Source organism: Cetorhinus maximus, chromosome 16, assembly GCF_964194155.1.
Source record: "Cetorhinus maximus chromosome 16, sCetMax3.hap1.1, whole genome shotgun sequence".
NCBI lineage: Eukaryota > Metazoa > Chordata > Chondrichthyes > Lamniformes > Cetorhinidae > Cetorhinus > Cetorhinus maximus.
The window spans coordinates 79,910,557-80,054,735 of record NC_135894.1 but is presented as its reverse complement, the minus strand read 5'-3'; the positions used below and the strand labels follow the sequence as shown (position 1 = coordinate 80,054,735).

At 44.0% G+C, this 144,179-nt stretch overlaps 1 protein-coding gene across 1 annotated transcript; it reads left to right on the top strand.

Moving 5' to 3' along the window:
* Positions 1–42,901: 42,901 nt before the first annotated feature.
* Positions 42,902–110,449, top strand: hunk (hormonally up-regulated Neu-associated kinase). Its single transcript, XM_078560182.1, has 10 exons — positions 42,902–43,429; positions 57,142–57,434; positions 64,263–64,318; positions 65,356–65,491; positions 66,444–66,571; positions 80,702–80,837; positions 89,131–89,299; positions 93,709–93,789; positions 103,363–103,501; positions 108,640–110,449. The coding sequence occupies exons 1-10, from the start codon at positions 43,205–43,207 to the stop codon at positions 109,305–109,307; spliced, it is 2,031 nt and encodes a 676-aa protein (XP_078416308.1). The 5' UTR covers positions 42,902–43,204; the 3' UTR covers positions 109,308–110,449.
* Positions 110,450–144,179: the final 33,730 nt, after the last annotated feature.

Genomic DNA, 144,179 nt, shown 5'->3' with positions numbered 1-144,179 from the left:
CTGATAAGTTGGTTAAAATGAACAAAACTAAATACGAACAACTAAAATTGTGCTTGATAGAGAAGCAAGTTTAATTTAATGGAGATATTTAATAGCTGCCGTAATCTATCACTTGGCTACAATATGCCATTGTCTATGAACCGTTTGAGTGAAACTGGCCTGATTATACTCTACCATTTTTGGGTGCGGGGGTCACGATTTGTTACCCACACAAACCTGTTCTTGTTGAGGCAGACAGCACTTTGTTTCCCACCTTGTTTTTCTTCTCTTCTCTGCTCCTTTCTGTGTGTATTTAGGAAGAGGTTATCAGCTATTGTATCTCCTATTTTATAGGTAAATGCATTCTCATCTGGTGTGCACTCTGAAAATAGATCAATTGACACAATTTGCCTCCATTTAGTGACTTATCCTTTAAGCTATTGTACATCAGCATGTGACTAATACACAGCTGCAAACCATCCCTGTCCCAAGGTTCCAGGAGGATCTATTCAGTACACATAGTTAAATCTGAAAAGACAGAAAATGCTGGGAAAGTATAGCAAGTCAGTCAGTGTCTGAATGAGAAAGAGAGATTAATGCTGGAGCTTCCATCAGAACATGCAGGTTTACACCTGAAATGTTAAACTAGCTTGCCCAAAACTCGGTGACCATCATGGCGGACACAGGGTGCACTTGGGGCATGGAGCAGAGTTTGGTGTAGGACTGGTTACTTATAAGTCTTCATCCCATTTGTGCAGCTGCAGGATGTCCTGAGGGTTAGCTGTCCCTCCACCTGCCCTCTTTGAAGCTGACTTTACAGAAGGACTGGAAGGATAACCCCACCTGCAAAGATTTCCGCCAGTTCCACTTCTGGTGCCCTGAATGGATTGTACGCCTGTATAAGGCAAATGTAAGAGGTAAAGCTAGTGACTTCGAAGCTGTATTGCTGATGTGGCATCATGCCATGGCTCCAATGCCTCCTCCATGCACATTACAGGTATTTCTTTCCTTTGATTCCACCCTGTTTTGTTACTCTTGCTCAGTCAGAACTACTTCCTCATTTGCTTCCGCAACCAATAAGTTAACAGTCTACCTATCTCCACTTATGCTACTAATTCAGGTGGGAGCATTGTGTTCAACCCCCCAACATCATTCTCTACTGCTCCTCCTGCAGACTTCCTTTGGTAGAGTGGGCATTTCTTCCATTCATTCTAAGCATTTAGAAAATTGGGTCTGTTTGCATTATAACAGAAGAGATCCACAAGAGCTATTTAAAATTAAGAAGAAATAATAAGAGTAGATAGGCTCCTTAGGCAGCACCTTCCAAACCCACGATCACTACCATCTAGAAGGACAAGGGCGACAGACACATGGGAACACCACCACCTGGAAATTCTCCTCCAAGCCGCTCCCCATTCTGACTTGGAAATATATCGCCGTTCCTTCACTGCCGCTGGGTCAAAATCCTGGAACTCCCTCCCAAACAGCACTGTGGGTGCACCTGCACCACAGGGACCTCAGCGGTTCAAGAAGGCAGCTCACCACCACCTTCTCAAGGGCAATTAGGATGGGCAATAAATGCTGGCCAAGCCAACGATGCCCACATCCTGTAAATGAATTTTAAAAATGAAAGAGACTGAGGGGTCAAGAGCAATTTGACATAGATGTAAGATTAGCTTTGAGAGATTCAGGACAGAGCAGGAGAAAAAAATTACACAGGGTTGTGTGCTTGTAATTTTTTGGCAGTAATACACTGCCCATTCCTGGTGAGAAATGTGAGAAACTGCATAACATTAAACTTTATGTTCATACAGCAGCAAAACTCTCATCTGTTTCTGGACAGACATTATGATTAGCTGCTTCATCTAATTTCCAAATACCCCCACTGCCCATTCTGCAACACTGATGTCAGCATTGGTGATGGAAGCATCTATCCTTGTGTGTACAATGTTTATTCTGGCATAAAATTCGTCCAATGACTGGACGAATTTTGGCACCAGTTTTCTGATATTCTATTCGTTGGCTCGTTGGGTTTACTTGATAGATTTTGGTACCTTTACTGGGTATCCCCTGAGTAGAGTTACAAATATAAATAGAACTAGTGTGTTATGTATAGTCAGGTAGTGAAGTATCCGCACATTTGGAAAATAGCAATAATTATACTCATGGAGCTCTGAGTATAATCAGATCAATTTCACTCAAAATGTTCATAGATAATGGCATATTGTAGCCAAATGACAGATTACAGCAGCTATTAAACATCTCCATAAAGTTGACTTTGCTTCACTCTCCAGCACAATTTTATAAATAAATTCTGGGCAAATGTTGTCTTGCAGTTTTGTTTAAATTACTTAATTTTTATGTAAGTAGTATGGCCAATGAGTCAAAAGGAAAGCAATTTTTCTTTTCATGTAATTATTGTTTTGTTTGTCTCCCAGGGAGGAATCAGCACAGTCCAATATTGGGCAGGGAAAGCAGCGTTTGACCCACCAACAGCAATGGTGGCTTTTTCCGCAATATCACGTGGCACTTTGTTGAAGAAATGCAGAGGCATGAGTTTCACATCGGATCATTGGCAGGGTGGGCTTGGATTCACCCGCCCCACATGACCTCAGGCCTTCGATAATTGGGTGCCATATTTAAAGGGTGCCCCTGCACAGTGCTAGCACTCTCTAAGGGATCAAAAGCTGCTGGAAATTTATAGCTGCCAAAGGGAGGAAACATGCTGCCCCCAAGTTTAGCATTGCTTCCCTCAAGCGCCTACTGAATGCTGTGGAGGCCTGCCCCGAATTCCTCTACCCACACTCTGGGTGAAGACCAAAAAGCTAGGTCACTAATTCAGCATTGGAGGCAGTGGCAGCGCTGGTCAGTGCCAACGCCCTGCAAAAGAGGACAGCCACCCAGTGCTGAAAGAGGACGAATAATCTCTTCCATTCTGCCAGGGTAAGTCACTCTTCTCATCACTCTCAACTCACACACTCACAAACCCATCACACATCCACAGGGATCTCACTCACTACCAGTTCAAGGGACATCACCATTCACTCTTTTACACACACCTTCATCTGCCATGCGGATCGTATCCTCATCCCGTCCATGGCACCGCTCAGCACCCACACATGCCAGGCATCCTTCTCATCTGGCCTGTCAGGCATCCTGCTTACACTCTCTCCATCTCTATTCATGCTGGACAAGCTGGCACACAACAAAAGGGGGAGGTGGCAGACTGGTGGAGGAATGCCTGGCATCAAGGTCCTCACAGACTTTGAAAATAGAGTCAGACAGCTGGCCAGAGAAGATCTGGACCATTCCTGCGTTGACAGTGAGGTCAGCGGTGCTCAACCAAGTAGGTATCCAGCAGTGCAACATCCATTGAACAACCATGCTGTGAGTGATGTGTCCTGTTTCACAAGCCACTGCCATGCGCTAATTATCTCTCTTTCGCAAGCACATGTGGGAAGCAGCTGAGAGGCTCCACAACCCAGGTCCTCGATCCCAGCCCCGAGGACACCACGGAAGAGGAATCCACAGACACCAACATTGAAGACCCATCACAGCGTTCACCCACACCGTCCACCAGCGCAGGGACACACACCTCGGTGGGACCTAGTTCCAAAGTGGCCTTGGGGTCACAGTCTGGTGAGCACATTGCACTGTCTGATCCATAGCAGGCGGCAAAAGGGACTTCCCAGGTTTCCGGCACTCGGAGGACTGCTGGAGGCCAAAAATCTGCTGAGTCCAAGTCAGATGACGAGTCCCTGGACTCGGTCACAACTCAGTTGCTGGAGCTGCAAAGGCAAGCTCGGGAACATCAGGAAGGGATGTCCGCTGTACTCCTCAGATTGCAAGACATGATGGAGGAGTCCATCCGCCTTCAGATTGAGGTGATAGCACCAGCATGCCAACGCACCAAGGTCAAAACTGGTAGGATGGCGACCTCCATGGAGATCTTGGTCCAGGACATTGGACCTGCACAGCTGCAGGACCTGCACTATATCGCTGAGGCACTTGCTGGCATCCATCAAGTCAATGCGAGACTGGGGAGGGGCAGCTCGAGCTCATTCCAGCTGCCCCGTCCTCTCAAGGAGTCAGCCAGAAGCCCTCGGGCACCCATAGGGAGGAGGATCAGCAGGAGCATACCCCGGGGCCATCCACACAGGTGACTCCAGGAGTGTCCCGCCGATCCGATTCCCCTCTTCCTGTGACCCCAGCAGCTCCAGCTCCACATGCCAAGGAGGGTGCCACTGCCACACAGCAGGACCCCGAAAGCAGTCCGGGGCCCTCCAGGTCTCAGCCCTCCAGAGGACGCCTGCCAAGGTCATCACAGACAATACAGCGTAGCAGCCAGCAGGATACCTCCACCTCCGCTGTGGATGTCGGGCGAGCACCAAGACATTGTGGCATACTTAGAGAGGTCAAGAAGATTTAGTTACACAATGTGGGCATGGGTGTTAATCACTTGTACTTAATGTTGACCATTGTGAATACACTCACAACAAAGTCTCCTTGTCTATGGCTCCTTGTTATGTTGAGCAGTGTTCATGTCAATCAGATGTGAAACCTTGCTTCCTGCACAAAACGAAGGTTACTTTCATAGTCCAGGGCCTCTGCCCCTTGCAGTATGTAACCTTTTGAGTGCAGTGATTATCCGGTTTCAAAGTCACTGTCTAGATATGTACACCTCCATGTGGCTTGTTTTTGCCTCAAGAATCTCGTACTCAAGCGTCACTGGGTTCCGTGATGTTCTCTGTGTGCTCTCAGCACATTTGAGGTGGGGCTGCCCCCTCATCTCGACACCATTCCTGACAGATGAAGGTGTTGTGCTGAAGGGAACAGGTGATGCAGCCTGCCAAAGGATCAAGTTGTCTTAAAGTCCATATGCCCACTGTTTCTCAGCAGCCTCTCGATGATATGAGCCTCTTCACAGAGCTTATGTGCGCTGCCCTCAGCCAAACAGGTGTCAGATGTTCCCAGAGGCAATGTGAAGATCTCAGAAATGTCCTCACTGCATCTTGTCATCATCCTCCTGGAATCTTGTAGCAGTGAGGGCCTCACAATTACGCCTATCTCACCTGGCCAGATGACAATGGCCTCATTGCCTGCACCCTCGCCTTCCAAGATCTTATCACCTTTGACTTCCTCCTTATTGGAGGAGACCTACAGCTCTTGCATCTCCTCATCACCAATGTTCCCCCAACCTTTGCATCGCCAGGTTGTGTAGCGCCCAGCAAGCCACTATGATGCACTACACACCCTCTAGGGAGTGTACTGCAGTGCTCCACAAGATTTGTCCAGGCACCGGAACCTAATTTTCAGGATGCCAATGGTGTGCTCAACAAACTCCGGGTTGTGGCATGAGCCTCGCTGTATCTTCTCTCACCAGGAGTCTGAGGCTGCCGCAGGGGCATCATTGGCCACGTCCTCTCTGGTAGGTCTTGTCCCCGAGGAGATAGCCCTGTCGCCTGTGGGGTCTCTGGAAAATGTCAGGGATCTGAGACCTGCCGAGGATGTACAAGTCATGGACACTTCCAGGGTATCTTGCACACACCTGCATGATCCGTTTGTTATGGTCGCAGACCAGCTGAACATTGAGATAGAGGAAGCCTTCACGGTTCACATGCTGGACTGCTTGTTGCCAGGGAGATTTAAGAGCCATGTGGGTGCAGTCAATGGCACCCTGCACCTGTGGGAATCTGGAAATCTGAGCAAATCCCAGCACTCTTGGCTTGCCTGATCCCTGTCAAAATTGAAAAATGTTTGCGCCTTGGCAAAAAGGGTGTCCATAACCTCCTGGATACATTTGTGGCTGGAGGATTGTGAGATCCTGCAAAGGTTCCCAGTTGAGCACTGGAAGAAGCCACTGCTGTAGGAATTGAGTGTGGCGGTAACTTTGCCAATGGCAGTGGATGCCCTCCAAGTCCCCTTGGTGCCAAATCCTGCAGAAGGTGACATATGTGTGTGACCAGTTCGCTTGACATGCGCAGGCATCGGTGACATTTGGCCTCGCTCATCTGCAGGTAGCACATGCACCGTCTGTAGACCCTGGGTCTAGCGATGTGCCTATAAACGACAGTTCTGTGGGGCTCATCCTCTGTGTGCGGAGGAGGCCGTGCTGCCCCTTGGTCTTGAGGATTCTGCTCCTCCCTTTGGTGAGCTAGGTGCCTCCGTCACATTCTTCTCCTTCTGCTCCCCTGCAGACAGCGAGATCACCAGACTCCATGTTCCTGATGGTCTCCTCACTGCAGTATCAAAAAGAGAGACGCAAGGGTCAGCAATTGTCTCCAATGGACCACCCTTGGTCAAGTCAACGCCTGCGGCTGCTTCTCAAGGCCCCTTAATGCCGGAGAGTCCAGGCCACCGCATGGATGCCCAGTGTTTAGTGTGCATGTTGCCTCACATGCCCACACCCAGCACCGCCCCACAGCACATGACCGAATGGCAGCAGCTTCAGTCACTCAACTGCATCCTGAACTCTCATCTCAGGCGCAGGCATTTTCCTGACCTGGACTCCAAGGCTTTGCAGTTTGCTTGAATCATGAGGGTGACTTTTCAATGTCTGCTGAAACGTAATGCAAGGGATTAGTAGCGCACCCCTCCTTCAGTGTTCGATGGCCACCTTCCCCAACAGAATCCTCAGGCTTGCCCAGTTGCGAAATGGTTCCACAACACCATAGCAAACATTTGAGTTTGAGGGGTTAACAGTAGAGGAGCAATTGCTTGACTAGGCTGACTCCAAGCATGTCAATTGAGCTCAAGCTAAACACTCTCAGCTGCAGTGGAGTGCTCATCTTTGATATATTTTGCCATTAGCCCGGCCATTTTCCTAGCTCAGACTTCAGTCAGTACAGCTATGATCCCCCTTATACTGTTGCCCTTGTCCCAAGGTTTCCTTCTTCTCCTTCCTCCCTTGCACTGTCACCCTTGCCCACTGGTCCCCTTCTCCACTTTCCCCCCTTGCACTGTTGCCTTTGCCCCAAGGTCGCTTTGTCCCTTATCCTCCCTTGCACTGTTGCCCCTGCTCTAAGGTTCCCTTATCCCTAGCACTGTTACCCTTGCTCTGGCACCACAAGCCAGCCCTGAAGAAGCCACTGCATAGACTTGCCTGTGCCCCCCCCCACCCACCGAATCCACAGAGTCGCTGGGATCATTGTGAGCACTGAGCAAAGTTGTGTGCACTCACCTCCGAACTCCCCTCGAAGTTGAGATTGCGAGGCACATGCCTTTTAAAGGCAGTTGTAAATCACGCCGATGTGAAATCATGCCGACGTGGAATTTAAAGTTGACGTGGGGGGATGACTCTGGCATGTGGCCACAATAATGAGATGCAAATTTATCCAAATTAAGTTCCCGATGTTCGATGGCAGGAAATGTGACCTGCCATTGACCGGGGATGGGATCAATCGCATCCTGTATTTACGTCATCAGGAAACATGACTCGGGCCTTCTCGCGAGATCCTCTGATCTCACCACTGAACACACCCATCACGATCAGGCACGGAAAATCCCAGCCCTACTTTCTGTTCACTTCAGTTTTCTTGTTAAATACCGAGGGCTGAAAATTAGTCTGCACCATTTTTGTGCGTGGGGCCCATGTAAGACTGTCCCATTGAGGCAGGCGGCACTTTGTGCGCTTCATGGAAGCAGGTTGCAAGGGAGGGCAATTAAAGGAGTCTGCCTTGAGGACCTGGCAGCAGTACTGCAAAAAGTTTAATGCATTCGATGGTCAAGGTCATTGAATGCATTTTTGTACTGCCTCCTCATTTCTATGATTTCTGTGTACAGCCCAATGCAACCCATGTGGCTAGCTGGCTACACGCACAATAGGGGGACTAATAGCCTGTGGGGCTAGCCAATGTTGTTACCTCTTCAAAGGCTGCCTGTCCCTCTTAAAAGGAAGCTGCAATGAATCACAGGAGGCTGCTGCTGGCTGATAGCGGTGCAATTTTACAAAAGGGCAGAGAAAAGGCTCTCAGGTTCACCAATGCAGTGCTAGAGTTCTTAGTAATGGAGGTGGAGATGAGGAGAGAGGTCATGTTTCCACAGGAGACCTGGAGGGCCACATAGGTAGCAAGGGAGGTCAATGCAAGGAGTCTGGCCCTGAGGACCTGGCAACGTTATTGAAAGATGTTTAATGACCTCACGTGGGTGGTCAAGGTCAGTGAATACATCTTTACATAACATATCGTTCCCACCACACCCCCAGCCTCTTGTACTGCTCAATGCAGTACACCACCATCACTTGGGACTCACCAGTAACATTCACATATCCCACTTCACCCACATATACCTTCCAAAGATGCCAGCCATCTCTTGCTGCCGCCACGTATTTCCAGTTATTTAGCTACGGCAGGAATAACACCGAGTCACGCATCATGAAATTCTTCCTTCTCTCTTGCAGGATGAAGTGGCTCACAATAGAAGTGAGAAAGAGGAGCAAGTACATTGTGTTCTCTCTAAGGAGGGAGAAGCAGGATAAGTGGGCACATGGATTTGTCAGAATAGTAGGATTCCCAATGGTGTGGGCCCCCTCATCAATGAAGAGAAATATAGGAACTCCATGGGGGACCATGCACAGTACATCATTTTGGTGAATGCCCATTATCTTAGCATCAGGCATGATGCCTTCATTCTGAGGCAGTCAGCCATTCCCACCATCTTTGGATCTCCAAACACAACCAGAGGGCGCTGTTCTGAGACAAAGGCTACCTCCTGTGCGCGTGGCTGATAAACCTCCTTTGCCACCCAAACCACGAGAGGACAGCAGGGATATAACAAGACGCATGGAGCCAACACAAACATTATGGAGCAGACCATTGGCGTGCTGAAGCCGTGCTTCTGCTGTTTGGACCGTTAAGGGGAACCCGCCCAGTACAGGCCAGAGTATGTTGCCAAGTTCATGGCGGTCTGCTGCATCCTCCATAACATTGTCATCCTGAAAAGTGACATTGCCATCAAGAATCCTGAGGCCACCTCAGGAGGAGGAAGAGCAGGAGGCAGGGAGGAGGCATTGGAATGCCTTTGCTCTGGATGAGCTGTCCTCCAGTGTCTATTCAGACACTGCTTCCCAAACGACTACTTCTCTTTACCACTGCAGTTTCACTATTCACCACCTCATTAACCATCTGAGACACCCCTTCACACTGTTGCTTTGGCCAAGATCCTACAGTAAAAGCCACCCACAAAAATCTATTCACTAACAACTTTGTTAAACAATGCATCCGATTATACAAATAGATCGATCTATTCATACTAATTGCCTGATGGGTGCCTTTGCCTGTCCTAGTGCTCCTAAGCAGTGCTACGCCAGTGGCTGCAGCATATCTGACAGAAGGCTGCTGACTTCCACTTGGGGAGATTGCTGTTAGCCTTGCGGGATGCCCCGGAGCAGCTCTGGGCCTTGACTACCCCAGCTCAGCATGGGCAGCAGCTGTCTAGTCGGTTTGGCTCAGAGGCAACTGCAAGGGCACTGGCAGAGTGGCAGTGGCAAGCGAGGACAACAGGTTTGTGCACCATGGAGCCACTGCCACTCCTCCGGTGCGGCACATCAGCAATCCTTGTAATCAGTTGGAGGACAGATTGCTGGAATGTAGCAACAACCTGAAGGCCCCTTTGAACCCTGAGACCCACAGCCATAATGGCAGCATTCTGCGCTTACATGGCAGCGAGCATTGATCTCGTGGTTTCTGCCTGTGGAAGCTGCAGTGGAAGTTGAGGCAGTGGGCTACCAGAAGCTGCATCGTGGCTCTGTCTACAGGTGCTCCCGTAGAGATGGTCACCACCTCCAAGCTGACAAGGATGCGTTCCAAGATCTGTCTGATGCGCTCTGTCACATTGGAGCTGGACCTCTTTATGTTTCTTGACAATGACAGGACACTGTCTGACAGGCCTGCCAATGCGCTATCTTGGCACATGTTCATCAGAGTCCTCATGACCCTTCTCGAAACGTCAACTCTTTTCTTCTCCGCCGATGCTGCCAGACCTGCTGAGTTTTTCCAGGTAATTCTGTTTTTGTTTTGGATTTCCAGCATCCGCAGTAGTTTTTTGTTTTTATCTCTGTGCAGATCCTGACTCAATTTTAAAGTTCATGAAGTACCAGTACCTGAGCTGGTTGCTGTGTGGCAGATCAAGTCACAGGGTGACTCCTTCAGTGGTGCGCTTTTTCTCTCTCTCTCTCCCTCCTGGCACTGTTGTGGCTGGGCAGTTCTTGAAAGCATAAAATCAGAAGAGGAGAGTTGAGCTGAGGAAGTGGTGGGTTGGGGTGGAAAGCAAGAGGTCCATGGTCACACCACCTGCAGCTTGCACTTCAAGCCATCTAGCAGGGTGAGGGTGAGGTGTGAGTTGAGAAGCAGCATAAGACAGTTACATACCATCATCCTGAATGTTCTCAGCGAAGCCAGATGCTATGGGCTCTATTGCAGCTGACTCCACAATGTAGAAACCATCTCAGGGGACAAGGCATGCCTGTCTCCACCTCAGCAACACCCCACTCCCCACCCCCTACCCTCCAACCAGCTCTGCTCTGCTTTTTCCTATAGTGTGCAACCTTGTCCTGCAAGAGAGAAGGCAGAGTGTCAGTGACTGTGTTGCTATGTGACTGATATAGCTGAATAGCCGGAGATATGTGAAAATATCAAGAGTGGGTGTGAGGCTAGCTCTTTTGGAAGGTGTATGTGAGTGAGATGGAGAATCTGTATTGTAGAAAAGTTTAGGTTTAATAATTAGCTTGTAGTTTAGTTATGTGTAATGATTAAGCATTCAAAGTATATTAACCAATTAACCCAGCCTGATATTTTGCTGCATTGTAGTCAATACAGGACACTAGCACATCACATGACTAGGCCCTAGTTAAAAGTCAAATCCACACTTGACAAGTGAGAGACACCACACGCCCCCAAGTCAGTGCTGTGAAGTCATTCAAGATTGATTAATTAGAATGTCCTAGCAATTGAAACTTATCAGTTTGTATTCCCTGAGATTCAAAAGGCTATTGTCTGAAGTAAAACAACTGCAAAGTTCTACACAATTAGTAAGGACTAGCTTAGTCTTTTAACTTGTCAATATGTAACCATCTTTGGCTCTGTAAGTCTAGAGTTAAGTTCTGTATTCAGTTTTTGTAGCTATATAGTTCTTGTGATGTTTTATTCTTTATGAACATGTAATGTAATGTAATGGCTGTATCTTGTATCTTTATGAACATGTAATGTAATGGCTGTATCTTGTATCTTTTTCTTGTTACCTTAAGTTTATCACACCAGTCATTTCTATGCACTGATTTTTATATGTATTTACATGGGCTTTATGTAACCACTGCCACTTTGTGATTCCTATAAAGCTATGTACAAACTCTGTACTCTTTTACTATTTTTTCATTAACTTGTACCAAACACAACCAGATAAGAATTCTACAAGACACCTAGACATTAATTGAACATTTGGGTTAATGAGCCTAAATGTTAATCAGAAGTGCTAGACAACACGCTCCCTTTATCTTGAATAAGCAAACACTGAAACGAAAAGCAGACACCAAAACTACCTTGAGGCCTGTTATCTCAATGGGAAGTCATTAAATTTAATAAGGCACCAGGAAACACTATAATGAGGGAGACGGTCCCATGAGAAATTAAAACAATAGATGATCATTTACCACCTAAACCAATCAGAAGCTGATCAAGTACCATCTAAACCAATATGAAATTGATCATGCACCACCTAGACCAATCTGAAATTGATCATGCACCACCTAGACCAATCTGAAATTGATCATGCACCACCTAGACCAATCTGAAATTGATCATGCACCACCTAGACCAATCTGAAATTGATCATGCACCACCTAGGCCAATCTGAAATTGATCATGCATCACCTAGACCAATCTGAAATTGATCATGCACCACCTAGACCAATCTGAAATTGATCATGCACCACCTAAACCAATCAGAAATTGATCATGCACTGACTGAACCAATCAGAATCCAAAAGCAGGACTAATCATGCACATGAGTTGTAGTTTGGAAAGAATTACAAAGCACCAGCTTTGCGCTATCAGGCACACTGAATTTGAAAACTGAACTGAAGATGGCTTTCCAGCTGGGAGCAGAAGACCACAGAACTGATCAAGAGGGAGAGAGAGAAGACCATGTGTCACCTTGCACCTTAGACTGAATCGGAAAGCAAGAACTGTGTTAAGCCAGTAAAGTTGCTGCCTAATTAGTTAAGCATTACTTTCGTTGCTTAATAAACGTTCCTGAGTTATATCTATTGCCTAAATGGTTAAAGTCTCAAAAGAACAAATTAATATTGAGTGTGTGGATTTGGAGGTTAAACATCCTCAAAAAAAACTTACAGTATTTTGGTCTTGAGTCCTCAGTGCTGTTGGGTGAGCGATGGGGATGGGTGCATTGATCAGTGTGGGAGGTTGGTGGTGCGGTTGGTATGAGATCCTTTGAAGATGCATTCACTGACTTTTAACCACCCTCATGAGGTCGTTAAACTTCTTCTGGCACTCCATTCCACAGGGCCTGATTCCAGAAGTTGGCCCCGTGGTCACCTTCTCCCATTCCTTTCAAAGTGCGGTCCTTGAGGGCTTCCTGCCCCACCCCCGCTATGGAAACATGCTGCTCCCTTCCTGTTCATCGGTGGCCTGCAGAGCCAACTCTCTGCCCTAGTGTTCCAATTCCATTCTCTCCAATTGCAGTAATGACAATCAACAACAGCCTCCATTGATTCAGAGCAACTTGCCTTCAAAAGGGACTCACTGTCTTTAAGAACCGGAGACTAGTTGGAACATGTTCTAGCCCCACATGTTGTCAGGCCGCCTATTGTGTGTGCAACCAGCCTGCAGCACCGGTTACACTAGATTGCATGCTGCAATCATGCAAACAAGGAGATGGCATGATGTTTGCATGCTGCCTGCCTCAAAGGAAGTGGGCATGGGCAGATTATGAATTGCAATCCTAGTACCAGAAAATGGGTGCCAATGAGTTTTTAGCTCATTCTCTCTTACTTCAGATGTTTCTACCTGTAAAATTTGCCCTTCGAACTTTCTGCACTTTTTAGAAGAGACAGGTTACATTTTTAGGAGTAGTTTGCATGCTTGGGGGCCCAAAAGAAATCACAACTCTTTATGTGCACATTACGGAGGAGCAAAGGAAGCAAATTAAGAGACAACTGAGCTGTTAGGTTCTCATTATGTTGACAAATAAAATAGAAGGCAAATAAACGTAACTACGTCCAAGGGGTGAAAAAACAATATCAAGCTTAGATCATGCATGTGCAAAGATACAGATAACAGAAAAATCCACAGTCCTGCTCAGAAATTAAAGCACTAGAAACGGGACAGAAGGTAAACCTGAGGCCAAGAAGAGAGGAGAGGCCTATATGGGGTGATATTGCTGAGAGTATTATTAAAAGGATGCAAAGCCCATAGCGAAAACACAGAAGAGATTTACTAGGATTATACAGGGATAAGAGCCTTTATTTATGAGAAAAGACTCTTTGCATAGAAGAAAGAAAGTTAAGAGAAGATCTGTTAGAGGTGTTCAGCACTAAGTGGTGTTTTGATAGGTAAATAGGCAAAAACTATTTTTACCGGTCAATAAGGCAGAAACGAGGAGGCATATGTTTAAAATCATCGGCAACAGAATGAAAGAGGCAGGAGAAATTATGTTTACAGAGAGAATTATTATAGAAAAAATATGCTCTACCGTAAGTGATTGGAGCAGAATCCATAACAGATTTTAAAACAGAAGTGGAAAAATATTTGAAGGATAATTTAAAAGATTCTAAGGAAAGTGGAGGGGGAATGGGACTAGCATGGGTTCAAGGGGCTAAGTGACCTCTGTCTGTGCTATAAAATTCTACAAATGAGATAAGGATGTTTTCCTTTGCCATTTGTGACCATTGCATCAAGCATATACTCATATTAATGGCTGATTAGGTTGCTAAGTGCTTAGCAGCAGAGGTAATCAAATTTGAAGGGTCTGGCAAGGTGATTTAGCTAATTTCTGGTCTGATTCTTTTACATCATTGAGATACCGTTAGGAAATAGAGATAGTTTAAGTAAGTTATATTGGTATTTGTGGCTGTTAGGAATGAGTTTTGGCTTTAATGTTTAAGTTTGATTTGTATTTCTGTGTTAAGAAAAGGTCAAATTGAGTTTTAACTCTTTTAGAATCAACAAAGTAAACTAAATCAACAAAATGAGGGATAAAGTAAACATAGCCCCTAAATTAGGATAGCTGTAAAACCAAAGGCAAAGTTTGAAGAAAACTTACAAACATCAAACCAAAATGTGATTAAGAGGGTCGATAAAGCACCCCAGTCCCCACATGCTCCCTCTCCAGGGACATCCAGCCACAAACATAGCTGCAGAAGAATGGCAGACAGTCAGGTCAGACAACCCCCCACTTCCTGGACCTGTTAATGGCTAACTTGGCCAGGCCCAGGAGCAGGTTCACAAGGAGATCCTCCTCCCTACCAACCCCACCCCCCTCCACACCAAGTGAAAAGGTGCCTGCATTTCAAATGAGAGGTTTTTTTTAAATTATTCATTAGATGTGGCTGGCTGGGCCAGCATTTATTGCCCATCCCTAATTGCCCTTGTTCAGGGGGTATTGCTGTGTGCCTGGAGTCACATGTAGGCCAGATGATTTCTTTCCCTAAAGGGCATTGTTAACCAGATGGGTTTTTGCATCATGTTTGTTTTTAACATTGAATTCAAATTCCACCATCTGCTGTGGTGGGATTTGAACCTGAGTCCTCAGATTATCACCCTGGGTCGCTGGATTACTAGTCCTGCAACAACACCACTATGCCATCACCTCCCCTTATGACTGTTGTAGTTAAGTTAAACAAACAAGAGTAGAGAAACTGGGCTGTTGCCTAGCAACAGAGGCCCAGAGAGGCAGGTCCCTCCCACAGACACACACACAAAAAACTAGAAACAATAGTTTGATTTGGAAGCTGTTTGAGTTCAGTTTGGTTTGAAGACAGCTGCCAGGAGAGACTGGAGCAAAAGGGATAGATAGCCAGTCCCAAGCTAAAGAAAAGACCCCAAAACTCCAGGGTAGTGGAACAGGAGAAAGTTCCAAGAAGATCTTCTAGTCAAAGGGAAGGACAGGAACCTGTTAAGTGAAGTTAAGAGTGAGGGACAGAGAGAAAGGCTCCACGCTTCAGATTTGAAGAGACAAAATCTCCTAAAAGCAGATTTAAAGCAAGAACAGCTTGCAAGAGGCCAGAAGATCCAAAGAGACACCCTGAAGGCCTGTAACTCTTTGCTATGGGCATGTAAAACAGTGGTGTACTGTTGATAGTTGAGTCAGTGAGACAGAGTGCCTGGAAGACAGCTTGAATTAATGTGGTGACCCAGGGGAGAGGAACATCAGAAGGAGAGTTTGAAACCCTGGAGATGAACCCCTGCAGAAGGCATCTGAGAGAAAGCATCGGTTTGGGAGAAGATTCCAAAGTGAGTTCTTGGAAAGTGGAGATTGGAAACCCTCATGTGGAAGACGGAGTTCAGTGAAACTGGTTGTCTCATGGTGTGACAAGTGTCTGGGGGGCATTGGGGAGAGATCCATAGCATCTGGTTGAGATGGCATCTATCACTTGGTTTCAGACTATGGTTTCAGACTACAGGTCGTCAGTTGGTTTACATGGACCGTGTACTGACTGTGAACATTAGAGTATAAGATCATTTTTGCAACTTGTGCTATCCTTACAAATCTGCATATATCTGTGAAGGTATCATTGTGGGTGAAGGAGTATTGTAATATAGTTAATCTCTTCTTGTTTAATAAATGTTTTATGCTTTTGTTAAAAGTTCATTAGCTGACTCCGGTGACTCTGTTCAGTAGCCCCTCTCCACATATCTAAACAAATAAAAGTTAGGATCTATCAAGCTGGGTTCCACCCTGGGATCAGGCTTGCCCAGGGGTAACCTCAGCTGGAGATTGTAACAATACAAATGAAAAGATGTGCCCTGCCAGTTTTCAGGGTGTCCTTGAATGATGAGTTCCTAGTGGCTTTCTGGTAAGTGACCTGGAGAATTTTAATCGCCCATCCACTTGGTTTCCACTTGGGCATTTAAAGTTAAAATTGCTTCTAACAGCACAAAATGTGTGCAAAAAAATGTTGCCTACAAAATACAGTTAGACAGAAAATGGCTAGAAAGAATCTGGTGTAAAACACAGCTAAAGACTGCTTGTCCAATTTTCTGATCTGCTCTGTCCTTGTACAACTGATAAGAAAATTCATATTATGGGCAGTGGGAACAGATTCAGTCTAAGCCCAGTGCTGGTTCAATGTACTGTGAAAAGTTAGTGTAAAGAGAGTGAGAACAACTCCCCCATCTTTCTTTTTTGCCCTGGTGATAGCTTAACGTTTTGGGCGGTAACTGATATAGCAAAATGATTTATTCACTCACGGCACTACCCATAGGGTAAAGGTGATTCTTCAAATACCATCAATTTTAACTTTTACAACAGTTTAGGTTTCACATACTGCAAAGCAAGGCATTTGTGGAATTCTGCTTCTATGTAATGCTATTCAGTCCTGCATGTAATACTTGAGAAAAACTAATAGAAAGTCATCTAGAATTACATTATATGAAATGTACCTTTGCAGCAACTTTTAAAGGGGCCTTTGAAAGGTTTTTTTCTTATTTGAAGTTGTATGTGGCTGTTTCTTTGTTATTCTTGACATTGGATCTAAACACACTGTAAAAGGTTCACACTGAGTGACTGTTTTTCGGGTGCAGGAATGCCATACTGAAAATATGCCTGTCAAACCACATTGCACAGATTATAGTCAGCGCTTAAAAAGAAACAAACCCCCCAGAGTATTTGGGAAAAATATCTTTACAATCCACATGGGATGACTTAGAAAAGTTAAAAGTGATCTTTATGAAGGATGTCCCTCAAGGTTCCATCAGTGTTTCCACTGCACAGAGTGATAGTTTTACATGTCAGAAAGACCGCGACTTTGATTCCGGAGCTATACCGTGTTAGCTGACCTCAACCAGGCAAGCATTAAGTGTTCTGCAGTTGGCTCCAGTGCCACTGAGTATGATACATAATTTTTGAGTATGCAAAAAGCTAAAATCCAAAAATTAATGGTGACATTATTAACAGATGACCACATTGATTGTTCTGCTGTTTTAACACAGATGTTACTCTGTTTATTTTAAATGGCTCTGGTATAATAGCAGATGAAGAAATGTTATACAAACACAATAAGCATTTGTTCATTAATATCAGCAACAGGCCTCCTGCTGAGGTCCCCAGCGTCACAGATGCCAGTCTTCAGCCAATTTGATTCACTCCATGTGATATCAAGAAATGGCTGAATGCACTGGATACTGCAAAGGCTATGGGCCCTGATAACATTCCAGCAGTAGTACTGAAGACTTGTGCTCCAGGACTAGCTGTGCCCCTAGCCAAGCTGTTCCAGTACAGCCACAACAATGGAATCTATCCGGCTAGGTGGAAAACTGCCCATGTATGTCCTGTACACAAAAAGCAGGACAATTCCAACCTGGACAATTACCACCCCAGCAGTCTACTCTCGATCATCAGCAAAGTAATGGAGGGGGTCATCAACTTCGCTATTAAGCAGCATTTACTCAGAAACAGCCTGCTCATTGACACTCAGTTTGGGTTTTACCAGGGCTCTCAGCTCTTGACTTTATTATAGCCTTAGTCCAAACATGGAAGAGCTGAACTCAAGAGGTGAGGTGAGAGTGACTGCCCAAGACATCAAGGTCACATATGACCGAGTGTGGCATCAAGGAGCCATAGCAAAACTGGAATCAATGGGAGTTAGGGGGAAAACTTTCCACTGGTTGGTGTCACACCCAGCAGAAAGGAAGATGGCTGTGGTTGTTGGAGGTCAATCATCTCAGCTCCAGGACATCACTTCAGGAGTTCCTCAGGGTAGTGCCCTAGGCTCAACCATCTTCAGCTGCTTCATCAATGACCTTCCCTCCATCATAAGGTCAAAAGTGGGACTGTTCACTGATAATTGCATAATATTCAGCACATTTGCAAATCCGCAGATACTGAAGCAGTCCGTGTCCATATGCAGCAAGACCTGGGCAACATCAGGCTTGGGCTGACAAGTGGATGTAACATTCACACCACACAAGTGCCACGATTAACCATCTCCCACAAGAGAGAATCTAACCATCGCCCCTTGATGTTTAATGGCATTACCATCTCTGAATCCCCCACTATCAACATCCTGAGGATAACCATTGACCAAAAACTGTACTGGGCCAGCCATATAAATACCATGGCTACAAGAGCAGGTCAGAGGTTAGGAATTCTGCAGTGAGTAACTCACTTCCTGACTCCCCAAAGCCTGTCCACCATCTATGGGGCACAAGTCAGGAGTGTGACAGAATACCTTCCACTTGCCTGGATGAGTACAGCTCCAACAACACTCATGGATGACCAGGGATGTTCAGGATAAGATGAGAAAAAAAAGAGAGGCTTTTAGCAGGTACAAGGGAAGCAAATCAGCAGAGGCATTAGTGGAGTACAGAAAGTGCAGGGTGGAGCTTAAGAAAGTAATTAGGAGAGCAAAGAGGGAATATGAGAAAGCTCTGGCTGGCAAAAGTAGGGAAAATCCCAAGATAATCTATAAGTATATCAATGGGAAGAGGATAACCAGGGAAAGAGTAGGGCCCATAAGGGACCAAGGGGGCAATCTATGGGTGGAGCCAGAGGACATCGCTAGAGTGTTGAACGAATACTTCGCATCCGTCTTCACCCAAGAGAATGAGGATGAAGGTATTGAACTCAGGGAGAGAGACTGCGAGGTTCTTGAACAAATTGATATAGGGAGGAAAAGGTATTGGAGGTGTTGGCAGGCTTAAAAATGGACAAATCTCCAGGTCCAGATGCCCCCCAGGCTGCTGAGGGAGGTAAGGGAGGAGATCGCAGGGGCTCTGACCCAGATTTTTAATTCCTCTATGGCCACGGGGGAGATGCCAGAGGGCTGGAGAATAGCTAATGTGGTTCCGCTATTTAAGAAGGGTTGTAGAGATAAGCCAGGGAACTACAGACCAGTGAGTCTCACGTCAGTGGTCGGGAAACTATTGGAGAAAATTCTGAAGGAGAGAATCTATCTCCACTTGGAGAGGCAAGGCCTGATCAGGGATAGTCAGCATGGCTTTGTCAGAGGGAAGACATGTCTAACAAATTTGATTGAATTTTTTGAGGAGGTGACCAGGTGTGTAGATGAGGGTAGTGCAGTTGATGTAGTTTATATGGATTTCAGCAAAGCCTTTGACAAGGTCCCACATGGGAGACTTATAAAGAAGGCAAATGCACATGGGATACAGGGTAATTTGATAAGGTGGATTCAAAATTGGCTTAGTTGTAGGAGATAGAAGGTGTTGACAGAAGGATGTTTTAGTGACTGGAAGCTAGTGTCCAGTGGCGTACCACAGGGATCTGTGCTGGGTCCCCTATTATTCGTCATTTATACAAACGACATAGATGACTATGTGGGGGATAGGATTAGTAAGTTTGCGGATGACACAAAGATTGGCTGGGTGGTTAACAGTGAGTTTGATTGTCTTGGGCTACAGGAAGATATAGACGGGATGGTCAAATGGGCAGATAAGTGGCAGATGGAATTTAACCCGGAAAAGTGTGAGGTGATACACTTTGGAAGGAGTAATTTGACAAGGAAGTATTCAATGAACGGCATGACACTAGGAAGTTCTGAGGAACAAAGGGACCTTGGCTTGTGTGTCCATAGATCTCTGAAGGCGGAGGGGCATATTAGTGGGGTGGTGAAAAAGGCATATGGGACACTTGCCTTTATCAATCAAGGCATAGATTACAAAAGTAGGGACGTCATGTTGGAGTTGTATAGAACATTGGTGAGGCCACAACTGGAGTACTGTGTGCAGTTCTGGTCGCCACATTTTAGGAAGGATGTGATTGCACTGGAGGGGGTGCAGAGGAGATTCAACAGGAAGTTGTCTGGGATGAAACATTTAAGTTATGAAGAGAGGTTGGATAGACTTGGGTTGTTTTCATTGGAGCAGTGAAGACTGAGTGGTGACCTGATCAAGTGTACAAGATTATGAGGGGCATGGACAGGGTGGTTAGGGAGCAGCTGTTCCCCTTAGTTGAAGGGTCAGTCGCCAGGGGACATAAGTTCAAGATGAGGGGCAGGAGGTTTAGGGAGGATGTGAGGGAAAACTTTTTTACCCAGAGGGTGGTGACGGTCTGGAATGCGCTGCCTGGGAGGGTGGTGGAGGCAGGTTGCCTCACATCCTTTAAAAAGTACCTGGATGAGCACTTGGCATGCCATAATATTCAAGGCTATGGGCCAAGTGCTGGTAAATGGGATTAGGTAGGTAGGTCAGGTGTTTCTCATGTGTCGGTGCAGACTCGAAGGGCCGAAGGGCCTCTTCTGCACTCTGTGATTCTTTGATTCTGTGAAGAAGTTCCACAGTATCCAGGACAAAGCAGCCCGCTTGATTGGCACCACATCCAACACCTTCAAACATCCACCCCCTCCACCACTGATGCACAGTGGCAGCAACATGTGCCATTTACAAGATGCGCTGCAACAATTTCGCAGGTTCCTCCGACAGCACCTTCCAAACCTGTGACCACTACCACCTAGAAGGACAAGGGCAGCAGATGCATGGGAACACTGCCACCTGCAAGTTCCCCTCCAAGCCACTCATCATCCTGACTTGGAAATATATCATCGTTCCTTCACTGTCGCTGGGTCAAAATCCTGGAACTCCCTCCCTAACAGCACTGTGGGTGTACTTATGCCAGAAGGACAGTAGCGGTTCAAGAAGGCAGTTCACCACCACCTTCTCCAGGGCATTTACGGATGGCAATATAAATGCTGACCTAGCCAGCAATGCCCATGTCCCCTGAAAGAATAAAAGATCGTCTAGCATCATGAAGCTGAATAGGAGATTCTATAAGTCGGAGTTCTATTCTATAGAAATCAGAATTCTGAAAGAGTCATATCAGATTTGAAACGTTAACTCTCTTTCTTTCTCCACACTGCCAGACCTGCTGAGTTTTTCCAGCACTTTCTGTTTTTATTTCAGATCTCCAGTATCTGCAGTAATTTGCTTTTGCTCTATAAAAATGAAGGACATTTATTAATTATTATGGATTAATTTCAGGAATTGCTTTCTAAATTAGCTTTCACTTGCTACTTTACTGCAAACACGATCGCTTGAACTGTGCCATCAGGTCGTGTTCATTACAAATGATAGAAGGTGGTTATGTGAGACCAAAGAAATCCAAAATATGTTTTGGGGAGTGTTGCAAATGGATACATACACTAACAGAGCACACCACACAGTAGCAGCGCATGGATCAATGTCTACCATTCCCTACACAAAGATTCTCTTAGACCATCTGGGAAAGTCAGTGAGCGCATCAGAGTCAAAGAATTTCCCCACAGGGAAGAATCAAATCACTTGACACACACACAACTCTTGCAGCCAGTTATACAGCGGAAAAGCAGGGAACAGGTTTCACGCTCAGCCTCTAAGCAGGACAAATGTGCACAGTTGAAAAGGGAGGGACAAGTAAAAATAACCACAAAGAGATGAAGAAGAGAATTGAAAAAGTTAAAAAAAAAACCCTGTCTGACCTTGCTGCACTTTTGGTTATAGTAGCAGTCATGGATTGGCTAAGCTGCGATTGGTGACACAGTTCATTGGCTGCCTTTACAATTCCTTGCCTGTAAGTAATCAAAGCAGGTTCGTGAAGAATATTGCTATTGCCTGAAGCTGGTTGACAGCTGAGGTGCAGCCAAGGCTGTAATACTGTTACCTTTTTTTTTTAACAATCCATAAAACAGACAAATCCACTATTTAGTTGTTCTGCAACTCATAACCTAATCTGTGTCTGGCTTTAGCCTGATATTTTACTAGCTTGAGCAACACCTCCACCATATGTGACTATAGTGCAATCGGAATGGGCAAGGAGACAAGCTGACCTCAGCCTGCCAAGAGAAACTTCACAACAGCTGGCCAATGTTCAGTTGAAGTTTGTTCACTTCAGCATAGCCACAGGTCATTTTGTTTAGGTGGGTCATACACCAGACGACACATTGTTAGTGGCTCAGGAAATGCTTTAACTTGTAAAATGCAGAGTTCTTCAAGGTCAAGCAACAATATGATCAGGGTATTATTCTAACAAAAGGCAAATTGTGTTTTAACACATATTTACAGTAGAAGGAAAAATTGATGCATTCACATCGCACGAAACAGAATGACAAAACTTGGAACAGAGAATTGAGACCAATATTCTAACAAACAGTTAATCTGAAATTATGAAAAGAGTATAATAGGGTAGGCAGTTGTACTGCACAGTTTGCTTTAACACTTTGGTTTCGGTATAAACTGCAGTGTGATTTATCTGTGGTTTCAGAATGATATAGCACAGAAGGAGGTCATTCAGACTGTCATTCAGGCAAACAGGCAAGAGGCGGTGAGACCACTGACAGTAGTTTAATCTATTTAATGGGATAGAGGATACTGATCTTCTGAATTGACTTCAAGATCTGTAACTTCACTGCAATTAGTGCAACAGAAGCTCCCAACAGGATCGCTGGAGGTAGAAGCTGTGATATTAAATCCCAGCAAAATAAAAGGTTTGAGTTGGACCAACATACAGCTGAATATGTGCCAGGGAGCAACAGTGCCAAATTTCATGCTATATATCCAGCTTCCTTATTTGAATAAAATACAGGCAAATGTAAAGTTGGCTGAGAGGCCTTGGCCTGCTGCACACGAGTAAGGATGGGAATCTGCAAAATTCAAAGAGAAAGTAACTTTTAAAGAGCTGAAGCTTGTCAAAAGAAATTGTGGCGTTGACAGAAACCCACCAAATTGGTCCCTGTGGCACAGCTGAGATAGGTGGCCTGCCAGTGTCTTTGGTTCACTGGACAGGTTGCTGGGATGATGGTATTCTGTTATGAGGAGAGATTGAGTAGACTAGATCAAAATTTCCTAGAGTTTAGAAGAATGAGAGGTGATCTAATTAAAACATATAAAAATTTAAAGGTGTTTTACAGGGTAGATGCTGAGAAAATATTTCTCCTAGCTAGCTGGGAAACCAACAACACAAGGTCACAGTCTCTGAATAAGGAGTCAGCCGTTTTAGTGCTGAGGAGAGGAGGGATTTCTTCATTCAAAGGGCTGTGAACCTTTGGAATTTCTATACCTTAGAATGCTGTTGATGCTCAGACATCGAGCACATTCATGACAGAGGTCAAGGGATTTTTAGGTACTAAGGAAATCAAGCAATGCAGGGATAGTGCAGAGGTATCTTAGCTCAACCACTTCCAACTGCTTTATGCATCACCTTCCCTCCATTACAAGGTCAAAAGCGGGGATGCCTCTTGATGCTTGCATAGCATTGAGTTTCATTCACTACTCTTCAGATAAGGAAGCAGTCTGTGCTTGCATGCAGTAAGACCTAAACAACATTCAGGCTTGGGCTAATAAGGGGCAAGTAACATTTGTGCCATGCAAGTGCCTGGCAATGATCATCTCCAATATGAAGTATCTAAGCAGGTCCCCTTGACATTCAATGCCACTACCATCATCCAAACCCTCATCTTCAACCTAATGGGGTCAGCATTGGCTGAAATATTAACTGGACCAGCTATATAAATGCTGTGGCTATAAGAACAGGTCAGAGGCTGGGAATTCTCTCACAAGTGACTCACGTCCTCAGTCCCGAAGCCTTTCCACCATCTACAAGGCATAAGTCAGGAGTGTGATGGAATATTCTCCACTTTCCTGGTTGAAAGGAGATATACAAGAGGTCACCTTGGAGTGTATATAAGCGTTATGGACAGGGGAGAGAGGCAAACTGAACTCCTTCATTTTTCTCGCCGTCTGTCCATAAGTAGAGGTGTTTTAATTTTTGAAATAGGCTGTGGCGTATTTCCACAAACCCTCTGTTTGTGAAGTTAATTTTAAAATGACTTGCAGAAAACTCTCTTTAGTGTTAAATCAAAACTATTGTTTATTCATACATTTCAACCCAGGGGAAGGGTCATCCCAACTACATGTATACACACAAGCACCCAAGAAGGAGATAGGAAAGAAATATTTTACAACTAGGAATAACTTAAAACAAAACAACAAAATGAAGATATGGATATTAATTCACATGAATGTCAGAGTTCAGAATGTTAGAGTCCAGTGAGGGTTCCTTTGTATAGGAGTTAAAATTCAGGCAGGTTCAGCTAGCTGAAGACAGTAGTTGCTAAATTCCTTCAAAGTTGGTGATGATGCAGCAAGATGAAGTTGGTATACAGAGACTTGTTCCGTTGTACAGGCGATGGCAGCAATTTTCTGGGGAACCAGGCTTCAAGGAGGTTTAGACTTGAGGCAGACTTTGTTGTTAGCCTGGAGTCCTGCTTTGGTGTTGACAGGCTGGATGTTAACAGCTGACTGCCTTGAGAGTCCAGGAATGTAACATTAAAACTTTTCAAAGGCCTAAGGAACTTAGTTCATGTGGTGTTGCCCATTGATGAGTCAGCTTCAGGTTAGCAGTTTCTGTGTCTCTGGTCAAAATCCATGTTGTTACGACCCACCCCCAGGTCAGGTTCCCCAAAGTTGTTGATCCAAGCGAGACCCTTCAATTAGTCACCATCTGGCTGGGACACCCCCAAATTGTTATGCCCCGGGTGAGGAGGGATGAACTGGGTCCCTGTTTCTATTCAGCACCCCACTCTGGTGGTGACATGATTTAATCTAAAGAGGATCCCTTTTGTGGATACCTTTTTCCCAGACCCAATTGTTCTGGTTTTGAAGAAGCCAATTTGATCAGACTTTCTTGAGTTAAAGTTAAGAGTAAGTTTATTAACTACTAAAGGCAAGAAATGATAAGACATATCCATATACAGTCATACAGGTTAAAAGTAAGAATTTATCTTGAAGTAAATTAATATATAATATAAAGGTATACAGAACTGTCCTTGACTCATGGGGATTAGGTGATTGAGTGTTGCGGCTGTTGAGATTCGAGATTCCAGTAGAATTGACTCCAGTAGATGAATAGTTGGTTTCGAGATGCCAGTAGTGTTGAATTTGGTGGAGAGGGAGAGAGATTGGGATACCTGCAAAATGATGATTTGCAAGGGTGCTGTGTGTGGCTGTTACTTCTGAGCCAAACTTCCAGCACTTGCTTTTTCCCAGAACACCCACCAACAGAGAGACATTGGGGCAGCTTTTCAGTTCACTTTTAACCCCTCCTTGGTATATTCCAAGTGGGAAGCGTATTCACAAATCTATCTGGGCATTGCTCACAGGATTTCTTGATGAGATGATACTCATCTCCCAATACGTCCCATTGTCTCTACTGGAGGGAGCAATTAGTTTCTGGATGTCTTTTGAAGTATCTTGTCTGGCAACAGGGTGCCATTATCTCTTAGGGAGTCACCCTGCAGCATTCCAGCCAGTGGCTAGTGTGCATTTTAAAAACTCAGGTCTTATTTTTAAAGTCCAATATTTCTGCATGCAATTCGGTTTTTCCTTCATTATCATGACAATGTTCACCTTAGGAGATAGATTGTGGCTATTGGTGCCTCCACAGGTATAACAAGTTTCGATGGCTCTCTCTTTGTTATAAGTCCAGGCTGGGGAGATAGAGCGTCTGCTGTTTTGTTCATTGTAATGGGTCCACACAATGATAGGTGTAAGATTTCACAAGGATAAGCATTGAGCTTTGTCTTGTAATTACTGTTGGAAGTTTCCAGAACTGTAGCCAACTTGCAAATCATGTGACCTGTAGCAGCCATGTTTTTGGTCCAGCAAAGTCTGTTCTTAAATAAGCAGAATAAGATTTGATGTAAACAGTTTATGATCTCTTTTGTGTCTTATGGACATGACAATAAGGTATAAAATAAAAACCGAAAGTGCAGGAAAATCTCAGCAGGTATGGCTGCATCTGTGGAGAAAGAAACAGAGTTAATGTTTCAAGTCCAATATGACTCTTCTTCGGAACTGACGTCATATTGCACTCGAAAAGTTAACTCTGTTTCTCTCTCCACACATCTGCCAGACCTGCTGAGTTTTTCCAGCACTTTATCTGTTTATATTTCAGTCTCCAGCATCCACAGTATTTTGCTTTTATATTAAATATTAACACTTAACGAAATCCAGAAAGTTAATCCTGAACAATGTTTTAAGTGAAACCATGACAAAGGTATAAATTCAGAAAAGGCAAGTTCAGAACTGATGTTGGGAACTATAGGAGGAATGATTAATAGTCAGGGTTGTCTTCCAGGTAGGGTAGGGGAAGCAAAAACTCCAGAGGCAGTTAGATTCTGTGATTTTAGGTTTCTTTGGAAGAATTAGCTACATGAGCGAAATAGTTTTCTACTTAAGATCACAGGAGAGTTGCAGATGAGGAAGACCTTTACCCATCTAAATGCATCTCCGCAGAGAGTTTAGAATGGCCCGTAACGGCATCCAATTTTTTTCACAGATACTTCCAGCATTTTCACTGTGCATAATAAGTGAGAGTCTATTCCACATGTTGATCACGCTCTATGTTGAGATGAATTTCCACAAATTGGTTCTAAACTGACCTTTTACTTGGTTGAACCTGTGGCTACTTGTCCTAAAGTTGCTATTTAATTTTAAATGATATTTTGGATTTTCCTTTTACATTTCCTTAATTATCTTATTTCCCTCTGATCAGAGAACTGAATAATTTGGCCAAGCTAGGCTTCCTCATATTTATAGGCCTGAAAGTTTGGCTTTGTATAGTGTCACTGGTGCCAGCATTGTGGAGGCTGAAATCGATAAAGTTTTGGGCTGGGACACTTTTGGCCATTTCCAGTGCATGCCGCATGGTGAACCATGACTGTATAGGTGCTAGCATGGGAGTGCTGATTTGGCACATGGTCTGCCATTCTAAATCAGGCAGTCCAGTCAATGCCCCCTCTTAATTGTTCCCAGTTCCATGAGTGAACCCCACTCCATGCTCCTTCCCCCAGCTTTATTTATAGGGCTAACCGTGCAACTTTCAGATGAAGTGCTTTTGACTTTCTTTTACTGGTGTAGAGTCAGTTGAAGTACTTGATGGTGCATTGTATTGTTGCCATTTGCTGCTCCCAGAATGGGTCTGGCCCAGAAAAATTGGCACCAAAGATTAGCAGGCAAAGCTGTAACTGAACAATAGGCTGCCTTCAATGAAGAGAGTTCAAATAGAGTCAAGGTATATTCCCACAAATGGGAAAGGTAGGGCAAACAAATCCCGAGCTCCCTGGATGACAAAAGAGATAGAGATTAAGCTGAAGCAGAAAAAGTGTGCTTTTGACAGATATCAAGTGGTTAATACAACCAGATACAGGCAGAATACAGAAGTTCCAGAGGTTAATTAAAAAAGCAAATAAGAGAAGCAAAGAGGGAGTATGAGAAGAGACTGGCAGCTAATATAAAAGAGAACCCAAAAGTCTTCTATAGGCAAATAAATAGTGAAAGGGTTGAAAGAGAAGGTGTGGAGCTGATTAGGGGTCAAAAAGGGGACTTAGGCATGGAGGCAGAGGGCATGGCTGAAGTATTAAATGAATACTTTGCATCTGTCTTTACCAAGGAAGAAGATGCTGCCTAGGTCACAGTGAAAGAGGAGTTAGTTCAGACATGTGAAGGGTTTAAAATTGATAAGGAGCTGGTGTTGGATAGGCTACCTGTACTTAAAGTTGATAAGGCACCAACACCATATGAGATGCATCCAAAAATACTGAAGGAAGTGAGAGTGGAAATTGTGGAGGCACTGGCCATGATTTTCCATTTTTCCTTAGACTCAGAAATGGTGCCAGAGGACTGGAGGATTGCAAATGTCACACCTTTGTTTAAAAAAGGGAGTAAAGATAAGCCCAGCACCTACAGGCCTGTCAGTTTAGTATGGTGGTGGGGAAGCTTTTAGAAACGATAATTCAGGACAAAATCGATAATCACTTGGACAAATGCAGGTTAATTAAGGAAAGCCAGCATGAATTTATTGAGGAAAAATCATGTTGAACTAGCTTGTTTGAATTTTTTGATGAGGTAACAGAGAAGGTTGATGAGTTTAATGCTGTTCCTGTGGCGTACATGGGTTTCCAAAAGACATTTGATAAAGTGCCGCACAACAGACTTGTGAGCAAAGTGAATGGAAGGGGTTGTCGACAGTGTTATCAAGCGACACTTAATCAGAAATAACCTGTTCACTGACACTCAGTTTGGGTCCCACGAGGGCCACTCAGCTCCTGACCTCATTCTAGCCTTATTTCAAACATGGACAAAAGAGCTGAACTTAAAAGTTGAGGTGAGTGACTGCCCTTAACAGCAAGGCTGCATTTGACCGAGTGTGGCATCATGGAGACCTAGCAAAACTGGAGTCAATGTGAAATGGGAAAAGCTCTTCACTGATGGGAGTCATATCTCACACAAAGGAAGATGGTTGTGGTTCTTGGGGGTCAAGCATATTAGATCCAGGACATCACTGCAAGAGTTCCTCAGGGTAGTGTCCTAGGCCCAACCACCTTCAGCTGCTTCATCAAAGACCTTCCTACCATCATAAGGTCAGAAGTGGAGATGTTCACTAATGATTGCACAATGTTCAGCACCATTTGAGACTTCTCAGATGCTGAAGCAGTCCGTGCCCATATGCAGCAAGACCTGGACAACATTCAACTTTGGGCTGATAAGTGGCAAGTAACATTCATGTCACACAATTGCCAGGCAATTGACCTTCTCCAACAAGAGAGAATCTAACCATCTCCCCTTGACATTCAATCTCATTACCACGTATGAATCAACATTATCAACACCCTGGGAGTTATCATTGACTAGAAACTGAACTGGACCAGCCATATAAATACTGTGGCTACAAGAGCAGGTCAGAGGCTGGGAATTCAGCGGTGAGTAACTCACTTCCTGACTCCCTAAAGCCTGTCCACTATCTACAAGGCACAAGTCAGGAGTGTGATGGAATACTCCACACTTGCCTGGATGAGTGCAGGTCAATCAACACTCAAGAAGCTTGATACCATCCAGGAAAAAGTAGCCCACTTGATTGGCACCCCATCCACCACCTCCAACGTCCACTCCCTCCACCACTGACGTACAGTAGCAGCAGTGTGCACCATCTACCAGATGCACTGCAGCAACTCACCAAATCTCCTTCGACAACACCTTTCAAACTCATGACCTCTACCATCTCGAAGGACAAGGGCAGCAGATGTATGGGAACACTACCACCTGGAAGTTTCCCTCCAAGTCACTCACCATCCTGAATTGGAAATATATCACCGTTCCTTCACTGTCGCTGGGTCAAAATCCTGGAGCTCCCTTCCTAACTGCACAGTGGGTGCACCTGCACCACATGGAATGCAGCGGTTCAAGAAGGTAGCTCTTCATCACCTTCTGAAAGGCAATTAGGGATTGGCAATAACATTGCCAACCGAAGCTGCGCTGCCCAAGTCCTGTGAAAGAATTTTTTTAATTACTCCTTCAGAGGGCTAGGACAGACACAATGGTTTGAATGGCCTTTTCTCTGTGCTGTAAGAATTCTATGATTCTATGATGAAAGGTCATCGGCCTGAAACATTAACTCTTTCTCTCTGCACAGCAGCTGCCTGGTCTACTGAATATTTCTGGAATTTTCTGTTTTATATAGAGTGTAAACACTGTGCTGATTGTCATTGGAAGAGTTCTGCAAATTTCTTGGATGCTGAAATTTGACAAGTTAGAAGACCTGTTAGGAAAAAGCCTACTTCAGTAAAGGGAGCAATGTCTGCAGTGCCTCTTGGGCTGCGGCAGGACTTGGATATGGAGCAAAGGGATCAGAGAGAGGAAGCTGTATGCAGAAGGAAGAGAAGGCGCAGGGCTGTCAGTTCAAAGCCTTAACCACTTAGGGTCTTTCAGGAGTGCGTCCCCACCTCCACCCCAGCCAGGGGCAGTGTATTCCATGCCTGCATTTCACCAAGGGGGTGGTGACTGAGCTGTGACACCTCCTACAACCCAGGGTGCAACTGCACAGTCTGGGAGGACAGCGCTGCCAGTGGCTGTCATGTTTACCAGCTTGAAATTTCTGTGCCAGAAGATCCTTCCCAGTGGCAGTAGACTATATTAGCAACATCCAACAGTTTGCCTTTCATTGCTGCTTCAGGAGAAGGAGAGGGGTTTCCATAATCTTCTCTGATCAGAGAGAAGCATGAGGAGTCAGCACATGGCTTTGCAGGCCCCACATGTTAATGGGGAGATGTTTTGCAATGCAAGGCCTACCACTCCATAGTGTCAAGTTGGTGTCCTCCCATGGCCAGAAGATCCTGTGGGTAAATGCCCACTAATCTGACCGTAGCCTCAATGCCTTTGGACTGTGCTAGACAGATATACCCATTATCTGTGGCTCACCACAAAGATCCAGAGACTGGCTGTTGGGCGACAAGGGCTACTTGCTCATGACTCATGGCTCATGGCTCCCCTCTTCCACCCGACCACACAGTCCGACTACAATGAAAGCTATGCAGCCACCAGGAGCAACATGGAGCAAACCATCAGTGTCCAGAAACATGGGTCCACTGCCTGAACAGCTTGGGCCCCAAGATCTGGCTGCCTGAAATGTAACAACAAAGGCACTGGCAGAGGGGCAGTGGTGGGAACGTGAATTCTGTCATCCTGAGGTAGCAGGTTCATGAGTCACAGAGCCACTGCCACTCCCCCCAGACAGTGCCTCAGATATCCTCATGACAGCCTACATGCTCCTTTGAATGTTGGAATCTGCAGCCATGTTGACACTGATCTAAACCTGCATGGCACCAAACTGAGCCTGCGGCGACAAGCATGGATCTTATGACTACGGTCTGAACTTCCACTGTAGCCCTCAGACACTTGATGACTCTCTGCCTGTGCTTTAGTGGAAGCTGAGATATTGGCCACCATACGCTGCATCAAGGGCGAGTCCGCAATGCTGTCATGGACTTGGCTACCACTTCCACGCTGAAAGGACGAACTCCAAGTTCTGCACAAAGCCCTGTGCCAAATTGGAAACAGACACCTCCATTTTTTTAACCATGGCAAGAGGCTGTCTGGCAGACCCAACCAATGCAGCAAGCAGCTCAGTGTGCATGCCCATCAGCATTCTCCAGTACGCTGTCATCAGTCTCATCTGAGTCCTCTGCAACACGACTCATCTGGAACCTTGCCCTCCAGTGAGCTGGCACACAAACTATCCTTTCCCCACAGCCTGGCTGTAACCCACTCATGCCCGTTGATTCACTATTTGCTGAGCCTGGCTCTACTACCCCCTAAGGTATGCGCAGTGCCAATATCTATGTTGGTGGCTGTGATCTAGTGATGGTGTTTCTTCATCAGAGGCCTGGTTTAGCTCTCACCCTTCATCTTCAGGCTGTACTGGCTGGCCAGGCAGCAACTCTTGGGTATCTGAGAGCAGAAATGCAGACGGGGGGGTTGGGGTGAGAGAAAGGGGGAGGGGTGGGGAGCAGCTCATCATGTAGGAAAGCAGAATGGGGGTGGAGTGGGATTTGAGAAGGCATAAAGAGCATTGTTGTCCTGAGTGTTCTCGGTGATGCTGGATGCAATGGCCTCACTCACAATCAGCCTCATGATATGGAGCACTATCTCCTCCAGAGGGATCAGGACACCTGATGCCGGTTCTTTGCTGCTCTCTGTGGTTATGACCCACCATGTCCTGCAAGAAAGAGAGAAGACTGTCAGTGAGTGTGTTGAAATATGTTTAGTTGATGTCCTTTCTATTGCTGAATAGCTGGAGGAATGTGGAAGCATCGAGAGGTAGGTATGAGGCTGGCAGCATTGGTAAAGTTGAGGTTAAATCTCTGAATGTTAGGCATGAATCCTAATTGTTGATGGGTGGGTGATTGGGGTGTGGCGTTTTGAACAGTGTGAAAGATTGCCAGTGGGTAGGAGATGTCATTTGATGTATCCACTGACCTTGACCACCTCCATGAGATCATTGGGCATTTTCCAGCACTGCAGCCAAGTCCTTGGGGTCAGACTCTGGGAACAGACCTTCTTATCCACCTGCTCCATTCCATTCTCTTCCAGAAGGCCTCCTGTGGAAGCATTTCATCTCTCCCCTTTCCACCTCCACCACTGAGGCCTCTAGTGCTGCATCCAAAAACCTGGGAGTCCTGTCTCTTGCCTGTTACTCCATGTTCTGTCTTATACCTTCCATCCAAGCTTTCCTGAGACTGTGGCAGCATTGATATCAGGCCTAGTCCAATTTTTCTTTGTCTATTTTCCAGTTGTCTATTGTTTTGGCCACACAATTCAAAATGCTGTTTGCTTTGTTGAATGCTGCGCTGCAATGGTTGGATCTGTTGAGCACTTAGTCTATTACCAAGATTCCTAGATCTCTTTCAGCTTCAACCCCTTTGTGATCCTTGTGATCTTTGATGCAGGTTTGCACCCAGAACACTAATCTGCCTTTTACTCTTTTAGATGTTGATCAAACTGCTGTGAACTTCAAACATGTTTTGTTGTTAAAACCATAAAAGACATCAGGCAACAAATTAGAGTTGGTAATAATAGCGGGTGAATGATTAATGTATTTGAATGATACTATTGATAGGTGTTAACCATTTAAAATAGCCCTGTAATTATCTGCATAAAACAGCAAACAGGAATGCCATATGCTATATTGAGTATTCATGCATTATTATCGTCAATGGTAATTTTTGGCCTATATTTCTCTTTTGAGCCTGTCAAAAAGGCTTATTTCCTTGTACTGGAAATAGAGGCCATTACACAGCGGTCATTAAGGAAAAGAATTGATTTGCAGGACCATGTTCAGGGAGGCGAATTTCATGCTCAGGTGGATGTGACGGATTGCCTGCAGTTGGTAGTCGTAATCTATTATCTTCTATATGATACAAAGCGAGGGTATGTGTACTCCTTTAACTTACAACATTTCATCACTACTTTTCTGTTGGCTCACAGCTGGTGGGAATAAATCTGCACTGCAAGGAAGGCTACTAATCTAAAATCTGGGGAGATCATACTGGGCAGCTCAGCCTCAAATGCAAAATGGAGCAACAACAACAACAGTTTCTATTGATATAGTGCCATTAATGTAATAAAGGACCCCAAGGTGCTACTAGGAGCATTGTGAAGTAAAATTTGATACCAAGACACATAAAGCGATATTAAGACAGATGGCCAAAAGCTCAGTCAAAGAGGTGGAGAGGCTCATGTGAAGAATGCCAGAGCTTTGACCTAGGCAGTTGAAGACACAACCACTAATGTTGAAACAGTTAAAATCAAGGATGCTCAAGAGGCCAGAATTAGATGAGCACAGGTATTGTGGACGATTCTGGGGCTGTAGGAGATTACAGGGATAGGGAGGGGCAAGGTCATGGAGGGATTTGAAAACAAGGATGAACATTTTAAAATTGAGGCGTTGCTTAACCAGGAGTCAGTGTAGGTCAGTGAGCACAGGGATGAATGGGACTCGGTGCGAGTAATGACAAGGGCAGATGAATTTTGGATGACCTCAAGTTTATGGAGACTGGCCAAGAGTGTGTTAGAATAGCCAAGCCTAGAGGTAAAAAAGCATGGGTGAAGGTGAATCTTCAGCAAGGGTCTATTACTGAGCTTCTCTTATTATGTCGTTCACTTCCTACTTGCTCACTCACTTATTCACTCTCACTAAAGCACAATCATTTGTCCTACAATATTGCCCTGTGAGTGTTATGTGAAAGGGTGTCTTGCAAGCACATGAACTTTTTTCTTTCCCTTTTTCTCTGGGTGTGTTATCAGGAACTGGTATAGCTGTGACGGCTGCCCAAGAAGCCAGTACATCAAAAAATCCTGCATTATTCACTCCATCACCCAATGACTGGAGGATAATGTCAAGCAGCACATCCCTCCGGCTGTTCACGATAGACAGAGTACATACCATGCTCAACTAGCCCGTGCTTGCAAAACTCAGTAAATAATGTCTAACATTAGATGTGATTCCACAATTGGACAGCACTTGTTGAACAATGTGTATTAAGAATTACACTAACAACCAATTTAAGAATATCAGTCGGGCTTACACTTGCTAGAAGTTGCATATATTCATAAGCAGGAACCTGGCCTCTGCAGGCAAAAGTAACATGTCCAGGCATTGCGCCTTTTTGAAATAAACAAAAGAATGGCGGACAATGGCTCCTTGGTCCATTCCGTGTAGTAATGCCTCAGCCAATCAGAGTCAACTTGCCAACCAATCAACACCCTTTTCTCATGTAGTATAAATTATTACTTCCCTTGAAATTTGGTATCCTTGCGTTTGTCCTGATGAGTCCAAGACAAGGAGCTGCAAGAGCATGTCCCTTTTCTCAGCAATATTTAGTTTGAGAATATTTTTTTTAAATTCATTCATGGGATGTGGGCTTCGTTTGGCTGGGCCAGCATTTATTGCCTATCCCTAGTTGCCCTTGAGAAGGTGGTGGTGAGCTGCCTTCTTGAACCGCTGCAGTCTATGGGGTGTAGGTACATCCACAGTGCTGTTGGGAAGGGAGTTCCAGGATTTTGACTCAGCGACAGTGGAGGAACGCTGATATATTTCCAAGTCAGGATGGTGAGTGACTTGGAGGGGAACTTCCAGGTGGTGATGTTCCCATACATCTGCTGCCCTTGTCCTTCTAGATGGCAGTGGTCATGGGTTTGGAAGGTGCTGTCAAAGGAGCCTTGGTGAATTCCCGCAGTGCATCACTGCTGCTACTGTGTGTCGGTGGTGGAAGGAGTGAGTGTTTGTGGATGTGGTACCAATCAAGCGGGCTACATTTTCATGGATGGTGTCAAGCTCCTTGAGTGTGGTGGGAGCTGCACTCATCCAGGCAAGTGGGGAATAATCCATCACACTCCTGACTAGTGCCTTGTAGATGGTGGACAGGCTTTGGGGAGTCAGGAGGTGAGTTACTCGTCGCACGATTCCTAGCCTCTGACCTGCTTTTGTAGCCACAGTATTTATATGGCTAGTCCAGTTCAGTTTCTGGTCAGTGGTAATCCCCAGGATGTTGATAGTGGGATTTCAGCATTGGTAATGCCATTGAATGTCAAGGGACGATGGTTAAATTCTCTCTTGTTTGATATGGTCATTGCCTGACATTTGTGTGGTGTGAATGTTACTTGCCACTTGCCAGCTCAAGCCTGGATATTGCCCAGTCTTGCTGCATTTGGACATGGACTGCTTCAGTATCTGAGGAGTCATGAAATGTGAACATTGTGCAATCATCAGGGAACATCCCTACTTCTGACCTTATGATGGAAGGAAGATCATTGATGAAGCAGCTGAAGGTAGTTGGACTGAGGGCACTACCCTGAGGAACTCCTGCAGTGATGTCCTGGAGCTGAGATGACTGACCTCCAACAACGAAGACCATCTTCCTTTGTGCCAAGTATGACTCCAACCAGCGGAGAGTTTTCCCCTGATTCCCATTGACTCCAGTTTTGCTAGGGTGCCTTGATGCCACATTCGGCCAAATGCGCCCTTGATGTCAAGGGCAGTAACTCTTACCTCACCCCGGGAGTTCAGCTCTTTTGTCCATGTTTGAACCAAGGCTGTAATGAGGTCAGGAGCTGAGTGGCCTGGTGGAACCCAAACTGGGTGTCAGTGAGCAGGCTATTGTTAAGCAAGCTTGATGGCATAGTCAATGACCCCTTCCATTATTTTACTGATGATCAATAGTAGACTGTCGGGGCGGTAACCGGCTGGGTTGGATTTGTCCTGTTTTTTGTGTACAGGACACACCTGGGCAGTTTTCCACATGGCCAGGTAGATGCCAGTGTTGTAGCTGTACTGGAACAGCTTGGCTAGGGGCACGGCAACTTTTGGAGCACAAGTCTTCAGTACCATTGCCGGAATATTGTCAGGGTCAATAGCCTTTGCTTTATCCAGTGCCTTCAGCCGTTTCTTGATATCACGTGGAGTGAATCGAATTGGCTGAAGACTGGCATATGTGATGCTGGGGACCTCCGGAGGAGGCCGAGATGGATCATCCACTCGGTACATCTGGCTGAACGTTGTAGCAAATGCTTCAGCCTTATCTTTTGCATTGATGTGCTAGGCTCCTCCATCATTGAGGATGGGGATATTTGTGGAGCCTCCCCCCGCCCAGTGAGTTGTTTAATTTAATAACCACCATTCACGACTGGATGTGGCAGGACTGCAGAGTTTAGATCTGATCAGTTAGTTGCTTAGCTCTGTCTATCACTTGCTGCTGTTTGGCACACAAGTAGTCCTGTGTTGTAGCTTCACCAGGTTGACACCTCATTTTTAGGTATGCCTGGTGCTGCTCCTGGCATGCCCTCCTGCACTCCATCAAGATAGCTTGATGGTACTGGGAGAGTGGAGTATATGCCAAGTCATGAGGTTGCAGGTTGTATTCAAATACAATTCTGCTTCTGCTGATGGCCCACAGCACCTCATGGATGTCCAGTCTTGAGGTGCTAGATCTGTTCAAAATCTATCCCATTTCGCACAGTGGTAGTGCCACACATGATGGAGGGTATCCTCAATATGAAGGTGGGACTTCATCTCCACATCGACTGCGCTTTGGTTACTCCTATTGATACTGTCCTGGACAGATGCATCTGCGGCAGGCAGGTTGGTGAGGATGAGGTCAAGTATGATTTTCCCTCTTGTTGATTCCCTCACCGCCTGCCGCAGGCCTGGCCTAGCAGCTATGTCATTTGGGACTTGGCCAGTAGTGGTGCTACTGAGCCACTCTTGGTGATGGACATTGAAGTCCCCACCCAGAGTACATTCTGCAGCCTTGCCACCCTCAGTGCTTCCTCCAAGTGGTGTTTGACATGGAGGAGCACTGATTTATCAGCTGAGGGAGGGCGGTACATGGTAATCAGCAGGAGGTTTCCTTTCCCTAGTTTGACCTGATGCCATGAGGCTTCATGGCATCCAGAGTCAATGTTGAGGACTCCCAGGGCTACTCCCTCCTGACTGTATATCACTGTGCCACCACCCCTGCTGGGTCTGTCCTGCCAGTGGGACATACCAGGGATGGGTGGTGTCGGGGACATTATCTGTAAGATATGATTCTGTGAGTATGACTATGTCAGGCTGTTGTGCTAGTCTGTGAGACAGCTCTCCCAATTTTGGAACTAGCCCCCAGGTATTATTAAGGAGGACTTTGCAGGTTCAGCAGGGCTGAGATTGCCATTGTCATTTCTGATGCCTAGGTCAATGCCAAGTGGTCTGCCGGTTTCATTCCTTTTTTGTGACTTTGTAGCAGTTTGATACAGTTTGATGCTTGCTAGGCCATTTCAGAGGGCCATTGCTGTGGGCCTGGAGTCAGATGTAGGCCAGACCAGATAAGGACAGCAGATTTACTTCCTTAAAGGGCATTAGTGAACCAGTTGGGTTTTTACAACAATTGACAATGGTTTCATGGTCATCATTGGACTTTTAATTCCAGATTTTCACTATCTGCATGGCAGGATTTGAACCCAGGTCCCAGAGCATTATGCTGATCTGCTGGATTACTAGTCCAGCGACAATACCACTGCGCCATCGCCTCCCTCCCCACCCCCATATATTGATATTAATCATAATTCTGCTCAGCAAAACCAGAATGTAGAGGCTACTTTAATGCACAATATCAATGCAATAAACATGCATTGTGTTGCTTTGTGTCAGAAAGTGTACCAGCTTTTCTTGAATACAAAAGCCCAAACAGATTTTACCAAATTTAATCACACTGCTGGGTAGAGGACAATTTCATGGACTTTAGCACAGCAGTGTCATTGTAAGCAGCACGCCCAACAATCTGTGTGTGTTTTTATAACAGTTTATTTTTAAGGCAGGCACAATGAAACTATCCTGTTTATATATATGGCATTTTATCATCAAGCTGGCAACATAATTAATAGAGTATTGGCATGAGTACAGCTGAAAGATTCCAAAATGCTCAGGATTATTCTCTTTTTCACAATCTTCTGGACATAACTTGAAGACCAAGTGGGTAATATTTTTGTTACCACCCATATGTCTAAATTTCAAATACAAAAGCTAAACAATAATTGCTTCTTTCTTCTACGTGCATGTTATTTTAACCGCCTTGAACTATTTAATGTGCTCAATACACAGGCATTTAATATTAGGGAATAAACACAGTTTAATGCTTATGCAATGTAGAGAAGAAACTTACTTAATTATGAATTGAGAATTTAGTTCTTTTTCTATATATGAGTCTATTAGCACTCTAGTTTGGAAGACTAGATTTGTTGTAGTGCTATGATCCTCAATACAGACCCAAAGTGAATAGAGTTCACAAAGGGAGTTGCCTGACTGAAAACTACAGCTGATTAATTCCAGCTGTTGACTCTTGTACAACACAATACATCACTGAACATCAGCCCTCAGGCAAGTTGACCGTACATATAAAACACATCCTCAATATGGATAAATGGTTTATTTTTAGTGCCACTGCTGAGACAGAATGTTTTAATATTTTTATTAATCATTACTTCCCAATCCTGCTTAAAATATTTTACAAAAAACACTATTGTCTTCAGAATTTTTAAAATTTATTCACAGGATGTGGATGTTGCTGGCAAAGCCAGCATTTATTGCCCATCCCCAATTACTCATCAGGTGGTGGTGAGCTGCTTTCTTGAATACAACTGAGTGACTTTCCATTACAGAGGGTAGTTAAGAGTCAACCGCATTGATATGGATCTGGAGTCATATGTAGGCCAGACCAGGTAAGAATGACAGATTTCCTTCCCTAAAGGGTATTAGTGAACCATAGGCTTTAACAACAATCTGGTAGTTTCATGGTTCCCGTTACTAATAGTAGTTTTAATTCCAGATGTATTTAATTGATTGAATTTAAATTCCATAACTGCCATGGCGGATTTGAACTCATCTCTCCGGATCATTAGTCTGGGCCTTCGTAGTATTAGTCCAGTTACATAACCAGTCACATGCTGTACCCCCAGAAAGAGACAGAAACTTTTCAAAGTGCTTCACATACAATTATTATCAATTATATGTTACTTAGGAAAATGCATCTATTTTGCACACAAAATAATCTCACAGACAACAATGAAATGAATGAACAGTTCATCAGTTTTTAATACTTTCGGCTGAGGAAGGAATGTTCACCAGGACACTGGGGGAATTCCTTGTTGTTCTTCAAATTAGACCATGAGACCTTAAACATTCACATGAAGAGTAAGGATGACACCTTCAACAATACAAGAGGCCCTTCATGATGGCACTAGAGAGCACTGAATGTGCAAAATGCTGACTCAGAGGTGTTAACAGCCGAGTCAAGTTGACTTTTCACAAATATTGTTTTTATAAAGGAAGGTCAGGCTGACTGTTGCTTTGAATTAAAATCTTCCCATCACTTCACCATTTATCTTTGATGATTTCAGGCCATTTCACATAATACATTCTACACCCTTTAAATGTGCCCAAATCAGCATATTTGTTTTAATTCATTTATGGGACATTGGCATTGCTGGCTAAGCCAGCATTTATTACCCATCCCTGATTCAGAGTGCATTTTTTTTTAAGAGTCAGCCACATTAGTGTGGGTCTAGAGCTAGATCAGGTAAGGACTGGTGGGCTTTTACAACAATCAGTATTAGACTTTTAATTCCAGATTTTTATTAAAATCAGATTTCACCATCTGCTGTGGTGGGATTTGAACCCAGGTCCCCAGAGCATTACCCTGGGTCTCTCAAATACTAGTCCAGTGACAATGCCACTACAGCATCACCTCCCCATATATCATTCTGGAATCAGTAAAATACTAACAAAAATTTACAAAGAATCACACTAAGAGGGAAAAATGTGGCCCCAGATGGTCAGAAATTTTGAAAAGGATCCAGCAGTGCTAGAATTGTCTCAACTAATAAGGTGTTTTAGAAAAATCTCCCATTATGGTGAAATCTATTGCACTATTTTCCCCAATATTACATGATATGGAGACACTTCCACCCTGTCATAATAAAAACATAACTTTTCTGTGTGTCCACAAATAATATTACACGCCTTTAGAAAATATGAAAGAATAATTAGATGGCACCACTTACACAGATATTGACCAATTAAGTATACTTGATGTGATACAGTCCAGTCAGGGAGTCCAAGGGTGGAATCTTCCTGGTGGTGAGCTTGGAAGTGGGAAGGGCATTTAATTAGGTGGGATTGTGGTATACCAGAACCCCGGCACCTTCCCGTCTCCTCCAGAAATAAGCTCTGAGTGGGAAGGCCCATGGTCGACCTTCTTGCCCTGCTGCCTATTGAGGCCTTTAAGTGGCCAATTAATGACCTCCTCCCACCGTCGCTGGTATTAACCCAGTGGAGGGTGGGCCAGTCACCATGCTGCATGGATGTCAGCCAAAACCGCGCAGCTAGCTTGTCCCGTCCGGAAGGGACGGTCCCTCAATCAAAGGCACTCAGTGCCTAATCAAGGGACTGGACATTGGGAAGGAGGGGGCCTGATGACAGCCACCACCCTGCCTTTGCTGTCGACCCCCCGGAGTCCCTCTCCCCCTGACCCCCACCCCATGAAACCGCGCTTAACTTAACTGTGGCCTGGGTCGTGCGATCCTAGGACTCCAGTGCCTGTCCTTCCAACAGCAGCCTCAGTCTCCCCAGTGGCGTTGCGGAGCACAAGAGCTGCCTGCCTCTGATTGGCCAGCAACTCTCGGTAGTGAGACTTCTGCCCCTGCGGTCTTGATTCCAGGGGAAGGACCACCATTGGCCTTTGCCCACTGCCTGATTGGCTTGTGGTCCAGTGGGGCTTCTCAAAAAGATGCCGCACGGATCTCTCGCCGGCTCACCAGCCGGCAGGTGAGGCTCCCAACAAAATTCTGCCTCAAGTTGCTGTGGCATAATGTACTTTTACGTGCATGTAAAAGCTATGGATAGTGACGGTAGAGGCTCCAACATTCTGTCATGTGGCTGACTAGAAATCTCTTCTATTCTTACCTCCTGCGTTGGCGTGTGTTGGAAGGATTTGCAGGTTGATACTCGCTGTGGCACTTTACCTGGGGGCCAATTGTTTAATCAAACTGGAGGTAGAAATATCTCTTGATTAGCGTGACCTACTCATAGTGAGCATTGCAAAAGGTAAAACAGCCAGGAGCAAGTGTCAGCGTTAGGCAGAAAAGAACATAATAGAAAGCGGCCAGCCTGAGATTTAGGAGAATTGTGTCCATTGAAGAAATAAAGTGGACGAAGGAAAATAGAAAGAGTGAGGGTAAGCAGCTTAAAATAAAAAAAAAACGTGTGTAACAAATGGAGTGGGGGGGGGCGGAAAGAAAAAGAGAAAGAAAGAGTCAAAAGAGTGAAAGCAATGGGGAGAAAAAGAGGAACCCTACAAGGCCGAAGTTCAGAGAAAGTGGAGACACCAAAGAGAAGGTAAACCAGTGGAGAGAACATGAGGGCGACAAACAGCAAAACATCAGCAGAAAGAGAAAACTCGGGAGACACAAATTAAGCACAAAAGATGATATTAAGGATGAAACGCTGGAAGAAAGGGAAAACTTGTTCACGATTCCCAGCAATTCAACCCCCCAACCAAAAATAAAATTGGAGATAGAGCAGCCGAAAGGGAGAAACGAAAGGGGAAAAGCAGCTAGGTGCAATGAAAACAGAAAGGAAAGCAGTTTACAGGATAACAAATAAAAAAAAGCAGAGGGATTTTCAAAGGAAGTAGATTAAAGGCTAGGCTCTAGAAAGATGCAATTTATAAAAGGTGGAGGAATGAACAAGCCGCAATCAAATCTGAGAGGAAACAGAGAGGGAGGGTGGAGGGTGAAGTTAAAAAAAAGAACATAACTCCAGAGGGACGAATCATTCCTCTCCTCGTTTACAAAAGGAAGAGGCCAGGGTCGCTCCCGCCTTCTAGAAATCTGAGAAGTTTGAAAGATTAAATCAGCAGTCGGTTTTCTTCCTGCAGCTCAGTGTGTGAGTGAGTGAGTGAGTGCAGAGAGAGAGGGAGGGAGGGAGAGAGCTCCAGTGACTGAAACTACCCAGAGATTTCTGAGATGTTCCACCGTGCGACGTCGCATGTGTTCCTGAAGGATCAGACGCTTTCACGGGGACTGGAGCTGAAAAAAAGGAAGTAACCGGGCCAGGGGATGAAACGAAAGGAGGGGCAGATCTGGAGGGAAAGATGCAAGAGCTGCAGTGGTCGGAAAGTTGGCCGAGCTGACTCCTGAAGCCCCTGTGGGCAGGGCAGTGCTGTGGGAATGAAGATCCGCGTCTGACAGGAGCTGTGAACCAGCCGCCTCAGATGTAAACATTGGAGCAGCGTGAGGGCAGAGAGAGAGAGAGAGAGGGGGCAGAGAGAGAGAGGGGAGGGGTGGGGGCAGAGAGAGAGAGGGGAGGGGTGGGGGCAGAGAGAGAGAGGGGAGGGGGGCAGAGAGAGAGAGGGGTGGGGGCAGAGAGAGAGAGAGAGAGGGGAGGGGGGCAGAGAGAGAGAGGGGTGGGGGCAGAGAGAGAGAGAGAGAGAAAGGGGGGGGCAGAGAGAGAGAGAGAGAAAGGGGGGGGCAGAGAGAGAGCGAGGGGTGGGGGCAGAGAGAGAGAGAGGGGGGGAAAGAGAGGGGGGGGAAGAGAGAGAGAGAGTGGGGGGCAGAGAGAGAGAGAGGGGAGGGGGGCAGAGAGAGAGAGAGAAAGGGGGGGGCAGAGAGAGAGAAAGGGGGGGGCAGAGAGAGAGAAAGGGGGGCAGAGAGAGAGAGAGGGGTGGGGGCAGAGAGAGAGAGAGGGGGGGAAAGAGAGGGGGGGAAAGAGAGAGAGAGAGTGGGGGGGAAAGAGAGAGAGAGAGAGAGGGGGGAAAGAGAGGGGGGGAAAGAGAGAGAGAGGGGGGGGAAAGAGAGAGAGAGAGAGGGGGGAAAGAGAGAGAGAGGGGGGAGAGAGAGGTGGAGGGGTGGGGGGGGGAAAGAGAGGCAACTTTTTGTTTGACGAAATAAAGCGTTTTATTATTTTTTTGGTCACTTCACTGAGGTGAGAAAGTCACTGGAAACTTCCCAGGAGCGAGCGAGTGCGTTTAGATCGCTTTTGTTGACTGGCTTGTCCTGTCGAACGCTGCATCGCTGTTACTGTTACTGTTGGGAATCGGCGGGGATTTATTGACTTGTTCTGTCATTGCCGACTCCGCTTATCCCGCCCGCCGCCTGCTGGAAGAGGCAACGTCGATAGATACCCCCTCAGCCCCAGCCCCAGGATGCCGGCGGCCGCCGGGGAAACCTCGGACCATCCCGCCCTGGGAGACCTCCGCATTTCCAACTCCGGGATTTACCTCCCACTCTCCGTTTCCCACGTTTCTCGGGAATCGATCCGGAACTTCCACCACAGCAAGCGGGTCGGCGGCTACCTGATCGGGAGGAAGCTGGGAGAGGGATCTTTCGCCAAGGTTAGGGAAGGATTACACGTCCTGACTGGTGAAAAGGTAACTCCGTCCCTCGCTTCTTCTGGGTTCTTTTTTTGGAGTTTTGACGTTCACGTGGATCCTGGTTTGTCAATTGGCTCAAACGCCGGGAAAGCGTTTGGGGGGGGGAAAAAAAAAGTCTTTCACAGGTACAAGGAAACTCTTTCGAGTTATCAACAGTCACAGATTGCAACTCTTTCGAGTACAATCACAGTTCTTGGTTTCCGGGAGTAGGACATGAACCCACAACCCTCTGATGCAAAGGCGAGGGTGCTATGAACTGAGCCACAGCTGACACCTCCAGGTACAAGGAAACCCATGCAAACGCCAGTGTTTCCCAAATTAGGGTCTACTGGCCCGAAAAGTTATAGCTCGTTAAATAATTTCCCCCTTTTCATATTTCCCTGAAAATTCTGGGTAGACCAGCCAGCATCTGAATGAAGACAAGTTAACGTTTGGGCTGGATGCCACTGGTCAGAAGTCTGTTAATCCGTGATGGACACTCTTGGCCAAATTTATGTTAACTTGTGATGGATACTGGTCAGAGGTGTGTCCCCGTGTGATGAACACCCAATTCTTAGTTTGTCAACGTGTGATGAACACCCATTCTCAGTGTCTCACCCTATGAGCAACACCTTTGGTCAGCAGTGAATTAACCTGTGATAGAGACCCTTGGTCAGAGATATGTTAACTTGTGATGACCGCCCTTAGTGAGAGGTCTCTTGATCTATGAGGAATGTCACTGGGCAGGGGTCTGTTAACCTTTGAACAATCTCTTGGTCAGAGCTGTGTTAACTTATCCCTTTTGCTTTTAAGATAATGTTGGACCTGCTTTGTACTTCCAGTGTTTTCATATTTTCAGCAGTAGTTTTTTTTTTCTTTTTATCTCAACTCCTGACGCCCTGCTGTCCTCACAAACGTCTGGATCATGGATTTTGTCATATTCTCTGTACTTGCCAGTGGAAAGTTCTGAGATAATATACTTGACCATGTTATTTTAGCCTGAGAAAAGCTATTTCCTGACTCCCAAGTCTTCCACCCACCATCACGGCTCAAAGCCATCAAGCCCTGTCCATCAGGATATCAATGTAATACCGAGCCTTCGCTCTAAGAAAGTTCTAGCTTTTGGCCTGCTTCCTGGTAGAGGGAAGATACTACTTGTGGGACTGTACTTTGGAATGCCCCATCTTAAGGGAAAAAGCAGACAAAAAAGAAAGAAAAGCACTGATAGAGAAACTAAAACAGAAAATGCTGGAATTACTCAGCAGGTCAGCTAACATCTGTGGAGAGAGAAACCGAGTTAATGTTTCAGGTCTTTGATCAGAGAAAGTTGACTCTGAACAAGTATTGATGCCAGTGTTGAAAGTCAGCATTCATTTTATCAGCTGCGCTCACCTCATTGCCATTATCCTATCTTCATGTAATTAACACCAAGAGATCATTGAAATGCTCATAGATTGGATGAAAATAATTCAAGTGAAAGGGCAGTTAACACTGTGTCAAGAAGTTTTAGATAGTCTTTTGCTGGTGGTCCGCTGTGAATAAAAATGCTTTTTGGTAAATTTGTACTCCAGTGCATCCTTACCACAATGGAGAACTCATTTTCCTTCATAATTTGTTTGTGTTGTTAAACTAAAGAACACCAACTATCTTTTTTTCTTACAACTCCAGTTAATTCATTGCCATTTGATGTTGTTCCTTATTTGGGTATATATAGTCCTGTATATTTTTAGTCCAAGTCTAGACAGGCTTGAGTTGTAATAACAGTGTTCAGTTCAAAATATGCATTTTTTTGCAAAATCCAAATACTTCTTCAACAACCAAACTAACAACTTCAACTCAGCTAACCAATTCTCCTGATGAGCTTCACCAATTTTTTCAGTCAGCTTGGTGGTGGAAGGGGAGAGGCAAACCAATTTGGGAAGGGTTCCTGCAACATAAATACATGCCTCTGAAGTAACAGCCCAGTGGAAGCATTCTTCATAGTGCAAGATCACAAGGCTGCAAAATGATTTCATCTCACTCTTCTAATGGAGGAGGATAGCACAGGTTATAGTTGATCATGGAGGGGAACAGATATGGACATTTTTCCATTAAAATAGAAAACCTTTGTCACAGCTAAAGCGGACACTAGACACGTGAGGCTGGATCTTACTAGGGGCTTTGGGACCAATTGGGCTGCATGGCAGTGCAATAATGAACAAAACCCAGGCTGGCAGGTTATAGGGATGGAGGGGAATCCCTTCCCTGGATCAGTTTTGGCTGCAGTTGTGACCTTTCATGCTAACCGTCCTGCCATTGGGGCATAGAAAACCTGGCTCTGATGACCCACTGACCCCCGTTAAGCTGGCGGCCTCCGCATGTGGCAATGGGCAGCTCCACCCATGGCAAAATCAGAATAGAGGTTTTAACAAACGTGATTAACTGCGTGGAGTGGCGGAAATACATCAGGGAGCTGTCCCCACATAGCTAACCTCATTTTTCTGGTTTCCTTGTCTCAAATCTTGCCATCACGAGACTGGGAGAATTCAGTGCTCAGTATTTACTTTAAAAAATACCAGTTCCCAAGCAGTGACAATAACAACAGCCTGAATTATGCTGTTAAATGTCCCAAGGGGCTTCACAGGCGTGGTATCAAACAACACTTGATGTTGAGCCATATATAAGGATGACCAAAAATGTAATCAAAGTGATACTTTTTAAGGAGTGTCTTGAAGGAGGAGAGAGACATAGAGAGGTGGAGTGGTTTAGGGAGGGAACTCCAGAGCTCAGGGCTAAGGCAGATGGAGGCATGGTCCTCAATGATGGATTGAGTAGAATCAGGGATGTCCAAGAAGCCAGAATTGGAGGAGCACAGAGATCTGACAGGATTGTGGAGCTGGAGGAGATTTTAGAACTATGAAGAGGTGTGCTCTTGGAGGAATTGGAAAATGAGGATGAGGATTTTAAAATCAGCATGCTGCAGACTAGGAGTTAATAAAGTCCATGTGCACAGAGGCGATGAGTGAATGGGAATTGATGCGAGTTAGGATACAGGTAGCAGAGATTTGGATGAACTCAAGTTTACAGAGGGTGCTAGGTTGGGTGCTGGTTAGGAGAGCATTGGGATAGTCATGGTGGAATATGGGATTGAAAGTTTCTGCCCGTGGTTTCCCAAGTACAGAGTACTAACCTCAACCAAGCTACTATATAATGGGGTTGCATGGAAATCAGGCAGTTCAGTAGAGGGAGTGAGGAATGAAGATTCTTGAAGACTTATCCACTGTATATTTCAGAGTAGCATTAACAGAAGCCTGGAACAGCATGCGCTGTCTTTGGACACAAATGATATGCATAAACGTAGTTTGTAACATTTCAAGTTTTGAAGGCTGAAAGATGATCTAATTGAGATGGTTAAAAAGATAAAGAGATTCAATTGTATAGACACAGAGAAACCAGTTCCTCTCATGGAGAACCCAGAACAAGGGAGAAATAATCTTAAAATTAGCGCTAGGCCAATTAAGAGTGAAAATAGCCAGCATTTTTCACACAAAGAGCAGTGGAAATCTGGAGCTCTCACCCCAAAAAAGCTGTAGATGTTGGGACTATTGAAATTGAGATTGACAGTGGTTTGTTACATAAGGGTAGGAAGGAATAGCCTAAAGAAGTTAGTTTTACCATTCGGAGGCCAAACTGCAAATGGACACACGTGCTGTCAAATCTACTTCTGTATTGTGTATGAGATTAAATATCAGTTTGGATGGTCTCATTCCAGTAGATGTGGCATACAACAAAAATAGTTTGCACAACGTGGCACTAAAGTGGTGATCTCAATGGCCCTGCAGGATCTATGAATGTAGCACCGATGTAGCAGGAATTGCTTTTCAAAGACTGTAATGTTTCAGGTAGTAATGTTTTTGTAACTGTACACCTTCAACAGGCCATTGAGATACTGGAGGGAATTTTTACTCGTGGAAAGGAGAGGGTTTGAAAGTGTATGGGGGGGTATGGTGTTAAAAGCACTGAAACTGACAACATACACCGAAGCAGGCTCCAACCCCACCAACCCCTCAGCATTCAACTCCAGTACATTCATGAGGAGCGTTCTTGGAGATGTGGGTTGTCAATTTCAGTGCGTTAATAGCTCATAAAGAGTGATATTAACATAGGCTTTGGGATTTATTGGTGGCTGAACCAGTTTTCCGGGTTTCCTGGAACTTGTCAGTGAAAGCAAGGAGAGAACACAGCAGCAATTGAGGGGGCTGAAGAAATAACAGGCAAAATATTCCAATAAATACTGAAGCCACACAGCTGCTTTGTTGTTTAATTGTATGAAAGACTTTTGCGTGCAGTGGTTGTGCTGAGAGGTTAATTTCATTACTTTACAGGTGACTTTCACTACTTTTGAGGTTTGTATGCCTGATCTCCAGTTTGCTGCTGTGATCTGTCAGATCAGCGTAGGTGCTGCTTATTTCTGCTTTATTTTGGACCTCAGATGAGGATCACAATGACCAGTAGCATCAACAGCACCAGCAGTAGCCAGGTGAGCACCAGCAGCAGGAACACTGCCAGTAGCAACAGCAGGAGCAGCAAAAACCTGCTCCTCACAGAGCTGCCTCTCCACTGGGAAGAGGGGATGAGTAAAGAGATGTAGCCTGCAGGAAGCCATCCCAGTTACACAGGGTCTACAGACCAGAGAATAAGTTTCCTCGACATGTCCAAGCACTGGTGTCTCAGGAGGTTCAGGGTCTTGTGTCAATGGTGGCAGACATTTGCAGCTTGCTGGAGCAAGACCTGCTGCTGCTGGGTGGACCTGTTGGCTATGCTTTACCAGTAACTGTCAAAATCACCACCATCGTCAACCTCTTTGCCTCCCACTCCTTTCAGGGCTCTGTTGGAGATGTTTGCAGGAAGTTGCAATTGATGGACCACAAATGCAGAAGACAAGAAACTGATGCCATGTTTACCAGGCAATTTTGTACACTTTGCCGCCGATGATGCCAATTGGAACGAGCGGGCACTCAGGCTTGCGGCTCTGATTGACTTTCTGCGGGTGTAGGGCATCATTGACTGCACACATGTGGCAATTAAGGCACCTCCAGATCATCCTGAAGTAACCATCAGCCACAAGGGGTGTGTAGCTGGGGCACAACCACAAAAAAGATTGTTTATGAAATTAAAACAGAAAATGCTGGAAATGCTAAGCAGGTCTGGCAGCATCTGTGGTGGGAGGAACAGAATTAATGTTTCGTCTGCGACCTTTCATCATCTGAATATTTCAGCACCTGCAGAATTTTGCTTTTGTATGATGTTTTTGCAGGTGTGTGCAAGACTCCCAGGCAGCTGCCATGATACTTTTGTCCTGGGTTAGTTCAACCTCTTTGCACCTCGGCTTGCCAACTGGCCACTTGGAGACATTGGATACCCACGTAAATGTGTCTGATGAACCATGAGCAACCCAATCAATGAGACCCAGGAATGAAAGAATGGAAGCCATATGACAACCAGATGTTTCATTTTGCAAGTCATCGACATGCTAAAGATGCACTTGAAGCACCTCAACAGATCTGGTGGTGCCCTTTAATATACAGTAGTCAAAGTCTCCAGAATAATTGTGATGTGGTGTGCTCTGCACAACATTACACAACAGAAAGGCTTGGGTCTTCCCCCAACACAAAGCGGTCCTGCAAACAAATAGGTGTTGCTTTCACAGCCCCATATTGTTCAGTGTTGATACTTGTCTAATCATAGATCACAAGCGAAAAGACCACTTGCCAGACAGTAACCAAAATGGGCAACACAGGTAAACATATAATATTTATGTGGCTTTAAAATCAAACAGAAACATAATAATGTTCTTACAATGTGTAACATACCAATGTGCATATGCTTGTGGAGATACAAATCTTTAGTCTTCCTCTTCCCAGCACTTCATTATGGTGCAACCCCTGTGGTTTCTGCGGAGGTAGGGGCAGGCTGCTCAGATCTCTACACTGACCACAGATCCCCACTCTGACCACTCAGATACTCTTGATCAAGATCCTTTAGGTTTTGAAGTCCATGAAGACCCTTTCAAAGATTGCTCCTTTTGCATTTGTATAGAGGCAGACTCTGCCATCGAAACATAAGGCAGCCTGGGACTACTGACTGAGGTGTGCGGTGGGTGGTGGGGGCAACAGGACAGAAGTGGAAGTGCTTTGAGTTGAGTCCACACTTCCATATTCCCTTTCACCATCATTCTTCTTATGACCCACTTGCACTTCATTGCGAGAAATGAGCTGGAGAATGCTTTGCTTCAAATCAGTGAAGCAATGAACAGCCAAGGCTAGGGTTTCATAAATACTATTTAAAGTGACTTTTTTTGTGTGTGCATGCCATTGGTGAATGCCTGCATACACTCATTTGATCGCCATGTTTGATCCTTCATGAAAGTGGTGACTCTTTCCATGGATGAAGACATCATTGCAAATGCCTGCATCATGTCACTCATGCTTGAGATGGACTCCTCCAGTCTCTCTGAAAGCATGCACAATAGGACTGGAAAGCCTGCCAGTACATTGCACATTCATTGCTGCTGCTCAAGAAGCTGCGCATTGTCAACAACCCTTGAGGTTCACAATCTGCATCCAGGCGAGCAGAGGTCAGAACTGCCTACAGTCTCTGATGGAGACTCTCCACAGCTGACCCTGACTCCACCATCTACTCTTGTGCACTTGCAATGTGTGAATCACCAGGTGAAAACCCAACTATTCGTCTTACTAAGTTTGTTTGCACTGAAGCGTGAATATTAGAGCTGGTGCATGGTCTGAATGAGTGCCGTGACAGTGCTCCCTCAAAATATGTGACCTCTGAGGAGTAGACGTTGTCCTCCAGCACCACCTCCTGAGAGCCTGTGAGAGATTAAAGACATGAATTAGATCTGTCAGGGTAAGAAGGAAGGTGTTTAGTGATCATATTCCACTGCCTTCTGACATCAAGTCAACATTTAAAAAAATTCTTTCATGGGACAAGGGCGTCACTGACTGGGCCAGCATTTTTATCATCCATCCCTAATTGTTCTTGAGAAGGTGGTGGTAAGCTGCATTTTTGAACCGTTGCAGTCCAGGTGGTGTAGGTACACCCACAGTGCTGTTAGGGAGGGAGTCCTGCGATTTTGACCAAGCAACAGTGAATGAATAGCAATGTATTTCCAAGTCAGGATGGTTTGTGGCTTGGAGGAGAACTTGCAAGAGGTGATGTTCCCATGTGTCTGCAGCCTTTGTCCTTCTAGGTGGTAGAGGTTGTGGGTTTGGAAGGTGCTGTCAAAGGAGCCTTGGTGAGTTAGTGCTGTACGCCATGTGGCTGTGAGATATTTAATTCTGTCACCAGGTAGCTGGGAAACCCGATCTGCAATGGCCAAGCACACTGAGACTCCACTGATGTCCAGTGCCTCCTCTGAAGTTGTCTGTTGTGTGATTTATATAGGACCACCTCTGGATCTCTGCCTCATCTGCATGTTCTGTGCTCTATTCTCCAGCAAGGATGGAAAGAAGAGATCAGGAAACTATAGGCCTAACCTCTGTCATTGGGAAAATGCTGAAATCCATTATTAAGGAAGTAGCAGCTGGACATTTAGAAAATCCTAATGAAATCAAACGGAGTCAACATGGTTTTATGAAAGGGAAATTGTGTTTAACAATTTTTTTTTGAGTTCTTTGAGTGTGTAACAATCAGGGTGTATAAAGGGTAACCAGTAGATGTGGTGTTTTTGGATTGCCAAAAGGCAATGGGAATCAGGTGGAAAACTCTCCGCTGGTTGGAGTCATACCTAGCACAAAGGAAGATGTTTGTGCTTGTTGGAGGTCAATCATCTCAGTTCCAGGACATCACTGCAGGAGTTCCCCTCTAAGTCACTTACCATCCTGACTTGGAAATATATCACCGTTCCTTCACTATCGCTGGGTCAATATCCTGGAACTTCCTCCCTAACTGCACTGTGGATGTACCTACACCACAAGGACCGCAGTGGTTCAAGAAGGCAGCTCATCACCGCCTTCTCAAGGGCAATTAGTGGTGGGCAATAAAGGCTGGCCTAGCCAGCAATGCCCACATCCCGGAAATGAATTTTTAAAAATTGATAAGGTGCCACAGAAAAGGTTACTGCACAAGATAAGAGCTCATGCTGTTAGGATTAGTATATGAGCAAGGATAGATGATTGGCTAATTAACAGGAGTTAAAAAGTCAGGATAAATGTGCACCAAGAGGAATGGTCGTATCTGCAACGTAAGCAGGTGCAAGGAGTGATGTGCTGGAGTAGGCATGAGCAGGCAAAGTGATGGGGTCAGCATGATACACATATCAAGATTTAGTTGAATGTGTCAGTGTACTTTTCTGCCCTGATTAATCATTAAACTGCTTTTGGCACTGAATCCTGTAGTGTGACAACATACTCTTGCTGCTGACCTGACGAGCTGCCTCCAGCCCACTGGTTTTGCTCACGAGTTTCAGTTACTCATCAATCACAAGCATTTCCCTAAGACCACCAGCTTGTTTGATCAAAGACGTCTGTTCAAACATGCAATTTACATTTTAAAATTATTCAAACTACTGCATTTCTAAAATTACTTGACTTACTGCACCTTTAAGATTTGCTCAGATTACAGCATTGTCAAAGCCAGAATACTTTTCTTAGAACAGTCCAACTGCAAATGAATCAGTAAAACAATTATTAGTAAATTAATTCTGATCACCTCTTGTCTATAGGAAATAGAATGGAATGCTATCCTTTATTACCAGAGGGATTGAACATAAAAGTAAGGATGTTATACTTCAGTTATACAGGGCATTGGTGAGACCACACCTCGAATATTGTGTGCAGTTTTGGTCTCCTTATTTAAGGAAGGGTGTAAATACATTGGAGGCGGTTCAGAGGTGGTTTACTAGATTAATACCTGGAATGAGCGGGTTGTCTTATGAGGAAAGGTTGGACAGACTGGGCTTGTTTCCACTGGAGTTTAGAAGAGTGAGGGGTGACCTGATTGAAGAATACAAGATCCTGAACGGCCTTGACAAGGTAGATGTCAAAAGGATATTTCCTCTTGTGGGTGAGTCCAGGACAAGGGGGCACTGTTTAAAAATTAGTGGCCACCCTTTTAGGACAGAGATGAGGAGAATTTTTTTTTCTCTCTCAGAGGGTTGTGTGACTTTGGAATTCTCTGCCTCAGAAGGTGGTGGAGGCAGGATCATTGAATATTTTTAAGGCAGAGGTAGGTAGATTCTCTCAGTTCCTTCGCCTCTGTCACATCTGTTCTGATGATGCCACTTTCAAAAACAGTTCCTCTGACATGTCTTCCTTAACCGAGGTTTTCCACCCACGGTGGTTGACAGGGCCTTCAACCGTGTCCGGCCCATCTCCCACGCATCCGCCCTCACACCTTCCTCTCCCTCCCAGAACCATTATAATAGGGTCCCCCTTGACCTCACTTATCACCCCACCAGCCTCCGCATTCAAAGGATCATCCTCCGCCATTTCCGCCAACTCCAGCATGATGCCACTACCAAACACATCTTCCCTTCACCCCACCGGCGGCATTCCGCAGGGATCGTTCCCTCCGGGACACCCTGGTCCACTCCTCCATCACCCCCTACACCGCAACCCACTCCCACAGCACCTTCCCATGCAACCGCAGAAGGTACAACACCTGCCCCTTTACTTCCCCTCTCCTCACCGTCCAAGGGCCCAAACACTCCTTTCAAGTGAAGCAGCATTTCACTTGCACTTCCCTCAATTTAGTCTACTGCATTCGTTGCTCCCAATGCGGTTTCCTCTACATTGGAGAGACCAAGCGCAGACTGGGTGACCGCTTTGCAGAACACCTTCGTTCTGTCCGCGAGCATGACCCAGACCTCCCTGCCGCTTGCCATTTCAACACTCCACCCTGCTCTCATGCCCACATGTCTGTCCTTAGCCTGCTGCATTGTTCCAGTGAAGCTCAACGCAAACTGGAGGAACAGCACCTCATCTTCCGACTAGGCACTTTACAGCCTTCCAGACTGAATATTGAGTTCAACAATTTTAGATCATGAACTCTCTCCTCCATCCCCACCCCCTTTCCGATCCCCCCCCCCTTTTTTTCCCAATAATTTATATAGATTTTTCTTTTCCCACCGATTTCCATTATTTTTAAATGTATTTCCATCCATTGTTTTATCTCTACCTTTTAGCCCATTTCGATTCCTTCACCCCACCCCACCCCAACTAGGGCTATCTGTACCTTCCTTGTCCTGCTTTTTACCCTTAATTAGCACATTCCTTAGATAATATCACCACCTTCAACACCTCTTTTTCCTTTTGTCTATGACATCTTTTGGCTATCTCCACCTATCACTGGCCCTCTATCCAGCTCTACCCTCCCCCCAGCCCTTTAAACCAGCTTATATTTCACCTCTTTTCTATCTTTACTTAGTTCTTTTGAAGAGTCATACGGACTCGAAACGCTAACTATGTTCCACTCTGCAGATGCTGCCAGACCTGCTGAGTTTTTCCAGGTATTTTTTGTTTTTGTGTAGGTAGATTCTTGTTGGGCAAGGCAATCAAAGGTTATTGGGGTTAGATGGGAATGTGGAAATCGAAACACAGGAAGTCCAGCCATGATCTTATTGAATGGCGGAGCAGGCTCGAGGGGCCGAATGGTCTACTGTTGTTCCTATTTCTTATGTTATGTGGATCATCATCACGCCCGCTCAACATAAAATTGGTTGGGGAAGCAACAAAGACCGATGAAAATGCAGTGGTTGGACTAAAATGCCGCTGACAGACATGCAGCGCTTATTTCCAGGTTTCCGACATGCTACCAGCAACTGCCCCTCCCTTGCTTCAAGCATATTGGCGAGTCAAAACTCCCCCCCCACTAAATCCACTGGTAACCCTTTGCATAGTTGACCATCAATACATGTTAAATGTGCCTTCTTGCAATTAAATTTCAACTTATTTTCAAATTAAGACATGATTAGATAAATCAAAGTCAATTGATGGCAGCATCAAACACATTTAATTTCTTGGTGAGCTCAGAATTATACAAATACGTGGACTTCCAGAAGGCATTTGATAACATCCCTCATAAGAGACTGATAGCTAAAGTTGAAATTCATGGAAATGAAGGCAAATTATTGACCTGGTTCGGAAATTGGCTGAGTGGCAGGAGACAAAGATTAGGGATAATGGGAGGTACTCTAATTGGCAGGATGTGACTAGTGGTGTCCTGCAAGGATCTGTGTTGGAGCCTCAACTACTCACTGTATTCATTAATGACTTAGATGAAGGATAGAATGCCAAATAAACAAGTTTGCCAATGACTTAAACATAGACGGCATTGTAAGCAGTGTGGGTGGAAGCATAAAATTACAACGAGGTATTAGTAAATTAAAATGGGCAAAGCTATGGCAAATGGATACAGACAAATGTGAGACCATCCACTTTGGACATAAAAAGGATAGAACAGGGTACTTTATAAATGGGGAAAAGCTAGAAACAGTGGAGGTTTAAAGATACTTGAAGGCCCTGTTACATAGGTCATTAAAATGTTATGGACAGGTACAGAAAATCATACAAGCTAATGGAATCTCTAGTCTTTATATCTAGAATGCTAGAATACAAGGGGATAGAAGTCATACTTCATCTATACAAAGCCCTAGTTAGAGCACACCTGGAGCACTGTGAGCAGTCTGGGCACCACACCTTAGGGAGGATATATTGGTTTTGGAGGGAGTGCAGCATAGATTTACCAGAATGATACCCTTGGTTCCAATGCTTAAATTTCAAGAAGAGATTACACAAACTAGGGTTGTATTTTCTGGAATTTAGTAGGTTAAGGGGTGATTTGATTGAAGATTTCAAGGTGAGAGCAAGGTGAGTTTGGATCAAATGCAAAATGACCACCATTGACTTGATATAACTTGTTGGGATCACAGTCAAAAGTATTGCTGAAAAGAAGTGACATGATGTTGAAGCTTTTCGTCTTGCACTCAACAGGACAGACACAAAAGTACAAAACTTCAAAGGGAACAACAATTTATACTGCATGAGAAAAGGCGTTCTGATTGGTTGGCAGGTTGTAAAAAAGGTGCAATATCTGGACATATTCCTTTTGCCTGCTGAGGATAGGTCCTTACAAATGAATATATGTAGAATCTAACACGTGTAAGTGAGCTATAATGTGAGCCCAGCTAAATTGGTTGTTAGTGTAGTTTGTAGCAAACTAGGGATTGTTCAACAAGTGTTGCTCAATTGTGGAATCAAAGCCAATGTTAGACATTATGTTCTGAGTTTTGCAAGCACTGGTTGGCTGAGCAAGATCAGCACTCTGCCTATTGTAAACAGCTGAAGGGGCATGCTGTTTGATATGATCCACCAGTCATTGGGACACATGGCCTATGTACCTGACATCACAGCGGCACTGAAACTCGTTAACCATGTTTCACATTTGTGTGGTAGGCAGTAGGTATTGCTTACTGTATATCACACACATGAATGGGCCTAAGGCTGCTATTTTTGGACCTGAAAAGTTGCCAGTCTACCTCAAATTACCCTGGAAGCGTAAAATATCTCAAAGGTTTGAGCAACAAATGAAGCTAGCTGTTTCACACTGCTACTATGCAGTGGCAACACGAGTGGTGGTTTCACTAACAGGATGCTGCCATCAAGCCACACAAATGAGTGACGTGGTATATCAGTTTTGATATATCAGGTATATCCTGTGTGATGTCACGTACATAGGCCATACCTCCCAATGACTGGCAGATTGTATCAAACGGCTTGTCCCTTCAGCTGTTCCCAATTGGCCGAGTGCTGACTGTACTCAACCATGCCTGCGAAACTCAGCGTATAATGTCTAATTTTAGATGTGTTTCTGTGATTGAACAGCACTTGCTGATCAATCCTAAGTGTGCTAAAAATTACACTAAGAACCAATTTAAGGTTATCAGTTAGGCTCACAATGTGGCTTACTTAAGCTTGTTAGAAGCTACATATTTTCATATGCAGGTACCTGTCCTCTGCAGGCAAAGGAAATATGTCCAGGCATTGCACCTGTTTCTGAATAAACAAAAAGGGGAACAATAGCTCCCTGGTGCATTCACCATGGCAATGCCTCGCCCAATCAGAGCTGACTTGCCAACCTATCAGCGCCCTTTTTCTCATGCAGTTTAAATGGTTTTCCCTTTGAAAATTGGCATTCTTGCATCTGTCCTGTTGAGTGCTAGATGAAAAGCTTCAATAGCATGTCTTTTTTTAGCAAACTCAATTACAATCATAAGTATCAGAATCTGTAAAACATGTTTTGAGAAATGGATACATTCATTGTTGTTGCCAGAACTATTCAACATGATGGGTCTGAATTATTAAAGAAAATAATTACTGTAAGCCAATAATGCTTTAATGTTGTACATTGTACACCTTGTGTAATGCTCTTAATTCATTATGAAATTGTTACTGTCTCTCACAGATCCGTAATCATCAATACTTTACTTAGTGCTACAATATATAATTCTAAATGCACTCTCCAGACTCTATAATTGTACTGTTGGGTTTTTCCACAGTTCAAGTGGACATAGTCTGAACATTTCATATACTCATGAAATCCAAGTGACAGCATGGCATCCTTTTTGATTATAAATTATTATCTTTCCAAATGGAATTAACTAGTCAGTTAGCTAAATACAGAGGCTGGAGTGGTCTCTATATTGAACATTAATCATAACTTCTGTAAATTGTTAGGTGGCTGTGAAAGTTATTGATAAGAAGAAAGCCAAGAAAGACTCCTATGTAACAAAGAACCTACGAAGAGAAGGGCAGATTCACCAAATGATCAGGCATCCGAATATTACGCAGCTTTTGGACATATTAGAAACAGAGAACAGCTACTACTTGGTAATGGAGTTATGCACAGGAGGCAACTTGATGCACAAAATATACGATAGAAAAATACTGGAAGAAGCAGAGGCACGCCAATACATCAGGCAGCTTACTCTAGCAGTGGAGCATCTACACCGAGCCGGAGTGGTCCACAGGTATGTGTGTGTGTGCTTGCGTGCATGTGTGCGTGTATGTGTGTGTGTGTGTACTCTTATATTAACAGCTCTATGTTCTAATTGTGACCTTATAAAACAGTCCAATAAGATGTTATCATTATCGAGCATTGCAACCATCACAATGCCTACCCTGAATGCACATTTGCTGAGGAGTTCTGTACTTAACATCAAAAAGACATGCCAATACTTGAAGGTATATCAGCAGAAATACCTTGAAACTGCAGGTGGGATGATGGAAGGGCTTTTAAGTCTATTTTCTGTCAACCCTATTAAAACTGTTCAAAGAAAGTGGAACATAAATGGAGACTGATAAAGTAAATGTTGAATGCATAGCATAATAAACATCTTTACTCAAACAGTGATCATATTTGGAACAAGCTGCCAAATAATATAATGGAAGTAAAAACATTTGGGCGTGTTAAATTCATGTTGATGGTGTGATGCTGGTATTGTGATGGGAAAATTTATGAGAGAGATGAGTTTCAATGGACTGATTGGCTTTGTCTTATGACATATTTTCTTTAATGATTTGGAAAATAATTGTGCAATATGTACATACGAACACACAAATTAGGAGCAGGAGTAGGCCACTCGGCCCTTCAAGCCTGCTCCGCCATTCAATGAGATCATGGCTGATCTGATTGTAACCTCAACTCCACATTCTCCCGATAACTTCTCACCTCCTTGCTTATCAACAATCTATTTAGCTCCGCCTTAAAAATATCCAAAGACTCTGCTTCCACCTCCTTTTCAGGAAGAGACTCACAACACTCTGAGAGAAAAAAATGTCTCCTCATCTCTGTCCTAAATAGGCAACCACTTATTTTTAAATAGTGGCCCCTCGTACTAGATTGTCCCACAAGAGGAAACATCCTCTGCACATTGATCTTGTCAAGACCCCTCAGGATCTTATATGTTTCAATTAAGTTGCCTCTTACTCTTCTAAACTCCAGCAGATACAAGTCCAATCTGTCCAGCCTTTCCTCATAAGATAACCTGCCCAATCCAAGTATTAGTTTAGTAAATCTTTTCTGAACTGCTTCGAGCGCACTTACATCCTTCCTTAAATTTGGAGACCAATACTGTACACAGTACTGCAGATGTGGTCTCACCAAAGTCCTGTATAATTGAAGCATAACCTCCCTATTTTTATATTCAATTACACTTGCAATAAATGATAGCATTCTATTAGCATTCATAATTACTTGCTGTATCTGCATTCTAGCCTTTTGCAATTCATGCGCTCGGACCCCTAGATCCCTCAGCGTTTCGGGTCTGTGCAATCTCTCACCATTTAGATAATACATTTCTTTTTTATTTTTCCTGCCAAAATGGAGAATTTCACATTTTCCCAGATCATACTCCATTTGCCAGGTCTTTGCCCACTCACTTAACCTATGTATATCCCTTTGTAGCCTTCTTATGTCCTCTTCGCCTCTTACTATCCTACCTATCTTTGTGTCATCAGCAAATTTAGCAACCATACCTTCAATCTCTTCATCCAAGTCATTCATATAAATTCTAAAAAGCTGAGGCCCCAGCATTGATCCCTATGGCACACCATTCATTACATCTTGCCAACCAGAAAAAGACCCATTTATGTCTATGTTGCAAAAATAACTTGTCAGATGTTGAAACATGTATCTTTACTTTGTGCATATTTAAACAATTTTGTATTTTGAGTTAATGATTTACATTTCAGAATTCACAACTTAAAACAAATTGTAATTTCAGCTCTTTTCATGATCTTTTGATATAATTAATTAAACATTCTAGTGATTATTCAATGTGTTTGCTCTTTCCAAGGGATGCGCTGAAATTGTTTGATTTTTTTAGATGCATAGGGCCACATTTTTGCTAATGAGGTGGAAGCTTGAGTCAGAAAATCTCCCAACTCAGCAGATCTGTCTTTGTATAAATGGCCCTGCATGCACTATTTTCACTCCAGGGAGGTGGGGGTGAGAGCAACAGAAACAGATGGCCAGATATCTGTTTTTCCAGATGGTCTCATTATGAATGCTTGGCTGATTTCCAAGATTCGCTAATGGGGTCAGCTCAGCAAGAGTATGTTTGCACAGGTTGAAGTGGAGTGTTAGCTTTGATTGATTGACATCTTTATGAGGTTATAATAAGCTATTATTTCTTTGAACTCTTTTTTTTCAATGTCCGTATGTTGACTTGGGCAAGATTAACAGGTACGAAGTGGGGTAAAGCTTCTGTTATTGAACCTATAAATGGCAGTGTCTGACTGACACTTTTATAAGGTTGTAGAAGCAACAGATTTTTTTAAAGCATATTTCCAAATGGTTTTTTTATGAGTATTTCAGGACTTGCCATTGTTATTATATGGGTTCATTGATTCCATACATAATGCATACTGGGTGAGTGGGCATGGAGGATGCAGGGGGCATGGAAGGTGCATAGAAGCATTGAAGAGGCATGGAGGGGGCATGGGGAATATGAAGGTGCATGGATAAGAGCTTTCAAACTCATCTTTCAAAAGATTCCTGAATTCAGACAATTGTTCATGAATCCTCTGAGGAGCCAGGAACCATGAATACTCGACAAGCTGGCTGGACTCCATGAAAATTACGGGGTTGGGTGCGGGGGAGGGGGCGCTATGAGATGCCAACCCCCACAATGGAGCCAGCAAGATCAGGAGTGCAGGTTGCGAGCCACCACCTGCACCTTAATTCCGTGTTAGTGAAAATTGCTGGCTCCAGGAATGAGGGCGGGAATCCTGGAATTGGGTCCCACCATTTTTAAGGGCCTCTGTGGTCGGCCTGGCTCTGTGAAAATCTGAGCTATAGGGTTTATTGCCTGTTAAATATTTCAAGAAGGATTTGCCACTAGACCAAGCCTTTATGCTACAAAGATATAAATTATCTTTAATTTCATTCTCTGAAACTTCATATGGCATTTATTTTAGAAATGTGTTCATAGCCTAGAAAAATGTTATATTTATTGCTTTTAAATCATAGAAACACACAGAATGTATAAGACCAGGAAATAGCACTTTAGTTTCCTTAATTATGGATTGCCTTAGAGGAGGTGTAACGAAGGTTCACTAGATTGATTCCTGGGATGAGGGGATTGTTTTGTGAGGAGGAATTGGACCTATATTCTCTAGCATTTAGAAGAATGAGAGAGGATTGTATTGAAACACATACATTTCTTAAGGGGCTTGACAAGGTAGATGCTAGGAGAGTATTTCTCTGGCACGGGAGTCTAGAACTAGAGGGTAACAGTTTCAGAATAAGGAGTCATCCATTTAAGACTGAAATGAGGAGAACTTTCTTCATTCAGAGGGTTGTAAATCTTTAAAATTCTCAATTCCAAAGGGCTGTGGATGCTTAGCCATTGGCCTGAATTTTTTGGATGGCAAGGTCTTGTTTCCCGCCATCCAAAGAGAGAGCAAGGTCCCCGCTAACTCCAAATGCCCCACAGCAAATTTATGTTTCAACGAGCATTAATTGACTGCTCCTCACTCGGGAGGGAGTCCCGCCTTAGATGGCCAACGGCGCTGCAGGAGACAGAAAAGAAAGTACACGAAGACGTTGAAGACTAAATCCAGGATCCTGAGGCCCAGGTAAGTTCAGGGTGTCCCAGGGTGGGGAGAGTAGGGAAGGCCTGGTGGGGCAGGGATGGGGTGTGGGTGTGTGAGGAGGGCGATCGAGATCTTGGGCGATAGGCCTGGGTGGGGAAGGGGGAGATCCAGAGGCCATCGGACCTTAAGTTGGTGGGGGGGGTGGTGGAGTGCGTGCCTGACTTCAGTAGGGGCTTCTGTTGGAGATGCCCCCACCTCCCCCACACCGCACCTTCCCACCCTGGATGTAACTTTGGTGTATTCCGGGCTTCCCCCACGGGGGTTCAATCTTTCCGCCAGCCTGAAGATTGAGGCTGGGCAGGAAGCGGCCTTTAAGTGGCCGTTAATTTGCTATTTGAGGGCCTCAACTGGGGCATGGGCGGGCTTCCCATTTGAGGCCTTGCCCGCCCCAGCATAAAATCGTTGTGCGGACGGGAACCCGGAGGGAATCCTGTACCTTCAATTTCATGCTCCGCACCCCCGCCTAAATACCTGGTGGTGGGGGAGCGTAAAATTCAAACCATTGAGTATCATCAGGGCTGAGATTGATAGATTTTTGGACACTAAGGGAATCAAGGGTTTTTTTTTATTCATTCACGGGATGTGGGCTTCACTGGCTGGGCCAGCATTTATTTCCCATCCTTAGTTGCCCTTGAGAAGGTGGCGGCGTGCTGCCTTCTTGAACCGCTGCAGCCCTTATAAGGACAACACAGAGAGGTGGAGTTAAAGTAGAAGATCAGCCAGGACCTTACTGAATGGGAAAGCAAGTTCAAAGTGCCAAATGGCTGCTCCTGCTCCAATTTGTTATGTTCTGATGTTCTAGTATTTCGGTCGGTCTTGTCAATGTATAAATAATCACAGTGCATGGCAATCACCTTGTTAAAGGCAATTGCTAGTTAAACAGGTGATGGGCATTGATTATTCCATCTGAAGTGAATAAAAAGATACAGCTGGAACACTTTGTGTGGAAGCAATTTGGAAGTCAGTAGCACTGAGGAGTCGTCTTGAAAATAAACCAGCTTGAACCAAAAGACCAGCCTGGATTAATTATTCCACTGCAACCTCTTATTGTGAATAACACATATGACTGGTTCCAAAACTGAGGGATGAATTTTCTGGAGGTGGCAGAAGTCTTGCCACAGGCGCCGAGAGCAGGAGGTGATCCTTATTTGGGACATGGGTAGGCGTATTGCCAAATAAGAGTCTGTTGCCAAGATCATTGACCAATTAAGGATGGTGGCCCACCCCCACCAAAAATAGCTGGCCCAATCAGGAATTTGGACAATTGAAGCTCATTCTCCACAATGAATGTGCAGAAAAATTACATATAGTTTTGAACAAACCATCATCCTAATGAGCACCATACTGAAGGTTAAATTGAACCTACCAAATGACTATTATTATTGTACTTTCTTGCACAGATGGTTCATCTCACTTTGGTCAATGAGAATCCATAACACCGTACATACTTTTCTATGTAACTGATAACCTCACATACAGGACAAAAGAATGTCAAATTATTTCCTAGAATCTGATTCATGTTAGGACTTGAAATGACTATATTTTAATTTATTCTGGGATTACAATCAGAGCTTGAAAGTGACACTGGAAGAACCATTTATCGCAGTCATAAACCGTACATACCTGTGTTGGTCTGAGGCGCTAAGAGGCGCTGCCACACCAGAAAGTTTTCTCTGTGCACTGATTAATTAATGTATTTGCATCAATTCTCTGTTTTCCCTTTTTTAACTAATTGATTAACTTCTTAGTTAAATAGCACACACAGAAATTTGAAACATACAAATTTAACAGTATATTAAAACCAGCATTTTATTGGAATTTTAACCCTAGATCTGCTGCAAACTCTCTGGACTTTCATGTGGTGCACTTAGCCATTAAAAGTGCATCAATGTTGATTTATTAAGTTTTGCCATAAAATAATAGGTCAGGGGAAGAGAACGAAGCTATTTTTCATTTATTTTCAACCAGCAATGCCTAACTTACCAAAAACAAGTCTGACAGTTCCCCAGAGGAACACTCATGTTTAACAGGCAATAAACACTTCACCCTGTATTCAACAGCTTCATTCACATTTTGTGAAAGTACTGACCTTGAGTAATTACATATTTTTAGAATAACTTCATTACTTTGACGACAACTCTCTTTAGGTTCCTGAAGTATGGTAATTTTTTTTCCAATAATTTTAGTTCAAAGTTCACAAAATTGTTACAATGCAGAAGGAAGCCATTCGGCCCACTGTGTCTGCACCAGTTCTCCAAATGAACAGTTCACCTAGTGCCATTCTCCCGCCTTCTCCCTATAACCCTGTAAATTCTTCCTCTTCAGATAACACTAACTCCCTTTTAAATGCTTCGATTAAACCTGACTCCACCATTCTCTTACTATTCACTGAAAAAGCTTTTCTCCTATCGCTTTTGCTTCTTTTGCCAATTATTATAAACCTGTGCCCTCTTGTTCTCGATCCTTTCAGCAGTGGGAACAGTTTCTCCCTGTCTACCCTGTCCAGACCCCTCATGATTTTGAATACCTCTATCAGATCTCCTCTCAGCCTTCTTGTCTTCAAGGAAAAGGGCCCCAACTTCTTCAATCTGCCTTCATAACTGAAGTTCCTCATCCCTGGAAACATTCTTGTGAGTCTTTTCTGCATTCTCTCCAAAGCCTTCATGTCCTTCCTGAAGTGTGATGCCCGGAACTGGATGCAATTCTCCAGGTGAGGCTGAACTTGTGTCCTATACAAGCTCAACATAACCTTCTTGCTCTTGTGCTCTATGCAGCTGCTAATAAAGTTTAGGATACTGTATGCTTTATTAACTGCCCTCTCAACCTGTCCTGCCATCTTCAATGAGTTATGCACATACACACCTAGGTCGCTCTGCTCCTGCATCCCCTTTAGAGTTGTACCCTTTATTTTATATTGTCTCTCCGTGTTCTTCCTACAGCAATGAATCACATCACATTTCTCCACATTGAACTTCATCGGTCACCTGTTCCACCAACTTGTCTATGTCTTTTGAAGTTCTAAATTATCCTCCTCAAAGTTCACAATACTTCCAAGTTTCGTATCACACACAAGCTTTGAATTTGTGCCCTGTACACCAAGGTCTAGGTCATTAATATTAGTATAAGATAATATAGCTATTTCCATGTTCCGCTGTAACAGGCTTTCTGAATGAGTTCTTGAGTTTTGTTTTGTTTTGCAGGGATCTGAAGATTGAAAACCTTTTACTGGATGAAAAGAACAATATAAAATTAATAGGTACACTCTGTCAACAAATGTTCAGAGCTGGGAGGGGATAGATCCTTTTTCAATTTGACTGGGTAGCTGTTTCACTTCAAAGGAGAGTTGGAAGGGAATACTGTCCTGTGAAGTTAGAAAGATTGAGAGGAGTTAAACAAAAATTAGAACATTGTTCTGGGAGAGGGCAGCGGCGCAAGTTGAAATTGGAAAGCAACAGTTGGGAAGAGTTGAGAGGGAAAACCTTAAATACTAGAAATATGAAATGAAATCAGAATGCTAAAAAGCTTGGCAGGTCAGTTAGTATTTGATAAAGAAGAGGTACATTAATGTTTTGGGTGGGACCGTTATCTTGAAGAGAGGTACGCACCCAAAATGTTAACCTGAATTTTCTCTTTCAGATTTTGATCAACCTGCTGTGTATTTCAGCATTTTCTGTTCTTCTAAATTTACATTGTGAAATCTGTTTAGGGAAAATGACCAGAATTCTGAGATTAATGAATGGTGAATTGGATACTAGCAATGAGAGGTGAACTGTTGGTTCTGGATGCAATTTGTAATGACATAACAACATTAACAGTACTTCAAACGCCATTCATTCTGGGAAGTGTTTGAGAAGTTTTGACCTTATATAAGTGCATGTTTTACAATTAATCCTGAAAGAGAAATTTTACGAAAGAGTAATGTTAAATTTTAACAATATAGTCTACTGCTGCTAATTCTAAGTACTTTGGAATTAATGCAATTGTTTTTTTTCAAACTTATGAATATTTTTCAAATTCAAAGTCATGTTTCAGCAGGGGAACAACATCTTTGAATAAATACAAATAGATTATAGGATGAAACAGAAATCTTTTTGAACATAGAATTTGACTACTTAATTTTAGTAGGAAGCTTATAGTGACTGATTCTTAATGTAAGAGGCTATAAACTGGCAAGACTGAGAAAATGAAATTTTTTGCATTTGATCTGTGTATACTAAATCATAGTATTGTGAGACTGATTATGATTATACAAGGCCACCTTCATCTTGATCTTCCTTCCCTTCAATTCACCAGATTTCGGATTGAGTAACTGTGCTGGTATTTTGGGTTATTCTGATCCTTTCAGCACTCAGTGCGGGAGTCCGGCCTATGCAGCTCCAGAGCTTTTAGCATGCAAGAAATATGGTCCCAAAGTGGACATTTGGTCAATGTAAGTGCTTAACTAATTTTGCAACTAGGTTTAAATAATATTCACTCAGTGAAAACAAACATCTGCAGCTTTATTGTCTTATCTTGCTCTTTAGAAATATTGTATCTCTATGTTGATTAAGGGTTTGAACTCTTATTTTGCTTTCACAGTTTCACTGCATTAGTGGCAGGAGCAGGAACATAAGAACATAGGACCAGGAGTAGGCCATGTTATTTTTTCCAGACAGATTACGTTTGCAGTTATTTTTTGAAGCGCGATATTTCCCGAATCATGTTTTGCAGAGGGGATACAGTTAAAACTGTCCCAGCTCAATTTGCATGGCATTCCTAATGATCAACTTCAGTGCTCAAAGATGGGGGATTTTTTTATTTCGAGGAATGGCAGAATTACACACAAGATCACTAGAGATAGGAGCAGGAGTAGACCATTGAGTCTGCTCCTCCATTTATTACAATCATGGCTAATTTTAGGCTTCAACTTCACTTTCCTGCCCACTTCCAATATCCCTTAATTCCCTGAAAGACCAAAGATCTGTCTATCCAAGCCTTAAATATAGCCAACAACCCTCTGGGTAGAGAATTCCAAAGATAACCCTAAGAGTGAAAAATTTTCTCCTCATCTCAGTCCTAAATGATCAACCCCTTATCCTGAGACTGTGCCCCCGTGTTCAAGGTTTCCGAGCATGTGGAATCAACCTCCCAGGATCTTGTATGTTTCAAGGAGAGCACCTCTCATTCTTCTAAACTCCAGAGAATTAATAACGCCTGGGCTGTGTTCATGTGCCTGGTTGTTGTAGTTCATCTGCAGATTTGCAACTAATGTGAGTTCTCAGTGCAGCATAGATCAGGGAAGATGGCGGGACATGGGGGCAGCGTAGGGCAGAGGGAAGGGAGTAAAAGATCTATCAGCTTGATAATGGCACATGTGCTAAAACTTTAATTTTGCTTTTTAGTGGTGTGAATACATATGCGATGCTGACTGGCACTTTACCATTCACGGTGGAGCCATTCAGCCTCAGAGCTTTGCATCAGAAAATGGTGGATAAAGACCTTAATCCCCTACCTGTCCATCTCTCATCAGGTAATAACAGATCAAGGATTTTATTACATAATAGCAGATTATGCAGCTCTTCGATATGCGTTACTAAGGGATTAGTCGCCTTAGCACTTTTAAAGGGGAATCTCAGCTAGGAAATCCAGTTGCCAATTTTAGTTTCATTTGTGTTCACTCTATATAAGTTTAATGTACATACCTGATCTCAGTGTATACACAATATATTATTTGAAAAGTTTCTGTATTTTGTCAGTGCATGCTTTATCAGCTTTTGTGTATGTATTTTTTGGACTTCAATTATAATTCTTCCAAGTGCCATTTTAATGCAAATGCTTCTGGGAACGATTTATCCAGTTAGCAGTGGATAAATCCTGCTATCCGGGATTTATAAGGGGGTGAGCAGTCAGCTTGAAGCCAGGACTCCAGCAATGGGACTCTGGACTAATGTGGAGAGGAGAGCGGAGGCTGGGCTGGAATGGCTTAAGGCAAATCTTGCAAAAAAATAAAAGGATCATCTAGAATAATGACAACATGTATCTTCATTTAAGAATTAGATGAAAAAATACAATAATTTTCTCCCATCCTCTCCCCTCCTCTATTGAAGACATTGCCTTCTTGCTGGGATAAGATATACAAACTCCAGTATCTGTTTTCAGTGGTCATTAAGCCTTGAATGTGTGTTGACAATCAACATAACTAGGGGTGAATTGTAACCAAGCTCAGTTTTGTCCTTACCTGGTGTTCACACACACATACTTTCAGAATGGGTCACTGGATAGTGACCATAAGCAGATACACTGGCTAATTTACTTCTCCCTCATGCAAGGGGACTGAGGCCAATTGTAGAACTCCCACCCATTACATGGCATAAGGTCAGGCAACTATGCATAGACTTGAGATGAACTAGTCACCTACCGAGTCTGAGTGGCTCAACTACTCACCAGATATACCCGTCGAACCATTAGAGGAGCAAGTGTAGTATTTTTAATAGGAAATAGCCTAACTCACTGAGTCATGATTAAACTGCATTTCTTATATTTGTTCATGGGATATGCGTATCACTGGCAAGGCCAGCATTTATTGCCAATCCTTAATTGCCCTTGAGAAGGTGGTCACAGCATTTGAGATCAGTCATGGGCTAACCAGTTATGGTGTCAATTATGCAGCAGGCTAATGTGAATCAATTGAACAATTTGTGAAGAATAGGTAAGCTGACTCTCTCTCATTGCTTGCTTGGAGCATATTTTCTGAGGAATATAAATGTAGTGGGTCAGAAGTTGAAACTCAGTTACATAACTTCAGTGATTTTTCAGCACGTGGAACTCTCATATCAAGCATCTCACAATTTAAAATAATTTAATAACATCTTAGGGCAATGTAAGAGCACCATTTCCAAGACAGATTGAATCCAGACACACGTAAGCACCAGAAAAGAAACAGAACCCAGACAAATCCCAGGACCACTGTGGTTTTGCATGTTGCAGGGGATTTCGTTCTCCATCACTGTTCATTTTTGCTTTGTACATGTTTTAGTCAAGGGTGGTCATTAGACCATAAGATGTAAGAGCAGAAGTAGGCACTAACCTTTCAATGAGGCCCACAATCTGAGCAGTAACTTGCTTGAGAGCCATTTTCACAGATTGATTATAAACCACCTCTGCAGACCTATATTACTACAGTTTGATTTTTAAACACAATTTAGCTGATTTTAACTCGGTTTAAGTTGATGGGTTTAAGTGGATGCGTTTTGAATGGATTAAAATCAGGCCAATTTCCTTCTCCTCTCCCTTCCTATACAGGTTGAGTAGCAACCTGTAAATCCTTCCAACATATGCCAATGGCAGGCAGTGAAGAGCGGGAGAGATTCCTGGTCAGCTATGGGACAGAAAGAACCTCTTGCGTCACTATCCATAGTTCCAGGCTGCAACATGCATGTAAAAATAAAGTGCATATTGCCACAGCAGCTTGGGCTCCCAGTATAAAGTAACGCACCACCACCAGCATGGCTATAAGATCAGCCCTACTAACACATGAAGCAGCAGGCCTGCAGAAAGTCACAGATGAAGATATAGAATCATAGAGTAGTTATGGTGCAGAAGGAGCCCATTCGGCCTGTTGTGTCCATGCTGTCTCTCTGTAAGAGCAACTTACTTTGTCTCACTCCCCTGCCTTTTCCCCGTGGCCCTGCAATATTTTTCTCTTCAGATAATTACCCAATGCTCTTTTGAAGCCCTTAATTGAATCTGCTTTCACCAGACTCTCAGGCAGTGCATTCCAGATCCTAATGACTTGCTGCATTAAAAGGTTTTTCCTCATGTTTAGTTGCTTCTTTTGCCAAGCACCTTAAATCAGTATCCTCTAGTTCTCAATCCTCCTGCCATTGCAAACAGTTTCCACCCCTCTTCTTTCCATACCCTACATGATTGTGAATACGTCTATTAAGCCTCCTCTCAATCTTCTCTTCTCCAAAGAGAACAGTCTCAGCTTCTCCAATCTATCCACGTAAGTGAAGTTCCTCATCCTTGGAACCATTCTCATAAATCTTTTCTGGATCTCTTCTAATGCCTTCACATCCTTCCTAAAACGTAGTGCCTAGAGCTTGGCGCAATAGTCCAGTTGAGGCTGACCCAGTGGTTTATATGGGTTTATCATATCACCCTTCCTTTTGAACTCTGTGCCTCCATTTATAAAGCCTAGGATCCGGTATGCTTTATTAACCACTCTCTCAACCTACCCTACCTCCTTCAATGATGTATGCACATATACACCCTGGTCACTCTGCTCCTACACCCTTTAGAATTGTACCTGGTAATCTGATGTGTAATATACCTTTAAGAAGAATGTTATAATGGAAGATCACATGACTTTAGTATCCAAGAGCAGAGTAGCGCAGTCTACCTCAGTTTGTAGTTGGAGTCTGTAATGTAGGGACAGGGTTTGAGTTGTAAACACACAAGTGTAGCTGCTGGATTCCTTTGTAAATAAATAGAATGTGTTCTACCTAAGAACGGTCTGCTGATCTACTCTGTCTATGGTACCAACTTGGCCATCCCAAAACAAGCGTGCAACCTGGGTCCGTAAGTCCAACCAGACAAGTGACTAGGATTCAACAGTACCCTTTATTTTAAATTGTTCCTCTTTGTTGCCAATCCACTGCTTCAATACTGTGGCAGAAATTTTTGCTTGGTGGGCGGGCGGGCGTGCGTGCACCCAACCTGCTCGAGTGTGAAATGACGCGCGTTGACGTCGGCCGAGCACGCCAAAGCCAACGTGCAGTCGCACGAAAGTTTGGCTAGCGGGTGCGCACTGGAGCCGGCAGTGCCCCCTCCGACAATTAAAAGGACTGTTAAGGCCGTTAAGTAATCAATTAAAGTACATTTTTCGCTGCCCGTCCAACCTAATGGTTGGCGGGCAGACGAAAAGGCCAAGTGGCCTTTGCATTTTTATTTTGGAAACCTCATCACAGACAGAGTTGCATGAAGGGACATGTTTTATTATATTTTTATCTTTTTATATCTCGTCATCCCCCTGAGACAGCTCTGTGCCTCACGGAGATTATGCAACGCTCACTCGCTCGCATGCGCGATGTTCATGCTCAGCCCGCTCGCACTCCACCACCCCCCTCTCCCCCCACCCACCCTGCACAGGCAGTGCTCAGCGCTGTTGCTCGTGTTTCATGCTGGGTGGGCCTTAATTGGCCCGCCAGTATGAAATCGCGGTGCAGTGCCGATCGCGGGCGGTGGCTGGCTTCCTGGCCACCCCCATCGAGCCCGCCCGCCAAGGGCAAAATTCTGCCCCCGTTATGGTAATGGAAAGTAATATTTTTCAATGATGGCTACTTTTCTTTCTATTCTTGCCACTAGAAAAATGAAGTGAAGTGAAAGTCACCGTAGTCCCAGAGGGCCATTGGCTGCTTTCTCACTAGAGAGAGATGACTGGTGGCGAGTTTAACCTGAGGGTCACCACACCTCAAACGAGGGGTGAGGTTGGGAAGGCGGGGCCTTAATGGATTACCTCAGCTGGTACAGGAATTGAACCCACGCTGTTGGCATCACTCACTAGCCATCCAGCCAACTGAGCTAACTGCCCCCCAACCTGATTTAATATTTCCCCACCTTTTTAACATCCATTTAAAAACATCTTTTGTCCCAGGGGTTGTGCAGCTCACTTTAATAACTCTGGTTTGGCCTCAACTGAGTATTGTGTCCAGCTCACGATAGTCCAGTGCTGCTGTTGTGTTGGCTATAAGAAAGCCCATTGCTATGAGGAGAGCTTTTCCTTATCTTAACATTAAAATACAGCACAGAAGGAGGTCGTACGTGTATAGGATTGCCACCAGCTCTTTTGATTGGCTTGACTGAAATTGTGTGGTCGCTATAGGGGGAGATTCCACCAATGAGCAAAGATTTCCCATATTTGTTCTTGCCACCAAAAATTGTAAATACGTTTTTCTTATTACAATTTTGCTGGTCATGGTGAGCAAAGGATGTCTTTTCACTGTGTTTACAATTTCACCAACACATAGCGATCAGGGAAAATGTGTGCGAAACCTTGGATGCCAACCATGGTTCTACCACTCTGACATAAATCATTAAAACCCGTGTGCCCCGCATCACAGTGTTACCAGAACAATTCCAAAATTAAATGTTGAAATAGCGCAATAAAATTTCATCCAATGTCATGAAATTCATTCCAATTAGTTGGCCTTATTTTATGGTCGGTGAGATATGTCAGATGCTATCACTTTCAACAACTGATACATCGTGGAACCTACTGGAGCACTGTCGTAATGAGTCATGTCAAGCCTGACTATAAATAATATGATCCCACTATGTCTGGGGACTGTTTTAAATTTATGTCACTTTAGTTTCTCATTTTGTTAAACAAAGCAAAGTGGATCCAGACATGGAGTAATAGTCCTTGTCAAACTGTTATTTTTTTTTAAAGAAGAGGCCATAATGTATGACATATGTTACAGATTTTTCCATTTTATCTTGTAGGGATTTTACTATGTTTTAGAAATGTAACTGCGATCAAGGAACAAAGTACAAGCTGTCATAACAAATTTTGAAAGCTGATGTTTTTAATGTTTTACTTCAGCTGCGGCTGTAATTTTTTAAAGATGGCAGTCTGTTAGTACAACTAGTTTTTTTTTTCTCTGCACTAGTAGACTCCCATGATACCCCAACTGAATTCAGCTATTTCCCAGTACATGTGTAGAATTTAATGCCACCCCCCCCCCACCCCCCGACCCCCCCTACTCAAGGCGGGTTTGGAGGTGGGGGAAGGGCATTTAATCGGGTGGGAGGGGACTGAGTGGGGACCCCGTCACCTTCCTGCCTCTGCTCCGATTAAGTCCAGGCAGCAAAGCATGTGGACAGCCTTCCTACCTCGCCGCTAATTGAGGCCCTTAAGTGGGTAATTAATGGGTATTCAACCAGCAACAGGCAGGGCAGTCATGCAGGAAGCCTGCTGCAGGCTCACAGGATGGGACCCTTGTTGTCAGGCACTCAGTGCCTGATTGAAGGGCCTAGCACTGGGAAGGGGTGGCTAGCTGAGAGCTATCACCATGACTTTGCTGCTGCCCCAACCCCACCCAATACCTTCCCAGCTCCTGTCACCCCCGCCCCATGACCCCCATCCATCCCTCATCCACCTGTGACCTGGGTCCCTTACTGATCCTGGGACTCTGTTCCATTATTGGCAGCAACCAGTGGCGCTGCCTGCAATGAAGAGCTGCTGGTCTCTGATTGGCTGACATCCCTCAGGGGGCTGGATTTACACCCTGGATCCCGGGCACAATTAATGTGGCGGGTCTTCCCCAGAGGAGGCAATGTGAGGCTCTCACTGAGTCGCCAGCCAGCAGACCAGACCCCCGTCACCTGGATTAAATTTCTGTCCATGAATTTTACGTATTCGAGGAGTCAGATGCACACAGGACACTGCATAAGCCTCTCCTCTTCAACATCTCAGTGAAGAAAATGCCTTTCTGTTTTCGTAACCCAGGTTTCTCTTTGCCATCCCTAATCACCAAGTTAAAGGAAAATGGAGTGGAGGCAGAGAGAGAAAAACATGTGAAAGTATTTTCCTGTACAGTGAACTCCCCCTTTAACAAAGTGGTACTCTTAAGAGGTATTTTTTTTAATGCTACAAAAATATACAAAAATATTCTTCTTATCAATATGCTAAGGAAGCTGTGGCCGAGCATAACGCCTGGCATTCTGCCAATGCCACTCTACCCATGCTATTATTTTAGTTATGGTTGGAGGCACTGTGGTGGCCCAGTGCGTTGGAGTACAGCGTGGGCTTGGCATCAGCAGAGTGGTGAGGTGCATATTTCCGTCCCTGCCACATCAAGTTCCTGAAGTTGCTATGGGGGAGCTGGGTCTTAATGTCATGCCCAGTGACATACTCATAAGTTTAAATATGGACTCTGTGTTTGTACAGAAGTTTCTGAAACTGTCTTTTATTTAAAATGGACACTGATGAACTGTTAAGATGGCTGCCAAGAGTGAGGTGACCTTTGCAACTGCAACACAAAATATCTCAAGCTTCCGGAAAGTTCTGAATGGAATAACTGTGGGTGGGCGCCTCCCGCTGGAATGGACGTATCTAGATAGCAGCCCCCCTGTGGAATCCGTGCCTGCCATTGTTCAAAACTTACGCAAAACACAGTCAATGTACTCCAAGGCCTGAATTTTCACTTCTGAGTCGGGAGCGCAGAGTCTGGACGATTTCCAACTACGCAAACCCAACCTGGGAATGGGCACCCCAGAGGTTCAGATTTTCGGTCTGGGGTCAGGGAGAGTGTGCTGGGGGTGGGGGGGAGGTGAAAATGGGAGACATGGCAATCCCAGAAAGAGTTCAGAGGCTGCTGGGTGCGGAGGCTGGCGAAACACCGGCCCCGGTGCTCCGCTTTGTTGGAGGTATGAAGAAATGAATAAAACAAAAAAACAGCCCTCACCCGTCACACCCCTCACCTCCCCCACACCCTCCATGCCAACCCATGCCACCTCATGGCCCTCACCCACCACCCCTCATGGCCCCTCATACCCTCTGATAGTTTGATACAAACTATGCTCCCCCAATCACCCCAAAAGTCATTTATAGCCCCTTTGCCAAATTATGCCCCTCTACCCCCCACCTATGGCCCTTTATGTCTCCAATACCAATTTAGTGCCAACACATATCAACCCATGTTCCCCACCCACCGCCCTTTGCCCTTACACCTACCATGTTAATTCACTGAGTATCCACCGTGGGCAAACTTCAAGAGCCAGGCTGAGACTAAATGAAGTTCTTAAGGGCGGAATTCTCCCATCTCACCCGCGGCGGGCTTCATGGTGGGCGGGAGCGGGGAATTTAGCGAGAAGCCAAAAACCGGAAGCTCACTAGCGTAAAACCAGTTTTCAGTTTTCCCAATGGCAGGTCAACGTCGGGTCGGGTATCCTGCTGAGCAGTGGCGTGAACGCCATTTGCATTCATTACGATCACACGAAGGTTCATTAAATTAGCTTCTCGCCGGAATCACATGCCGCCTTTCAATCTTGCCGGCGGGAAATCATGCCGGTCTGAATCCTGTTTGAAAAAGGTGGCGTGCAGCAGTCAGACCTCACTTTACTCACTTTGAGGTGAGTGTAACAGAAATAGTCCAACTTCCATTGCGCCACGCCGGTCTTGTTGTGATGCCAGTGGAACACCACACTGCTGAGCTGCAGGGCGGGTCTGCTCCTGGTGGTTGCCTCTGTAGTCTCAAGGGCAGCACTGCGCAGCAGTACTCAGGCGGGTCTCAGCTTTCAGACAATGACTAGCACTGCGACCTGGGGTGTTGGTGGGTGTGTAGGGGTGGTCTGCTCAGACTACTCCTAAGCACCCACCACCACCACCCCAGCAGACCTTAACACTCTGCTGATGCCAAACACATGCTGCTACACCAATGCACTGGTCATGGCATAAAAGAGGCAGTAGCAATGTGGATACAAAATTGGCTCAAGGATAAGAAACAAAGAGTAATGGTTAATGGGTATTTTTCGGGCTGGAGGAAGGTTTGTAGTGGAGTTCCCCAGGGGTCAGTATTGGGACCCTTGCTTTTCCTGATATATATAAATGATTAGACCTTGGTGTGCAGGGGACAATTTCAAAGTTTGTGGATGACACAAAACTTGGGAAAATTGTAATCTGTGAGGAGGACAGTGTAGAACTTCAAAAGGACATTGACACATTGGTAGAGTGGGCAGATAAGTGGCAGATGAAGTTCACTGCGGAGAAGTGAGGTGATACACTTTGGTACAAAGAACATGAAGAGACAGTATAAAATAAAGAGTACAATTCTAAAGGGTGTTCAGGAGCAGAGAGACCTGGGTGTATATGTACATAAATTATTAAAGGTGGCAGGACAGGTAGAGAGAGCTGTTTCTAAAGCATACAGTATTCTAGGTTTCATTAATAGTGGCATAGGGTACCAAGAGCAGGGAGGTTATGATGAACTTATTTAAGACACTGGTTAGACCTCGGATGGCGTATTATGCACAGTTCTGGTCATCACACTATAGGAACACATTGTAGAGAGTGCAGAGGTTTACAAGAATGGTTCCAGAGATGAGGCACTTCAGTTATGAGGAAAGATTGGAGAAGTTGGGACTTTTCCTTGGAGAGGAGAAGGCTAAGAGGAGACTTGATAGAAGTTTTCAAAATCATGAGGGACCTGGACAGAGTAGATAGGGAGAAACTGTTCCTGCTCGTAAACAGATCAAGAACCAGAGAGCACAGTTTTAAAGTGTTTTGCAGAAGAAGCAAATGCAAGGTGAGAAAAAACTTTTTCACACAGCGAGTAGTTAGGGTTTGGAATGCACTGCCTGGTAGTGTGGTGGAGGCAGATTCAACTGAGGCATTCAAGAGGACCTTGGATGATTATTTAAAAAGAAACAATGTGCAGGGTTATGGGGAAAAGGCAGCAAAATGGCACTAAGTTAAAATGTTCAGAGAGCCAGTGCAGACCCGATGGGCCGAATAGCCTCCTTCTGCACTGTAACAATTCTGTGATTCTGTGATTAGAGCAGACCATTGGGATTCTGAAGATGTGCTTCAGCTTTTTGGACCGCTCAGGTGGCGCACTACAATAGTCCTGATCGGGTTTCACGCATCATTGCAGTGGGTTGCGCCCTTCACAACCTCACACTGCAAAGAGGTGATCCCTAGCCAGAGGGTGAAATGGAGGGGGATGAGAGCTCTTCGAAGGATGAAGAGTATGAGGCCCAGGAGCCTCAAGAGGGTGATGAGGGTCAGTTTGAAGGCAGTGACGCCATTGAGGAATCAAGGCGTGCCCGTGACACTTTAGTCGCTGCCAGATTGCAGCAGGAGTAAAGTGAAGGCAGGGGAGATGGTTATGGTTATATTCATTGAAAGACAAATGTTGGCCAAGATATTTGGGAGAAACCACTATTTTTCTTCAAAATAGTGCCATGGGATCTTTTACAACCATCTGAGACAGTAGGTAAGGCGGCAGTTCAACATCTCATCCAAAAGACAGCACCTCTGACAGTGCAGCATTCCTACAGTACTGCAATGCCAGCCTAGATTTTCTGCTCATGTCCCTGGAGTGGGCTTGAATTCACAACCTTCTGATTCAGGGACATGAATGCTGAGCCACAACTGACACCTAACGGAATGCCATCAGGCTGAATTCATATGAAGAGAGTTCAGTAGGTACACCTAGTGCCTGACCTGTGTTATCCATCACATTGAAGGTGAATAAGTTATTGATTTGTGGAAAAGGGGAGCAGCACAGGTAAGTCAAATCTTGCCCATACCCAATGTCCACACAAGCATTTTTCCACAAAGGTCACTAGATGCAACTCTGATGGACTTTCCCCCATCTCTAGCAAATGACACCATGACCAATAGTCCCATTCACATTGTAACCCTAATCCGTTAACTCAGCACAAGCCCTAGATTGAATCAGCATCCCTTCAGGCCTATACTGGTTACCACCACAGCCATTATGGGAGTTCATTGGGAACGTCAGCTTAAAAAGTACAACTTTAAAAGCTTATGATCTTTGCTATATGGTTGTTGGCACGCTTCCATCTGCTAAGATGATGGACATGCAGTAAATCAAATCCACAGGGGATGGGATAGATTCATATGGTGCATTTTTTCTGATGACTGAAAATGCCAATCTGTGAGAGGCACATTTTGCCACATATGCTGCGTATGAAGTGGTTATCAGGTGTCGTTGTGAGTTGTTTATTTGACGATAGTTGCCAAGCCACTGTAGCCACTGATGGTCATGGTAGCGCATGCTGGTCCAGAGGCGATGTCACCATTTTCCTCTGTCATTTCTCCCAGACACGAGAACCGATGTGTTGGACCTTCATGTCACACTTGCAAGTATCTTTGAAGTGGAGCTTTGGATGTCCTACAGGTTGTCTGGCTCTAGCTACCTGGCCATAAAAAAAATCCGTAGGATTTTCTGTACGGTAGGATTCCAGTGAAGAGCATCTTGTAATATTTATAAAGACCGGAAAACATTTCCTGTGCACTCTATATAGCAAAATTGAAAATACATTTATAAAGAATGTATTTACTGTTTCGGTATAGTTAGCATACAGGAAATCCAGTCACAATATTAGCAAACAGCTTGTGAGATCAAGCATAATTGTTAGGATATAAGGCTATTTCATAGAATAAACAAGTAAAGAAGGCACTCAGTAGGGCATTTACCTCCATCATGCTGTGTTAACGCAATGTTATTACAACCACACAGCACTTCCTTGAGGCTTTTCCCTGCCACGTTGATGCTCTGTAACTGTAGAAATCTGAAAAAAGAAATATTTTTATTTAGAGCTTCCATCTCACTGAGGAGGCTTCAGGCCAATCCACATCTAACAACCTGCTCTGAGAACTCTGCTCACATTTTGACAGCTGCGACAAATTCCAACACAGCAGCTGAGACAATCCACCGCATTCTAAAACAGTCAGCAACATTCTAAATAAAACAATCCACAACATTCTGAAAAAAAGTCAGTTCACCCTATCTCGCAATGTAAATGGATCCTTTAAAAAAATTCCAGGGTCTGATCCAGATTCGCACCTTCACCAAAAACTAATCCGTTCTTCCTTGGGCCATACCCTATCTATGTATCAAATTTCATTAAAATCAATTCATTAGTTTTTGAAATATATTGTTTACAACCAAATGAGCTAAAACATTACCTTCAGAGGTGGAGCTAAATAAGCTTAGATGTGCCTCCTTAATACACAGACTCCAAATTAATTTAGAATTTTTACTTCACTTCTTAATACTTTTAATTATTTGAATGCTTGGTCAGAGTGTGCTGCTACGTAGCATAAGAAAGCTGTAAAGATTGTGCCCTGGGATAAGGTTTAGAAAAATGTATGAATTGGTTTGCCTGGAAAGACAAATCCTTCATATTTAGTGCTGCAGAAACAAAAGTCACCAGCAATTGAAATGAGCCACAGCCACACATTTTAAAATAACATGGGATGGCTAGGATAGCACCAGTGTTTTATTTGACGGACATGTCTGCACTGGCACTAACGTGTTGAAAATCAAGTTATATTTAACAACCTAAAAATGTAAGACAAGGATCGAGTCATTGAAGACTATTTGCTTATTTTAGCACTCCTGCTTATATTGCTTTAATTTCCTTTCTGTCTGAAGGCCAAAATCCCTTTATTTCCCATTGACTTCAGAATCACTTCAATTCTTTTCATTAAATGAGGAATATGCTTCTGTGCCACCTTTCCTTAATTTTTCACAGAAATAAGTGGTGCCATGGGGGAGAATTTTCTCTCCGTTGGGCGGGCTGTTTGGAAGCAGGCGCGGGCAGGCGGGTAGCCGATCGCCGCCTGCGATCAGCTGCGTGCTGCCATTTTGCGTGGGCGGGCCAATTAAGGCCCGCCCAGCGTGACATGCACCCGGAAACGCTTAGCGCTCCCTGTGCGGGCAGGGGTAGGAGGGAGAGTCGGGGCCTACGCTCTTTCGTGCATGCGAAATTTGACCTGGTAAACTAGAAAAAAAGGATTTTAAAAATTATTCAGACATGACAGTGTCACGTGAGCCGGGACATGTCAATGAATTTTACTAAAAGTTTTTATTACAGTTATAAACCCTTTATGAAACCTCATCCCGCCTGTGGATGAGGTTCCATGAAAAATGCGAAGGCCGCCTGGTTTTAAATGGCCTTAATAGTCCTTTGACAACTTGGCAGGCGCAAAACTGACTCCGGTGCACGCCCGCCGAACACGCCCGACGTCACGTCACGTCATTTTATGCGTCGGCAAGTGGAGCCCGCCCCCACACACCGACCAGAAGTCTCAGGCCATAAGCTAGGTTTGACCATCTAACCTGGGCTATGGGAGATTACCTGGGGGCTATTTGTTTCTCGCAGGGAAACAAGAGTGATCCAAAGGCATACACTTCCCAATATTTGGCTCAGGACAGCATTGATGGAGGCTTGGGAAGAGAATTCACCTGTCATAAATTACAGCAGCATTTATTCAATGGCAGGGAAGGCAGATGTAAAAAATAGGAGAGGAAATTTTACTCTTAAATAAAAATTTTTTGCTGCAATACACAGCTTTAATTCAAAATCTACTGAAAACAATTTTTGACAATGTTGTAAACTGGAAAAGGAAAGTAAGTATTTTTAAACTCCAGGTTAATAAAGTTCAAATCTGACAAATGAACTCTTGGATGATTCCTTTGTAAACTTAATACTGATAATATTTTTTGCTTGTTGTGTATATTCAGATGAAAATTGATAACTTTATGTCAAGAAACTATAATATTTTTCCAAATGTGGGATATTTTATTGCAGGCTTGTGTGTGTGTGCGCGCATGTATGTGTGGTTCTGTGTGTGTGGCTAAGTTAATTAAACTAGAGACAGTTGACTGCAGGGTTAACATTATCAAAGAAGTGAGCTATAAAACAGACATTTGAAATGGAGATGAGTAGAGCAAGGGTGAGGTCAGCAGATACAGTATGAATGAAATTTGCATTTTTAGATAAGTGGGAAAGGTGTTTGATTTTCAAAGGGACATGATTAGATTTTTACAACTGGCAAGATAAGTAAGGCAAGGTTATTACGTTGATTTTTCCCAAAAGTACTGGCTATAATGATAACATGTAAGATTTTATATTCGGGGAAAAGTAATTTCTAAAGACAAGTGGAAACAATGGGATTTACAGATAAAAATGGGAGAAATGTATTTAAAGAAGGATGGAAGGCTATGTGAGGTGTGGCCGTATGAGATCTTGAAAGGTGACTGTGTGAAACAGACTTGGGGATGAAGCCTCTAGCCACCCTGCAGAAGTTTGCTGTTCTAGTAACCAAAGTTGTGTTAAAAGCCTTAGGAGGTCCATTGTCCAGTGGGTGCTTGTGGTAAAATTGCTTTATAAATTTGGAATCTATTTGAACTGTTGCCTTAAAGGAGGTATGTAGTTGGGAGTCTGGTTAAGTAAAAATTTTAGGAACTGTTATAGCTGTGTGACTGCAATCTTGTGTGTCTTTAAGTTTTTTTTTCTTGTTAATAAGTGTTTTAATTTAATCTTTAAAATCTCTAATGGTGGTAGTAGATTCATTACTCCTGACTTCAGTGCACAAGCCTTCTTGTAATAAATACAAATTGCAAAATTGTTGTGATAGCGTGGCCAAGTTTCCCTTGTGAATTTGGTCAGCCTGGCAAATACCGCCTTCCATATCATAACATTTATATATTTAATATATTGTAAGAGTAGAAGCGTAATCAACTGATGTAATTTTATAGCCTTAACTGAAGTTTAATTTATATATTTTAGGCTGCAACACTCTGTTTAATCATAGACAGGGCTTGAAACAAGCTTCTGGTAACGTTATATTAACGTGGATTAGGTGGCCAAATTAAAACTCCCTGAAAACAAAAGGAGACATGAAGCCAAGTTTGCAATGGCCTAGCCAGCGACGCCCACATCCCGTAAATCAATAAAAAAAATGAAGCCTGTCACAAATTGAAAGAATTAGTTTAAAGATGTCAAATGTAGACTTTGGTGTGATCTTTTTTGTGTAAACTGTACAATATCAAACCTTTCAGCATTTTTATCTGCATAAAGAGATCAATAATTATTGTCCAATAATTTGCATTATTTTTTCTAGCTGCCGTTAACTTTCTGCGATCCTTACTTGAACCTGACCCAATTAAACGGCCCAATGTCCAACAGGTACTGGCTGATCTCTGGCTGAACGACAACCACCCAGGGACACCTCCAGGCATCATTGTTTACCCAGATCGGTAAGGTGCATTGAGCCGCTGTTGCGTGGCTCTGTATGTTTCAAATGGCAGGTTTAGGCCTCCTGAACCACAGCAGTAGGCATTCTGTCAGGTGATTATGAGGGTGGTCCTGAAGAATCCCAATGCACTCTTGGCTAGAGGGAAAATTGCAGATGGGACAAAAGAGAGAGACAGAGGAAAATGCCAAATCTGGATTCCTCTACTGATCTCCAGCTGAGACAGCAGACAGGCTATCTGCTGTCAATGATTTGCAGTTGTCACCCTTGAACCAGTCATTAGTCGATGCGCAAGAGAAATCTGTGGTGTTTCACCTTATAATTTTCCTGCAGGGGACTGCAAAGCTACTGTTTGCTACTTCTGAAAGAGTGATGAAGGGGGATGGAGCTGATGGCAAGTGTCTGAGGCTGAACCAGTCAGCTCACAACGTTAGTGACATATTTGACCCTAAGATGAGCTGCTGACCACATCTGCCCCATCACTAAGGCCTCTTATTTCCACTTACGTAAAATTGTTTGACTCTGCCCTGCTTCAGCTTACCTGTTGCTGAAACCCTCATCCATGCCTTTCTTATCTCTAGACTTGACTACTCTAAAACACTCTTGGTAAGCCTTGCACAGTCATAAACTTGAGACCATACAAATTTCTGCTGCCCGTGTCCTAACTCGCACACAGTTCTGTTCACCCATCACCGTGCTTGTCGACGTGGATTAGTTCTGGGCAAGGAACGCCTTAGTTTTAAAATTTTCACCCTTGTTTTCAAATCCCTCCATAGCCTCGACCCGCTCGATCTCTATGACCTCCTCCAGTCCCACATATCTTCGAGATATCTGCACTTCTCTAATTCTGGCCTCTTCAGCATCCCCAATTTTAATTGCTTCACCAGTGGTGGTGGTGCCAGCTGCCTGGACCCTAAGCTCTGGAATTCCTTCCCTACATCTCTCCATCTCTCGATCCCGCTTTCCTCCTTTACGACACTCCTTAAAACTTAACTGTTTGACCAAGCTTTTAGTCATCTGACCTAATATTTTTTTCCTGTGTGCGCCTGTGTGTCTTTTTTGCTTTATAATGCTCCTGTGAAGCACCTAGGGACATATTGCTACATTGAAAGTGTTAAATAAATACACGATGTTGCTGCTGACAAACATGCATGGAGGGAACTCCCCTTCTCTGCAAAATAATGTCGTGGAGTCTTTTATGTCAACTTTAAAGGGCAAACAGGGCCTCATTTTAAATTCACCCACAGTACTGCACTCGAGTGTCAGCCTAGATTTTGTGCTCAAGTCTCAGGAGTGGGATTTAAACCCACAACCTGCTAACATTAAAGACGACAGCGTGACAATTGACCCACGGCTGGCACCCAATTGAGAGGACAGGCAGGAACACTACTCAGTTATTTCTATGTCAGGTACTCATCCATAGTTTGGTGTTCATGGTCCTTCTCCATTGTCAGCAGAAGGTCTGTAAAATCAACATTAAAAGATCCAACAGGAAAAAACAGACCATCTGGAGGCATTGGTAGTGCCTCATTTATATTGAAGCACCACTGTCAGAGGCCATAATCCAAATGGAGCATCTGTTTGCGCTTAACATTTTAATTAAAAACAAATAGAAGAATTCAGGACAGACACCTATATGTAATTGAATTACAAGCCCAACTCTGGTTCTCTTAAGAAATACAGCACAGAAGGTATGTGGGTGTTAGATTAGAGAATTCAAATCAAGCCACTCTGGAGGTGGGAGTATTCACTTTAAATTAAGATCAGAGAGGATTAACAGGAGACTGCCTGATGGAACAGTGTGCTAGACATCCAATACACTGTGGCAGGATACAGAGCCACAGGGAAAATTGGATTCTGAGTCATATTTGCACATGCCCCTGATGACTAACTCAAGAATGAATTTTGGCAGAGGTCAGGGAGCAGGTCATTGTTATCTCACTGTTCCCTCAGTCAGGGAATGCTGCACAGTGCAAAAAAAAAGTCCTAGAAGGGGAGGGGAAGCATAAAATTTGTAAAAATGGGAAAAAATATATAGACAATTTTCAGCCAAATGTTTAGAACCAACTCAAGTTTACCCCTATCAGATTATGATGATGACAGAGAGTGACATCAGTCTGCCATCACCAATGGAAACATTGTGAACTCGGTCAGTGAGGCGCAAGAAACTACTGATATATAAAAACAACCTTTTACAAAATGCTTTGTATAGTAGACACAGCTAGATTATTTTCTATTTATAGAAGTAGACAGCGGTGAAATGTATTAGCCAGATTTAAAGACATCAATCAGCTGTTTCAGGCAAAGGTTCCAACAGAGAATGTTGTAGGATATTTATCAAACAAAAAAACTTTTCACGATAAAAATCTGGTATAATCAGTTCCTTTCAAAAATTCGGTATTATCTATTATTTCATATCCCTACAGTGATGTATAACATCATAGTCTGTACCAGTCAAAGATCAAACAGTACAAATTGCTGTTGGCACTGTTTATGGATGAATGTTTAATGTGTTCATTTGATGGTGCCCATATTAACCAATTTAGAACAACTGGGTTAATGCTTCTGTTGCAATGTAGAGCCAACAATAAATTCTGACCTAATGAAACAAAGCATGATTGACGCACATTTTAACTTAGATCTCCAGTTTGCTGCTAATGAGTAGGGCAAGGCATTTCTAGTGACAAGTAATTTGCCATTGCTCTGAACTGGTTAGAATTTTTTGCTGCCTCTGGAGCTTTTGATGCAAAATTTTAGTACCCAGGCAGCAACTATGTTACTGTTAAATGTTTGCAAGATGTCATGCATGTTTTAATAATGAGCAATGTCTGCTGACAATCCCAATAATTGATCTGCTCACTGACAGTTTGGGTCTAGAATACTTTGATGGCCAAATCCACTTGTGGCGTGGAATGGCACAGTGCAGGTTTTCATGCTTGTCATTGTTTACATGGTCAGTTTCAGGTTTCCACTGAAATTTCTGGGACAGTTAACAAAAAGAGCAGATAGGAGATGGATCAAACCTCCCCGCTCTCATCCATCACCCAGCACCCACCTCATGAGCACAAAGGGCAGGAATCTAAAGACACTCACCCACTCTCTCAGCTGGGGATTCATGGAGAGAGTAACATCAAAAAGATTAGGGTATCAGTGAGAATGCTTTTTAAAAAGATGTGAAACATGCTGAAGACTTTCTCAAATGAAAATGATTCAGTTTGTTAATGGTTCCTCCATTTCAGTATTATTTGACTCTGGATGTTACACATTGATGTTTTTGAATGGAGATTCATTCTGCCTGTCTGTGTGTACTTTCTGTTTCCAGAATCTTCAAAAGGCCATCATGTTTCTGCTGCACTTTTGTGTGAACTTTTCCATTATCCCATATCCATATTTATAATGAAAACTGCCAGCGTAAACTTGTCATGTGGTAATTACTGTTAGGGAAATGGATGTTTTTACTTACACGTTTATATGTTATTCCACAATGTAATGAGGATCAAAGGCATTTAATGGATTTCATGGAAATTATGCATTCAATGATAACTATTATCACTGACAATTGTGCAGAGACAATGATAATAATGATTACACATGTACTCAGGATCACAAGAAGATACCTGTGACACAGTTTGGACTCGAGGTGATTGGCTGCCCAAGCCTTTTGGAATTCCAAAATATCTATTCTATAACACCCCTTTTTATTAGACCCATCGTTCACCTCAGCTAAGTGAGAATTCACATGTTTGAAAGTCTTACCTCATTCAAGCTGCTGCCATAGCTCCAGTTTTTACAGAGATCAGTGCCAGCACTCCATCTAGGTGTCCTTGGAGGAATAAATCCCCAGGAGGGCAGCTGAAATATATCTCTATGAGACTGGGACAAAGAGAGCTTGTAGCTGAATTCTCAGTCTGGCAGCACTTACTTCCCGCTGAAGAATTCACTGGAAATGAAAATGTTATTGATCGTTATCTAACAGATCTTAAAAGCAAAAGTTAACATAAGGAATTTAACCTTTGCTTTACAATTGCATTTTCTCAGCAGTGATAATGGTGCAGGGCTGAATTTTATGTGGAGGAGGGGAGGCGGGATCCTCGGCCCCTGACATAAAAGTCAGTGGCAAGTCCGCCTGCACTTGGCTGGCTTGCATCACAGCCATTTTACAATTGCTTGGGCATTAATTACTTCCTGCCCCCACCTGAGAGGGAGTCTGCCTCCCGGAGCTGCTGGCCAGTCAAATGGCTAGCAGCTCTCTTGCCCCAGCAATGCCATTGGATGTGATGGCCACTGCTAAGACTGTTGGCAGTGCCTGAAGCGGACACACCATGGACCCGGACTTACAGTTAAGTCCAGGGTCTCACCAGGGCCAGGCTGACAGGTACCAGAAAGTGGGGTTGGTGGCCAGGGATGACGGGCGGTGGGGGAGGGGAGGGGAAATTCAGGGAGGAGAAAACTGTTGGAGGTGGGGGGGGCCTGATGGGCACAGGGTGCCACACCAGCAGGCACACTACTATCCCACTTGGCTCTGGCCTCTCTCACCAAGGGAAAATCCCAACAGTGGCATGAGGAGACCCTTCATTGGATGGGCCAACTGCGCTTCTCCCACCAAGGGTAAAATACCTATGGAGGCGGTTGAGGAGGACATACGTCACTGCAGTCTTACACCCCCAGTTCTGTCTGCCATCCCAGCCTGAGGGGGCCATAAACGTCAACATAATGTGTTTCAGATTTGCATCTTTCAGCTACACAACAGTCCTGCAGAATAACTCCTCAGGCCAGATTTTCATGGAGGAGGTGGGGAGATTGAGTTGCGAAACTTCCCAACCTGGCAGACCCATCTCCTTTAAAAGGGCCCCACCCTCTATATTTTCACTCGAAGGAGACGGGGCGGGTTGGAGTAAGGGCCCAAGACTATAGATGCAGGCCCGAGGTTGCAATGGAGTTGGGCGGATGGTGAGGCCGGTGGGCTAGAATGCCCCTCCCCCGTGTTTATCCCCTTGCCCTCTCCATGCTTACCCTGTATCTTCCATAGCCAATCACTCAGTAGCCACTATGGGCAGACCTAGGTGCTATGTCTTTGAAATGGAGATGAAAAAAAAACTTCTAACAGCCCAATCGAGCTCTCAGCCAAACATACTGAAAAAAACTCACATTCATTAAACCCATTTTAAAAAAATCCTTAAAGTGTAAAAAGAAATAAACATTTATTTCACTAACTGCATCAAACATTATCAAACAATAACTTCTTAAAATTATGAGTTAAAATGTGATCACATCTCACCGCTCAGATAAGCGGTTCATTCTGGAGTTTTTTTGAAACTCAGCCAGGCATTCATAATGGGGCCAGCTATAATAACAAAGCATTGCAGCTCACAAACAATGAAGCCTATTGAAATTGTAAAAAAAAATTCTCTAAACAATCCAAATACCCTGTCAATCAATGCACTCCAGCAGTAAGTGTCTTGTTTTTTTTTACTCTGGTGAAAGCTGCAGTCTTTTTTAAATGATAAAGGTCTGAAGTTTTAAATTACTCAAGCACATAACAGAAAGAGTTCCCAAGCCACATTTTCTTCAGTTTTGAATGTATAATAGCACTTCCCTGATGGGAAAAATACTCTAATACAACTCAACACTTACACAACCCTCGTGAATGCACTGGTCAACTTACCATTGCAGGTCAGAGCCCTGTAATCAATCACTGCAGTAAAAACACATCCACTTTACAATACAGCAAACTGAAAGAACAGTTTATTTTTGTATTACAAAGCCTGTCAACAAAAGAATTCCAGGAGCAGGTGACTGGGGACCCTCATGTTCATGGTTCCTTTGAGCTACTGTGAACCATGTATTCTAACAGAAGAGGCCCAACTCCACTAAAGTGGAAGGGGTTGCAGTATTGTGATGTTTTAAACTGCCCACACCTGCAATGGAGCCAGTAAGGGCAGGAGTTCTGCGTGCAGGAGGGCTATCTGCATCCTTAAGCCGCACCAGTGAAAATTGCCCTAAAACTCCCCATGGGGACAGGAATCCTAGAAGCAAGTCCCTCCCGCCATTTCTAAAGTGCTCCCAGCCCCTCTCAGCAAAAATCCAGGCCCTTCTCTCGAAGCACCTGGAATCATAGATTAGCACAACACAAAAGGAGACCTTTCGGCCCATCAAGCCTAAACCGGCTCGTTTGAAGAGCAATCCAGTTAGTTTCTCTCCCCTGCTCTTTCCCTAAATCCGAAAGTTTTCTCTTCTTCAAGTATTTAACCAATTCCATTATGAAATCTACTATTGAACCTGCCTACACCACCTTATCAGGTAGTGCATTCCAAATCCTAATCCCCACTATCAACATCCTGGGGGTTACCATTGACCAGAAACTGAACCGGACTAGCCATATAAATACAGTGGCTACAAGAACAGGTCAAAGGCTAGGAATTCTGTGACGAGTAGCTCACCTCCCGACTCCCCAAAGCCTGTCCACCATCTGCAAGGCACAAGTCAGGAGTGTGATGGAATACTTTCCACTTGCCTGGATGAGTGCAGCTCCCACAACACTCAAGAAGCTTGACACCGTCCAGGACAAAGCAGCCCGCTTGATTGGCACCACATTGTCAAACATTCACTCCCTCCACCACCGACGCACAGTAGCAGCAGTGTGTACCATCTACAAGATGCACTGCAGGAATTCACCAAGGCTCCTTAGACAGCATCTTTCGAACCCATGACCACTACCACCTAGAAGGACAAGGGCCACCGGCACATGGGAGCACCACCACCTGGAAGTTCCCCTCCAAGTCATTCATCATCCTGACTTGGAAATATATTGCCATTCCTTCACTGTCACTGGGTCAAAATCCTGGAACTCCCTTCCCAACAGCATTGTGGGTGCACCTACACCACATGGACTTCAGCAATTCAAGAAGGCAGCTCAAGGACAATTAGGATGGACAATAAATGCTGGCCTAGACAGTGACGCCCACATCCTGTAAATGAATAATAAAAAAAAATCACTCATTGTGTAAAAAACGTTTTTCTTCATATCACCTCTTGTTCTTTTGCTAATCACCTTAGATCTGTGCCCTCTGGTTATAGAGTCCTCAGTCATTGGAAACAGCTTTTCTTCATTATTCTATCTAAACCCTTCATGATATTGAGCACCTCTATCAAACCTCCTCTTAGCCATCTCTGCTATAAAGAGAATAACTCCAGTTTCTCCAGTCTCTTCAGATAATTGTAATCACAGCAAATGTCTTCTGTACTCTCTTCAAAGTATTTATGCCCTTCCTGCTACACTTGACAAATTGCACTGTGTGGTATTTCACACTATATAATAAAATTAAATCAAAGCATTATATAAAATTAATAACAGAACATATGATGTTAAAATGGGCACAGCATAGTTCAATTATCTTCCAACTTGAGACCACACTACACCTGAAGATCACACTGGGACTTCACACCTTGTGCACAATGCCATTGGAGATCAACTCCTATGTGTGTACATTTACAAGTTAGCACTTCCAACATCCAGCCTTGCTAGTGGGAGGGCAAATTTGACAATTGAATATAGCAGCCAGCAAGCTCAATTTGTGGCTCTTAATTTTTTTGTACCTAACTCTCTGATCAGTCCTCCTGTTGCGAATGTTGTCTTGTAGAATTTGCCTGATAAATTTTGTTGCCATAAGTCCAACACATTTTGTTGTAGATGCAAAACAATTTTCAAAAAAAAAGAAAAACAGTATGTTATCTAGAATTACAACTTCCCTCTGAGCTCAGTAATTTATAAGTAGCTACAGTTCCTGAATTTGCCTATTTATACAGCAGTGGTCTTAAGGGAACAGACCAGGTGATCAGTTACATATCATAACTGTGATATGTGAGCAATGCCATGGGAGATCCGCTTTACGAAACTAAAAAAAAAGTTGAAACTACAAAGTTCAAGAAGTAAAATCATTTAAATCTGGAATTGCATTCAGAGAGTCACAAACATTTGAGTTCAGAATCATAATCTAAAAATTAGACTCTGATCTTCTACTGTAATGAGCAGACCATACAATTCCATGACAATTAGCTAGCATGGGAACACATTGTTGGCACAGCTTGCTGTTTACATTATCATGTAGGAATCTGTGATAATGGTTCATTCTTAACTATTGATGTCTATTTAAATTTTGACCATTGTTTACCATTGCTGTGGATCATACATTGTTAATCAAAATAATTCAGCAATTAGTTCTAAAATATGTTTACTCTCCTCTTCTGATATGTATCGACAGTAGTTGGTAACCACCCGATGATCTCTACTTATCTAGGCTTCGTCCAGAGGACTTGAATCAGAGTGTGCTGCTCCACATGACTGAGAAGCTGGGATATAAACATACTGAGGTGGTAAACACCGTACTATCAAACCGAGCCTCCCACACCCTTTGCATTTACTTTCTGCTAAACAGGAAATTGGATCAGTATTTTAAAAGTATTCAGGTAAGCAATAATCTGAGCAGTGATATTTTTTAGAAAGAATATCTGAGGTAAGAAATATATACTGGCGAGAAAATACCTATTTTAGTGCAAGCGCTAGTGTAGCCAGTCAAGACAACCATGGAGACCACAAAGGTCCCACTCTTCATTCCCATTCCATGTTGTGAACCCTCAGTCAATCTCAGATGGGGCATTGCATTTAGTCTCGACACTGCGGTGGGTAGTGTCTCTGGCCAGGATTTTCCAGCCCCGTCGCGGGCAGGACCCGCCTGGGCGAGGCTGTGGCCCAGCCAGAAGTCCATTGACTTGCAGCAGGACCGGAAGATCACGGCAGCGGGAGGGTGCGGAAAATCCCACCATGTATCTCTGAGCCAGTAGCTCAGAATCAGCATGGTTTCATGAAAGGGAAATCATGTTTAACCAATTTATTAGAGTTCTTTGAAGGAGTAACGTGTGTGGTAGATAGAGGGGAGCCTGTAGATGGACTGTACTTGGATTTCCAGAAAACATTTGATAAGGTGCCACATCAAAGGTTATTGCAAAAAATAAAAGCTCACAGTGTCGGGGGTAACATATTAGCATGGGTAGAAGATTGGCTGGCTGGCAGAAAGCAGAGAGTATACATAAAGGGGGTCTTTGTCTTATTGGCAGGAGATGACGAGTGGAGTCCAGCAGGTGTCTGTGCTGGGGCCTCAACATTTTACAATTTACATCAATAACTTAGATGAAGGGAGAGAAGGAATGGTAGCTAAATTTGCAGATGACACAAAGATAGGTAGGAAAGTATGTTGTTAAGAAGGCATGAGGAGGTTGCAGACTGATATAGAAAAGTTGAGTGAGTGGGCAAAGATCTGGCAAATGGAGTAGAACCTGGGGAAATGTGAAGTTATTCGCTTTGACAGGATGAATAAAAAAGCAGAGTATTATTTAAACGGAGAACAACTTCAGAATTCCAAGGTGCAGAGGGATCTAGGTGTCCTCATGCATGAGTTACAAAAGGTTAGTATACAGGTGCAGCATGTAATCAAGAAAGCTAATGGAATGCTATCCTTTATTACGAGAGGAATTGAATATAAAAGTAAAGATTTATGCTTCAGTTATACAGGGCATTGGTGAGACCACATCTTGAATATTGTGTGCAGTTTTGGTCTCCTTATTTAAGGAAGGGTGTAAATGCATTGGAGGCAGTTCAGAGGAGGTTTACTAGAATAATACCTGGAATGAGCAGATTGTCTTATGAGGGTAAATTGGACAGGCTGGGCTTGTTTCCATTGGAGTTTAGAAGAGTGAGGGGTGACGTGATTGAAGTATATAAGACCCTGAATGGTCTTGACAAGGTGGACATTGAAAGGATGTTTCCTGTTGTGGGTGTGTCCAGAACTAGGGGGCACTGTTTTAAAATTAGTGGTCACCCTTATAGGACAGAGATGAGTAGAAATTCTTTCTCTCAGAGGGTGTGCAACTTTGGAACTCTGCCTCAGAAGATGGTGGAGGCGGGGTCATTGAATATTTTTAAGGCGGAGGTGGATAAATTCTTAACAAAAACAGAATTACCTGGAAAAACTCAGCAGGTCTGGCAGCATCGGTGGAGAAGAAAACAGTTGACGTTTCGAGTCCTCATGACCCTTCGGCAGAACTGAAGTATAGTTAGGAGAGAGGTGAAATATAAGCTGGTCTAAGGTGGGGGGCGGGGGGAGAGAGAAGTTGAGGGTGGGGTGGTTGTGGGGACAAGCAAGCAGTGATATGAGCAGATAATCAAAAGATGTCACAGACAAAAGGATCAAAGAGGTGTTGAAGCTGGTGATATTATCTAAGAAAAGTGCTAATTAAGAATGGATGGCAGGATACTCAAGGTACAGCTCTAGTGGGGGTGGGGTGGAAAGACTGACAGGGCATTACAGGTATAGATTTAAAAATAATGGAAATAGGTGGGAAAAGAAGAATCTATATAAATTATTGGAAAAAAAAGGGAGGGGGAAGAAACGGGGTGGGGATGGGGGGAGGGGGAGTTTAAGATCTAAAGTTGTTGAATTCAATATTCAGCCCGGAAGGCTGTAAAGTGCCTAGTCGGAAGATGAGGTGCTGTTCCTCCAGTTTGCGTTGGGCTTCACTGGAACAATGCAGCAAGCCAAGGACAGACATGTGGGCAAGAGAACAGGGTGGAGTGTTAAAATGGCAAGCGACAGGGGGGTTTGGGTCTTTCTTGCGGACAGACCGCAGGTGTTCTGCAAAACGGTCGCCCAGTTTGCGTTTGGTCTCTCCAATGTAGAGGAGACCGCATTGGGAGCAACGAATGCAGTAGACTAAGTTAAGGGAAATGCAAGTGAAATGCTGCTTCACTTGAAAGGAGTGTTTGGGCCCTTGGACGGTGAGGAGAGAGGAAGTGAAGGGGCAGGTGTTGCATCTTCTGCGTGGGCATGGGGAGGTGCCATAGGTTGGGGTTGAGGAGTAGGGGGTGAGGGAGGAGTGGACCAGGGTATAAATTCTTGTTAGGCAAGGGAATCAAAGGTTATCAGGGGTAGGTGGGAATGTGGAACTCGAAATACAAACAGATCAGCCATGACCTTATTGAATGGCAGAGCAGGCTCGAGGGGCCGAATGGCCTCCTTCTGCTCCTATTTTGTATGTTCGTATGAGTTCCACCCCAGTACTTGCTGACCATGGAAGGTGTGTTCATAATGCAGTCAAACAGATTGACGATCAACCTGGTAACCCTTCCAACACGTGCCAATGGCGGGCAATAAGCATGGGCAGGATTTTCCAGACCTGTCCACTGTGGGACCGGAAATTCCCACCCAAGTGAATGGACGTTTTGTTGATGAAGGGAAAATCAACCAGGATTTCTGCTCGTCAGTAATCTAGTGACCCCTACTGGAAGTGCAAGTGGTCGGCTGCTGGTTCGATAAGATTGAGGCATAATGCTTCAGCAATACTCACTGTCTAGACTCATGTGAAAATCAAAAGAAAAACTTGCATTTTGCACAGCACCTATCATGACCTCAGTTTGTGTCCAAGCACTTTGCAGCCAGTGAAGTACTTCTCAAGGGTAGCCACTGTTGTAATGTAGGAAACATGGCAGCCAAATTGTGCACAGCAATGTCCCAGAAATAGCAGTGTGATAATTACCAGATATTGGCCTGGATTTGCCAGTCCCGCCTGTGGCGGGATCGTCGCAGACAGGTCAGAAAATTTGACGAACCAGCCAAAGGTCCATTGACGTCGGGCAAGATTTTTCTGGTCCCGTGGTGGGCGGGACCCGAAAATCCCAGCCATTGTGTTTTACCCATGTTGGTTGAGAGATAGAGAATCCTATACTTTGTATTTACTCAGAGAGTCATTCTAGTGTGTGACATTTCTATTTGAGTATTCTTCAAATTCACTCAACAAAAGGGGAAACTCTGGGGTTCAATATTGTACCACTCGCCATGTGATCTTTATCTTCTTCCCCGTCAGTTAAATTTATGTTAAGATGATGACAATTTGACAGCTTCTCTGTGGAGTCCTGTTTATGTTTTGTTTGCTGACTCATGCAGGCATACTGCAATGAAGTCATCTGTTGAATCTTGTTCGTACTTTTCAACCTCCAATTATTAATATCAATATGTTCAGTCTGTCTTCAGACTGATTCTGACTGGCCTTTTTATAGTCATGTTTTTCCTCATAATAAGGTTTTGCAATACATTATACTTTGATATTATTTTTAGTGAGCATCTCGGAATGGTAAAATGCTAGTGACCATGTGACTGTGGTATTATTCTATCTAAATCTGTGTTCAATCAGCAAGCATTGAGCAGATCTTTGAGGGAATTGTTGGATGGATGTACTGACACACTTAGGTCAGAAGTTGACTTAACACACACACACTGTTGAAGCTCTAAAATTGCAGAGGTGTTCTGTGTCAATAATTGCATCCCTACTCACTGAGCTCAATGACTCTACCCTCAGCAGTTACTGTTAAAACCAAAATACAACAGAAGGACAGAATAAAGGAAACCTTTGAAATCATTCCAAACTCTTTGCAACCTTTTTTAAACAGGAGACTGAGAGTGATGTTCACGATTTAATGGCACCTAATTACTATGTCGATCTTAAACACAGCAAATGCTTTAATACAAAAATCCCTGTGAAAACAATATTCAATGCAAAAATTATTCACAGTCATTCATTCGAATGTATTTTCCTGGGTCCGGGCCCAGGCGATTAGTACATCCTGTCACAGATCCAAGAAGATTACCTCTGTAATGTAAATTTTTAAGTAAACAGATAGTGGAGAAAGATTTCTTCTGCATGTTAAAAAAGTGTTGGTGTATTTTTATAAACATGTTCACTATTTGACCATTTCATTATGCCAAACAAATGGAGGAAACCTTCTCCCAATCTTTTATGTTAACTCTATTTTTCCTCTATTATAGAAACGAGACTTTGCAAATGGTATTTGCTACAAGAATCTACTGCATCAGCCTGATAAATACAGACTCAAGGAAATACAGGAGGTACAGTGACTACAGATTTATATATTCTCCGCCGGTGTTTATTTGTACAGGTATTTATAGTCTATAACTACTGTTATATCTCTGAGACCATTGTTTCTGACTAAAGGTGCCATTCTGGGCTAATCCACTCTGAACAACAAACATCTAATTCTATTTCTATTTAAATTAACCTATTACCTGAACATCATTAAGTTGGGAATTCCTTATACAATTACATTCAGTTTTGGGAAGCTTGATGCTTCATTTATATTGGAAAACCTCTTCTATTTGAAGTGGGTCTGTATCTGTTGAGGCTGCCAGTGCTCTGAAATGCTACAGGGCAGATTCAGAGCACTGACAACAATGGAAAACACTCAACCCGCGTGGAATCAAAGCAAAAGGTGGTCTTCGTATCCAGGACCGACTGATTTGGGGTGCCACCTGAGGCAAATCAATACTACAAATGAGGCATAGATAACAACTACAATTCGATCAAATGTGAAACGATTTTCCCCTAGAGACACATTAATGACCAAACCACTTTTATGATCAAGTCAGTAAAAAGAAAATCTGTTTTACATACTTTTTGCAGATTTTGATTTATATTGCCCATTTTGAGGAAGGGTCTGACCAGTGTGATGAGGAAATAGTAATGTCATGTAGTCATTTTTAAAGGGCGGATAATGTAAAAAAATGACATTACAACATGAAAAATAAATAAAGTGATAGTGAAAGATATAAGAAAAGTAATAGTAAGAGGCAAATAACAATAAAAATTATAGATTAGAATAGGATGGATCAGTCAGAACACTGCACCCACGTACACGATATTTAATGTAAAAACTAGATGAAATAGAGTATTACTGCTCTAATAAACTAGTTTGATCATTGACAGTTGTTGAGCATTTGCAGTATGTACAGAATGCTGCAGTGCACTGCATTTGAGTTAACCTAGTATGTCTGGTACAGGTGGAGATTTAGCATAAGTGGTTTTGTTGTAAGCAGTCACCACTTCTTCATGTTATGAGTATGACTATGGCCCGCTAGGTGCCTTGGTGAATGGGTTTTCCAACTAAACCAGATCTGATAAGAACTAGTGTACAACTCTCCAACCTGACTTAGAGGTTTGATTTCATTGAAGCTTTGTCCATGTCTAGGACTCTTGCATTTTTCAGAACACAAGTGTTCAAAATGCACTTGTTTCCCAACAGTTCTGCCACAATTGTTTTCTTTTTGTTGCTTAATTTTTCAGACATGTTTTATGAGCTGCTCGAGAACCTGGTAGCAATGAACTGAGCTTGCCCAATGTTGAGCTCTGACCATTGGGATCTCAAGATTGCATCAGGACCCTGTATACATCACAAGACTCTGATTAATATTTTACAGATAGGCTATTGTGAGGGTTGGTAAATCTGCTGGCAGTTTCACCACATGACCTCTAACCAGTCCGCTCCCATATCTCGCCCTTGGTCAACCAAGATGTCCATTATTGCAGCAGACCGCTTTCCCACGCCAATTGAGAATTGAACAGACTCACCCTTACCTGACTGGATAATCCTTGACTGTCTGTCAAATAATCTTTTTCCCACCTCCAATATTTTTAGAACCAAGAAAAGGAAAACCACTTTTTTTTTGATGCTCTTTTGATTTTTCTCCTGAGTTGCTCACAGTGCTGTCCTGGAGAGTAACCTTTAATTCTTAGAGATTCCTGGACGGCCCTGGATGGTTGGCAAAGCAAGTTGTGTCCTGCAACAGTTGGCACCTAGGTTGCCCATTGTGGAGGCATCAACCAGATTTGCAACGGGCAATGTATAGCTGCAATTTTCAGGATATTAATGCATGGAGGATGCAGCCAAAAGGGCTAACGACCTTACAAGATTTTTTTTTTGAAAAGGAGTGTTGCATATCACATCATTAATGGGTATTCGTTGTTTTTGGAAACAATTCAACCCTTATTGTTTTGCAGTACTGATTGCTCCATCTGTTGAGAAGATAACTGTGCCCTCTATCAACTTACATAGAGCTCTGGGCACTTAGAGAAAGCTGTCTTTTACTTGCTTCACTGAGTAGACTGACCCCTTTGTCCAGTCACCATTAAGTTTGCCTGAAGCGGTTCGACAAACGATTGCAGCTGCCACACACCCTTTAGTCTGGATAATTTCTGTTTTTAAGCATTTGGCCTAAAGAGTCAACTCTTTCTTTTGCCTAGTCATCTCAAACATTTACGGGATTCCTGTAAAGAGCAGCTGTACTTTAGCTTCAAGTTCCTGTGCTTTAAATCCCATCTTCAATTTTTTGAGACAAACCTCCTGATGAAGGAACTGTTTCATCTCTCCAGCTGGATTGTCTGGAGCCACAGAAAGTAAACCAGGCTTTTCCCAACAGCCAGACCCATAGTACAATCAGACACAACTGGGAGTGTTGAGGCTGATATAATTGCTAACACATATGCTAATCTAGATAACTAGTACAAGCAGACCAACAGCTTTTAAAGGATAACTGACAGAGGCCCCTAAAAGCTGACAAATCAAGAATGGCCCTGATTACAAGCCTACATGACATTTCAAAACAAGTAGATAGATGGGTTTGTAACTTAACACTGGGTGTGTCCAACATTCCTTCAGCTGTACAGGAGAAGAACAAAATAAATTAAATGAAGGCTTGAATGAAGATGGTGAAAGGGACATGCTCCTGTGGAAAGTATTGAATTTTGCATTCAAAATTATGCCTTCTGGTTAATTTTGTACTTTACGATTGATAGATTGTTGATCTTAAAAGAAAGAACTAACAAAACTATATTTGGACTTTCAGTGGAGAGCCAAACCAACATTTCCCCAAAAATAAACAGTATTCATTAACACATTAATGTCCAGCTCAGAGAGGCGTTCTACTCCTCTGACCTGAGTTCACAGAGACACTGCACCCCATCCAACTCCCTTCCCTTCACTAAATCTCTCTCCTCTAGCCCTCCCAATTTATAATCGTAGTCTCCTCTCTCATCTCCCACTCTCAATTCATCACAGTACTTGTCTCCCTAAAATTACTAAAATGCTACATCTGGCCAACATTACTATATGGATGCGAAAGTTGGAATATAAGAAGATATGAAATGGAAGATAAATCAAAAGGCGACAGAGATTATGAAGCATATGATGAAGGTTAGTTGTACAACATACACAACTAACGAGAAAGCTTTGAGGAAGACAAGCACACAAGAACTTTTGCAGATAGTCAACGATAGACAACTACAATTCTTTGGACATGTACTTAGGAGAGATAAACTAGAACACCTGGTAGTTACTGGTAACATTGAGGGGAGCAGAGAGCAAGGGGGAGACAAAAGAGGAGATGCACCAACAGCTTACTAAGCATAACAGGTAAAAGATTTGTGAACAACAGCAAGATGTTGGCAAAATACTGCAGATGCTGGAAATCTGAAACAAAAACAAAAAATGCTGGAAAAACTCAGCAGGTCTGACAGCATCTGTGGAGAGAAAGACAGAGTTAATGTTTTGAGTCCGTATGACTCTGGAGAGATGGCTCTGAAGAAGAGTCATACGGACTCGAAACGTTAACTCTGTCTTTCTCTCCACAGATGCTGTCAGACCTGCTAAGTTTTTCCAGCATTTTTTATTTTTGATGAAGATGTTGGCTTATATCAAGAACCATGGAAGTTAGAGAGCTGTGATTGTCACTCTGTAAAAACCTCAATAGGAGAACGTTCCCCCCCACCCTCCCAGCCTACAATCCATTTCAAGTTTGTGCTCCTTCGCTTTATGCTGGTGTTAGCCCCCAGCAGTTCACGTTGATCTCTCGCTATCCACACTCCTACGACCAGACATAACAAAGTATCACAATGCACAATTCCCTGTTTGATGGCTGTTGAAGTTGGGATGGTGTCGCCCTTCTTGCAATTCTGGGACATTTTCCCCAGAATTCAGCAATGCAGCAAGCCTGGAAGGAGGTGGAGGCAGACTGCTGGCTATGGGTGAGTATTGATGTTATTAATGCCAGCCCATTGCTGCTTGTTGGGTGTAGCAGTCTTTGGAGAAGATGGCAGAGCTCTGCATCTGGCTCTCCGATCCAGGGTCTGTGAATTTAGATGACCACTGTTGAGCTGAATTTTACTGGCCTCCCGGAAGTGGGGAGGGACGTTACGGGGGCCAGTAAAATCTCGGGTAGCTGGATCGGATTGGCTCCTCGACCACGCCCTGCTGTCAGGGAATTTTACAGACGGGATTGGGATTGGAATTGGGCAGTCTGCCAACCCAGCAGCTAATTTACATATGTAAAGACTCTATTAAGGGTCATTTTAATGTGCTGTTGTCACTTTGCCAATGATGGATTGCCCCCTCCCCCCTTTCGCCACATGAGTTAAATGGTGGCAGCTTCCTAGCGGCAGCCCAGGGACAAAGATTTTTAAAGCAATAAGGGATAAGGGGGCCTTGGGCTGGGAAGGCCAACCCCCATCACCCAACCCCTCACCAACCCCCTGTGCTTTCCCTGAAGGGGATGTAATTACTTACTTAACTGCAGATATGCTTGGTGGTAGGCGTGGCCAATCAGGCTATGTAGGCTGTTGATTATCATAGAATGCTTTAGTTCATGCTGCACTAATTGCAGCACAAAATATTGTGATTAGAGTACTTTTGAAGACCCAATCCATATTAAGGCTAATCAGGCCTTCATATATCATGGCTGGGACTTTCTAGTGAAATTCATGCCCAAGGTCAATGGATGTTTGTTTGGCTGCCTTTCCGAATTTTCCAGCAATGGGTCCCTCCGTGGGCAGGACCGGAAAATTGGGCCATTGGCTCTGTTATTACAGCCTCCCTTGGGAATGGCAACCTACTCACTATTCTTCTGACAAAACAAAATCAAACCAAAATATGTGCACTTTTCTGTCCATAGATAATGGTACTCGTGGGTGAGCACAAAATGCCACAGGTACAGCCTGACCTGTGTGGTATTCGTCTGTTGGTCCTCATTTTCCTTCTCCAGACACCTCAGGTATAGGGGCATTCCCGTTAGGAACAGCAATGTGGCAATAATGAGAATGTAGGGCTTCAGCACAAAATCTAATTGTTGGCGGAAAGAATAATCAGAATCTGCTGAAAGCTGCTTACTGAATCTTTTTATTGAGCTCTTTAAATTTACTTCAGTATACAGCTCAGCGAGTGGCAACCTTACACCTCCAGTTTAGGTTGCCATAAAGAGCGTGAATCAAGGTAACTGGTAAAGGAACCACAGGCATTTTAACGCAGTGAGTTGTACTGCCTGAAAGGGTAGTGGAAGAAAATTCATATTAAATTTCTAAAAGGAGCTGGATAAATACTTGAAAGGCAAATATTGGCAGGACTATGAGAACAGGGCAGGGGAATGGGACTACTTGGATAGCTCTATTTAAAGAGCCAACACAGGTACAATGGGCTGAATGGCCACTTTCCATACTATATTATTCTCTGATTCTATGAATGAGGGATTAAATGGCATTGTCCTGCATAATGTTACTATTACAGTCACACTCTCAGTTGTTTCAGGTGGGTGCCTCCCTCTCTGTTTGTTTTTGTGATAAAGACACAGGTTAATTGTAAAGTTACAGACATGCCACCAAATCTTCTGAATCAGTTTGCTTTTTCCAGTCTGTTGTCACAGTGTGTGGAATTCTTGGAACAAGTGGCAATAACCAGAAAGAACTAGTCAGGAATAACACTCGTCCAAAACAACAACTCGTATTTATGTAATGCCTTTAACATAATAAAACATTCACGGGAGTAATACAAAACAAAATATGACACTGAGGAGATATTAGGGCAGATGACCAAAAGCTTGGTCAAAGGGGCAGGTTTTTTGGAGCATTTTAAAAGAAGAAAGCGAGGTGGTGAGGTGCAGAGGTTTTGGGAGGCTTTTCAGAGCTTAGGCAGCTGAAGGCACAGTCGTCAGTGGTGGAGCAATTAAATTTGGGGGCAGTCAGGATGCCAGAGTTAGGATCGCAGATATTTCAGAGGGCTTTGGGGCCCCAGGAGATTACAGATATAGGGAGGTACAAGGCTATGGAGGAATTTGAAGGATGGGCATTTTAAAATCAAGGCATTGCTTGACCGGGAGTCAATGTAAGTTAGAGAGCACAGGGGTGACAGGTGAACGGGACTTGGTGTGGGTATACAGAGTTTTGGATGACTCAAGTTTATTGAGGGTAGAATGTGGGAGGTTAGCCAGGAGTGCATTAGGATAGTCAAGTCTAGTGTGACAACTCTTTGACAGAAGCAGTAACAGTAAGGAAAATTTGGGGAATCTGTAAGTGCTTTAAAAAATTTTTGAAAAGGACTTTTAAGAGTTTGCACACTTGTAAGGGGATCACTTGCAAATTTTGGATAATAAGAAAAATACTAGTGCTTGTGACCTGGCGACACTTGACCTGGAAGCAGTACCACTAGGAAGGAAGTTAAAAGGCTGTGTGTGGCACAGACATAAGAGGAGCAGAAGAGCTGGAGAGATGCTTGTTGATAGATCCACTCTACCGTGACTGATGGGAGTTGAAGAGAGGAAAGGGTTCTGAGAAGAAGTGCGCCATATAGGGAATATTGCATGGGTGGAACCCTGTTTACGGGGAAGCTGCTGCCTGTGTGGAATTGACTAAATCGTTGAAGGCTGAAACTGGAATTTTGCTTGGAAGAACTGTGTGGGTGGAACTGGGACCATCCAGGCATTCAGATCACCCATAAGATTTGTGAGATGGTCTTTATGGCGCCTGCCATGTATAATTTAGTAGAACCCCCCTCCCACCCTGGAGAGAAAGTTGGCCAGGGACCGACATGCCCAGAAGAACCCTGCACCTTGGCCATAACGGACTGACGTGGTTGAGAGTGGGACTTACGCCCCTCAGTGGGAGGAATCCTCCAGACCTGGGGCTGAATTTTGCCGTCAGTGAGCAGGGGGCGGGGCCCGCTCGCCGACGCATAAAATGACGCCGGATGACATCGGGGGTGACCCCGACATCATCCCGCCCCATTTAAATTTTCAGGAAGGCGGGGTCACAGCCAAATCAGCTGCGGGCCCGCCGACCTGTCAATGGCCAATTGAGGCCATTGACAGGATCATTGAAACAATTAAAGGACCTGCCCGTCCATCCTTAAGGCTGGCGGGCAGGCCAGGAGCCCCGGCGGGGAATAGAAAAAACATGAAACCCCATTCGCCGGCGGGATGAGGTTTCATGCAGGGATTTTAAAGGTTTAATAAAGTTTTAGTGTAATTTATGAACATGTCCCATCTCATGTGACATTGTCACATGAGGAGGACATGTTAAGGATTTTTTCTTTTCTATTGTTAACGTTTTTAAAACTGTCAGCGATCTCCCTGAGGCAGCACTTAGCCTCAGGGAGATGTGCGCTCTTTCATGCGCATGCGCGAATGAACGCACTCTTGCTTTTGGGGAATCCCCCCCCGCCCGCACATTAAGCGCATAGCGCTTCCCGCTGGACGTCACGCTGGGCGGGCCTTAATTGACCCGCCCACGCAAAATGGCGGCAGGGCCTGCTTCTCCGGCGGGGATCGGCTCCCCGCCCACCGGAGATTGGGTCGGGCCCGCCCGCCCGGCAGGCAGAAAATTCTGCCCCTGGGGTTTTAGGGCAGGGAGGGATCTTGGAGCCCAGGGATTATAAAGCAGGGGGTGGGGTGCCAAGTTCTGGAGGGTAGACGGAAAGAGGGTGAGTGACATCTTGGGGACCCCTTCCTTCCTGCCTTTTCTCATTAGGCCACAAAAAACAGCCTGCCCGCTCCCATCCGCCTGCCCACACCAGTCATGTTATGGCATGGGCAGCATATTATCCAGGTCAATAGGCTTGCTAACATTGCTAATAGATCATTCATTATCTATTTACTTCTGGTAAGCATATTATCAGGGTCAGCTTGGGGATGGGCAGGAAGGTGGTGGGCTAGCCATGCGACCTATTTTACGTGAACCCCCACCCTTGCCAAAAAGACGTCTGGTGAGGCATGTAAAATCCAACCTCCGGACCGTCTACCCTTCTCCCCGCTTTGATCCCTCTCTGATGTTGTACATGGCACAGACTGTTGCCTCCACTCCATCATCTATGCACCATAATTGGATCATCCTATACATTACATTCCTTTAACTTGTGTTCTCACTTTTCTATATATTTTCCTCTATACAACCGTGCAATTATTAAATAAAATCACTTCCATACTTTATTTAATTTTAATTGTATTCATGATTTTTAAAAAATCAAATGTTATACTAGAATAATCACATTTGTGTTCCTTGTGTTGCTTTTTTTTTCTGTTTCTCTGCTACTTCTTTTATGGATCCCCAGGGAAATTTTAGGGATTCCTTCGCAATTATAAAATTCAGGAATACCTCGAGGAAGAAGCAATGCCAGTGAAGTATAAGCATGGCTGCCATGTTGTTACATCCCAAATTGATGCTTTCTTATTCTTTCACAGGATGTGGGCTTCGCTGGCTAGGCCAGCATTTATTGCCCATCTCTAATTGCCCTTGAGAAGGCGGTGGTGAGCTGCCTTCTTGAACCGCTGCAGTCCCTGTGGTGTAGGCACACCCACAGTGCTGTTAGGGAGGGAGTTCTAGGATTTTAACCTAGCAACAGTGTAGGAATGGCGATAGAGTTCCAAATCAGGATGGTGTGTGACTTGGAGGGGAACTTGCAGGTCATGGTGTTCCTAGTCGTCTGCTGCCCTTGTCCTTCTAGGCGGTGAAGGTCCCAGATTTGAAAGGTGCTGTCGAAGGAGCCTTGTTGAGTTGCTGCAGTGCATCTTGTGGATGGTACACACTGCTGCTACTGTGGGTCAGTGGTGGAAAAGTGAATGTTGAAGGTGGTGGATGGGGGTACCAATCAAGCAGGCTGTTTTGTCCTGGATGGTGTCAAGCTTCTTGAATATTGTTGGAGCTGCACTCATCCGGGCAAGTGGAGAGAATTCCATCACATTCTTGACTTATATCACTAAACTTCCGCAGAGTACTGAACAAAAGAAAATCTGTTGTGATCTTTAGAAACTCATGCTATTTTCACTATTCTGAGCCCTTGAAAAACTAAAAATCTTCTTTGGCGATGAGAAATGAAGGTGGTGCCTTTTACACAAACATTCACTCCCTTCACCACCAACGCACATTAGCAGCAGCGTGTACCATCTACAAGATGCACTGTAGAAACTCACCAAGGCTCCTTAGACAGCACCTTCCAAACCAACGACACCTACCACCTAGAAGGACAAGGGCAACAGGCACATGGCAATGCCACCACCTGCATGTTCCCCTCCAGGCCACTCACCGTCCTGACTTGAATGCCGTTCCTTCACTGTCGCTGGGTCAAAATCCTGGGACTCCCTTCCTAACAGCACTGTGGGTGTACCTACACCACATGGACTGCAGCGGTTTAAGAAGGCAGCTCAAGGGCAATTATATATAATCACCACCACCTTCTCAAGGACAATTAGGGATGAGCAATAAATGCTGGGGTAGCCAGCGATGCCCACATCCAATGAATGAGTTTTTTAGAAATGTCTTTGTAAAATCCGTTTTTATTTAAGGGATATTTTTTACAACTTTCACCTCCATAGGAAAAAAAGCCCAAGAATCCAGAGAAAGGAGTGGAGCATTTCCAGAAACCGTCCTTAAGGAAAACAGAGAAAGGCACTAAACCTTCAAACCCCAACAAAACTGTGCTGAAGGAGAGGAAGGTTCCCAATCCAGAGAGAGGTAAATCTGCTACAGATGTAGAAAAGCAAAAAACATTGGAAACACTTAGCAAGTCAGGCAGCATCTGTGGAGAGAGAAACAGTTAATGACCTTTCATCAGAACATGTTTAAACTTTGGCTACATTATTTAATCATTCTTCTTGCATTTTTGAGATATTTTTGTTGAGTGAAAGTGTACAATACAAATCAAGTCCTGCAGTATCTGCAAAATGAAAAGACAGTTTCATCTTTCTGGTGTAGATTTTTCAATCAAATTGATAAAGGCTTCGTTCCTAAAACAGTAACCTATCTTCAAAGTTGCCAACAGACCTGCTGTGTAGTTCTAGCAGGGTGCTTCCCAAACTTTTTCCTAGTGTGACCCCATTTTAATGCCACAGACTTTGTGTGACCCCCAAATTTGGGGGGCTATGAGAGTTATTGAGCGGGGCAAGGGGGAAGGCTTCAGTTGTTGACTGGGGGTGGGGGAGAACGATGGGGGGGTGAGGAGTTGAGCATGCCCCATTGTCCCCTATTTCAACCCCACCCACCCCGTGACCTTCTTCATATCCTACCTCCCCTCCTTCACGCCCCCATCTCCCTCGTGGCGAGAATTGATGAACAGACACGGGCCTTGCAGCTCTCAGAAATCAGTCCAAGGTTCACAGCAGCCATTACTGCCCTGGAGCTCACGGCCGTAAAATCTCACCTTGCGACCCCACTGGGGGTCCCAACCCACTGTTTGGGAAGCCCTGTTCTAGCATTTTCTGTTTTTATTTCAGACTTGCATTTGCACAATTTTTGTTTTGTCAATTTATTCATTTTGTTGCTTGTTTGTTCTCAGCTAAGCAGGCTAACTTTTTGCCCTAACAATTGCAGTGATGAATTGATGACTGACTTTCCCTTACTCTGCCGAGTTGCATGCAATCACTTTGTACTTGTGTCCTGTAAATCTTAGTTATTCTACATCTTATGAGTTATTTCACCATCAGAAATCAGTTTCTATTTTGAGTCATTGTGCTCTATTTCGAAGTTGGCCTTTGCAAAGATGGAGCGTTTGCTTGAAAATCATTGAAATTTTTAATATAATTTTAAAAGCTCCTCAGAATAACTAGGCACATGGCCATAAAGGAGAAAGGGAGGGCCAATTCCAGAACAGCCTGGATGACGAAGGAGTTGGAGAGTAGGATGAAGCAGCAAAAAGGGGCATATGACAGATGTCAGTTAGCTAATACAGGGCAGAATCATATATAAAGTAGGAAGGACAAGTGAAAAGGGATATAAGAGCCTAGGCCTTTATTGTATAGGGATTGGAGTACAAGAACAAAGAAGTCTTGCTACAGTTGTACAGGGTTTAGACCACACCCGGAGTACTGTGTGCGGTTTTGGTCTCCGTGTTTAAGGAAGGATATACTTGCATTGGAGGTGGTACCATGAAGGTTTACTAGATTGTTCCCTGGAATGAAGGGGTTGTCCTATGGTGAAAGGCTGAGTAAATTGGGCTTATATTCTCTGGAGTTTAGAAGAATGAGAGACAATCTCATTGAAATGTACCAAATTCTGAAGGGGTTTGATGGGGTGGCCGCTGAGAGATTATTTCCGCCGATTGGGGGATCTAAAACATGGGGACACAGCCTCAGGATAAGGGGCCAATTATTTAGGACTGAGATGAGGAGAAATTACTTCACTCAAATGGCTGTGAATCTTTGGAATCTCCTACCTCAGAGGCTTGTGGATGCTCCATTATTGAATATATTTAAGGCTGGGATAGACAGATTTTTGGTCTCGCAGAGAATTTGGGGATATGGGGAGCGGGCAGGGAAATGGAGTTGAAGCCCAAGATCAGCCATGATCATGTTGAGTGGCGGAGCAGGCTCAATGGGCCATATGGTCTACTTCTGCTCCTAAGAGGAACAATGAGAGAATACAAGGATAAATTGGCAGATGATAGGTACATTAACAGTAAAAGATTTGTCAGAGGAGTGGTAGGGGAAATTAAAGGTCAAATTGGAGATCTACTGGTGAAGGCAGAATGCATTGCTGAGTATAGCATACATGAGTACTTTGCATTTTTCAAGGAAAAGAACTTTGTAAAGCTATGGTAAACAAAGTTGCTTGGCAACTGGAAATAGATAAAGAGGAGATACTCTGAATGCTGGCAAGAAATAAAGTAGATTAGTCACCTGGTCTGGATGGAATGCATCCTAGGTTGCTGAGGGAAATAAAGGCAGAAATTTCAGAAATTAAAGCAGAAAATGCTGGAAAAACTCAGCAGGTGTGGCAGCATCCGTGGAGAGAGTTAACATTTCGAGTCTGAATGACTCATCTTCAGAGCTCTGCAGAAGAGTCATACGGACTCGAAATGTTAACTCTGTTTCTCTCTCCACAGATGCTGCCACACCTGTTGAGTTTTTCCAGCATTTTCTGTTTTAATTTCAGCTTCCCAGCCTCTGCAGTGTTTTGCTTTTATTGCAGAAATTGCAGAGGTGCTGACCACAATTTTCCAACCCTCCTCGGGTACAAGAGTGCTGCCAAAGGACTGGAGGATTACAGATGTTACACACTTGTTCGAAATGGAGAGAAGGTTAAACCTGGCAATTACAGACCAGTCAGTTTGATGTCAGGGGTGCAGAAGCTTTTAGAAAACAATAACCCAAGTAAAAAAGTTGGACAAACATGAACTAATGAAGGGGAACCAGCGCAGATTTGTTAATAGCAAATCATGTTGACTAAGTGAATTGAGTTTTTTGATGAAGTAACAGAGTGTCTGGATGAATGCAGTGCAGTTGATGCTGTATAAAGAAGCTTCCAAAAGGTGTGTGACAAAGTGCCACATGTTAGACTTGTTAACAAAATTGAAGCTATGAAGCCCATGAAAGGGAGAATAGCAGAACGGATGCAAAATGTCTAAGGGCTAGAAAGCAAATAATTATGGTAAATGGTTGTTCTTCAGACTGGAGAGAGATATACAGTGGAGATCCCCAAAGCTGAAAACAAGGATGACTGTTGTTTTCAATACACATTAATGACGTGGACCTGCGATGACATAACACAGTTTTAAAATTTGTACATGATACAAACGCAGGCCTGAATTTTACAAATGGCGGGTTCTCGCCTCCCGCTATCTGAATAGTTGGCGGGGAACCTGCTCGAATAAGTGTTAAATGACTGCGGGCGGGACTTCCGCGCCTCACTTGGGAGCAAGTCCCACTTTCGAGAGCTGCTGGCCAATCTGATTGGTCGGCAGCTCTTTATCCCTGCAGTGACAGCGCTGCAGTGGGCAGAAGAAGAAATCAGGTGGACGCCTGAGGCTAGGTCCGGGCACATAAGGCCCAGGTAAGTTCAAGGTATCCACGGTAAGGAGTGTAGGGAAAGCCTAGGATGGTGCGATGGGGGTAATCGGAGTCTTGGGGGAGGTCTGGAAGCCACCAGACCTTAAAGGGGGGAGAGGGGGGTGCCAGACTTCAGAAGGGAGCTTCTGATAGAGGTACCCTTGCCCCCCACCGCGCCCTTCCCGCCTGAGATGTAACTCTTGATTTTTGGCCTTCTTCCCGCAACTTCAATCCTCCCACCAGCATAAAAGTTGAGGCTGGGCGGGAAACGGCCCATAAGAGGCCAATTATTGGCCTGTTAAGGGCCTCAGTTGGGGCAAGGGTGGGCTTTGCAGTGTGGTCAGGGCAGACGGGAACCTGGAGGGAATCCCATCCCTTCAATTTCACACTCACCCCACCCCTCCGTGGGGGAGCATAAAATCTGGACTTGGAACTGCAGTAAATGGTGAAGGAGTTAGTAAGAGACGTCAAGAGAACATAGACAGGCTGGTAGAAAGGGCAGACACAGCCCCCACATGAAATTCAACACAAAAAACACGTGAGGTGATATATTTTGGTAGGAAGGATGAGAGATAATACATATTAAATAGTACAATTTTAAGAAGAGAGGCACTTGGGGATGCTCAATGGTGTAGAAATCTGTGAAGGTGGCAGCACAGGTTAATATAGCAGTTAACAATGTATATGGAATCCTAGGCTTTATGAAAAAAGGCTTAGAGTACAAAACCCAAGAAGTCATGTTAAACCTGTATAAAACACTAGTTTGACCTCAACTGGATTATCGTGTCTAATTCTGGGCACTACACCTTAGGAAGGACATAAAGGCTTTCGAGGGGACGCAGAGGAGATTTACTAGAATAGTTCCAGGGATGCGGATTTACAGTCACATGGATAGAGAAGCAGGGAAAAGAGTGGGGTAGTGGGGCCAACTGGATTGTTCTTCAAAAGCGTTAGCACAGGCTCAGTGGGCAAGTTGCCTTCTGATCTGCTGGCTAGGTGTTTGTTGTGACTCATTTGGTAGCCCTCCAGCCTCTGAGTCGGAAGGCTGTGACTTCAAATCCCACTTCAGAGATATGAGCACAAATATCTACACTCTGGTGCAGTGCTGGGGGAGTGCCTCACTGCTGGAGATACTGTCTTTCAGATGAGATATTAAACCAAGACCCTGTCCTCTCATGTGAATGTAAAAGATCCCATGGCGCTATCTTGAAGAAGAGCAGGGGAGTTACCCCTGGTGTCCTGGCTAATATTTATCCCTCAATCAACATCACAAAGATAGGTTATCTGGTCATTATCACATTACTGTTGTGGGAGCTTGCTGTGTGTAAATTGGCCAATGCTTTTCCTATGTTACAACAGTGACTACACTTCAAAAGTACTTCACTGGCTGTAAAGCGCTTTGGGATGTCATGAAAGGCGTTATATAAATGCAAGTCCTTTTACAACTGTATAATTCTAGAATGTCCATAAAATATAACCTGGAAATTACCTTGTGCAATTATTATCATACAAATCCTTAACCCCTTATATCAATTTTTTGACTGCTTTTTTAATGTCGGCTTTAGCCATTTTAAACAAACTAGCTAATGTTTCATTTAAAACAGTGGATGAATTTAATACAAAGATAGTAAACATTCATCGAATAATATCAAACATTCTAATTTCCATGCCTATATTTTTGAAATGGAGGGCTGATGTTGGCACTACAGAACAGATTTTGTTTTTGCTGTATGTTCTGTGGAGTTGCAAAGTTCCTGAGAGAAATAAATCATTTCAAAGTGTCCTTGTTGTCAGGAAATCTGAAACTCTGTTTTAATCTTATGTCTACAGGGCTAATGCTGGAACCTTGCCTTCCTGTATCTATCCCAGCTGGGGAAGCTACAAACAGCAAGAATGGGTGTGTCAACTCTTGTTCCTTGGAGTATATGGAAATGCATCGCCCTCTCCCTGCGACCCCTATGCCTGTCAGACAGTATGACTCTCAGCCACTCGACACTGTGGGCCCAAAACAAGGAGCAAAAGATAGTTTTCCCATTGTGAGCAGTGGGTATCCTTCTTGCACTGGGCAAGATCGAACTGAGCTAGTTCCTCAGCATAGGGGCACAGGACCTGCAGGAGTTTTCTCTTATGCATCAACTGAACAGAATGCAGCTTCAACTCAGCAGTACGAGTGCATAAGATCCATGAAACCTCTGAGTCACCCTGCTCACACCCCTCCAATGCATGAAGAAAAGAAAGACCTTATAGGAGCCCAGATGGTATCACATATTCCGTCTGTTTCCGGTAATACAAGATCCAATGAACTGGGCAATCCTTATCTGGTTAAAAGCAGGGGCAAGTTTCCAATGATGGGCATTGGACAGATGCTAAGAAAACGGAATCAAATGATACAATTAAGGCTGGACAAGCCTAAAGAAGCAAGTGGCCCTGAGTTACCCACGTCAGATATTATACACAAGATGCTGTGTACTGTTGGCAGTCTGCAACCCCGCTACTGATTTCACTCCTCACGCACAACTGGACTTAAATGTGATTTAGCTCAAGGGGCAAACACCAAGTTTGTGAAATTGCTTACTATATTTTTTTTCAATAGAATTTTTTCGTAATGCCTCTCAGGAACATATATAGACAATATTTAACCTAATTTTAGAATGCTAAAGCTAACTTGGATCTTTATGTTGCAAAGCTAATAATCTGGTCATGTGTCAATGTAATTGAAAACAGCGCAAAATTCAATTATTCTGTGTATAATAACCTTACAAAATCCACTCCAAAAGGATCTTTGCTTGTTGAACCACTTTCATTTGGGGATTGTGATTTTTTAAAAAATTCATGCTACAGTGGTTGATATATCAGGCAGCTATCCTTCAAAGGGCTGAAGGTTACATTGTACCCGAGAAGCAGTTCTGTTGTGTTTTTACCCATATTCATGGCATTCTGTTACCGAGGCCACATTGTCTGCATTCTTCCCAAGCAGTTGTGCATTTTAATTATTCTTTAGATGGATAGTGAGAGATTTAACAAAACTAAATGTCAAACACACTGAGAAACTGGTATATACCATTTAACGCTAACACAATCATTGCAAATATTTTTAATATAAAGCTGTATGCGTGATTTAAAATAAATTGCATTTCGTACTTTTTTTCTAAATGTCCCCCTTAACAACAAATAGGGCAGAAAAATCAAGGAATCTCAATTTTTGCAGGAATTGTGTGCAGATTTACATAAGACACATTAAAACATAGGACAGAAATTTTCATTCTGTGGGCAGGCGTGTGCCTGCCCACAGGGTTGAAGTGACGCGCATTTAACGTCGGCCGAGCGTGCCGATGTCAACGCGCAGTCACGCAATAGTTCGGTCAGTGGCCGCGCATTGGAGTCGGCAGCAGGTCTGCCAACAATTAAGAGGCCTGTTAAGGCCATTAAATAATCAATTAAATCAAAATTTTCACTGCCAGCAGGCCAAACAGCCTTTGCAATTTTTTTGGAAAGCTCATCCACGGGCGGGACGAGGTTTCCAAAAGCAAATAATAATAAAATTAAAGTTTTAAAATTTAATTAATAACTTGCCCCTGCTCATGTGACACAGCCACATGAGGGGGACATGTTTTATTACATTTTTATTTTCTTTGTTTTATGTTTTAAAAGCGCTTCATCTCCCTGAGGCAGCTCCGTGGCTCAGGGAGATTATGCAGCGTTCATTCGTGTGCTTGGCACGTGTGCCCTCCTTCCCCCACATGCACAGGCAGCGCTCAGCACTGCTGCTTGCATTTCACACTGGGCGGGCCTTAATTGGCTCGCCACCACGAAATCGCAGTCCGGTCCCAATCGCGGGCGGCAGTCGACTTCCCGTCCGAGCCCACCCACCTAGGGCAATATTCTGCCCATAATGTTTTTCTTGTATAATGGATTTTAACAAAGATGTGTTCAAAAGTTTAATAGATTTTATTGGCTACTCTAGAACTAGGGGCTAAACTACTACTGATCTGAGGCAGGTCCTATCCGTAGTGTGCAAGTGTAGCTGACAAGGCCATACTATGTTGCAAGCTGTATCAGGCTACAAATTGCACTCTGCCCAAGAGCAGAGAATTCCGGCTCACATACATAAATCAGTACTTACCAAGTGCAAGAGGGAGTGCTCACTCCCTCAGAACATTTGAAGGATTCTGCAGCAAGTATGTAAAGTCCTCAGAATTCAGCACACTGTGAACACTATTTGAACTAAAGTTCACCCAGGACTGGAGTTACACTCTACCTAGTGCCAAGTCCAAGTCATTTAGGATATTCGTAGAAATAACAATATGAAAACAGACTGTTCGACCCAACCAATACATGTCTTCCATATGAACAGCAGTTCTGTGGCTGTCCTATTCCCATATCCCAACTTTACAACCTATCTCACTTACTCTTGCATGTTGACTTGAGGAGTGATTAAGGAGTAGTACATTTTAATAGAAAGAATAGGGAGTGTTGGGAGGATGTTGGTTACAGAACAGTGTTTCTTAAAGAAGTCTTCAGTAGGTTAACTGCAAGCCTTTTTTAACAACTAGAACTTTTTACACATGTACAGTAAAGGGTACAGGCCAGGAGTTATCTCCATACTTAATTCTTTTCCTATCTCTGCTGAACATCACACATCATGTGTCTTCTTACATCACTATGTGGACAGTACTGTACTCAGTCCCACATTAACCCCATATGCGCCAGACCCTTATACTACACCTTCCTCAAGTCTTTATGCAATGCATATGGAGTTACATTAGTTCATTTTGTGTCTTACATTGTTATCAGTCTCATGAGTTTACATTGTTCTTACCACATTATTGCTATTACTGCATTATTGCTATTACTGTATTAGCATTATTACAACATCCTCACTACCCCACCTCCTTCCTTCAAGTCCTTGAATTTACAGGTTCAGGCGATCTGGAGGCCTTATAACCCTTCCAAATCTGGTTCGCCGTTCTGTCAGAGGAGTGGCTAGGCTCTGATGGTTCTGGTTCTTGCTGCTGGCTTGGAGGTTAGGCCAGAATTTGGGTATGCATTCATTCTTTTCTTCATTCCTACATGTTGAACTGCACTTGGTCGGTTCGGCAGTTGCATCGACTAGTTGGTTGCTGCTGCTCTAAATCGTTTCTTGTGGCGTGGAAACATTGTGCTCATCTCCGTGTCACTTTTTTCATTTCTCCTTTCTACATGTAGACCGTCTTGTGGCTGAGGAAGTGTTCCTGTGGTAGGAAGAAGGTTTAGTGGGACACTCACCTCTGCTTTTTGCTGTTATTGATGGGAGACTGCTGCCACGCTCCGGCATGCTGGAACGTGGTTGTGGCACTTTGGCTGGGAGCTGCAGCATGTGCATGGTGGGTGAGGCTTCTTGGACTGTTGATCACTCTCTTGTATCTCTTCCACTGGAGGCATCCTGGTTATCTCGTGGATGGTAGGCTGGTCTGACTACTGGGGGTTTTCTGAGACCTGCAGTGAGAATGGACCAACCTGCTCCACAAAGAGCTGAAATCCAAGTCTGAATACTCTTTAGTGTTTGAGTACTTGGGCTGTGCAGTTCTGGTCGGCTAATGACAGAGGTTGGCTTGGCATCCTCAACGACCTGGAGGAGATCCAAAGTTACGCAGACATCCCTGCCCAGGAGAGAGAAAGGTTGGTTGCGGATGAAATACATCAGCTCATAGATCTGTTTGCTGCCGTTCCTCAGTGGTTCCAGGATCATGCCACTGACTAGTAGTCAGACTCTCCCTGCCCTGTAAAGTGGAACGTCCGTCATTTGAAGCCTGAGGTCTTTGAGCCATGTACTTGTCCGACAGAACAGCACATGAATCTAATTTAAAATATGTTGGATGGCCATTGACAAAGATGTCTACATTCCAGAATGCGAAACCACATTCCTTGAACTTACTCAAGAAGCATGACAGTGTGTCATCTGGGATTTCAGTCTTGACCTCAGAGATGACTTTTGGGCCTTCTGTGCATTTCTGGGGCTTTGACTTGCGCAGTTTGCCATAGTGTCCAATCCTGTTACAGTGGAAGCATTGAGCTGTACTCACACGACACTGATCTCTCCTGTGAGGGTGTCTTGCACTGCAGTGCTAGCAAGGTCGCTCTGCTGGGCAATTTGGGAATTGCTTTCCCTGACTTGGATTGTCCCTGTGTCTTTGTGGCCTGATAAGCTGGTCTGAGGGCTGGCTTTTTCCCCACGTTTTATTCTCTCCCTTTAAGATTGCCCTGTGCTGCTCATGGTGTTCAGACGTCTAACTATCTGGATTGCCTTGTCCAGGATTAGATCTTCTTTAGCTGGTAGGAGGTCAGTAGGGAAAGACTAGGGCCCATTAAGGACCATAGTGGTAATTTGTGTGTGAAGCCAGAAGACGTAGGTAGGGTTCTAAATGAATACTTTGTGTCGGTGTCCACAAGTGAGAGAGATGACGTGGGTATGGAAATCAGGCAGAAGGACCGTGATATAATTAAAGAAATTAGCATAGAAAGGGAGGACGTCCTAAGTGGTCTGGCAGGCTCAAAAGTAGATAAATCTCCAGGCCCGGATGAAATGTATCCCAGGCTGTTGAGTGAGGCAAGGGAGGAGATAGCAGGGGCACTGGCAATAATTTTCAATACCTCTCTGGCCACAGGAGAGATGCCAGAGGACTGGAGGACAGCCAATGTGGTACCGTTATTCAAGAAGGGAGGATGGGATAAACCAGGGAACTACAGGCCAGTCAGTCTAACCTCAGTGATGGGGAAACTATTGGAAGTAATTCTGAGGGACAGAATTAATCTACACTTGGAGAGGCAGGGGTTAATCAAGGACAGTCAGCATGGTTTTGTTAAGGGGAGGTCATGTCTGACCAATTTGATTGAATTTTTCAAAGAAGTGACTAGGTATGTAGATGAGGGCAATGCATTTGACATAGTCTACTTGGACTTTAGCAAGGCTTTTGATAAGGTCTCGCATGGGAGACTGATGATGAAGGTAAGAGCCCATGGGATCCAAGGCAATTTGGTAAATTGGATCCAGAATTGGCTGAGTGGCAGGAAGCAGAGGGTGATGGTTGAGGGATGTTTTTGTGACCGGATGCCTGTGTCCAGTGGGGTTCCACAGGGATCGGTGTTGGGTCCCTTGCTGTTTGTGGTATATATAAACGATTTAGACTTGAATGTAGGAGGGTTGATCAGTAAAGTTCGCAATTGACATAAAAATTGGTGGGGTGGTAAATAGTGAGGAGGATAGCCTTAGATTACAGGAGGATATAGACGGGCTGGTCAGATGGGCAGATCAGCGGCAAATGGAATTTAATCCGGATAAATGTGAGGTGATGCACTTGGGCGGGACAAACAAGGCACGGGAATACACGATGAATGGTAGGATTTTGGGAAGTGCCGAGGATCAGAGGGACCTTGGTGTGCATGTCCACCGGTCCCTTAAGATAGCGGGACAGGTAGATAGGGTGGTTAAGAAGGCATATGGGATACTTGCCTTTATTAGCTGAGGCATACGATATAAGAGCAAGGAGGTTATGCTGGAACTGTATAAAACGCTGGTTAGGCCACAGCAGTTCTGGAATCCGCATTATAGGAAGGATGTGATTGCACTAGAGAGAGTGCAGAGGAGATTTACCAGGATGTTGCCTGGGCTGGAGAGTTTTAGTTAAGAGGAGAGATTGGATAGACTGGGGTTATTTTCCCTGGAGCAGAGGAGATTGAGGGGTGACATGATTGAGGTGTATAAAATTATGAGGCGCATAGATTTAAGAGGGTAGATAGGAAGGAACTTTTCCCCTTGGTGAAGGGATCAATAACCAGGAGGCATAGATTTAAGGTAAGGGGCAGGAGGTTTAGAGGGGATGTGAGGAAGAATTTTTTCACCAAGAGAGTGGTGGGAATCTGGAACTCACTGCCTGAAAGGGTGGTAGAGGCAGAAACCCTCATAACATTTAAGAAGTATTTGGATGTGCACTTACGATGCCATGGCATACAAGGCTATGGGCCAAGTGCTGGAAAAAGGGATTAGAATAGTTAGAATAGTAACAAAAACAAAAACAGAATTACCTGGAAAAACTCAGCAGGTCTGGCAGCATCGGTGGAGAAGAAAAGAGTTGACGTTTCGAGTCCAATGACCCTTCAACAGAACAGTTAGAATAGTAACCAGCTTATATTTCACCTCTCTTCTATTTTTACTTAGTTCTGTTGAAGGGTCATTCGGACTCGAAACGTTAACCGTGTTCCTCTCCGCAGATGCTGTCAGACCTGCTGAGTTTTTCCAGGTATTTTTGTTTTTGTTTTGGATTTCCAGCATCGGCAGTTTTTTTGCTTTTATCTTAGTATAGTTAGGTACTTGTTTGACCGGCGCAGACTCGATGGGCCGAAGGGCCTTTTTCTGCGCTGTAGACCTCTATGACTCTAATGAGGTCAGAGAGTGTACCGTCTGTTACACCCACCACTATTCTACCCCTGAGTTCAGACCTTAAACCCCTGTATTCACACCTCTCTGCCATCCTGTAGAGATCATTTATGAAGGAATGAAAGGCAGTTGGCAGTTGGACCCTGTTATTGAATTTAGCGCTCTCCAGTATTTTATTGCTTAGCAAGTTAAAATAAATGTCAAAAGATTTTCAAACCTCCTCAAATTTGCTGGATGACTCATTTAATACTTTGCAGATGACATCAATGTAAGACAGTTGGGCCTATAGAGTAAGACAAGCGTGTACACCAACTCTTCTGACTTTTTATTTAAACCAGAAGCCATTCTATACTTAAACATCTTTTCCTCCAAAGACCCCAATTTTGTGACTGGCCTGGGCTTTGGGTTAGTCCAAATTAAGTTGGAAATGTTGCGTTGTGATCCACACTAAAAATTTTGAAATTGTATGTGCAGCTTCCGATCTGATTCGCCGGAAGCGTCAGCAGTCGTGTCAGCGCCAAGAGCTCATTAGTGGGCGCTCCCAGGACTGCAACTAGGAATAAGAAGGCTCCTGGATCCCACGTAAGGTTAGGGAAAATTTGAGCAATTTAGGGAGGGGGCTGAGGAGGTGGGGGTGGTGTGTTTTATAGAGCAGGCCAGTAGAAAGAAAGTGGGGCTGCCACTGAAGATGGTACAGTCCCTTTCTTCCCACCCTTTGAATAAGTTCTTTTTAAAAGCGGCCTGCCTACTCCTCCTCAACTGCCCTCGCCAACCATTTTATGTCACGGACAGCATGTTATGAGGCTCAATTGGCTTGTGAACAAGCTCATCTGTCTCCTAATTATTTATTTAAATATGGCGGGGGAACTGCCGATTTCTGCAGCCACCCACCATCCCTCCCCACCACACACCCCTCGTGTTATGGGGGCGAGCTCAGGGGTGGGCGGGAAGGTAGTGATGTTGGCACCCGCCCTATTGTACGTGCCCTCATGCCGAAAACACGCCCCGCGGGGGCATGCAAAATGTAGGCCCATGTGTTTCCTTTCACTTCCTGTGATCAGTATTTTTGTGTAAGATGATGTGTTTCTCTTTCCCTTGTACTGTGTCCTAATTAAATCATTCAGCAGCAAGCTTTTGTGAGTTTTAAAATAAAGAAGGTTATTTATTCTCACATACTTGAATTAAACATGAGGTCTCACACACACTCTCTTACACACAATTAGATACTGATGAAGGTAATATACTATTATAAATTATTATAATCTCAGTCTCTTAATTTACACTCCCATAAGGCAAGCCTATAGTATCTTAGATGGCCTTGGTGCTTTGAAGTTGAAGTAAGAGATTGGTAAAGCGAAGGATTCTCAGTAGGCTGTGAGGTTTCTTGTTGGATTTCTAGGAGGTTGGTTCCCAGATGAACCTTAATTAGAAGAGGTTCCTTCTCTTGGGTAGTATCTCCCACTTTCAATGTATTGCTGTTTGTTGCTTTGGCTGCTTGGATAATTTGCAGCTGGTTCAACTGCTTTCTGGTGGAACTTTCTGTCTGCAAGCAGCTTTTAGCTGATTTTAAAGGCAGACAACAAAATGGTTCCCTCGTCATATGACTTCCACAAGTTCAAAGTCTTTTTCCCAAACAAAGGGTTGATTCCAATCCTGTTTTGCTGAGATTCAGCCAGTCTAGTTTAGATGAAGGAAATAATCATAATATAATGGAAGGTTGATAGGGTCCATTAACATTCACCTTACAAACATTGAAATTCGGTGTCCCCTTTTGTCCAGGGTGAAACTGAGACTCTGGTTAGCTAGAATTCTATAGACCCTGTGTGTGTTGAGTGATCCTTAAATAAAAGAATGTGTGAATTCCCCGGATGGCTGTGAATGTCCATATTTAATCAGGGATTCACTTGAGACTTAGGACTGTCTGAAGCCCAAAATACCAAAGGTCACATGATTCACAGCAGCCATTTTAAAAGTCTGTGTGTGTCCAGATTTTAAAATTATTGACTGAAAGTTCATGATATACTGGGACATGGTACAATCTACTTTGTCCTATTCCTTCATAATTTTAAATATCTTTATCAAGACATCTCATAATTATCTATGTTCCAATGAAAACAGTCCCAATTTTCAATTCTTTCTTTGTATTTGTATTTTCTCATATAAGGCAATAACCATCTCCATTGTCTCAGTACGATTCCTATGGTTAGAAGCCCAAAACTGAACACTGTACTAAAAATGGTCACTTACGCTGTTCTTCCAAGCTCTCTGCTAATATTTCATCATAGACATTAAGAGATTTGCCAAAGGTTGGTGACACGATCTTAATTGCAGCAGATCCAAAGCTCCCTTCTGAGTTAAGACAATGGTTACCCCAACAACCTTTACCTGTCATTCACTTTTCAGATGCTGATGGATCTGCTGTATGATTCCAGAATATTCTGCTTTTATTTCAAATTTCCAGCGTTTGTTTTTCTTTTTTCAAATGTCCTTCACAGTGTTATGTACAATTCATGACATAATGCAGTACTGTCTACATTCAGCCTGGCAGGCACGCATTGTTTATCAATAGTATTTCAGTGAGGAGCCAGTCTATTTACTAGTCTAAAGATTTTATTAACAAGTGTTTTCAGCTGCAATCATTAACTAAAGTTTGGCGGGGGGTGGAGGGTGGTGTTGGGGGCAGAGGGTGTGAACACTCTGTTCTGAATCAAAAAATACTTTTCCCAATGGAGCCCAGAGTGAGTTTGTGGAGGATCCTGCCTCATATCTCACAGTTTGAACCAGTAATGCTCCCCTTGGGGTGACACTTGTTAGAATTTGTTGATTGCTTTGTGATATTGAGGATCCCAATATCATTTTACTGATTCAGGCAAAGTAAGCTGTTTATACCGGGCATCACCGTTCATTGGCTGCAAGAAATCTCTCTGATCTAGACAAGAGGCTGGGATAAATCTTGACATTGCATGCTAAAGTAAGATAGGTGATAGCAAGTCGGCATCAACCTTGAAGTCAATGGAAATAAAAATTGGGGTGGGGGTGATATGTAAAACAGTTTTGCAACTTGCTACTGCCTAATGCAGTAGATTAAGATCCACCCTAGAGTTGGGTCCCTGGGGGATGAAAAGAAATCCAGAATTTTATTCCTATTGCTAGCGGAGTCAGTGAGTCTGCTTAAACAATGGCTTCCTGACTCCAGACCCTCAACAACTAACAGCTGGGACATTATCAGAACTGAAATCAAAGCCAGTTCCAGACACTGGATAAACATTACTTTTGGAAGTCGTTGTGGAGAAAGAAGGTCACATGAGCCTAGTGAACATTTTGAAATCTCTTATGTTCTTTTTTGAGAACTGAGAAATCCTCAGTCTGCTGTTTTAACATCCGACTGGTGAGCCACTGAGAAGAAGGCCCCTCCAGGCAGGACAACGACCTGTACCTCGAAACCTGTCTCTGCTGGAAGATTGTGTGCCATCACCTACAGAACCGATCCAGTCTCTGTGTATCTACTTCATCTTGCGGTCGGCACCAACTGAAAAGCTAATACTACAACACTGGTCTTCAGCCAGTGGGAAGTTGCAGACACTCCTCCCCCTGGGTTTTTGAATGTGAAATAAACGAACTTTCTGAGTTAATTATAACGCGAATTTGCTGCAGATGATTGGTTACTTGGATCACACAAACTGAGAGCTTGGGAAAATATGCCACCACATACTTTAAAAGTAACTCAAAACACCTTCTGCTTACGGACAGGCGGTGAGAAGAAATCAGTTTGCCTATCTCTCTCCTGTTCGTAACACTAGGGATTGAGAGAGTATCAGTTAGATTTTGTGCCTTGTGCGTGGTTTTTATTTCTTATTTGCGGAAGAAAAAGAATACATTGAACTGAGCTAAGCAAACCCATGCAGAGTCTCCCTTCAGTGGTCACCTAGCCCCACACAAGGGGTGCAATAAAAATGTGCATAACCCATCAGTATTGCTTGCAACCTTCCTAATTTCTTTGGCATCTGCCTTTATAATTCATGACTATTTTACTCCCAACAAAATACCTTGGTACTGAAGCTCCCTTCTCAAGGGACATAAGCCTTTCTTGCACAGCACATTTTCCAAGTGACATGTCGGAAAAATACAATAAAATACTGTAGCAACTTGAAGTTATTCTGCTGTGTGCACTGTAACAGCAGCCATGTTACCATCTGAGGTTCACCCTTCCACTGGCTTCACCTTTGAGGAAACATGTCCCCTCAGCCTCCTGTTTGTCCCCTCCGTGGGTTCGGTGTTATACCCAGTGCAGACAGAAAATGAAAATATTTCTTCTTCTACAGAAGAGAAGGTTGCCTAGATTCAATTCTGTTTGATAGCAAATTGCTTTCTGAAATAACATACAAGGAAAATCCTAATGGACTAGTGACACAGCGTTTACAGAGATGAAACATTAAAACAACACCACAGCAATTTAAAGCCTTCAGCATGATGCAGGTGGAAAGCCATTGAGCTGACTGTACATTGAATTTTAACAAGCAGTGTGGGACTCACTGTGAGGGGTTGATTAATGCCCCTTTGGTTTTGCACCAGTTGTAACATAATTGAACTGCTGTGAAGTAAATTTAAAACATTCACTGTTAATTCTTCCTAACATTAGAAAAACAACCATTTTTAATCAGCTGCTCATTGACAGTAAAAAGTAAATTGGATGTTGATTTTAATTAACATTAAAAACAACATTAAGCAAGCCAACAACAACAATTTTCATTTATAAAATGCTCTTTAATACTGTGGAATATCCCAAGTTGCTTTATAGTGGAGATTATCAAACAAAATTTGCAAACAAGCCACATAAGGACAGACAACCAAAGGAAATAGGTTTCAAGGAGTGTTTTTAAAGGAAGAAAGAGAGGTAATGAAGCAGAGAGGTTTAGGGAGGGAATTCTAGAGCCTAGGCTGCTGAAAGCATAGGCCTCAATGGTAGAGCAATTAAAATCAAGGATGTACAAGACGCCAGAATTGTAGAAGCGCAGAGAGTTTTCAGGGCTAGAGATGATTACAGGGTTAGGTAAGGAGAGGCCTTGAAGGGATTTGAGAACAAAAATGTATTTACAACACATTAATAGCCATGCATACAATTTCACCTATAGTTTGGAAGTCATCAGATCAGTGAAGAAGTCACTGACAACAACAACTTATATTGCTCTGCAGAGTCATATGGAATCGAAATGTTAACTCTGTTTCTCTCTCCACAGATGCCTCCAGACCTGCTGAGATTTTCCAACATTTTCTGTTTTTATTTCAGATTTCCAGTATCCGCAGTATTTTGCTTTTAACAACTTATATTTATACCTTTAATGTAATAAAACATTCCCAAAGCAGTACACAGGGGTGTTAAAAAGCAAATTTAGCACCCAGTCACATGAAGATATATTAGGCCAGATGCCCAATACCTAGGTCAGAGAGGTAGGTTTTAAGGAGTGTCATACAGAAGGAAAGAAAGATAGAAAGGGCAGAGAGGTTTAGGGAGGGAATTCCAGAGTTCAGGATAGGCAGCTGAAGGCACGGCTGCCAATGGTGAAGCGATTAAAATTGGGATATCCTATAAGGCGCAATTGGAGAAACAGAGATTTTAGAGGACTGTAAAGCTGGTGGAGACACAGAGATAAAGAGAGCTGAGCCCATGGAGGAATTTGAAAATAAGGATGAGAATTTTTAAATCATGCATTGCTTAACTGGGAGCCAATGTAGTGAGCAACAGGAGAGATGGGTGAATGGGACTCGAGGTATGTTAAGACACGAGTAACAGAGCTTTGGATGACCTCAAATTTATGAAAGGTAGAAAATAGGAGGCAAGCCAGGACTGCATTGGAATGGTCAGATCTAGAGGTAACAAAGAATGGATGTAAGTTTCAGGAACAGAGGAGTTGAGGCAGGGCAGAGTCAGGCGATGTTACAGAGGTGGATATCACATAGATACGCATGGTTAGAAGCTCAACTCAGGGTCAAATATAACACCTAGTTAGTAGAAGAGGATATCCTGATGAATGTTGTCTACTTGGACTTTCCAACAGCTCATGAGAAGATACTTTACAACAAGGTAGAATTTTGTGGAACTGGTGGAAACTGGCTGAATGCTTACAGGCAGAACAATTGATTTGGATTTTCATGGAGTTATCAGTGGAATCCCACAGAGATCAGTGTTTTGGAGCATTTGTTATTTATTATTTTCATTAGTGATCTAGGTGTAAGGGTTATGGGATTGATCTACATGTTTGTGAAAAAATACTTATGCAGGTGTGAGAGTTAGAGCTGTGACTTCCAGCAAATATAAATGAAAGAAATCAAAGCGAGTGTTGCATTTATACAGTATCTTTCATACCCAAGGTCATCCCAAAGCACTTTACAGTCAATTAAATACTTTTAAAGTACAGTCATTGTTGTAATGTAGAAAACATGGTAGCCAATTCCACATAGCAAACTCTCACAAATATCAGTGTGTTAACCACCAGATAAACTGTTTTCAGCAATGTTGGTTGAGGGATAAACATTGGCCTGGACACCAGGTAGAACTCTTCCGTCCCTCTTCAAACAGTGACGTGGGGAAGAATGTTCCCCTCAGCGAGCAGGGCCGGGGCCCACTTGCCGACCCATAAAATGATGTGCGGTGATGTCGGGCAGGCGTCCCGACCTCACCACACGTCATTTAGATTTTCAGGTCGGCGGGCGCGCAGCCAAGTCAACTGTCAAAGGCCTATTCAGGCCATTTAAAATCTAATTAATTCAATTTAATGAGCTGCCTACCCAACCTTAAGGTTGACGGGCAGGCGAAGAGCCCAGGCAGCCCTTGCGTTTTTCATGAAACCTCGTTCACGGGCGGGATGAAGTTTCATGAAGGGTTTTAAAATCTGATAAAAAATTTTTTACTTTTATTCTTTGACATGCCCCAGCTCATGTGATAGTGTCACATGAGGGCACACGTTTTAAAAGTGTTAAAAGCCTTCATTTAAAACTTTAGCTCTGAAACAAATCTCCCTGAGGCACCTCCGTGCCTCGGGGAGATCTCTGCGCTCTTTCACACGCATGCCCAAAAGAGCGCAGGGAACCTCTCAGGGAATCCCCCCACCACCCACACAGGGAGCATTCAGCACTTCCGAGCAAGCGTCACGCTGGGCGGGCCTTAATTGGCCCGTCCACGTAAAATGGCAGCGCCTCCCCGATCGGGGGCGCCAGTTGGGTTCGCGCCCGCCCCCACCCGCCCCTGCACAACTCCCGCCCCATTGGGCGGAAGTTTCTGGCCATGGGATCTGAAAAAGCAGATGGGGCCTCGGTTTAATGTCTGATCCAAAAGATGCCATGTCTGACAGTGTAACACTCCCTCAGTACTGCAAAGGAGTGCCAGACTAGATTTTGTGTACAAGTCTCTGGAATGGGATTTGAGCCCGCAACATTTGACCCTGGAAAGTGTGTACTGAATCATGACTGACATTACAATGCGCTAGGGGATTGGGCCTATTTTTGACAATTGATGTTTAGCTTGGAACTGTGTAATGCTCTGCAGATGGGCAGGTCAAATGCTACGCATAGTTACGCCCCACAGGAAAAAGACTTAAAACCAGCAATGAAAGAAAGTGTTTTAGTGCATCAGTCTTTCAAGATCCATGACCAATCCCATGAAGCCATAGCTAAAGCCAAAGTATTCTCGGGGAAACTGAAAGCACAATTCATTATAAAACAATTCCATTTTGTCTTTATACAAGACCTTGGTTAGGCCTCATTCATCAAATGTGGGCATCACTGGTAAGGTCAACTTTTCTTGTCCATATCTAATTGTCCTGGAGAATGTGGATAGACTCAATGAGTTAGCTCTGTGTCCTTAAGAGAAGCACAGACCTTGGGGTGATTTAATCGGGACTTATAAAATAGAGGGCGGAATTTGCCGAGCCCTCTGGTGTCGGAAATGTTCAGCGGACAATAGGGCAACAGGGCCAGAAATCGTTTTCACAACGTCATGAAACCAGTTTGCAATCGTCCGCTCATCTTGACAATGGTGGGCCACGTTTCCCACCATCGGACGTCGAGAGCCTCATTGTAATACATCTGCATATCATTATAAGGGCAGCCCACCAGAATCATCCACCACTGACCCTTCCCCCCCACCCCACCTTTGCTGGATCATCTGCCCATGTCAGCGTGATTGCACGCCAATGTGTTTCACAACAGTGTATATAAGCGTGCACTTGGCAGGCGGCACTTTGATTGGAACTCGGAGGTGAGTGCACAGTAACGGTGAGTGCAGCGCTCGCCCGGGTCACCTGTTGGGTTCAAGGTTGAGATACGTTAGGTGGGGTGGGGGGCAAGGGCTGTCGTGTGGTTGAAGTTAATGCACAGGCACGTGCTGGATGCAGGGAAGGGAAGGGAAGTGGCCAAGCATTAGGGAAACCTTGTATAAAGTGACCATTCCTCTACAGCTGGGACAGTTCAGATGCAGCCACATTGCCATGCATGGAGTCAGGCCTCTGGCTTATCCGCCCACCCAAGTAACGCAGATACAGCATCAGAAGCCGCCATTGTGGCCAGCTGTTAAAACGTCCTTTTCCCCGCCCGCTACCACTCTTAGTGCAAATCTGGGGTGATTCCACCCAGTGAGTGGACTAGACTGTCTTCATGTGGGTTAATTATTTCAACAGAATAGGGAGAACCAGAAGTCACACTTACAACTTAAGTAAGGGCAGAAACACCAGGTTGGGTGTTAGGCGACTCTTGCATGAGAATAGTGGATTTGTGGAGCAATTTGCTGATTCATCTGTTAATTTGCTATACTATTAAGTATATACTCATATGTGAGCCACTACCTCTGATAACCCAAACAGTTGCTCTGTAAGAAAGTATTTATGATTTGCAAACAATAATTCGGAACAATCAGGCCCCTCAATTCCAGCTGTACTCAAATCCCTGATCACATCTCATCCTGAACATTGTGTCAAATTCCTTTAGGAATTCCCAGCAGACTCATCATCATCTGTAAAGAGAGAAGGCAGGTTATAGTCTCATGTGTGGAGTCAAACGAGATTCGAATGTTTATGGCTTCTTTTTATTTAATTTATCTTGAAAGCTGGTGTCGTTTGTAAAACAACAAAAACAACTTGCCTTTATCTACACTTTTAATATAATAAAGCATTCCAAGGCACATCACAGGAGTATTATGAAGGAAACTTTGACACCGAGCCATGTATGGAGATATTAGGGCAGATGACTAAAACTTAATCCAAGAGATAGGTTTTGAGGAGCATCCCAGGGGAGGGAAAGGAGACTTGAAGAGGTTCAGGGAGAGAATTCTAGACAGCTGAAGGCATGTCCATCAATGGTGGAGGAATTAAAATCAGAGACGCTTAAGCGGCCAGAATTACATGAGCACAGATATCTTGTGAAGAGTTGTGGTGCTGGAGGAAATTACAGGGATAGGGAAGGGCAAGACCATGGAAGGATTTGAAAACAAGGATGAGAATTTAAAAATTGCACTGCTCAAGTAGGAGCCAATGTCAGTCAGCGAGCTCAGGAGTGTCAGGTGAATAGTTCCCAAAAATCAATTGACCCCTGTCTTGGACATACTCAAAGATGGAGCATCCACAGCTCTCTGGAGTAGAGAAATCCAAAGATTCACAGCACTTTGAGTGAAAAAAATCCTCCCCATCTCAGTGTTAAACCACCTGCTGTTTATTGTGAGATTTTGGCTAATGATGCAGGTAGCTCGAGTCTGGACATTCCCTGACTCGCTGGACCTGCCTCCATAAAAAGTATCTTGATACCCACAAGTTTCGCTCTGGAGGGTGGGTGCAGGATGAAGTTGGGCCCGCCAATCCCAGAAGCAAAGTGTAGGTGGCCATTGGGGTGGATAAGTGTCGAGGTAGGCTGGTTAGAAGGCCCACCTCAGTTCTCTGGGACTTCATCCCAGTTGTTTCTGAAGCTGCTTGGCCCTCTAAGCCTCACCTCTCACAGCCCTCACCCTCTCCCCTTATCCCCATAGCCCCTCTTATCCTCCATGCCAACTCATGTCCTCACCCAAACCCCCATGCCCCCTCATAGCCCCCATGCCACCTCCCTAGCCACGCACCCAGCATCCATGATGGGCAGACCTCAGGAGCCATGTGGAAATGAAAAAAAAAACTTCTAATTTCTAACAATCTCCTAACAAACTTCTAAATCAGCTCACACTCAGACACACTTGATAGTGAAAAAAACTCCCATTCATAAAATCCAAAGTTTTAAAATCTTCTCAACTGGTTAATGTCTTATAAAAGACAAACACACTTCTGTTCAAACACCACATCAAAGGCAGCTAATCCTTCAATAGCATCTTTAAACTGTCAATCAAACTGTGAACTCAGAACCCCCTGCTGAGGTAATTCTAACTTTTGAAACTCAGCCAAATATTCATAATGACATAATAATAACCCTTGCCGAAATGCCCACAAAGAGCTCTACTGAAACTGCACAACCAGATGCTGCTTTTTTCTAACCTGCCTATGAATCAAAGCAGCCCAGCAAAGGATTTTTAACTCTGACTGACAGTTGCAGTCTGTTCCGTTTTTAAAATATAAAGAGCGGGGCATCTAAAAAGCCTCAGATCATGATAGTTATATGGACCTTATCTGCCTTTCAAGAGCATTTACGTCTACTCCATATATTCGGACTCCCACACTACGGGTTAAGGCCTTTGCTACAGCCAAAATGGATCTGTTTGAACTCAGCACCAAGGTCAGTTGGCCCTTCTGAGTTCAGGTTTCCTTGCTGTGTGATTCAGCCCCAACCACGTTCCCTATTCAGCAAAAATTGGATCTGTCAGAAATGGGGGCGGGATTTCCACACCCCGGTCCCACCCGCCATTTTTAATGGTCCATAGAGTCTTCCTGACTCTGTGAAAATCTGGCCCTGTTCCTCATGTTCTGGATTCTCCGGCCAGGGGAAACGTTTTCGCAGTATCTATCTGTCAAACTCCATTGTACATGTTTCAATTTGATGATGTCTCATTCTTTCAAACTTCAGGCAATATAGACCCAGTCTCCTCAATCTCTCCTCAAAGGACAATTACCTCATCCCAGGAACCAGTCTGGTGAACTTTTATTGCACTTCCTCTCCTTTCCTTAGGTAAAGAGATGAAAACTCCACACAGTAGTCCAGGTGTGGCCTCACCAGTGCCTTGTATAATTGTAGTAAAATAAAGAACAACATGCAGAATCAGCCTTCCTACTGTCTATTGAGTTTTCTTCCAAAGCTCCAAGTGAATTTCTGTAAAGCACTGATACTCATGTTTCAATTATATCCAGTTAGAGTAAAGGGTTAACTCTATTGATAACTACTGAGCATGTGCACAAGGAGCTTTGTCACAGTGATGTCACTGAGAGAATATGACTGAGAAGCATGTTAGAGAGTGGATCCAATTATGTTAAAAAGCAAAAATACTGTGGATGCTGGAAATCTGAAAAAAAAAACAGAAAATGCTGGAAAAACTCAGCAGGCCTGACAGCATCTGTGGAGAGAGAAACGGAATTAACGTTTCAAGTCTGTATGACTCTTCTTCAGAGCTCCAGCTATGTCTTGGCCTTACTTAACCAGCAAGATCTCTGCCAGAATAAGAAGCTAGCGAATCCTGAGATAAAACAATAACAGAAATGGCAGCTGATGCTTTAATTATTTCTGAGTTACGGGTGCATTATACTGAATATAGATTTTTCAAATTTTTTAAAGGACTTAGGCTCCTTCCCTGAACCTGAGGAGTTAGGACCTTTATCTAATTGTTTCTCTTATTTTTGTATTTCTAGCAGAGCCTGAAAGGAATGCACCTGTAAAGTTCAACAGATCTGTTTATTTTCACTGCAGCACAGATAGTATTTTCAAGGAAAGATCAGGCAACTGATTGCAAGCCCACATCTGTGGGTTATTAGTCAAACCTGTCTTCCCATCTGCTTTCTTCTTAACAGTTACAGCAGCTTTCAAATCTTACCTTTGGCCCTATCCAAACTCACAATCAGCATTAAAGCATGAGAAATGATAACGCACTGAGCTCTGCTATTCCAATAGAAAATAAAAGGTGTTTTTAGTACACTACATCAATCAGTTTTTTTAATGATGCTCTGTCCACAGTGCCCTCCAGTAAACATTCAGACACTTCTGGGGACCTCAGCTGAACTTTCAGAAGTTATGCTGTATGTATCGCTTTGAATGTAGAAAGAAAGAAATGTTTAGTCGAAGTTAAGAACACTAGGATGAATGCTGCAGCTGCCCATGATTTCTGAATTCACAAAGCTAATAAAATAATTTTTTAAAGAACTGGACAACTGGCGAACAGTTTTAAAAACCTGTTAACAGTAAATAAGAGTACAAAACCCGGTTCCAATCCAGAATGCTTTCCTCTTCAAATTTTAAAACTTCTTTTCCTTTCAATTGCAGAAGAGGTAAAAATAAAAAAATAAAAAAACAATCCCTGTTTTTGACAGATTGATCAGGATGCACTCTGCTCTTTGGGCCCACAGGGCTTCTGTCCCCTGTCAGCAGTTGCAGGATGAGCTGAGCTGTCCTCTGGGGGAAAGTGTACAGTTGCATACACTGGTCTACGTCAATGATCGCATCCATCTGTTTACTGAACTGAAAGCATTTATTGAAGGCAGTGGACAATCGAGAGTAAATTAAAGGGCTACAATGAAGCTTCAGATAATGGTGTAAGAGTAAGTTAGAACTGAAATTCGATCACATCTTTGAGCTCATTTCCATTTTAATAACGTTTTTGGATAAGTCACCGTGTTACACACTGTGGGGCTGATGATCAACTTTTGCTAGCTGACTAGCAGAGTTTGCCGGCTGCCCATCCATCAGGTTGGCATAGAGGCTCAAGCCATTTTGAGCTCGGGGCTCACTTTGTATCCCAGCAGCAAGTGGATGCCTCAAACAGTCGTCCAGTTGCTGCTTGCTGACTCCAGGCCAGCACAGTGCCTGTGGCTGCATTATTGATGAGGCAGAATGGGACAATATGGCACAAAAAGCTGCCATTGTAGCCGGCAGGTAGGCTCAAGTGGACGGAAAATTGTGGTTACTGCAGTTGGAAATTTTCCAAAATTTCCCCTGAAGTATGCGAGGCCTGGCTGGTAGTGTGTGTGTTGGGTTAGGGGTGGGTGGGGGGTGGGGGGGGGGGGGGGGGGGCAGCAGAGTGGGGCTGGGGGATTGGCACAAGAGGGAACAGGAGAGAGGGAACAGGAGGAGGGGGGGGGGAGAAAAGAGAGAGTTGGAAGAGGAGAGAGGGAGGAGGAGAGAGGGAGGAGAAGAGGGGGAGAGATGAGGAGAGAGGGAGGGAGAGGAGGAGAGAGTGGGGAGGTCTTTCTCTGTAACCTTCTCCAGCCCTACAACTCCCCCAGATCTCTGTTTGCCTGCAATCCTGGTCCTTTATGTATCCCTGATTTTAATCACTCCACCATTGGTGACCATGCCTTCAGTGGTCTAAGTCCTAAGCTCTGGATTTCTGGCCTAAGTCTGTCCATTATACCTCTCTCTCCTGCCTCTCCCTCATATCAGTAGTGGCTCATTTGGTAACACTCTCATCAAAGCAGACATGCCAGTGCAATACTGGGGGAGTCTTGTACTGGCGGGATTTCGCACCATATCGTCCCACTCCACCACATTAATTGTGCAGCCACAGGAAACACACTGCCTCGCTGGAGGGCAGCCTCCGATTTCCCTGCCACGCTGTTACCTTGCTGCTTCCTCATGCAGGGAGCTATATTTAAACTGCACACTTCTTGATGCTTGCAGCCCAGAAGGGCACCGGTGAAGACACGGCCCTAAAAGCCAAGAAGAGTGCAGCCCCCCGATTCAGTAACGCATCCTTGGGACGCCTTCTGGATGCTGTGGAGGCTGCTGCGATGCCCTCTACCCCCGCTCTGGTTGTAGGAGGCCCATCAGTCCCACCACTTCAGCTTGGGAGAGCTGGTCATTGCCAATGCTGCACATAAGAAGTTGGCCATCCATTGCAGAAAACAAATGAATGATCTCATCTGCACCACCAGGGTAAGACAACCATCTCATCACTCTAAACTGACAACTCACAAGACCATCACACATTAACTGGCATCTCACTCACTGCCAGCGCAAGGGACATCACCACTCACTGTCTCACACAAACCTTTACATCTCCACCTGGACTTATCTCCTCTGGAGAATGCCTCCTCAGCCCTCACTCTCTTGAGGCCACTAGCACAGATCAACATGTGCTCCTGCACACACCCTGGGATACTCCCCTTTCCCAGTACAGCCCTCGCCCTGCAGCCTCTTCCCTCCCCTGAGGCCACTTCTCCTCCTTCCCCAAGCAAGCCCTAACCCTGCAGCTGTTGAAAAGCCACTGCCGCCTTATGGCTGGCCTGGTAGGCACAGACCTGCCCTTTAGCCCCTCTAAAAGTGACGTGGTGCTGCCTGTGAAGCCTGGCACTAGTGACCGTGAGTGCTGCCCGAAGCAAGGTAGGCAAACAAACCTCACAGTCCCGAGTGAAGTGCAGCTCGCCAGGAGCACATCGCTTACGTTCAGTTGTGAAACCTGCATGCTGATGTGCTCGGGTGATCCAGTGTGCTGTAATGATTCCGGTGAGCAGGGCTGAAATGCAGATGTATTAAAATGAAGTTCACAATGTGCGGCGGGGGGAAAGGTGGCCTTTGACAGGCAGATCAAATGATTGCAAACTAGTTTCATGATGGCGTGAAACCGATTTTTGGACTTCCCGCTAAGTTGTCTGCTCACGCCCACTATGATGCCCAACGCCAATAGGGACAGAAAATTCTGACCATTATCTCCTGCCGTGTGGAGCCACCTTCCCAGTGGATCTAGTAGATTAAGTAAACAAAGCGTTGGGTTTTGTTGTTTCTTCTCTTATATTTTCTCTAATCTCTGTTTCCTAATCACACTCGGAAGTATGAAAGAGAAACTTGCATTTATATAGCACCTTTCATGACCCCAGGATGTCCCAAAGTGCTTCAGCTAATGAATACTTTTTAAGTGTAGCCCCTGTTGTAATGTGATAAAGCTGGCAAAAGTTATGAGGGGGCATTTAAATCAAATGGTTGAACATGAATTATCCTTATACATAATATTAAGTGAGCTGTGTACTGAATGCTAACCCTTTCCTTCAAAGTACTTTGTAAAAATCTTGATATTTAAAGTATTTAAGGAAAAAGAAACATATATTGAAGGCCTTTAAGATGTTTCCAGGTTTTAATAGGTGTTATATGTTAACATGAAAATGTACATGAATGGCCCAACATTATCACATTCGCATTTGTGACTTGCAGGCATCCTCAGACAAGGTGATAGTTCTGTAGCTTGCCTTAGGCAGGACTACAAAGCTACAGCAGTTTGTATAATATCAAATAATGTAGGCACTTCAGTAAGGAAGTCAGTGTAATAACTACAGATCACCATCTGGCATCTTTTATTGTTCTGTTGCTGGAAGCATTTGGAGATGATCAGGAAGCCACTCTAGTGTGAGATTGGCTCCATATTTATACTTCAGCCAGACTGTTATCACACAGATTGAAACATAGGATCCGAGGGGTAAGAGTTCATGTTATCCATAAAAGATGAGGTTTTCCTTGACAAATTTCCCTGACCTTGGAGTTGAATGTAGGTGTGTAAAACAGAAAACAAAATATATGGGCAGAATTTCATGGCCCTGTCACAGTAGAGGCAGGGTCGTAAAATGTGGTGAACTATTCAAAAGTCCATTGACTTTGGCGGGACTGTAAAATCCCCCACGGGCGTAAAGTTCCTCCCTCTTTGAAACATTTACTTTTAATTTTGATGTTTTTTTCCTTGGGTCTGGGAAAAATCTACCATATAAATATGTACAGCTCTTGGGATTTTAAATTGGAGTGGAAACCAAATCCTTCATTTTTAAGTATTTAAGAGTGTAAGTGAGTAGCATGAAAATGTATCTCTACCAGCAGAACAGATCTTGACCTCTCAGAGTCAAATTATCTTTTAAAAATCAGGTTCAGGACTTTTGAATCGTTAGAAGTGCTTCCTTGGGACCTAATCACACCGAAATGTGGAGGGGGTGCGTGCAGGGTTACAACAGGTACGAGGTACTTGCTCCCTGTGTGGATGAGGATCAGGGCTGTAGGGAGGATGAGCCAGCTGACCACGGCGCCGTGGCACAGGAGGCCATTCAAGAGTGGGGAGCAAATAGACAAGTGGTAGTTGTAGGGGATTCTATAATTAGGGGAATTGATAGCATCCTTTGTAAGCAGGATTGAGAGTCCCGCACGGTATGTTGCCTGCCCGGTGCCAGGGTGAGGGACATCTCTGACCGGCTTGAAAGGATATTGGAGAGGGAGGTGGAGGATCCAGTTGTTGTGGTCCACGTCGGGACAAATAAGATAGGTAAGACTAGGAAAGAGGACCTGTTTGGGGATTATCAGGAACTAGGAACTAAATTAAAGAACAGGTCCTCAAGGGTTATAATCTCTGGATTACTACCTGAGCCACGTGCAAATTGGCATAGGGATGCGAGAATAAGGGAAGAAAACACGTGGCTAAAGGAGTGATGTGGGAAAGAGGGGTTCTATTTCATGGGGCACTGGCATCAGTATTGGAACAGGAGGGATCTGTACCGTTGGGACGGTCTCCACCTGAACCGATCTGGGACCAATGTTCTAGCGAAAAGGGTAAATAGGGTAGTCAACAGGACTTTAAACTAGAAAGTGGGGGGGAAGGGAAGGGTAAAACTCCAAGAAGTATGACCAATGGGAAACAAAGCAGCAGGTTAGCATGTGGGGGGGTGGATTCAACTTCATGGAAAGTTATGAAAAAACTGAAAAGAAAGGAGAGGCCAGGAGAGGCTGTTAAAGTCCCCAGAACACAAAATAGGACAGAGTGTTTGGAAAGGGCTAGGAATCTAACTTCAAGCACATCAGATAAAGGGACAACAATGAGAAAGGGGACGCGAAATACAGGACTGAAGGTGTTGTATCTGAATGCACGCAGTATACGAAATAAGGTAAATGAGCTTGTGGCGCAGATTGAAATTGGCAGGTATGATGTGGTGGGCATCACGGAGACGTGGCTGCAAGGGGATCAGGACTGGGAGCTAAATATCCAAGGATATACATCCTATCAAAAAGATAGGCAGGTTGACAGAGGGGGTGGGGTTGCTTTGTTAGTAAGAAATGAAATTAAATCGATAGCAAGAAACGATGTAGGGTCAGATGATGTAGAATCTGTGTGGGTAGAGTTGAGAAACCGCAAAGGTAAAAAAAACCATAATGGGAGTTATGTACAGGCCTCCGAACAGTAGTCAGGATGTGGGGCACAAGATACACCAGGAGATAGAAAAGGCGTGTAAAAAAGGCAAGGTTACAGTGATCATGGGGGATTTAAATATGCAGGTAGACTGGGAAAGTCAGGTTGGTAGTGGATCCCAAGAAAAGGAATTTGTGGAATGTCTACGAGATGGCTTTTTGGAGCAGCTTGTGGTGGAGCCCACTAGGGAACAGGCAATTCTAGATTTAGTGATGTGTAATGAGGCAGATTTGATAAGGGAGCTTAAGTTGAAGGAATCCTTAGGAGGAAGTAACCATAATATGATAGAATTTACCCTGCAATTTGAGAGGAAAAAGCTGGAATCAGATGTAACGGTATTACAGTTGAATAAAGGCAACTACAGAGGCATGAGGGAGGAGCTGGCCAGAATTGACTGGGAGATGAGCCTAGCAGGAAAGACAGTGGAACAGCAATGGCAGGAGTTTCTGGGAGTAATTTGGGAGACACAGCAAAAATTCATCCCTAGGAAGAAGAAGCATACTAAAGAGAGGACGAGGCAACCATGGCTGACAAGGGAAGTCAGGGACAGCATAAAAGCTAAAGAGAAAGCATACAATGCGGCGAAGAGCAGTGGGAAACCAGAGGATTGGGAAGCCTACAAAGACCAACAGAGGACAACTAAAAAAGAAATAAGGAGGGAGAAGATTAAATATGAGGGTAAACTAACCAGTAATATATAAGAAGATTGCAAGAGTTTTTTTAGATATATAAAGGGTAAGAGAGAGGTAAAAGTAGACATTGAGCCGTTGGAAAATGACGCTGGAGAAGTAGTAGTGGGGAACAAAGAAATGGCAGAGGAACTGAATAGGTACTTTGCGTCAGTCTTCACGGTGGAAGACATGAGTAACATCCCCAAAGTTCAAGAGAGTTGGGGGGGCAGAGGTGAGTGTGGTGGCCATTACCAAGGAGAAGGTGCTAGGAAAACTGAAAGATCTGAAGGTGGATAAATCACCTGGACCAGATGGATTAGACCCCAGAGTTCTGAAGGAGATAGCTGAAGAGATAGTGGAGGCGTTAGTGGTGATCTTTCAGGAATCACTGGAGTCAGGGAGGGTCCCAGAGGACTGGAAAATTGCTAATGTAACCCCCCTGTTTAAGAAGGGAGTGAGGCAAAAGACAGGAAATTACAGGCCGAATAGCCTGACCCCAGTCGCTGGTAAGATTTTTGAGTCCCGTTATTAAGGATGAGATTTCAGAATACTTGGAAGTGCATGGTAAAATAGGGCAAAGTCAGCATGGTTTCATCAAGGGGAGGTCATGCCTGACAAATCTGTTAGAATTCTTTGAGGAGGTGACGAGTAGGTTAGACAAAGGAGAGCCAATGGATGTTATCTACTTGGACTTCCAGAAGGCCTTTGACAAGGTGCTGCACAGAAGGCTGCTCAGTAAGATAAGAGCCCATGGTGTTAGAGGCAAGGTACTAGCATGGATAGAGGATTGGCTGTCTGGCAGGAGGCAGAGAGTGGGGATAAGGGGGTCCTTTTCAGGATGGCGGCCGGTGACTAGTGGAGTTCCGCAGGGGTCAGTGTTGGGACCACAACTTTTCACTTTATACATTAATGATCTAGATGAAGGAACTGAGGGCATCCTGGCTAAGTTTGCAGATGATACAAAGATAGGTGGAGGGACAGGTAGTATTGAGGAGGCGGGGAGGCTGCAGAAGGATTTGGACAGGTTAGGAGAATGGGCAAAGAGGTAGATGGAATACAACGTGGGGAAGTGTGAGGTCATGCACTTTGGTGGGAAGAATATAGGCATAGACTATTTTCTAAATGGGGAGAGAATTCAGAAATCTGGAGTGCAAAGGGACTTAGGCGTCCTAGTCCAGGATTCTCTTAAGGTTAACTTGCCGGTTGAGTCGGTAGTTAGGAAGGCAAATGCAATGTTGACATTTATTTCGAGAGGACTAGAATATAAAAGCAGGGATGTGCTGCTGAGGCTTTATGAGGCTCTGGTCAGACCACATTTAGAATATTGTGAGCAATTTTGGGCCCCGTATCTCAGGAAGGATGTGCTGGCCCTGGAGAGGGTCCAGAGGAGGTTCACGAGAACGATCCCAGGAATGAAAGGCTTAACATATGAAGAACGTTTGAGGACCTGGGCCTATACTCGATGGAGTTTAGAAGGATGAGGGGGATCTGATTGAAACTTACAGAATACTGAAAGGCCTGGATAGAGTGGACGTGGGGAAGATGTTTCCGTTAGTAGGAGAGACTAGGACCCGAGGGCACAGCCTCAGAGTAAAGGGAAGACCTTTTAGAACAGAGATGAGGAGAAACTTCTTTAGCCAGAGAGTGGTGAACCTATGGAATTCATTGCCACAGGAGGCTGTGGATGCCAGGTCATTGAGTCTATTTAAGACCGAGATAGATAGGTTCTTGATTGGTATGGGGATCAAGGGTTACGGGGAGAAGGCGGGAGACTGGGGTTGAGAAACTTATCAGCCATGATTGAATGGCGGAGCAGACTCGATGGGCCGAATGGCCTAATTTCTGCTCCTATGTCTTATGGTCTTCCTGACCTCCTGTACCCAAGTGGAACGAGTGGGTTAACAAGCCATATTGTTAACTTTATTTATTTGTTTTTCTCATTTTCTCTCAAATCTCTTATGTGATCACAGAGGTGCACACAAGGAAGTAAAGGCAGTGATATACAAGACAGTAAATCAATCAAGTGATTGCTGATAATAAAAACACAGAACAAGAACTCGGTTTGTTTTTCAGTGTCATCCAATCTCAGGATCGAACCTTGATCTATGTTACCTATTTTCAACCAGCTTCTCTCTGATAACACAGATTCTAACTATTTCATGCATTTCTGTTTAGCTTCTGATGTTAAACAAAAAAGATATTTTTGATCTGTTTTTCAGGTACCTAGCAGTAGCATAACAGCAAATATTGCTTACTTTCTGTCCTCTTTCCATCTCTTTCGACCCATGCACATGCAATGTGCTATTAGTTGAGATGTAAAATACTCTGGGTGGAATTGTCCCTAGATTTGCACTAAGTGCGGTAGCGGGCGGGCAAAGCGACATTTTACCCGTTGGCCACGATGGCAGGTTTTCACTCTGTATCGTTACAAACCCACTGCATTACTTATGCATTCCCAGGAAACATGCTGTTTCCATGACGGGCAGGCTCTCATTCCCCTACCACGCTATCACCTCACTACTTCATCACGCTGGGTGTCATATTTAAAGTCCAGCCGCAAGCACTCATCTCAGTGCTTCCAGCCCACAACTACTGCAGGGAAGATGTCCATGAAAGGCAAAAAGACTGCAGCACCCCAGGTTTAGTGATGTGTCACTAGAAAGCCATTTGGACACTGTGGAGGCCCGCTGTGATGTCCTCTACCCCCACTCTGGCTGCAGGATGGGCAGTGGCATCACCAATCCAGCTTGGCAGGCAGTGGCAGCAGTGGTCAGTGCCAATGCTGCACAGAAGATGTTGGCTATCCAATGCAGATAGAGAATGAATGATCTCATCTGTGCAGCCAGGATATGGCAACCATCTCATCACTCTAAACTCACACAATCGAGCTCATCACACATTCACTGGCATCTCACTCACTGCCAGCTCAAGGGACATCACCATCCATTCTCACATGCAAGCTCAAGTGTCCATCTGGCCTCATCTCCTCTGAAGGCTTCCTCCTCAGCCCCCAGCATCTTGAGGCCACTTGCACAGACCAACATGTGCCCCCACACACGCCCTGGAATACCTCCTTCCCCAGTACAGCTCTTGTCCTACAGCCTCCCTTGCCTGAGGCCACTTATCCCCCTTCCCCAGCAAGACCTTGCCCTGCAGCCATTGAAAAGCCACCCACATTTGGCTGATTCCTAATATAAAGAAGTATACAAGATCCTGAACGGCCTTGACAAGGTGGACATCAGAAGTATGTTTCCTCTTGTGGGTGAGTCCAGAACTAGGAGGCACTGTTTTAAAATTAGGGGTCGCCCTTTTAGGAAAGAGATGAGGAGGATTTTTTTCTCTCAGAGGGTTGTGCAACTTTGGAACTCTCTGCCTCAGATGGGGGTGGAGGTGGGGACATTGAATATTTTTAAGACAGATAGAATCTTATTAGGCAAGGGAATCAAAGGGTGTAGGGGTTAGATGGGAATGTAGAAACTGAAACACAAGAAGATCAGCCATGATCCTATTGAATGGTGGAGCAGGCTCGAGGGGCTGAATGGTCTACTCCTGTTCCTATTTCTTATGTTCTTATAATCGGGTAGGTAGACACCTACCCATGAGCCCCCCCCTAAAAGTAATGCCGAACTGCCTGTGAAGCCTGGCGCTGATGACCGCGAGTGTTGCCCTAAGCAAGGTAGACAAACAAACCTTGAAGCCCCGAGCAAAGTGCAGCCCGCCAGGTGCATGTTGCTTATGCGCTATTGTGAAACACATCGGCGTGTTTTCCCGCTGATATGGGTGGGTGATCCAGCAGGGCGAGGATGAGTCCAGCGGGCTGGCCTAATAATGATATGCTGATGTATTACAATGAGGTTCCCGACATCCGATGGTGGGAAACGTGGCCCTCCATCAGCGGGCTGTGCAGACGATTGCAAACTGGCTGCACGCCATCGTGAAACTAATCATGCCATATTGTCCGCTCGTGCCACCGAACATGTCCGACGCCAGTGGACATGGAAAATCCTGGCCTCTGTCGCTGAAATGACAATGACCAATGTGTTATTTTTCTGAAACATTTTTTTTGATTTTATATTATTTTTCTGATTTTGATTGAGGAAGGCCAGGATACTGGGAGAGCTCAATACTCCTCTTCAAGTAATGCCGTAGGATTGATAACATCTACCTGTACTAGCAGGTGCGATTTTAGTTTAATATCTCACCCGTTCTCCATCCATGCTGCATTGGAGTGTCATTATAGATTTTGCACTCAGGTCCGGTTATGGAATCTGAACCCACAACTCACTGCTCCAGAGGTAAAGTGTGCTATCAATGCAACCAAGCTGACACACTATATCATTACAATTGAGAGCACCTCATCGCTCAGTGGCTGAATGACCATGTAATATGGTACTGTCTCAGACATTCCAAAATTGTCTCACATTGAACTTCCAATCAGTGTTAAGTTAGCAGATAAGAGAAATAGAAAGATATGCATTATATAGTCCATTTCATGATCCCACTACATCCCAAAGCGCTTTACAGCCAATGAAGTACTTTTGAGTGGAGTCACTATTGTAAGGTAGGAAATGCAGCTACCAATTTGTGTGTAACAAGCTCCCAGCATCGTGATAATAACCAAATAATCTGGTTTTGCTGAATTGATTATGGAATAAGCCAGGACAGCAGGTATAACTTTTACAGTTGGTTCCAACATTCTGGGGCTAGCTAGGAAGAAGAAAAGTTGGCTACGATTCCCACTCCTCATTGTAATCAAGTGACCCTTTGCTGGAAAATGCCTGTGAAAGGTGGACCAAGCTTGGCTATGATGTTTCACAATCAACTAGCTTGTTGACACAATCATCTAGATTAACATATGAAGAAAGGTCCCTTAGATAAGGTGCCCAAGGACTGTTAATACCAAGAAGTTAGAAAATAAAATGTGCAGCTGATATCAATATAATGGGTTTCCAATTTGCTTAGAGCTGCAGTTTGATTGGACTGTCTCGAAGGCCATTACGCCCATCGAGCCTGCTCCACTGTTCAATATGATCATGGCTGATCATCCACTTCAATGCCTTTTCCCCAGTGGTGCAGTGGCAAATGTTGAGGTGCAGGAGCTCTAAGAAAATGTGTTGTCTGTATCATTTCTAAATCCACTACTGCATTGTCTTCCTATGTATTAATCATTTGAGCCCCCAAAAGCCAGTTTGAAGTGAAAAATATTAATTCCGTTAGGCATTTTATCCTGAACCATGTAGCGTTTAGAATCATTAGTCTTTAGAAAAGCTAGAATTTCATTATGGAACAGTTTAATTATTTAATTCAAGACTATTAAAACATGAACTACAGAAAAGTTGAGTTACTTCTGATGGGGGATGGTATATAGAGTGACCATTGCTTTTCTTGATTTATATTAATAACCTAGACCTGAGAGTACAGAGCACAATTTCAACATTTGCGGATGATGCAAGACTTGGAAGTATTGTGAACTGTGAGGAGGATAGTGATAGGCCTCAAGAGTATATAGACAGGCTGCTGGAATGGGCAGACACGTGGCAGATGAAATTTAATGTAGGCAAGTGTGAAGTGATACATTTTGGTCAGAAAAATGGGGAGAGGTGACATAAAATAAAGGGTACAATTCTAAAGGGATTGCGGGAGCAGAGGGACCTGGGTGTATATGTGAATAAATTATTGAAGCTGACAGGGCAGGTTGATAAAGCAGTTAATAAATTATACTGAATCCTGGGGAAAAATTTTCCCCCCATCAGGGGGGAAGTGCAGGACCGGGTGCGTGCAGGCGCGCCTCCAATTGGCACCCCCGATTGGGGGTATGCCGCCATTTTTAGTGGGTGGGTCAATTAAGGCCCGCCCAGCGTGATGTCCGCCAGGAAGCGCTATGCCTCAGGGAGATCAGCTCTGATTTAAAACTTTTAATAAACATGTTTAAAAATTTTCCCTGCCATGTCACTGTCACCGTCACATGAGTTGGGACATGTCCATAAGTTTTATTGAAATATTTCTTAAAACTTTAAATACCGTCATGAAACCTCACCACCACCCATGGATGAGGTTTCATGCTTTTTCTGAAGCCCACCAGGGCTCCCGGCCTGCCTGCCAACTCTAATGTTGGACAGACAGGTCCATTAACGACCTTAATTAGTTTTTCAATGGCCTCAATAGGCCGTTGACAGGTCGGCTGACTCGGCTGTGCCCCTGGCCAACCTGAAAATAGAAATGACGCAGGATGACGTCGGGAATTCCACCCGATGTCATCCCACATCATTTTACGCGTCGGCAAGCGGGCCCCACCCCCGCTCACTGACCAGAAGATCCTGCCCTGAGTTTTATAATAGGGACATAGAGTATGAAAGCAAGTAAGTTATGAACCTTCATAAAACACTGGTTCAGCCTCAACGGGGAGGATATGAAAGTTTTAGAAAGGTTGCAGAAAAGATTTATGAGAATGCTTCCAATGATGACTTCAGTTACGTGGATAGATTAGCGAAGCTGGAGCTGTTCTCCTTGGAGAAAAGAAGGTTGAGAGGAGATTTGTTAGATGTGTTCAAAATCATGAGGGGTCTAGATAGAATAAATGGGGAGTAACTGTTCCCAACAGTAGAAGGCTGAGACCTGAAGGTGATTAACAAATGAACCAGAGGTGACATGAGGAAAAACTTTATGCAACGACTGGTTTGGGTCTGGAATGCACTGCCTAAGAGTGTGGTGGAGACAAATTCAGTTGTGGTTTTCAGAAGGGAACTGGATAATTATCTGACGAGAAGATTTTACTGGGCTACATGGAAAAGGCGGAGGAGTGGGACTAGCTGAGTTGTTGATGTAGAGAACTGACACAGAGCCAATGTGCTGAATGGCCTCCTTCTGTGCTGTAGCCATTCTATGATCCTAGAATAGATGCATTCAAGGAATTTGATAAACACAGGAGGAAGAAAGAAGCTGAAGGTTATCCTGATAGTGTGATCAAGAAGGGTGGGAGGAGGCTAGTGTGGAAAATAAGCACTAACATAGATGGGGTGGGCCAAATGGCCTGTCTCTGTGCTGTAAATTCCATGTAAAGCTGCCAGCAGGAAAGACAAACACTATACAACTTTACACATCCTCAGGCCATCACAGCCAAGAAATTAATGTGAAACACCCTCCCTCCCCTCCCCCACCCCCACACTGTCTCTTTCTCCCTCTCTCTTTCTCTCTCCTCCCCACCTCTTCACGCTTTCTCTCTCCTTCCCACCTCCTCACACTGTTTCTCTCTCTCCCCCAACTCCTCACACCCATTCTCTATTTCTCCCCCTGCTTCCTCACTCTCTCTCTCCCTGCTTCCTCACACTCTCTCTCTCTCCCCGCTTCCTCACACTCTCTCTCTCCCCCATCTCCTTAGTCTCTCTCCCTCTCCCCTCACCTCATTCTATCTCTTTCTCCCCACGTCCTCACACTCTCTCTCCCCATCTCCTCTCTCTCTCTCTCTCTCCACCGCCCCACCTCCTCACTCTCTTTCCACACCCCACCTCCTCACACACATACACTATCTCTTTCTGTCTCTCCCCACCCCCCTCCTCATAATCACTCTATCTCTCCTACCTCCTCACACTCTCTCTTTATCCCCCATCTCTTCACTCTCTCAGGCTCACCTGGGCCTTGCTCAGTCTGCCTCGCGCCTCACTCTTGCCGCCTCGCGCTCTGCTCGGGCTCACCTGGGCTCTGCTCCAGCTGCCTCGCACTCCAGGCCCTGGAACCTACCTTTAAAGCTTACCTTCCCACTCTTTGCTGCTTGTCCAATCACAGGCTGGTGCCCCCCCTGCATTTGCTACTAGTGTGCCTATCAGCAGCAAATGCAGAGAGAAACCAGCCCATGGTGGGATGAGCAGCTTTACAGCATTTTTCAAATATGTCAGTTGAATGTCCAACAAGTTTGGCAAGCTGCATTGAGTTGGACAAGCCTGCTTTAAATAGGAGGTGCTGGAGCGATGCTCCAGTGCACTCCAGCAGCATTACACCGCACCGCTTTTTTTCCCCACACTATCTCCATATCCCTTTACATTATTGATATTTAGATGCCTCATTTACCAGCGTAAAGATTAATGTGTGGTTTGCACTGTCTGGAATAATATAAAAACTTTACTGTATCCTAAAGAATTTTAAAGCAGCCTCAACATCTTGCAGAAAAGGGTCTTACAAGACAGAAACTGATGTTCAGCTTGGCATGGGATTTACATAATATTCAGAATTGTTTATGTGTGTGGATGGCTTTAAAGTCTGGATCTAATGTTTATAAGAATTCAGAAACTTGAAGCAGACTCTGTAAATGTGTGTCTTGAAAAATATTTTTCTAATTCTATTTTCTAATTCTAATTCTAATTCTACAACACAATATAACAAATTAGTTCAATTTGGTAAAGTGATGTGCAGCTTTTGTTGAGACAATTATAAGGTCTAATTACTCAGAATGACTAAAGGGGCAATCCTTCCTGGTTTTGCAAAAAGCTACAAAAATGGATTCAAATGGCATGAATCCTTAAGCAACGACTGAACAATTGGGTGTGTAAGAGTTATTTAAAAGAAAAATGAAGGACACATTTATATAGTACCTAATTACATTCCTCAGAAAAGTCTCAGAGCAATTCATGAACTGTAATTTGCTTTGAAGTGAATAATTTTTGCTATGAAGGCAAGTGCAGCAACTATTTTCATGCAGCAAGTTTGTATAAATAGCAAGAAATTACCAATTTTTGGTGATGGTGGTGACTGGCCAGGAATGAATGTTGGCCATGATACCAGAGCCCCCTGCTCTATGTTGAGTAGGCCCATGGAATTTTTAATGTGCTCCTGAACAAGATGAAGGAATGCAGGGCCTCGGTCTTTCACAATGCAGCTCTCCCTCAGCAATGCAGTATAATGTTAGGCTAGATTATGTGTTCAAGTCATATGGCACAGAAAGAAGCCATTTGGCTCGTTGTGCCTGCACTGGGATGGGGTGTAAAATGAGGGATGCAAAAATGAAACACTGATTTTTCTGGGGTCTAAAAATACATTTATGATGTAGAGATGGAAAACTGAAATATATGTGGCCCTATATTTGACAGCAGTGAGGGATGGATGTGGAGGAACAATGATTTTTGAACATATAATTAACATATTGCTCGACGCATAACTTGCAAGTTACTTTTTTTTCCTTTCTGGGTGTTCATTTATATTACATTCAAAATGGAAAAAAAAATCAATCAAAATGATATGTTCTTATGCTTGCCTGGGCTTCATCTCAAAGTTTAAGTTACTTTGAATATCTGAAAGATGGGAGTTCTGCTGCAAAGTTTGCCTATCATTAGTCTTCAGACTGCTGCTTGATAATACCAATGTAGATGGTAAGACATGAAATAGCCATCTGGTCTAATGGCTAGCCTTCTGCTTTACTTTTCAGCTGTAAATGGCAGCTAATGAAGAGGCAAGCTTATCTGTATCACTGACATTTCAGTAACATGTTTACTTTGCACATTGGTCATTAACTTCCCTGCGGCCATCTGTCCATTTTGCAAACATGAGTGGACTTCCCCACTTTTGAGTGTTCCTGGTTATACTAGTAAAATCAATCGAAGCAAAGGGCATTAGTACAGCACTGGAAAAAGGAAAAGGATTTTAGCAGATAGATCCATGTGATGTCTGGTAGGCTAATGACACACACAGTCACTATTCATTGATGTCAAATTAAAAAAAGATTTGGACAGAAAATGCTAGAAACACAGCAGACCAGCATATGTAGAGAGAAAAGACTAGTCAGAATTTTAATTGATGTCCTTATGTTATTTGTACAAAATTTATTATGTACATTGATGACATCTACTGAAAATAATGCTTTCATAATTTATTAACTGAAAATAAACAGATGCTTGCAAAGTCTGATGCCGTCAGGAATGATTTGCCTGCAGGGAATAAGTTCCTGATAAACAGATGACCCCAACAGCTTTAGATGCTCTTGGAAATTTTCAATTCAATATCATCATTTTCTCTCCTGCCTTCCTAACATGCATTACATATTAATATAGCTCTCCTTCCTCCAACAAATGAGAGCCATGGTTCTCACATCCTCTATGAAAGACGTTTCCTGATTTCGTGTAATGACGAGAAAGGCTGAGATGAATGTCTCTATTGACAGAGATTGGAAGGTAAGATTTACTGTGCTGCTGTTGCCTTGTTAAGGTCTTACTAATTAGCTTTTACTGAGTTTTCCACTTAGCAACATTAAAATGTCCAGGTAGCAATTAGCTCACCACGTGTTTGGACTGTTGCCATCCCCCACTGCCCCGCTTCCATCCATGACTTTGTCTAAAGAATGACCTGTGCTTTGTGCTAAATTAGCTGAAATCAGCCAAGGCAATGATGGTACTACACTGCTGGGCACAGATTGAGCAGCACCAACAGCACTATGAAGCTTAATAACTGCCCTTCCAAGAAGCATATTAGAAAGCAGAACTTTAAACTTTGACACGTGTATGTTGTAAAACTGGAGGTATTGGATCAGCTGTCTGTTACACAGACTGCCCGATTTTCCAGTTGGAATTTTCGGTGAACATATAGGTCCAGTTAGGATGCGTGAAAATTATTCTGGGGGAGTATCATTGAAAAAATATGTTTTATGAAAGAATGCAACGGAATCGTACAGAAGGCGTTTGTTTCATGAAGGTACCAAATCATTTTCCCCATGACAATCACAAATCTAAAAACAAAAAACTACTGTGGATGCTGGAAATCCAAAATAAAAACAGAATTACCTGGAAAAACTCAGCAGCTCTGGCAGCATCGGCGGAGAAGAAAAGAGTTGACGTTTCGAGTCCTCATGACCCTTCAACAGAACTGAGTAATATTAGGAGAGGGGTGAAATATAAGCTGGTTTAAGGTGGGGGGGTGGGGGGAGAGAAGTTGGGGGGGGAGGGTGGTGGTTGTAGGGACAAACAAGCAGTGATAGGAGCAGATA

Coding starts and splice junctions, on each gene's coding strand:
- hunk (XM_078560182.1), top strand. CDS start 43,205: ATGCCGGCGGCCGCCGGGGAAACCTCGGACCATCCCGCCCTGGGAGAC. Junction 65,492..66,443: donor AAAGTGGACATTTGGTCAAT/GTAAGTGCTTAA, acceptor TTTGCTTTTTAG/TGGTGTGAATACATATGCGA. Junction 66,572..80,701: donor ACCTGTCCATCTCTCATCAG/GTAATAACAGAT, acceptor TATTTTTTCTAG/CTGCCGTTAACTTTCTGCGA.